Here is a 144,179-nt window from a genome sequence, read left to right on the forward strand (position 1 = left end):
CACAAAGATGGAACTCCTTGAAATGAAGAAATTAATTCCCTGTCATGACAAAGATCCAGCAGGGTTCCATCGAGAATTAAAAGACATGCTCCGTATGGGAGAATACACTTACCCAGATATCATTAAAATGTTAAAGGTTCTGCTACCCGCAGGGGTGTATGAAAAGCTAAAGGAAAAAGAATGGGAGGTGGGAGAGAAAAAGATAGATTGGGCAGTCCTAGAAGCAGAAGATAAGATACGTGTACCAGGTACCGGTCTAGGAGAGAAATGTAAAGAATTACCAGAATTATTAATTCAAGTTTTACCCAGATTATTAACAACGAGAAAAGAAGACTGGGATGCAATCTCAGCCTGTAAACAGAAACAAGATGAAGATATTAGTGATTTTTATTCTAGATTTGAAAAATGTTTCAGTATCAACAGTGGTCTCAAGACAAGTAGTGAGTCATACCCTCACCTTTTCGTTACCAAATTAGTCGAGAATTCAAGTCCACCAATTAAAAACCGAGTTCTGAAAGTCGAAAGCACCTGGCAAGCTAATACTCCGTCCCAGATGCTCCAGATGCTCCAGTATCACCAGAATAGAATCAGGGAAGAGCAAGAACACGAAAGAAAACGTATGAAAGACACGAAAATGAAAGTGCTAGTTGCACAATCTGTTCCTCAAGACAGTCAGAAGAGGGGTCCGAATCAAGCCAGTCATCCTGCAACTCCCGTTAAAGGGAACTGCAATTATTGTAAACAGCCAGGTCATTTTATAAATGAGTGTGCAGTTCTGAAACACAACATAGCTACTGGTAAGGCTAAAGAAAGACCACGTCCGCCTAGACAAGAACAAGTTTCACAGACTCCTCAGCCACAGAATGCACAACAGACAGTTACAGTACCGCAGCCTATCGCTGCAACACAGCACGTTACATCGCAGATGTACCAGTATGCACAGTCTGAGTATCCAGAGTACCAGCCATATTCATGAAACAGCCTAGAGAGGGAGGTAGGCTTGCCTCTCATCGAGATACCTGTAGATCAAGAAGGTCCCTATGTTCATAGTCAAGTATTAGGGAAAGACAGAAAGTTTTTGATTGATACAGGGGCAAGTAGGACCACAATTAGTCATGCCGAAGTTCCAGGGGCTCCGCTCTCAGGCTCAAGAAATGTTTCCCTTGGATTTTCAGGAAAACCTATCGTTAATGAGATTTCAAAGCCAGTCACTCTAGAAGTAGGTCCATTGTCCCGCACTACTGATCTGTTACTTACTAAGTCATGTCCAGAAAACCTATTAGGCATTAAAACACTGAAAGAGTTAGGTGCAGTTATATGTTGTTCCCCGGAGGGAATACGTCTGTTCCTACGTGACTTTAAGGGTCACTATGTATTACGAGATTTTGATTCCAGACTGTCTAATGTCCCGCAGCATTTATGGGCGCAAGGTCCAACTGATGTAGGTTACATGCAAATCACACCCTATCGTGTGACTCTCAAACCAGGTGTAGTGTTACCACGAATCAGACAGTATAGATTGCCACCTGAGGCTGTAGCAGCCTTATCCAAAATTATAGACGAGCTCATCGCTCAAGGAGTAGTTGTAGAAACTGACTCCAATGTATGTAACTCTCCGATCATTCCAGTCATGAAACGTACTGATCCAAATGCACCCCCAGTATATCGATTAGTGATTGACCTACGAGAACTTAACAAATGTATTATTCCGCAGTACCCAGTTGTCCCAGACATCTCTTCCCTATTGACAGCCATTGATTCCGAAGCCACGTTCTTCACAGTAATAGACCTCAAGAATGCATTTTTTAGTGTTCCTATTCATCCAGACAGCCAGTTTCTTTTCGGATTTTGTTTAAATGGAAGGAGCTATATGTTTACACGCGCTCCTCAAGGTTTCACAGAAAGCCCTAGTATTTACAGTCAAGCACTTAAGAGACAACTAGATAATATTCACATGCCAACTGACACTGCCCTGCTCCAGTATGTCGATGATCTACTGATCACAGCCCGTTCTGAACGTGACTGCGAGCGAGCGTCACTCACGGTTTTGTATTTCCTAGCCGAGATGGGGCACAAGGTGTCCCCTTCGAAGCTTCAATTCTGTGTCCAGCAAGTGGTATACTTAGGACACTTACTGTCCAAGAGGGGTAGGCAGTTGACACCAGACCGTATCCAGTTGATAGCGAGTCTTCCCCAGCCCAGGACCCAGAAGGAGGTACGTGCCTTTATCGGCCTTACTTCTTATTGCAGACAATGGATTCCTCAGTATGCATTTCTAGCCAAGCCACTGATACAGTTAACGACACAGGAGGCAGCCGTATCGACTGTTCTCCCTTGGACATCTGAACATACACTTAGTTTCAACGAGTTAAAGAAAGCCCTATGCCAAGCTCCAGTTCTAGCTACACCGAACTACAGTAAGCCTTTTACACTTTTTGTCACTGAACGTGAAGGTACAGCATTATCTGTTCTCACACAAGATCAAGCAGGACAATACAAGCCCTGTGCTTATTTTTCGAGCACACTAGATCCAGTCGCCCAGGCGTTGCCTGCGTGCCTCAAGTCAGTTGCAGCCACAGCACTAGCTATTAGACAAAGTGATTCCATAGTTTTAGGACACTCCCTAACAGTACAAGTTCCACACTCCGTGGAAGTTCTTTTAAATAGAACACAAACACAGCACTTGACAATTGCACGTTTAACAGGTTATGAATTGACACTGTTCCAGCCACACATAGTAATTAGACGCTGCAACATCCTGAATCCTGCTACACTGTTACCATCTGTTAGTTCAAATTCTGCCACACACGACTGTGTGGAAGTAGTCAACATTACGACAAAGCCAAGACAGGACCTGACAGACATTCCGTTACCAGACTCCGACCTGACACTTTATGTGGATGGTTCATGTATGAGAACTAGTACAGGAGAACTAGTCGCCGCGTATGCAGTAACTACTGACACTGAAGTTATTGAAACACACCGTATTGACACTCTGTCCGCTCAAGCAGCAGAGCTAGTTGCTCTGACACAAGCCTGTATACACGCCAAGAACCTGAAAGTTAATGTTTACACAGATTCACGTTACGCATTTGGAGTTGTACACGACTTCGGAGTGCTCTGGCAGGAGAGAGGTTTCATGACTTCTCATGGAACCAAGATTCAGCATGGTCTCCTTATTCAAGCTCTGTTAGATGCCATACATTTACCGACATCCATTGCTATCATGAAATGCAAAGCACATACGAAAGTCACTGACATTATTTCTCAAGGTAATGATCTAGCAGATCGCACAGCCAAGCTTACAGCACAGACTCTAGACATTCCAGTTAACCTGACACACACTCCAGATCCGATTACATGTATGACAGTTAAGGACCCTACTGAAGATGTCATAGATATCCAGTTACATGCTACTCCTGAAGAAATCAAGAAATGGTCCGAACAAGGAGGGGTCCAGACAGATCAAGGATGGTTAACGAAGGGTAGAGCCACATGGTTTCTCCCCGACTCTATGGTTCAAGTCATCATTAATACCGCACATAGTCCAGCACATTTAGGAGAAAAAGCAATGTTAGACAGTATCCAGAACATTTGGTTCAACAAACATTTACGAGCTGCAGCCAAGCAGAAAGTTCGTACCTGTATGATATGCTGTCAGTTTAATCCAGGTAAAAGTGTCCCGGTGGAACAAGGTGGTTTCCAGCCTCCTGACCACCCTTTTGAAGTCCTCCAGATGGATTATATTCAGATGGAGCGATGTCGAGGTTTCAAGTATGTCCTTGTAGTTGTATGCGCTTTGTCCAGATGGACAGAAGCATATCCAGTCCCAGATTACACAGCCGCGACCACTGCCAAGCAGTTGGTTCGTGAGTTCTTCCCTCGATATGGACTCCCTAGAGTCGTATATTCTGATAACGGTCAGCCATTCTCATCTGAGTTGATGAAGCACGTTTCCCTGTTGTTAGGGTACCAGTGGAAGTTCCATTGTGTACGCCATCCCGAAGCAGCCGGTCTAGTCGAGAGACATAATCAGACTCTGAAAATTCGAATTGCAAAAATATGTAAAGATAAGGGTGTGGACTGGCTAGTAGCTCTGCCAGTCGCTTTGTTTTATATGCGCATGGTCGCACATTCCAGATCAGGTCTGTCCCCGTATGAGGTCGTTTTCGGTCGCCCCCCTAACATGTGGGGTACTCCTAGACCCCGAAGTATTACTGATGTTTCATGTAATATGCTGACAGATTACCTAGCTTCCTTGATGTCTGCCCTCAACTCATGTCGTTCACAGGTTGCTGCCGCATTTCCAGACAATACCGAGGTGGCACCGCATGAAATCGTTCCAGGTTCCATGGTGATGGTCCGTAACTTTGACAGATCAAGTCCGCTGGAGCCTCGATGGAAAGAGCCCCGTCAGGTCCTCCTCACCACCCGTACAGCCGTGAAATTGGAAGGACGCCGCGGCTGGGTGCATCTTTCGCACGTCAAGAAATTCTACGGATTGAAACCGGTCTCTAAGAACATTTTCCAGGATATCAAGACTTGTCAAAACATTGTTCCTAAGGACTGTCCCGCAAATGACATTGATACAACCCCTCCCTTGGTAGAGAAAACTCCGCAGCAGGAGTATAAGCAAAAACTCCGGTCTAGTAAAATAAGTCAGTCAGTTTGATTGTATAAGTCCTCCCCTAGGTGAAACGGTTAGACTGTTTCTGACATGTATAAAGTAGACCCCCATAGTGAGAGAGTTAGTAAAAACTCAATTCAATGTATCGTTTTTCTAAGTTTCATATTATTCATCAGCATTATGATTTCCTGCACCAGTTATGCCTTTTTCCTATATTTCCCAGTTCTTCATGTAAATAAGTCTTCTGATGTTACAGTAGAGCACACGTTTAGTGATCTGCCTCCTCACGAATATTCATACCGCCTCGCTATGCGTAATAACTCATTTATCCGCATGTTACATTACTCACACCAGACCAGCAATGCCACTAATTGTTGGGTGTGTGGTCGACTCCCCCCTTTCCAGACACCGAAGGGAGTTCTGCCACTTTTTCCTTATCCATTTTCACATAATGGTTCGTGTGGAGCATGGTCCACGTTAACGTCATCCTCAACAGATATGTCTTTTCTTAACAGTACATGTTTCCCAGACAAGCAAGGTCTCCCCCACCGAACAGGTTTAGATCTAGAAAATGAAGTATATAATTTAGGTAATTATTCGTCGAATTTTATGGTCCTGAATGTTCAGTCTGATACTACTCCAGACTCACCTGCTATTTCAGTACTACCAGTCAAAGGCGAATTATGTGTCCGTAATTATGGTTCTGTACATGTAGGACATAGTGATTGTACTACTATTATCAAGTATAGTGACAGTGGGAAATCTATTTTTAAAGCTTCACGTCATTCTTATTTTGTTTGTGGTCAAACCGCATATGTTCGTCTGCCCCTCGATTGGGAGGGAACCTGTTACATTGCCTTCCTACTGCCGCCAGTTTTTCTAGCCCCACCTGACTACCATAGGAATTCCTTCCTAGTACATACTAGACACAAGAGAAACCTCCCGATTGTCGATTATACTGAAACTGCTGCAGAACAATTCATTGATATTGATAAAGGTGTGTTCCCTTATTTAGGTACAGTTGTAAACAGTAAGCTAATCCGTAGGTTAACAAGAACCCTTGAAGCTGTAGTAGATGAGACTGCCTCTGCTCTAGGTAACTTAACCGAAGAACAATCTTTTATGAGAATTGTTGTGCTCCAGAATCATCTCGTCCTTGACGTCATACTGGCCGATAGGGGCGGGGCCTGTAGACTCATCGGATCCAGTTGTTGCATTTTCATTCCAAATAACGCGCCGTCTGTTTATTCAGCTATAACCAGACTCCATAAAATTGCCCATCTGTTACACCAGAATCCAGGCACCTGGACATGGTCCGGTTGGTTCTGGACTATAATTTCCGCATGGGGATGGAAAATATTGTCCTTCCTAGGTATTGCAGTAGCGATCATATTCAGCTGCTGCCTCTGTATACAATGTGGCCCTGCGATTTGCGGCATGTGTGCTACCTCTTGTATTCCTAGTCCCAAGCCCCGTTCTAAATCTCGTTCCAAGACAATTCGAGACGAGCAAATGATACTATATGAAATGATAGATGGTATCATGAATATTGATGTTTCCTGATGGAAACGTAGTGACAAGGAGGGAATGTGGAAAAGTAAATTTTGTCATGTTCTGTGTCCCTACGTGTCATCCATCATATGTTATGTGTGCATGACCAATATGCATATGTTATTCCCCATGTCTGATTAATGACGCAATTACAGTTGTGTCCACCTCTAGTATGCCAGTTTCCAGGCCTCGTGAATACTACGGATATCAGGCCTATGTAAAATAATGTTGCCACGTTTCTCAGTGTGCACGTTATTTCATTATAAAGTCCCCGTTTCCAGGCCTCAAAAGGGCCTGGACATCAGATTCAGCTCCTGTCTCCTGAAGCCTCGCTGAGGAGCGATCCAGCCCCCACCTGTATCCTCGACCTTTCACTTACTTCCTGCCTCGCAGTGCCCGGTGCAGCTTGGCTCTGCCTCTGAGTCTGCCAAAAGTATGTTATAGTTCCAGCTATCAGTTCAGTCCTCCTTCTCTGCATTCCTAAGCTACTGAACTGCATCAATAGTTTCCGTCATTGTCTAGCCTTCACGTCTCCATGTTAAGAGAAATACTGTATTTAATGGTCATTTAATATTCTTCATCACGCACTACATGTAGAATAATGCATGGTCCAGTCTTAGAGTCAGTTAGCCTTTCCCCTCTTGACTTCTAGTTTATATCAACATGTTCTCTAAACATCAGATACTAGATAGAGTTTAGGTACATGTCGCTCCGACCCTCCAGACTTTAGTCTCTGCTCCTAGCACAGAGTTCATAGCCCCCAGCTTCTCCTCGTAACACGTCATTGCCAGTTTGCGCGCACCATCAGGTTAGAGGTCCCGGCTCCTTAGGTAGCCCCCTCCTATGTTTCCGCCCATTCATGACATATTCTGTTACGTCTGCACCACATGTCTATGTATACGCCCAGTTACACCTACTTTTACTCTTATCTTTCGCGACTGCTACGCGTCACGCCTTCTGCTCCACCCACTGCTACGCCTACTGCAATGTAATGCTATGTGTTTGCGCTATGTATATATGCTCGTGTATTGTTATTAGAAGTTAGCGCGCTCATCCCAGATCCTGGCCCCCGGCAGCTGCCATCCTATTCCCGTGCAGGTTGTCCTGTTCCTGTCCTTATGCTGTATTAAACCTGCAAAAACTCCTACTACCTCGAATCTTGACTCTTATTTATTGAGCTATCTGTTATGATATATGTCTAGTCAAAAATAGGGTATTATTTATTTATTTACCACAGATTGACGGAGTAAAATCGCTGTCTATTGTTTTCACACGACTCTAGAGATACACTCTTATTCTGAGGGAGCAAAGTTGTCATGTTATATGGTTGTCAGAAGCTAATCCCTTCTTGTCTATCCAGGGAAGTTAAACTCCTCCTTGTTTATTCGAGAAGGTGTCTAGTGACCTCTGAGCTAGCTGGCAAACCTTAAGTCTAATATAATCAGTAGAGACCTAGTCGACCTCAGTCCTACGTCTACACTGCTGTTTATATTATTCCAATGCGCAGAGCCTATTTGGAATATAGGAACTACACTACAAAATAAGGCCAATGGCCAGTTCACACAAATGTCCTTGGAGGGACAAGTTGGGTAGCCCGTCTACCCCTAACTTGCCTGCACATGGAGTACCTCATGGGATGTTGACTCTTGGGGGGCACTATCGGGGGTAGGACCAGGCACTGCAGGGACAGGAGTGGGAAGGGTAGGTGTGGTGGGTGCAGGGATGGACGTATCCACCTCAATGCGTGGTGCAGCCCCGAAGGTGGACATATACTCTGTGCTGCACACTGCAGCCAGTTCTTCCAACCCCTGCACCTGAGGACACTATTGGAGTGGAGGGAGAGGGCTGTGAAGAGTGCGGACTGTGACTCTGGCTGCGTGTATGTGGTCTAACCCCAGCCCCTGTGGGTGTGCCTGCAGCCCCCTGAGTGTGCGTGCCAGGAGGTGTGCGCTTTGCCATATATGGGGATGTGATGCCTGTGTCTGTTGTGGTGCGTGATTGTGTCTTCCTGCATGTGGGTGGGACAGGTATGGGAAAGGGGAGTGTGGATGGGTCCGAAGGAGGGGGGATGGACTACTGCAGGAGGGAAACTGCTGCCGTCAGAGATGAGTCCATGGACTGCATAATCCGAGGTTGGTCAGACATCGTTGATGACATGCCCTCCATGAAAGACAATAACTGTGTCAGGATTTGAGTGTGGACATGGAGGACATTCAGCATCGATGTATGACCAACCTGTAACTGGTGGAGTAAGTCCACAGACTCCGCACTGAGGGCAGCAGGGGTGACAGGGGCAGGGGCTGCGGTGCCGGGGCTGAAGGAGACATGGGGGCTCATGGGAGTTAGAATCAGATCCATCGGCGTGGGAAGATGAGTCGCCTCCCAACAGGTCCGCAGACTGACTCCCCTCACCCTCTGTGCCACTGGCTCCCTCAGACTCCTACACACTGGTGGCACTGTGTCTGGGTCCCTCCTCCTGGTCCCTGCAGCTGTCTCCTCCAGTTTCGGGTGATTCAAGTCAAGTCAAGGCTAGGTGGTTTTGGGTAAGGCGGAGGTGGATGGGAAGGGAATTCCAGGTTTTGGCTGCTAAGTAGGAGAAGGATCTTCCCCCCATGGTGGCTTTGTGGATGCGCGGAACAGCGGCGAGGGCTTGGTTGGATGAACGCAGTTGGCGGGTGGGAGTGTAGAAGGAAATGCGCGTGTTGAGGCAGTCAGGTCCAAGTTCGTAGAGGGCTTTGTGTGCGTGGGTGAGGAGACGGAACGTTATCCTTTTGTTGACGGGGAGCCAGTGAAGGTCTTTCAGGTGACCGGAGATGTGGTCTGTGCGGGGGATGTCTAGTATGAGTCTGGCTGAGGCGTTTTGGATGCGTTGGAGTTTTTTCAGCAGTATTGCGGTGGTGCCGGCGTAAAGGGTGTTTCCGTAGTCCAGACGGCTTGTAACCAGTGCGTGGGTGACCGTTTTTCTTGTTTCGGTGGGCATCCAGCGAAATGTTTTTTTGAGCATGCGTAGGATGTTGAAGCATGATGATGAGACGGCGTTGACTTGTCTGGTCATCGAGAGAGAGGAATCCAGGATGTTGCCCAGGTTCCGTGCGTGGTCCGTCGGAATGGGAGCTTTTCCTAGGGCCGTTGGCCACCAGGAGTCGTCCCAGGCGGAAGGGGATGCACCTAAGATGAGGACTTCCGTTTTGTCCGAGTTCAGTTTCAGACGGCTGTGCTTCATCCACTCGGCTACTTCTTTCATCCCTTCATGAAGGTTGGTTTTGGCGGTGGTTGGGTCTTTGGTGAGTGAGAGGATCAGCTGAGTGTCATCAGCGTAGGAGATGATGTTGAGGTTGTGCTGACGTGCGATGGTTGCTAGGGGGCTCATGTAGACATTGAAGAGGGTAGGGCTGAGAGAAGATCCTTGTGGAACGCCGCAAATGACTTCGGTGGCCTCTGACTTAAAAGGGGGGAGGCGGACTTTCTGAGTTCTTCCAGCGAGGAACGAGATGATCCAGTCGAATGCTTTTCCTTGAATTCCGATGTTTCTGAGGCGTTGTATTAGGGTACTATGACAGACTGTGTCGAAGGCTGCGGAGAGGTCGAGGAGGATGAGGGCGACTGTGTCTCCGTTGTCCAGTAGTGTTCGAATGTCGTCTGTTGCTGCGATGAGGGCGGTCTTGGTACTGTGTTTGGCTCGGAAGCCAGATTGTGAGGAGTCGAGTGATTTGTTGGTTTCGAGGAAGGCGGCGAGCTGATTGTTGACGGCTTTCTCAATGACTTTGGCAGGGAATGCGAGGAGCGAGATGGGGCGGTAATTTTTGAGTTCGGTGGGGTCAGCTGTGGGTTTCTTCAGAAGGGCGCTAAGTTCGGCATGTTTCCATTTTTCTGGGAATGTGCCGGATTTGAGGGAGCAGTTGATGACGTCTCGGAGATAGGGTGCAATAATGGAGTCTGCTTTGGTGAAGATGTGATGGGGGCAAGGGTCTGTGGGGGATCCGGAGTGGATGGAGTTCATTAGGCGAATGGTGTCTTCAGTGGTGATTGGGTTCCAGTTGAGAAGGTTATTCGGGGGGGGTGCAGGTTCGGAGGTGAGAGGGGTTGACTGGTTTACGGGTTGGTTGGCAAAGCTGTTATGAATGTCGGCGATTTTGTCATGGAAGAAAGAGGCGAGGGAGTCGCAGAGGACTTGAGAGGGGGTGATGTCGTTGGAGCTGGCGGTGGGGTTGGTGAATTCTTTGATGATGTTGAAAAGTTCCTTGCTGTTGTGGGCGTTGTTGTCTAGTCGGTCTTTGAGTGCTGATTTCTTGGCTGTCCGGATTAGTTGGTGGTGTTTGCGGGTGGCGTTTTTGAAGGCGGCTTGGGTGATAGTGTTTGGGTCTTTTTTCCAAGTTTTTTCAAGGGAGCGGCAGAGTTTCTTTGACTTCTTAAGGTCATCATTAAACCATGGGGCATTCTTGCTTCCTTGCTTGATTTGATGTTTTTTCAGGGGTGCTAGTTTGTCGGCGGTTTGGGTTAACCATTGTGTGAGGTTGGTGGCGGCTTGGTTAGGGTTCGTCGAATAGGCAGGGGGTTTTTGAAGAAGTGATGTGGAGATTTGGTCGATTGTGATTTTGTTCCAATTTCTTCGCAGAGTTGGTTGAGGGTGGTTGTGGATCGTGGTCTTATTGTAAGTGAAGTGGATGCAACTGTGATCCGTCCAGTGGAGGGTTGTGGAGTGAGTGAAGGAGATATGCTTGCTGGAGGTGAAGATAGGGTCGAGTGTGTGTCCTGCATAGTGGGTGGGGGTGTTAACAAGTTGTTTGAGTCCGAGATTGGCGAGATTGTCCAGGAGGGTGGTAGTGTTCCTGTCGTTGCTCTTTTCCAGATGGAAATTGAGGTCTCCCAGAAGAATGTATTCTTCTGAGGGGAGGGCGTGTGGGGTGATGAAGTCAGTGATGTCTTCGCTGAATTGAGTACGGGGTCCTGGGGGTCTGTAGAGGAGGGTACTCCTGAGTGTGGTCTTGGGGTCGGTTTGGATCTGGAAGTGGAGGTGTTCGGTGATAGCGAGGTTGTCTTCTGAGCTGGTTGAGACGCGGATGGTGTTCTTATGGACGATGGCGATGCCTCCTCCTGTTTGCTTGGTGCGGTCCTTACGTGATGATGCTGTGGGCAAGGAGAAGAAACAGAAATACATCAGTCACCTGTACACATCTGACACATGAGGACAAAATCAATAGGTCACACTGCAAATCATGCCATGCCTCATGAGTAACAGCCAGATTACTCTGCACATATTTGAGCCTTGTACTGCCCAGTTGGTATAGACACAATGCTACTTGGACACAAGGATCAAAAGAACACACCAGGCCACAACTTGAAAGAGAAATACACAGAGAAGCTAGTGTTTGTTTACAGGAGAGCAGATCAATACAATGAAGTGATGCCACCTCTTGTTCACCAAGAAAGAAACAGTAGTGGTGCCCCTCATGGCAAACTAACACACCTCACTCCCCAAGGTGTCACCACACTCACAGCCCTGTAAGTACATTTGGCAAAAAATAAATTAAAGAAAATGTTGGTACCTTGGGACTCACGATACTTTACACAATCGACATGTATTGAATGTGGTAAATCGCCATTTTGTGAAAAGAACACTTATGTGCCTGCATGAAAGATGTCTCACAAGGAAATGCACACTAAAAACATTTCCACCTTCATTGAAAAAGCTGACACCCTTCAAAATAAAACACTGTTAGAAACAAATTGCGTTGCAGATTGTCCATATACATGGGCCAACGGAGGTCTTGATGTCTTGACACTCCTTAGTTTGTATCATCGACAACAAAGTACATTCAAGACCTCAAGACCACTAGGGGAACAAGTGTATGGAGATCAAGCCACACCATTTATCGCTAACACTGGCCTCTTTGAAAAGGTGCCAGCGTCTTCCATTAAAGTGGAAATGTCGTTTTCTGTGCACTACCTTGTGAGACATCTATCATGCAGGCACATAAGTGTTATTTACACAATTCATCATATTAACACATTCTAAACATGAAGAACTTTAAACAAGTGTTGTGAGTGTCAATGTACAATCATTTATGTGACACAACTTGAAATATGTCAGTCCTCACATGGGCATCCATTCCCTGATGACACAATTGCCTGCACATAAAACCTACTGGCTGTCATGTGGAGTGGCACACATGTCCCAACTTAGGACAATGCTTAAGCTAATGGGCCTGCAATATGAACAAAATAATTGCTGCATTGTGAACACACCCTTATCCCCAGGCAAAATGTCGACACAGATGTCTGCACACAAAGACAAAACAGCGTTGTATCTGAACTACATACATGTGGAAAAAATGTATGAGTCTGAATCATGTCTGGAATAAAACAACATAGGCTTCAAAGCTCCAAATGAAATCACTGGCCACCATCACAGGGCAGTGCATGGTGAATCATTGTTCAGCCAATTCTCTCCCACTGGTCAGACCTGGCAAGGCTGATTCAGACAGGCCCAAGTAGACCTCTCCCGCACAACACCCCCATACCTCAGTCAATGTGATTGATACAGCTCAAGAAGTGAGACCACTGAATCGGGGTTACAAAAACTGTGCAGCAACAATTCCAAAAGTAACCCAACATCACCTCGTGGGGCTGGCAATACATATTTGTGACAAACAACCATCAACAGATTGTTGTGAATAGGTACACAGGCACTGCCCAGTGTGAGCACACACAAGCCAAATGTTGTATCCCGGTCCAGTGGACACATGTAGCAGACACAGGAAAAATACAAACTATGCCAGGGACCTATGCCACAGAGGCAGACCTATGCTGAACCCACATAGAATGGGCACAGTGGTGGATGACACACATGATTAGGAGGCCAGGATGTCTCAGGGGACTGTAGTGGGCACACTGCTCCGTGGGTCTTGAATGATCTGACTGTCCCATGAGCAACCATCACGGCACTATGCATATCTCCCACTCATGTACATCATGTCTGGGGCCACAACATTGGTCATGCATGCTGCAAGGGTGTGCAGTTGAAACCTCACACTCCTATGGTGAGACTCATCATCAGTGCCAACAAATATGGAGCCCCAACACGTGCACAGGTCATGGCACAGGCAAGGTCCCAACACATGTCACAGACCACACTCCCACATGATGCGGAAATCAATGTGCAGTCTGATTTTCTAGCACCCTAGATGAACATGTGCAAATGTTATTACACACAGAGCAGGGGACACATGTTAAGGAGGGGAAGGGATGAAAATGAGCACCAGGTGACTATGGGGAACCGAAAAGGCATTGCACATAGAACCTGTCTGAGCAGACACCCCAACTGTGGGAGTGTAGCCAGGCTTCAGAGCACTTCAAAACAGCAGGTGATACACAACACAACAAACGGCCATGTATTTTATTTATTTATTTATTTGTGCTTTTGTATAGCGCAAGAATTCGACCCCCGAAGGGGTATCTCCGCGCTTTTCGCTTTACCAGAAGGGCCCAGACCTAGTTCTAAGCTGAGAGAGGGATGTAAAAGAAGATTCTAGCAGTCAACAAATAGAAAGGTTTTCAGAGACTTCTTGAAGGATTGAAAATTAGAGGTGTTTTTAAGGGCAGGAGGCAGTGAATTCCAAAGGAGGGGGCCTTTGTAGGACAGGGCTCGCCCTCCCTGCCTAGTTTTTTTTATTGGTGTCAACCAGTATGTTAGTTAAAGGTCACTCTAACATGTAGCGACACATGTCATATTTTGCAAGTAATCACCATGGTTCAAAACCCAAGCAATATATTTAGTAGTTTGGATTTAACATCAGTAATAGATCGACTTGTTCATTCTAAGGCAACCAAATTAGGGTAAGCCTAAAGAATTTATAATCTTTAGAATTCACGCTCATAGTACCCCTAATTTATCAAATAAAATTACACATTTAATAAGTACCTCGAATATTATTATAACTTTAGCACGTAAGACAAAATGAACGAAAACGGTTGTGTGTATAAAAAATATTAACATCATACCACACCACGATATCCGACCTAACATATAAATTCAGACAATTCTAAACACAAAACGACACGTTATTAGCGTCGTATATCTACAAAAAAAAAAAAAAACAGAACAATTATACATATGAAATTTACGTCAAAAAACGCAATAAACAAAACTAAAAATAAAAACGTCCGACATTGTATAAAGGTTCAGGCATATCTGCTCAATATGAATGATAGCCTGGACTCCATACATATCGCCGCGCGGCTCCAAGCCGACACCGCGAGCCACATATGCAAACACAATAACCGTAGTCAGCCCTAGGCAATCCTGCGTTAGATATATTATCTAATGGCTAGAGAGGGAGAGACGGTAGTGTTGTATCCAAAAGGAAGAGACCGCACATTCACTATTGACAATTAGATGTATGATAAGTGCTGGAAATGTAACAAATCTTCAGTTGCGAAGACGGAGTGCTGTACAGACCGCTATCCCCCACTACCAAGAGAGATTCAATGACAATCAAAGATTGACAAAAGACATATGAAGCAAGAGGGACAAATCTAGCACATTCCTAACATGTAAGTATACAGGGGCAGACTAATAAACCTCCTGGTTGTTTCTCGATAAACAAAAGGTTTTCCAATAACATTGATGGTTGGACATCACAAATAAACAACGAAGTTCAGTTTCTCATGTTCTTTATTCAAAATTCCATAGGAGTAAGCTTGACAAAAAGACAGCCGACACGTGTTTCGTCAATACTAGGGATAAGTACTAAAGACTTTTTCAAGGCTGTGAAATAAAACAAAAGATATCATATAATACAGATTTGACAAAAAATATGTAACATAGAAGTAGCAAAGAAAAAGATGGGCCTAAAACACAACATATGCTGTACATTAGTAATTCTAACAGTGGAGAGAAGAGAAAGAAAAGAAAAGAAGATACCCCATGTGAAGGAGATGTTAAGAAAAAAAAAAAAATGGTAACTCCAAATTAAATTACCTGGTTCAGAATAGGTACCCAACTCGATGGGTACCTGTTGAAAATCGAGTTCGGTACCTATTCTGAACCAGGTAATTTAATTTGGAGTTACCATTTTAGAATTTAGAATCACCTATATACTAATGGTTGATTTTTATATTATATTGAACTATATTTAGAGTAGTAAATAATCCGTAGTAATTGCGTTCCAATACGGTTTTACTAGCTTAAGATGGCGGCCGTTTATGAGAAAACATTGTCCTATGTCGATTTTAACTACAACGCTGTGGCGCGAACGGGCACTTAAACGCCGTGCGATATCGAGACGGCTACTAACGAATATGGATCGCATTTGATGTGGCAGGGAGTACTCTCCGAGGTGAGTCGACCATGCTACTGTATGAGTTGGCGCATGATATTAACACCTGGCGTGAGGTTTTGTTTGTGAGACTGCGTGTATCATGTAACCGATAGATGGTGTCTCGGTGCTGCTCTGTACCTACACGTTTGTGTGCTTAGTAGTATTCATTATACTTGGTACACTTAGATAATATATCTAACGCAGGATTGCCTAGGGCTGACTACGGTTATTGTGTTTGCATATGTGGCTCGCGGTGTCAGCTTGGTGCCGCGCGGCGATATGTATGGAGTCCAGGCTATCATTCATATTGAGCAGATATGCCTGAACCTTTATACAATGTCGGACGTTTTTATTTTTATTTTTGTTTATTGCGTTTTTTGACGTAAATTTCATATGTATAATTGTTCTGGTTTTTTTTTGTTTGTAGATATACGACGCTAATAATGTGTCGTTTTGTGTTTAGAATTGTCTGAATTTATATGTTAGGTCGGATATCGTGGTGTGGTATGATGTTAATATTTTTTATACACACAACCGTTTTGGTTCATTTTGTCTTACGTGCTAAAGTTATAATAATATTCGAGGTACTTATTAAATGTGTAATTTTATTTGATAAATTAGGGGTACTATGAGCGTGAATTCTAAAGATTATAAATTCTTTAGGCTTACCCTAATTTGGTTGCCTTAGAATGAACAAGTCGATCTATTACTGATGTTAAATCCAAACTACTAAATATATTGCTTGGGTTTTGAACCATGGTGATTACTTGCAAAATATGACATGTGTCGCTACATGTTAGAGTGACCTTTAACTAACATACTGGTTCACACCTTTATTGCAGAATATCATCTATACATTTATCCATATGAAGAACTCCACAATAGGAATGGATAGAGGTAACCGTTCGGTAATTCACTTTATATTGGTATTTCTTGTCGATTGAATCTATAGATATTACAATATTAATAATTGTATTTTATTATCCCCATGATAAATTGGGATACCATGCCTATGTGTACGTAGGATTAGGCTTAAGTCGCTTTTATCTATTTGTTTTGAATACTTGGGCCCTAATTTACTCTTTATCTCTTATTTAGTTCTAATTCTCTACTTGGAAAATTATTGATTTCTGGAATTGGCGTATATATACCGTTGATACATTTGATCTATATGGTGAGCTTATTGTTTGATTTTAACACGATTATAAACCTTGGAACTCTTCCACATCATTAAATTACTGGTTTATTAGGTTTTTCCATCTACTTGGGTGATATAACAAACTTTGACCTTTGCATTACTGTTGTTCGTTACTTGAACGCACTCTAACACAAATATTGGTTTGTTCTCCTTTCCCCCTTTGTTGTTTCGTTTGTACCTTATTTCTTATGAAACCTAATAATGGGATTACACCTGGCAATCTTTTCTTCTAGTGTAAATCACACTGGTAGTATTTTTGTGACTTTCTCACTATTCGCAACTTTTGGGTTTTTCGATTTCTACACCTTGGCTCTTATGTGGCATGTCCACTGATTGGTGATGGTTGGCTGAGAACTAAGATCAGTGCTTATACTTTGTATTGTTTCACTTTCATTTGTAGCCCTGAAGAAGTCATTTGGGTGACTGTGCCCCATGACGAAACACGTGTTGGCTTTGGTTTTTCCATTGGCTACGTTGATGTGAATTTGATGAATATTGAAAAACTGACGAAGAATTCTCAGATGTGTGACGAGAAAAGATAAAGGAAATAAAAGGAATTAACTTATTGGACTCTTGAAAGTATATATCTTTTCTCTAAAGACTATAAGAAGTCTTTTTGTGCTCGGGAACTATTTATTCTTTGCCTTTGAATCCTCTGGTTCTACAGAAGCTTTTCCTTGGGGACGCAGGTGGCCGCTTTCCCCTGTTCCCTTGAGCCACTTTACTTGGAAAACACTACATTGGTTGCAATTGCGCAAACACTACCCAGCCACCCTTTGTCTTGGATAGTTTTTTTTATTCTTGGGACCTGGAGCTGTTGCTGGTTACTCGAATGCAGAGTGCGCATGGGTTTATAGGGCGTGAATTTTTTTTTTTTATTGAAAGTTCATGACAATATAATGTTCTCTATACTTAACAATACATATTAACACAGAAGTATAAATATACACAGGGAATGATGAATGCGCATAATAAAAGCTCAGATGTTAAAACATGTAAAAAATAAAACAAAAAAACACACATAAGGCCATAAATACAGTAAATATGTTAAGAGTATCAGCAATATCAACATGGGTGTTATTAAGCTATGGGCCCCCACTTTTTGCCCGCCTCCATAATGCCACGGGCGACCAGATCTTTAGTCCCTTTTCCCTGGATTTCGCTCCCTTTAGAGCATATAGCTCCGACTCAATGTTATGGATCCCGAGCATCCTACACATCCACATTTGAAAGTTTGGGGCCTCAACATCCTTCCATGCAGCAGCAATTAATATTCTAAAAACAGCTGTTGATATAAAAACAAGTGCCTCAGACTCTATACTTAAACCTAATTTGGCATCACACCCGATTATTAAAAGTGTAGGGGATAGGTCTATTTTGACAGCTAGCAGCCCCTCTAAAAACTTTTCAATTTCCTTTTTGATTGACCCTAGTTTCCCACAACTGCAAAACATATGTAGTAGATCAGCAGGCCCATTTCCACATCTAGGGCAATAGTTATTCGCGCTCTTTCCCCATTCAAACAGTTTTGCCGGTGTATAATATAAGTTAAAGAGAGTCTTAAAATGCTGTGCCCTTAAATTTGAGGATCGTAAAAACCTTTTATCCATGATAATGGCTCGATCCAGATCGATGTCGGGATCTCTCAATTTAACAACCCAGGCAGCCTCTGTCTTGAGCAAGTCATCAGGTAGCTTTTCCAAGAATAGTCCGTACATTACCCTGATGCTGCGACCACCTCCCTTCAAATAATCTAATAATATGCAATCTTTTGATATGTTTATGGTAGGTCTTTTTGATTTGATTGTATTAGTCAGCTGCATATATTTAAACTCTTGGGGGCCTTGAAGTGAGTATCGTGACTTCAAAAGATCAAGGGGCCTCAGGACATCCTTTATCATCACTTGACCTAGTGTGCTGATTCCCTGTCTTTCCCAGTGTCTCCAGGGGCCATCTCTGCTCAAGTGCGGAAATAGTCCTGACTTCCAAATTAAAGTATGTTTATTAAACTTTGGGATACTCTGATTCTTCTGTACAGACGACCATACCCCCCCAGATATCTTCCAATATTTTATAGCCTGATGTCTTATAAAATCGTTTATCATATTTCCTAAGCAGTACACCGTGTGCTTCAGTCCCTAACGCCAACTGATATATAGATGGAATGCCCCGCTGGCTATGTGTCATATCATCGGGAAAGAAGAGTGTAGCCATTTCTATGAGGAGACAAGACCAATTATAGAATTTAAGATTAGGTATTCCTAGCCCGCCCTTTTCCTGGGGTAAGGACATGAATTTAATTGATCTCCTCACCTTACCGTATTGCCATACAAAATTCATAAAGATTGCCTCCATTTCCTTGATCAATATGTCATCTACTTTGAAGGGGATAGACCTAAATTTATATAGGATCTTCGGGAACATTGTCATTTTAATAACATTAACCCTACCTATAATTGATAGATGGAGGGTGTCGATTCTTTTTAGGTCCTGTTTCATCTTTTCCAATAGTGGCAGAAAATTGTCTTTGATGATTTCCCTTGGCTTGGCATTGATTGTTATTCCTAAATATATTACAGAGTCCACATATCTGTCATCCAGTTCGACCGTGTTTCTTGAACATAATACCTGTGTTTTTGCCACATTAAGTCGGTATTCCGATAACCTCCCAAAATCAGATGTAATGCTAATTATTCCCCTCATGGCACTGTCGGGATCAGTGGTGGTTATGGCTATGTCGTCCGCATATGCGAGAATTTTGGTGTCGAATCCATTGGTGACTACTGGCTTTATATTGATATTGTTCTCAATAAGGCGGATCAGGGGGTCTATGTACAGTGCAAATAGGATTGGTGAGCACGGGCACCCTTGTCTTGTGCCTCTCGTAATATTGATCTGCCTGGAGCATTCGCCCATAAGCTGGATGTTGGCAGTTGGATTAAAGTACATAGCCTTAATTGCCTGCAGGAATCTACGACCAAATCCTTTATCAGCCATCACTTTCCAGAGAAAACTCCACCTAACACGATCGAACGCTTTTTCAGCGTCGAGGAGGATCATCGCGATCCCCCCCCCCCCCGCAGCATGAATGTCGAACAGGGTTATGGCTCTTTTAATGTGGTCAGTGGTGCCCCTGCCAGGGACAAAACCATGCTGCCAGGGGGAAACGAGACTCGCGATAATCCTCCCCAACCGTGTGGCCATTATTTTGGCATATAGTTTGTTATCGCTATTTATTAGCGATATGGGCCGATAAGAGCCAGGATTTTCCTTGGGTTTCCCTTTTTTATGGAATACCACTATGTTGGTTTTGGTCCAAGATTCTGGTATGACCCCTGTATTTATAACCCCATTGAATAGATCTAACAGAAGGGGTGCCGTTTCTTCCTTTAAATGTTTATAGACCTCCAGGGGTATGGCATCAGGCCCTGCTGCCTTGCCTGCAGATAGATCCTTTAGTGCCTGAGAGAACTCGTCCATAGTAATATTCTGCTCTAAAGATTCCCTCTCACTAGACGTGAGTTTAATGCCTGTATCCTGCCAGTTTATACCCGGATCGTCTATATCCGTCTCTTCCTTATAAAGATCCTGATAAAACCTCCTGAAAACTTCCAGGATTTCAGCTGGCTTATTATAAATCTGATCGGCTTCTTTGATTTCCGTAATAGTGTTTTTTGATGTGGCTTGTCTAATCCGTAGCGCTAGGGCCCTACCTGCGTTCTCCCCTGTTTCATACATTCCGACCCTGCGAGTCTGATACTCTGCTGCAGCTTTTTTCGCCAGTTGTCGTTGAATGTCTGCCTTTATGCTATTTAATCTTTCTAGGCTCTGAGTGCCCTGAATCCCGTGGCAGACGTCTCTCCTGTGTTGTTCCTCTGCCTCCGCCAGTTTAGCCAAAAGACGCTCTCTGTCTTCCTTAACTTTTTTCCACAAACGCCCAGAGAAGCTAATTGTCTCGCCCCTCAGGCCAGCCTTGAAGCTATCCCAGACCATAACACGGGATGCACTATACCTGTTCGCGTCGAAGAAAGACTGGGACCAGTTTTTTATATAAGCTATATAATTGCTATCCGCTAAAAGCTTTCTGTCAAAAGTCCAGGGTCTGGTTTTCTCCCTTTGGTTATTAACTGTCATGGTTAAAACGAGGGGATTGTGATCCGATATTAGCCTAGGAAGCTTTGAGATTTCTACGTCACAGAGGCAGGTTGCTGATATTAAAAAATAATCCAGTTTTGTATGTTTATTAAATGGGTGTGAAAAGTATGTAAACCCGGGTTCGTCTTTCTTTAGTCAGCCCCACACATCCCTCAAACCAAAAGATTGAACTAAGGAGGATACTGCCCTGAATACCCAGGGTTTGCGACCCATATATGAGGTGTCACCTGTGAAATCAGCTGAGATATTAAGATCGCCACACATTACTATAGGTGATGGCCAGTTAGTGAGTTCCCTCTCGATGTGATCCATCACCCCCGGGTCATCCAGATTCGATCCGTAGACTGAACATAGAGTTATACCTAGTTTCAATTCACATATTGCCCATCTACCCAGTGCATCGGCCTTTGATTTTTTAGCTCCTCCAAGACCTATCCGGCCTATAATTGCTACCCCCTTAACTGTTGAAGTCTGTGAGGAGCAGGACAGAATTTCATACCCCCTTAGATTTAGCCAGTGTTTCTTTTTCCAGGGTAAGTGAGTCTCTTGTAAACATACAATATCGGCCCTAATTAATTTTACATATTCCTCTAATTTCTCCCTCTTTTTCCAATTATTCAATCCTCCTATATTGAGGCTAACTACCCTAATCCTTGACATACCCCTGTAGGGAACAAAGCCAACATACTAACCAATCGCAATCGCATGTTGGCCTAAATTTAACATCAATATTCATAGCTGCTTTGTGCATCTCACTCCTGTTAGTAAAGACATTTATTTCATGAACTTTCTTTTCTCTTTTTTCCCCTTCCCCTTTGCGCCACCCCCCCCCTCACTCCGAGCCCTCCCCCCCTCTACCCCCCTGACCCCCCTGACCCCAACCCACTCCCCGGTGAAGCGCGCAGACTAGTCTGTGCGTGTGATGGGTGCAGCACATCAGTGAACAATACAGAATCTACTTGTTAAACCTCATCCTCGACCTCATATATGACCATAAACCACCAATGGTGACACCCTTAAATTTAATGAAACTTAAACTTAAACTAAACTTAAACTTAGACTTTAGGCTTGAGGCTTGAGTCGGAATAGGTAATCAGACCTTACTCTCTGTTAGGCTATATAGGTTAAGTAAAATACTATACTGAGTCCAAAAATTCCCGAGCTTTAATTTCCGATGAAAAGTACAGGGTCTTGCCTAAGTGAAGCAGTGGGAAGGTGGGAAGCAAGATGGCGGCCGTGAGGAGCGGCTGAGCGGCAGCATCAGCAGTGAGCACATAGTATGATGTGACCTCGACACTCCGGTTTCTTTCGCACCCCGGTATCCTGAAGAAGACGCCATGAATTTACCGTTTATTCAGTGTGTCCAGTGAGGGGGACGAGGTGGACGGGAGTGACTGCATGCAAAGAGACGCCTAGATACAAGCAGCTTAGCGGTATAGCGCCTCTGCGGCTTAATCACCTGGATGTTGTTTCTGTTCGATCCTCGGCATAAGGTGCTCCCCACCGGTCTGCGAAGGGTTGCTGCTTCGCTCCTGCTAAGAATTGGGCCGTCTGGAAGGCCCGGCAGAGTTCGCGGAGTTAGGGGGCGGAGCTCCACAGGATTGGAGAGAGCTGGCGAGCGGAGTGGAGGCGGAGGTGGAGGCTGCAGATCTGACAGACCGGAGCTAGGAGGCTGGAAGACCCGCGCCTACTGGGGACTGATCAGGGTGAGGCAGCAGATTTTTCAACGCTCAGTATCGGCGCTACCGATGGCTCCCAAACCGAACACCGGAGGTAAGCCACTCTCAAGAAAGAAAGGCGTGACTGATGCTGCTGGTGTGGCAGGCAATGTTGTGGACGGCGTGACGAGCACTGTGTCTGTAATGAACGCCGGGACTGAGGGGGTGACACTGGAAGCGGAGTCTGGGCGGGCGAAGCAGCAGCAGCAATCATCCTCAGGGCAGAATACCCCTAAGGAGATGCGTCCCCCCTCTACTAGAACCCGACAAGCCACAGCCACCGCGACTATTAGTGTGGTTGATATGCTGAATCGCAATGAAAGAAAAAAAAAACTGAAAGAGATGGAACCAGTCACTGCAGCGGCCCCGGCGGCATTACCGGAGGCAACATTACAGGTTACCACTGAAGCTGAAGAGTCTGAACCTGCACCAAACTCAGACCCTGAGCCTGAACCTGTAACTCAACCAGCCTCACAGCTTCAACAGTCTCAACCGCAAATACCGCAAATACAACTGCTTCAGCCATGTCAGGAGGTCGGAGACATGGGCGATGTCTTGTGCGGGGGTCAGGATTCGATGGCGCAACCGGGGCCTCGAGCTGGTATTTCTGTGGGGGATGATGTGTTGGCTGGTAATAAGGTCGGTGTGACTACAACCCCTATAATATCTAAGGTTGCTATAGACTCATCAACTGAAGGGATGTTAGAGCTCAATTCTATCCCCCTATCAACCGACAGCAGTGATATTCAAGGAGGTCCAACAAGTTACGAAGTATTGAAGGAGGCTTTCATGTCTACTACGGCCCCGGATTAACCTAGTGGTTCAACGACAAATGCAAATACTAATGCAAATACTAACTGTTCCGGGTCCATACATGGCGAAAGGGAAAAGGAGAAGACCCCCAGTGAATGTTTCTTCTCAGTGACAGAGGAGGCCAACTGGTCACAGGATGAGGAGCCCCACAGCTCTGATATTGACTGCAGTAATCCAGAAACTGAGAGCGACAGTGAGGCAGGGGTTCCTCCTACTACTATCAAAAATATGCCTCCTCAAAGGGGTCAACCAGAACTAACTTGGGATCACTCTCCAACAACATCCCTACAAGGGAATTCAAACACGGGCACGGATCAAGCACAGTTTCATGAGACTACACAGCTGTCAATGATGTCAATGATGACAATGATGGAGTCAATCCACCAGGGGATAACAGCACATAGGGAAGAGACTCGATCAGACAGCCTTAAGTCCCAAGCAGCGATGAGGAAGATGAAAACAGTGGTTAGGAAGCTTTCGAAAGCCTGTGAGAATGTCGGAGACAGGGTCTCAAATTTAGAAGAAAGGGTAGTCGCCACCGAAGCAGAGGTTGCTGCGGCCACGAATAAAATGGAGTCTCTTGGAGCGCAAGCAATTGATGTCCAATGGAAGCTGGAGGACCTGGAAAACAGGCAAAGAAGGAATAATCTAAGGGTCCTTGGTATTCCTGAAGGGGCTGAGGGTCAGGATGTTAAAACATTTATAGCCAAAACTTTCGAGAAAGCTTTTCCAGATATTGCGGGCTGGAATTGGACCGTTGAAATTCAGAGGGCACATAGGACACCTTTCAAAATGAGACAAAATGCCAGAGAAGGCGATAAGCCCAGAGCTATCCTAATCTATATAGGCAATTTTCTTCTCCGCCAGTCCATCGCAGAGAAAGCAAGGCCAGATGCCAAAAGAACCTTCGAAGGAGGCTCCTTCTTCGTAAGACCGGACTTTTGTCACTCCACCGTTGAGCGCCGCTGGAGACTAAGACAGTTAATTAAGCCCTTTCAAGATAAAAGAGTGCAGGTCTATCTTATCAATTCTGCCCAGCTAAAAGTAATTCAGGGCGTGAATTTTTCTTTTAAATATTTGGGGCCATTGCCAAACAGACACTTATGAATCGTGCAGCAAATTTTAAATTTCACACGCTGCTTTATTGGTAGCCAGTGTAATTTTCCCAAGAGGGGGAGTGAAGCAGACCTTGGGTGGGCGTTGAGAACTAATCTCGCAGCGGTGTTCTGGACCACCTGTAATCTCTGTAGTTGTTCTTCATTTGTCGAGATCAACAGGCCGTTACAGTAGTCCAGTCTACTGATTACCAAGGCCTGGACGAGAGTTTTCCTGTAGGAATCTGATAAAAAAGGGAAAACACGTCGTAGGAGTCCTATGACCCTGAAACAAGATCCTGCTGTTATATTAGTGTGCTCTTTGAACAGAAGTGTTTTGTCCAGCCGCACCCCGAGATCTTTTACGGTCTGTTTGGGACTTGGTGTTGGTCCCAAATCCGGGGGCCACCATTCCGGGGACCATAGAGGTATGGCCTCCCCGAACAGCATGACCTCTGTCTTGCCTACATTGGACTGGAGGCGATTTATGGCCATCCAGTCTGATATTGCTCTCATTCCGTCCGCAAAAGATTTTTGTATTGTGGGCGTTAGAGTTTTGAAGGGAAACAAGAGCTGAGTGTCATCGGCATATGACACAGGGGTGAACCCATAAGATCTTACAATGTCCACCAAGGGGGCCACATACACGTTGAACAGTGTGGGGCTTAGGCATGAGCCCTGTGGCACTCCCTTGATGAGCTCCCTTGAGATGGAGTGATGGGAGCCCAGTCTGACCTCTTGTTGTCGGTCCGAAAGAAAACTTTCCAGCCAGGAGAGAGACGCACCCTCTATGCCCATCTCCCTCAAACGACCGAGAAGTATTTCGTGAGACACAGTGTCGAAGGCAGCGGATAAGTCTAACAGCACTAGAATCATAGAATTCCCTCAGTCTAGTGACATTTTGATGTTATCAGTCACTGAGAGGAGGGCAGACTCTGTGCTGTGGTTGGGCCTAAATCCAGATTGAGAAGAATCTAGGCCCTCCGCTGCCTCGATGAATTTGGACAAGTGAGTGTTCACGTGTTTCTCGGTCATTTTGCTGAGGTAAGGCAGGAGGGAAAAGGGAGCATGCGCAGACTGTACCAGCTTTCCTAAAGGAGTCAAGGACACTTTGAACTTTGTACATTCTTGTGATTCTGCTAATGTACCAGTGTTAGTTAAAAGTGTCCATCATACTACGCTGTGGAAGGAAGGAAGGAGAATTAGAATGAAACATTTTTCTTAGTAAATGTTGCAAATGTTTATAAATGTAGTTATTCATGTATGCTTCTTTTGTTAAAACTGGTAAAGTCAGGATTTTAGAATGAGTCAGGGGAGTGACAACTCATGCCATCATGACTGACCAATCACGTACAAGTTTTCCTTAAGATGCTACATCTTTGTGTAGACTGCCAAGGTTTAGAGTATAAATACTGTCCTCCCTGGATGGGGGCTGGCATTCTCAGCTCAGCTGGCTTCTAGGCTCATTAGAGGGGGGTGTGAGCCCTTGAGAGAAGGAACAGATTAGGCCAGACATCCTATGGGTTAGGTACGAGAAACGTCCTGGGAGATTGCTGAAGGGGCGGAGTTGCGTCCGAGGAGAATCAGGGGGCGGTTTCTTGCTTCCACGTCATATCTTGGCACTTCAGGCCACATTCCTTTGAGGCCTGTGAAGGAGGGGCTGCTTTCCTCTTTAGACACAGACAGACAGAGAGTGCAGTGGATCAGGATAGAATTAGATGCTAAACTTTAAGTTTATGCTTTGACTAATTAATTAGGTCTGAAAATATTTATTTGTCTTATGCATTTATTTCTCTTTATGGGAGATTTTTGCCAACTATTTAATTATTGATTAGCCTTGCAAGACTATTTTTCTTAGAAACTCTTTAAGAATTTTGCGCCACATTTTCATAACTACATGTAATGCTTATATGCAGACTGTAATGTATTCTGTATTATTGATATTTTTCCTGTTTTCCAAATTCTGTAACCTGATTGATATTTTACTAATGAATAAAGGGTCAGAGAAAAATTTACTTTTGACTAGAAAATAAAACCCTTTAAAACACTCAACAACTCTCTTTATTGGCTTGAATAATAATTGCATTTTTTACTGTTCATGATTATTTAAATCTCCTGTAGGTAATACATGGTGTGAAGGGCCCAACACCTTTTGAGCGGTAAATTAGAGGTAGCATGAGGGTTTTGCATTGAGAAACTACCAGAAGAAATTACCGCTCCATCAGGAGATGGGTCGGAGATTGGAGAGGTCAGTCCATGGTAGGGCAGCATTCTTTCGGATTGGGTTCAAGACTGCTTGTTTCCATTCTGTAGGCACAGATCCTTCCCTGAGGGAACGATTGATTAATGCTAGGATATGTGACCCAAGCAGAGTTTGCAGGGAGGCAGTTGTTTTAGCTGATAGAAGATCATCTGGAGACCCTGATTTAATGTGGCTCATAAGGAAGGCGAGATCTGAGCCATTTACTGCTGGGAATGCTGTAAGTGTAGTATTACTCCGAGCAGGCAGAATGGGGGGGAGAGCGAGTTGTTATTGTTTTTTCGATTGGAGGCCTGTAAGATTTTTCCGTAGATCAGGTTGATTTTGTTTTAAAAGAACAGGGAGATATTATCACATAGTTCTTGGGAGAAATCATTAGGGCTTTCGCATGCAGCAGGTTTTACAAACTCCTGAAGAATTTTGAATAATTCCTTGGAACGATTGCCCGCTTCTGCGAGTTGTTGAGAGAGGCTGGTCCTCCGCGCAAGTTTAATATTTTTGTAATATTTAGTCTGGGCCTCATGATGTGCTTTCTTGTTTTCTTCGGTTCTTGTTTTCCTCCATTTCTTTTCTATCCTCCTACATTTTTGTTTCTCTGTTCGAAGTTCCTCCGTATACCATTTTTCCTGTTTGGTGGCAGGGTATTGTTTATGCAGCTTTAGAGGGGCGATTTTATCGATTGCTTCTATTAGGGAGTTGTTAAATTCGGTCAGTGCAGTCTCTACACTATCCGTCTCAGTGGGAGTGGGCGGCTTCCATACCTTTTGCAATTCCTCTACGGTGACCTTATGCCACTGACGACGCCAAACAGGTGGGATGATGTTTTTATGAGAGGGCTTATCTGTCTCGGGTAAAAGAAATTCCACAATAAAGTGGTATGACCAGTTAATTTGAGCAGGAGAGAGACATTGTACTTTGGGACAATTGGTGAATAACAAATCTAGTTGGTGGCCTCCTCTATGGGTGGGTTCATGGTTCTGCAGATCTAGACCTAGGGAAGATAGGTCGGAAACCAAGGAGATAGTTTCCGGGTGTACGGAAATATCAGCGTGAATGTTAAAATCACCGAGAAGAAGAAAGTCTTCCTTGGCTTTAAGATGTGGTGCTAGAAGTTCCAGTAATGCAAGGGAGAAGCCTGTACTAAGTCCCGGAGGACGGTAGACTAAAGCTCCTTTCCAAAATGTATTGGGGGCGTAGTTCATTTTGAAGATCATTATTTCAAAAAGCGGATCATGTTTTTGTTCTAGTATTGTGATCATCAGATGTTCTTTATACATGATGGCTAAGCCACCTCCTGTTTTCACAGGACGGTCTAAGTGGATGAACTTGCAGCCCAAAGGAACCCCTACGGCTATGGCAGGGACTGTATGAGGTTTCAGCCAGGTTTCCGTTAGGAAACAAAGGTCAGGTTGCATTGTGTGTACTAGATCCCATACTTCTAATTGATATTTGGGTAGGGAGCGGTCATTTAAAAGGAAACACTTAGTCCCTTTCAATAAGGTGTGTGTCCTTTTTTTGGGTATCTTTGTATCAGTCGTAGGAGGGGTAATATGCGAGGCTTGAAACTGGCAGTGAATGCAGGAGAAAGGGCCCTCAGGACAAGGCCAAGAGTCTCTGGAGCATCCTGCGAGAGAGGATGGTCTAAGGTGTAGCAGGGTATTCGCCGTATACCTGATATGGGGGGTCCCTGCTTGGATATGAGCCATAGATGTCGGGCCCATAGTCCCTAGTACCGTCCTGTCGCGGACGGGCGCAGACGGGCAGCTCTTTGGCTGCTCTTCGGCGTGTCTTCGGCTCCGCACGATCGCTGCGTGCTCAGGGGAGGGCGAGGGCTAAATAGCCCCAGAATTACGAGCACTAGAGCGCTAACCGCTCCAATGCTACCGGAAGTGTCTTGCTCACACCTGACCGCCCTCCGCACAACGGTAATAATTACCCTGTCCGACCGGGGCGGGCAGTAAGAAAGTAGAGCCTCGACGTGTAGCTGACTCAAAGAAAATGATAAAGGAGCTGCTACCCTCCTATCACATCAGGTAGGGAAAGCAAAAATCGTAGGAATTCAAAATGCCGATTCGGCGAGATTGTAATCATCAGGCACAGACGTTATTTTTTAAAACTAGGCATAGTATCAGAGTTACGATTTCTACAACATACATAGCATGGAGCACAGTTATTAGGCACCTTCGTCAAGCGAGCGGGTCGGGGACACTGCCACTATCACCTTACCGCAGCTTCTGTTAAGTTGATGCTCAGCCTAAATAGCCCCAGAAGTGCGAGCACTAGAGGGCCAACCACTCCAATGCTACCGGAAGTGTCTTGCTCACACCTGACCGCCCTCCGCACAACGGTAATAATTACCCTGTCAGACCGGGGCGGGCAGGAAGAAAGTAGAGCCTCGACGTGTAGCTGACTCAAAGAAAATGATAAAGGAGCTGCTACCCTCCTATCACATCAGGTAGGGAAAGCAAAAATCGTAGGAATTAAAAATGCTGATTCGGCGAGATTGTAATCATCAGGCACAGACGTTATTTTTAAAAACTAGGCATAGTATCAGAGTTACGATTTCTACAACATACATAGCATGGAGCACAGTTATTAGGCACCTTCGTCAAGCGATCGGGTCGGGGACACTGCCACTATCACCTTACCGCAGCTTCTGTTAAGTTGATGCTCAGCCTAAATAGCCCCAGAAGTGCGAGCACTAGAGCGCTAACCGCTCCAATGCTACCGGAAGTGTCTTGCTCACACCTGACCGCCCTCCGCACAAAGGTAATAATTACCCTGTCGGACCGGGGCGGGCAGGAAGAAAGTACCTACCCCCTCCTTGCTGCTGTCCCTCCTGCAATTGGCCATCGAGGTCTGGGAACACCACCGCCAGGACACGGAGCATGTGGGGGGTCAGGCGACGGCGTCCACCATGCCGGCGTGGAGGTGACAACTTCAGCTGGACCCGGGCGATACACCGGGTCCAGCACCGGATATCCTGCCACCTCTTTTGCACGTTCCGTAGGCGCTGGGCGAGGGACCCCCGCAGACCTGACGGCCCTGACGATGTCCGCCAGATTTCCCCCTTCTCGTAGGATGTTACCTGTCAGGAAGACACAGTGAGACAACATCACTACACCTGCTCCATGTCCCAGAGACACACACTTGCACATCTTTGATAACGTGAATAGGGCAAGGATGCTGAAAGGAATTGCATCATTGTCCATGTGTTTTTGGCCTGTGTGCGATCCCTAATGCACTATATGGCATTGAAAGCCAACAGATGGTGTAACGGGTGCAACACACTCACTGATCATGGCACACACTGGGCAGCACATGCAACTGCACGGTGTCGGACAGCACGTGCCAAGCAGTCACATATCCCACTCCACTGACGAACCCTCAGCAGACCAGACAGACACACCCTGGCACAGATCACTCGCCTGTCACTGACAACAGCGGATACAACCCTCACTCTGCACATGTGCCACTTGCCTGTGGGGAGTCACAGGTGTCGTGCTAGCTTAGCAAGTCAGGCAACAGCACTGCTTACTTCTCATATCAGATGGGGAGAGCTGCTGCATACGCCATGCAGCTGTGGTGCAACACATCACATAGACACTCACCCACTTGACAAGGCACATTCACACACATCAATGTCCATGAGGTTGCACATATCATTTGGACAATCTCACCACAGGTCCCCTCAAGTCATAAACATCTGTGAGTACAGTCACCTGTCACTCCGTGGGGTCAACTGGTCCACCTCAGGACATTTGGAAATAAAGCCACCAAGGTTTGCCACGGCTGAATGTCTCATTCACTATGCAGTAAATGTCACAGTAAGCACAATGCAAGTGAGGAGTGAACACACATGAACTACATCATGGTCTGCATGAGAGACATCAGCATGTACAGCCCCTGCGACTCACTCTAAACCACATTACATGTCTGTGCCACCTGGACACAATGCCTGTTGTGACACTCACACAACAGGTGCACAGTCAAAGGTAGTGGAGTCAGCACTCACCTGCTCCTCTGGTCTCCCATACAGCTTTTGGTACTGTGGGTGTAGGCTGTCCAGCAGGGCCTGGTTCTCATCCTCTGAGAATGCCTGGGCCCTCTCCACAGTACATGCCATGGTAGTCAGAGGATGCGGAGACAGCAGCAGTGTGGTCCACTGCATTGTTGTGCAGGCAAGTGCCCTCTCAGGGGTTCATGCTGCCTTAAATTAGTGCTGCTGAGGGGCATTCAGTTCGAGGAGTACAGAGTGATAGGTCAGATTCGCTCGCATCGTACGTTTCCTCCAATCCCTTTAAACATACGGCTCTGACACGCATTCGCATCGTTTAAAATTTGAGCTTCAGCTCAACAATCATTTTGCAACATTGTGTTTTTGGGGCCAACTGACTTTTGCAGGACACCTGTTGGACACATTGCTACTCAAAACTTAGTATCCATGACACCCAGGATGCATTCAGAGCCTACTATTCGTCCCCTATGTGTCCCCTAAGTAATTTTGAGATCCACACACGTGTACGGTGCGTTTCACGTGCTCGCGTATGGCACCATTACAGTAGTGATATGATGTGCACACACGCCAGGAATGTAGGGGTACGGTGCGCTCGCGTATGGCACCATTACAATAGTGATACGATGCACACTCGCCCGGAAAGTAGGGGTAGGGTGTGTTTCACACGCTGATGCGAATGCATGGGTACGGTGCGTTTCCACGCTGATGCGAATGCAGGGTATGGTGCGTTTCACACGCTGATGCGAATGCAGGGGTATGGTGCTTTTCACACGCTGATGCGAATGCAGGGGTACGGTGCATTTCATACGCTGATGCGAATGCAGGGGTATGGTGTGTTTCACACGCTGATGCGAATGCAGGGGTACGTTGCATTTACACGCTGATGCGAATGCAGGGGTACGGTGCGTTTCACACGCTGATGCGAATGCAGGTTTAGGGTGCATTTCACACACTTGCGTATGGCACCATTACAATAGTGATACGAGGCGCACACATTCCAGGGATGTAGGGGTACGGTTTGCACAAGGATGTCTATCAAGTACTTGTCATTGCATACTTTCATATGCAGGCCCTAGGTGTGGCAGCCAGTGATATAGCACAGGGCATCTAAACGTGCTGCACCATCGATGTGTGATGACCTGTGGACACATGTCATGTGTGATGGGGCACTATGTGGCACACATCACCTTGACACTTGTCACATGTGTATCATTAGTCCGATTTTGTCATGCACAGCAACACTGGGATGGCACAGTCATCACTACCGGCACCTGTCTCCTCATGCCAGGGACTGGGGCACTTTGTCAACTGACATGTCACGCTCAGCATGACCCTATGGGACTATGTCAGGTGTGTGTAATATGTTATATTGAGCTTGCTGTTTGTGTTCCGTAAACTGAATCTGCTGTTGGTGCATCTAACATGTGTCAGTCTTGAGATGGGAATGGTTTCACATCTACGCACACCATGCCACATGTGGATTCCCACGGCTGTTGGGTCTGTGTGCACCAGACATCATATTTCCCCAGGCATACATGTCTGCATCGTGTCAATGATTGTGTTGTTTTGTTGTCACGTGTACACTTTCATCGTAATGTGTTTCATATGTACATTTGACGTTCCATGTGACCTGTGTGTGTGCCTTGCAGTCAGCTGTCTGGATGGATTGACATCCTTCCACTGCAGGTATGGTGACGTGTGTCACTCTGGTGATATCTCGGGCTGTTCACTCAGACCGGCCCAGCAGCTCATTTGAGGGCATGTCATGTTGATTTGTCAATCAACAGGTGTATCTGGCTTTTCGTAGGAGTGCCAGCAAGCTGGCATATGTGTCCTGGATGTATTACACACGCCAGACTCCATAGTGACCTGATGTCTAGTAGCAGTTTTGCATGTGCTATGTACATTGCCATTGATGTTGGCTGACTGTCAATCTTCATTATTCCCAAATATGTCCTGCAGGGCACCGCCTGTACCAAGGCCATTCCCGTACTTGGCTACCACGAGGGAACATGACTGCATCCGACATTACAGATTCACTCAACAGTTGATTGAGGAGTTGACGAACTAGCTGGCACCACATCTCCAACCGCAACACAGGTATCCTACTGCGCTGACCGCCAAGATAAAGGTGATGGCAGCCCTAAATTTTTTTGCTACAGGTACGTTTCAATTAACCATTGCTGATGTTGGTGGGATATCACAGACGATGTTCAGCCGTGTCCTGCGTGATGTTTTGGCAGCCATGTTGGAGCACATTGATGAATTCATCAAATTTCCTATTCCTGAAAAGTTGACAGATGTCAAGGGTGATTTCTATGCCCTGGGAGGGATGCCACATGTCATTGGGTCCATTGATGGGACACATGTGGCTTTGGTGCCACCACAGGCACAGGAGCAGGCTTACCGCCACCATAAACATTATCATTCAATAAATGCCCTTGTTGTGTGTCTTGCTAACATGCTAATTTACCACGTTTGTGCACTTTTTCCAGGATCGGCACACGATGCATTGATCATGGGGCGTAGCAGGGTGCAACAAATGATGCTGCGGCTGCGCAACGAGCGGGCATGTCTTGTTGGTGTTTAAACTCTGTTTGTCCTGTGTGTTTTAGTATCTATTGCCCTTACGGCATCTCCTGACCCACTTATTTGCATGATGTATCTATGTAGGGGACTCGGGATATCCCAACGTGCCATGGCTAATAACACCTCTCTGCAACTCAAGAACAGCTGCAGATCAGCGGTACAATAATGCACACGGGCAGACCAGGCGAGTGATTGAGAGGACGTTTGGCCTCCTGAAGAGCCGATTCCAGTGCATCGATAAGACCGGCGGATCCCTCCCAAATGCACCGGACAAGGTCTGTAAGATCTTCATCGTGTGCTGCATGCTGCACAACATGGTTGTTGAGAAGGCAGTGCCACTCAACCTGGATCCTGAGGAGCATGAACATCCACCCGTTGAGGATCAAGGACTTGGTCACGATGCAAGTGATGAGGAGGAGGAGGATGATATCTGGAGTCAGCTCATACGCAACTTCTTCTCATAATTGTGAATCACTGGGTATGAGTGAGCAAGCGTGTAGCATTGATTGGCATGTGTTGCAATGTGTGTGTCCAGCTGACTGTATGCAAAGTGACTTTGATGTGTGTTCTGATGTGTCACTCGAGTGCTGATGTCATGCCAAACAGTAATACGCAATGACTTTCTTTGAAATTTGCACATGTCCTTCATTGTTCATGTTTTGTAACTGCCCAAGTCTGCTGCAAACATTTTTAACGGTGACCTCTTGTGTGTCTGTTATTCCCAGGTTGCTGTGCCTGTTGTCTGCTCGTGTCATCTTTGTCCTCCTGCTATTCCTCATGATGATTCCAACGTGGGTTGAATCAGCGTTCCATGCACGGACATGTGTAAATGTCAGTTCGGGTAAGAGATCCAAACAGGCTTTTTGGTGTTGGTACAATTTGGGAATGTGCGGGAACTGTTTCTGTGCATGTTGAAGTACAATGCAAAAATGTCTCATCACCATGGATCAAATAACATGTAGCACCACTTCCATGACATGATAGTCACCCTTCTTGACAGTCATCTGTAGTGGAGTGTGGACTCTGGTGAAGGCATTAATGTGTGTAAACCTTGCCCCTGACACATTGCAGATGCCACGGGTTGAGATTGTGTGGGACATCACAACAGGCTCTATGTGGAATTGCAGCCTCTCAGTGTGCAGCAGGATGTGTTTGGCTCATCCACTTAATCTTGTGTGCCAGTACATTTGGATTTCCAACATCCATGTTGTGAACGTGGGGACCAGAGTATGTCCCACATGTTCTGTCAACTGTCCTGTGAGTCTGTTTGTATGGATGCATTGCCCTTTGTGCCAGGATGTCATGTCACTGTCACGTCGCTTCCTCAGGGCCAGTGGAGAACACTGCGGTGCAAGCCTTCTCGGTAAGTGGATGAGAAATTACATTTCCCATGAAGCCAAGAACGTGGCGCTGATGACGTCACGACGCTGCGCGGAAGTGAATGTAAATGCTTCCGTGGCACCAGTCGGGTCCCGTTAATTCCAGGATTCTCTTGTGGCATGCTGCATATCCTGGTCACGGTAGGGGTGCTTTTGCACCATCGCTCCTCGGTACTCTCTGTTGAGTTCCGGCCCCGCAGCTAGTTCTGTTTGGCATTTCAAAGCCCAGTTGGACGAGCCGATGACTGGCTATTGCGGGGCTTCCTTGTGTTTACTTAGTTCCCTCCCTCGTTGGATGAGCTTCTTAAGGCTCTTGCGGGGGCAGTGTAATTTCCCTTCTTGACCCTCACTGATTCCCTGGGGGTACTACGGATTGTTGGCTTTGTGTGAGACGTGCAGCGGCGCATTTGAATTTCTGTTTATTGGACTTTATTCAGACACTGTGATTTCTGGATTACCGCAAGGCTTTAATTGCGTTGAAGCAGCCTGCAGAGCTTTATACCCCCTTCATATCACTGCAATACTCTTCTACCTTTTATGTTTCTTCTGTGATCCCTGTGCTAGTTGCACAATCCTTTGAACAGGATCATAATATTGGCCATTTCTTTTGCAACTCGTACAACATTATCTTTGGTGTGTTATGGAGTTTCATCACCTTTCCATGTGCTATGAATTCATGTGGAGTGTTCATCACTGTTTTCACAGCAGGGACTTGTAGAGCTTGTCCTGAAGAAAGCTCCAATTCCCCAGTTACGTGGCTCCTAAAACGTTTTGGGTATGTTGCTAACTGCTGGATAAATACATGGAAACGGATAGAACAGCCTTCTTTGTAAGTGTGTAGTAATGTCCTTGTTCAATCCTCAGATCCAGTAGCACTTTCATTACTGTGATCCCAACTAGGATACAGTGGCTGTTGTTTTCCTTTACAGGCATTACTGTTACAGTATAGGTCCTGAGGTATTCTGTGATTCAGTGACAACAGTCTTGAGTCCTTATACTTGTTTACCTTTGTTTGAGATCTTTTTCCCTGCTGTTCCCTTCCTTTCCTTCCCTTATCACCCTTTTGAGTCTGTTATTTCTACTCAGACCAAGGGGCTATCGGGAGATGGACCCCTTTGAGCATCGCACGTTTCTAAGGATTCAAGGCCCTGACAGTCACAGGCAGTCCTGTGCACACTGGTTCACCAGCAGTACAGGTAGACTCATTACATGACCGTTATTTTCTGTAGAGCAATGGCACTGGCCATGGACATTGGCTCCTGCAGCATGGCCTCAACACATACTTGATCCGTTTGTGTAGTAAATGTGTTCACCACTGTACAATGTGCCTCATCTCTGTAACCGCAGATCTCTTGCCACTTTGCATGCGTCATCTCTGGCATAATTGTCAAAGATTGTGCATATGGGTGTATGTGTACTTTGGCAGCATGCATGCAGTTCTTCATGGCTAATGATCCCTATTGTGCATGAAGTGCTTGGTTGTGTATGTATTTGTGCAGGTTGCTACCCACAACAGGCAGGCAACACCTGCTGACGCTGTGTGTCCTGGGTGCAAAAAACACAGTTATGGACAGAATGTAGAACAATGTCATACATTCACCCCAGTACAAGGATCTGGGCCTAAATCCACAGTCAACTGTTGTTTTGCACTTGTCACCCCGAGTGGGATGGGTATGCTCAGACGTGAGTCCCATGCTCTCCACACCACTGGAGTCAAGCTATCCTGGCTGAAGACGGCTGATAGCCAGAAACCGGTCCTAGGATGCTTGATTCCGGTCCAGGAAAGACATGGCTTGGCAGTTCGGGCTGGACTGTTCCCATGAGGCACAGGGTCAAGGCTGATTTGCATATGGCCATGTCTGAACTGGGGTGGTGTGGAGTGCAAAATAACGATGGATTTATGCCCAGATCTCTGTACTGGGGTGAATGTATGACATTGTTCTGCATTCTGTCTATCAACTGTTGTTGTGCATTTGTCACCCCGAGTGGGATGGGTGTGCTCAGACGTGAGTCCCATACTCTCCACACCACTGGAGTCAAGCTATCCTGGCTGAAGACGGCTGATAGCCAGAAACCGGTCCTAGGATGCTTGATTCCGGTCCAGGAAAGACATGGCTTGGCAGTTCGGGCTGGACTGTTCCCATGAGGCACAGGGTCAAGGCTGATTTGCATATGGCCATGTCTGAACTGGGGTGGTGTGGAGTGCAAAAAAACGATGGATTTAGGCCCAGATCTCTGTACTGGGGTGAATGTATGACATTGTTCTGCATTCTGTCCATCAACTGTTGTTTTGCATTTGTCACCCCGAGTGGGATGGGTATGCTCAGACGTGAGTCCCATACTCTCCACACCACTGGAGTCAAGCTATCCTGGCTGAAGACGGCTGATAGCCAGAGACCGGTCCTAGGATGCTTGATCGGCCCAGGAAATACATGGCTTGGCAGTTCAGGCTGGACTGTTCCCATGAGGCACAGGGTCAAGGCATATTTGCATATGGCCATGTCTGAACTGGGGTGGTGTGGAGTGCAAAAAACAATGGATTTAGGCCCAGATCTCTGTACTGGGGTGAATGTATGACATTGTTCTGCATTCTGTCCATCAACTGTTGTTTTGCATTTGTCACCCCGAGTGGGATGGGTATGCTCAGACGTGAGTCCCATGCTCTCCACACCACTGGAGTCAAGCTATCCTGGCTGAAGACGGCTGATAGCCAGAAACCGGTCCTAGGATGCTTGATTCCGGTCCAGGAAAGACATGGCTTAGCAGTTCAGGCTGGACTGTTCCCATGAGGCACAGGGTCAAGGCTGATTTGCATATGGCCATGTCTGAACTGGGGTGGTGTGGAGTGCAAAAAAACAATGGATTTAGGCCCAGATCTCTGTACTGGGGTGAATATATGACATTGTTCTGCATTCTGTCCATCAACTGTTGTTTTGCATTTGTCACCCCGAGTGGGATGGGTATGCTCAGACGTGAGCCCCATGCTCTCCACACCACTGGAGTCAAGCTATCCTGGCTGAAGACGGCTGATAGCCAGAAACCGTTCCTAGGATGCTTGATTCCGGTCCAGGAAAGACATGGCTTGGCAGTTCGGGCTGGACTGTTCCCATGAGGCACAGGGTCAAGGCTGATTTGCATATGACCATGTCTGAACTGGGGTGGTGTGGAGTGCAAAAAAACGATGGATTTAGGCCCAGATCTCTGTACTGGGGTGAATGTATGACATTGTTCTGCAGTCTGTCCATCAACTGTTGTTTTGAATTTGTCACCCCGAGTGGGATGGGTATGCTCAGACGTGAGTCCCATGCTCTCCACACCACTGGAGTCAAGCTATCCTGGCTGAAGACGGCTGATAGCCAGAAACCGGTCATAGGATGCTTGATTCCGGTCCAGGAAAGACATGGCTTGGCAGTTCGGGCTGGACTGTTCCCATGAGGCACCGGGTCAAGGCTGATTTGCATATGGCCATGTCTGAACTGGGGTGGTGTGGAGTACAAAAAAACAATGGATTTAGGCCCAGATCTCTGTACTGGGGTGAATGTATGACATTGTTCTGCATCTGTCCATCAACTGTTGTTTTGCGTGTGTCCTGGGTGCAGCATGGCCTTTTGGAGCCTGATCCTATGCCCGCCATTTTTGGTGATTGTTCATCCATTTTCTTTGAGTGACCCATGAGTAACCAGACACTCCTTCCTTTCCATACACCTGTTACACTGTGCCTTTCTAACCTCCTTGTCTTTGTGTGCTATTTTTTGCCTACTTTCTCACCCCTGTCTCCGTCAGGTGTTCACGCATTCCTGCTGCTGCCTCCCCTGCGGCACCGCCCCACAAAGTGCCCTGATTCTGCAACCCACACGTCTCACAGATGCTCCTTGCTCCCTCCACTCATTCTTAATGCAGGCAACAGCTTGTCTGTGCCACTGTTGCGCCAACGCCGTGCCAAAGGCAAGACCGTCAGTGCCCATCAGCACCTGCAACGTGCACAGTGCAAGACCCTCTGGTCCTTGCATGACCCACGTAACACAACAGACTCATGCTCCAGCCACCCTCCAAGCAATGAACACCGGAAAATCAACCACCTGCTATCAGGCAACCTCTAAGGGCACACACAACAGCTTCGCATGCTGGGTGTGCAACTCCTACTGCCTACACCACGCTGCCCCGCCTACCAGACCATGTCCGTACAACCAGGTCATGTGCCTCCTACTCCACACCTGCTCCGTCCACCAGCAAGCCATTGGACTCTGTTACCTCCTCAACACAACAGCCCCACACATTGCCTTCATTACAGTAACCTGGTTGAACGCATCCTCAGGACACAACTTCAACATTGCCTTCACAGATGGATACAAGATCAGCCGCAGGGACCGCACCAACAATCCAGGAGGATGAATTGCAATTCATTCAGAAGTACACCCTCAGAGTCACATACAACACCAAGGACACACTCAGCTTTGTCAGTCACCTGCACTTCAGGTTTCACACCAACCCCCTGACAACCCTCAGACTAACACTCATCTACAGATCTCCAGGCCTACACCCGCAATTCCGCTAAGCCATCAACAACTACATCAGCACGCAGGCCCTCACTTCCACAGACTACATGTGGCTTGGGGACAGCAACTTCTGGCTGGAGGACAACCACACCACCATCCTTCATTGGTACATCAACATTTGCATCCAGTTGTCCGACAAGCAACACACTGCCCCACACTCCACTACAGATCCCCCAAAGATGCTTGATCTAAGTCACCACAGACGAGCTGTGTGGCACCCTCGCCCAGGACACTCCAACCAACACTACCACCACACCCTGCAACCTCACACACTGGATCTGCGACTGATCCAACAATCTTGCCACATTGGCGGACTTTCCTGTGAAGCACAACAACAGTTAAGCCACCTGGGACAAGGCAGACCTATTGGACTCATATAGATCTAGCCGGATTCTTGTGCAAACCTTGCGACACAAACAACCATCAGTTACCTTTCAGCCCTGAAACCCGCCACACACAGACATCACCATATCATCAGCACGGAAAAGAGGACATCCTTCAGATAGGGCCTAGGCACCAACACACATGACATCAAGGAGCTCATCGCCATCGTGAGTGAACTATCTAAGCCCAGCTCTCAAACCAAAAGACATCCCACCCTTGCAAGGCCTAGCGAATCCCTTGCAACATTCTACCACTGCAAGCTCATGTGCATACACGACAGCCTCTGCACAGAGAGGCAGATAGCGCTATTATCTGCGGGACATACCCCCCCTTAGATTCTGGACTCCCGTCAGCAGCAAAGACACCACCCGGCTTATGTACACCATCCCCACCGGCTCTCCATCAGGACCCTTCCCACACAACATCTCAATCACAGCATACCCCATCCTTGAAGCCCACCTCCGGTACGTCATGAATATCTCCTTGAGTACGCCACATTCCATGGGAGCTGGAGGCATGCAAAGACCCAAGCCCTTCTTAAAGTACGGTGTGCAGTCATAATATCGAGTCTTTTATTTCGACTGGACAGAATATCGAGTAAAAAATATAGAATGGACATAATATCGACTAGACATAATATAGACAACAAAAATATCGACTAGAGAAAATTAATATCGAATAGAATGGACATAATATCGAACCAAAAATATAGAATGGACATAATATCGACTAGACATAATATAGCCAACAAAAATATCGAATTTAAGGTAAGTTAATAATAATTTTTATTTTTTGTGTAATGTGGAAAAGTAAATTTTGCCATGTTCTGTGTCCCTACTCATCCATCATATGTTATGTGTGCATGACCAATATGCATATGTTATTCCCCATGTCCGATTAATGACGCAATTCCAGTTGTGTCCACCTCTAGTATGCTAGTTTCCAGTCCTCGTGAATACTACGAATATCAGGCCTATGTAAAGCTATGTTGCCACGTTTCTCAGTATGCACGTTATTCCATTATAAAGCCCCCGTTTCCAGGCCTCAAAAGGGCCCGGACATCAGATTCAGCTCCTGTCTCCTGAAAGTCTCGCTGAGGAGCGATACAGCCCCCACCTGTATCCTCGACCCTTCACTTACTCCCTGCCTCGCAGTGCCCGGTGCAGCTTGGTTCTGCCTCTGAGTCTGCCAAAAGTATGTTATAGTTCCAGCTATCAGTTCAGTCCTCCTTCTCTGCATTCCTAAGCTACTGAACTGCATCAATAGTTTCCGTCATTGTCTAGCCTATTCGGCTCCACGTTAGAGAAATACTGTATTAATGGTCATTTAATATTCTTCATCACGCACTACATATAGAATAATGCATGGTCCAGTCTTAGAGTCAAGTTAGCTTTTCCCCTCATGACTTCTAGTTTATATCCACATGTTCCCTAAACACCAGATACCAGATAGGGTTTAGGTACATGTCGCTCCGACCCTCCAGACTTTAGTCTCTGCTCCTAGCACAGAGTTCGTAGCCCCCAGCTTCTCCTAGTAATACGTCATTGCCAGTTTTCGCGCACCATTAGGTTAGAGGTCCCGGCTCCTTAGGTAGCCCCCTCCTATGTTTCCGCCCATTCATGACATATTCTGTTACGTTTGCACCACATGTCTATGTACACGCCCAGTTACACCTACCTTTACTGTTATCTCTCGCGACTGCTACGCGTCACGCCTTCTGCTCCACCCACTGTTACGCCTACTGCAATGTAATGCTATGTGTTTGCGCTATGTATATAAGTCAATGTATTGTTATTAAAAGTTAGCGCGCTCATCCCAGATCAAGCCCCGGCAGCTGCTGGGCCCCAGTTGTCCTGCTGGGCCCTGTCACCTCTGTTCCTATGCAGGTTGTCCTGATCCTGTCCTTATGCTGTAATAAACCTGCAGAAACTCCTACTACCTCGAATCTTGACTCTTATTTTATTGAGCTATCTGTTATTCATTCATTCATTCAAAAATAGATCCGGTATTATTTATTTATATACCACATAATGGCGCCCGAATAGGGACTTGCCCTTTCCCCACGCGTCGGTGAAGCCACGCCGACCCCCTGACCCTCTGCAGTCGTGACGGAACTCTTCTGCGCAGTGGCAGATATTTCTGCTCAAGTATCCCTCAGGCCCACGGAGGAGACGGAGGAGGCGGTCCAGCATCCAAACGAGACGGTGGAGGAACGCGGCGAGTCCCGACCAGAGCCCAAGCCGAGAGTCCAAGGTCCGAGGTATCCGGAGGCCCACCCGTAACTGAAGTCCGAAGTCCGAAGTTCGTCGTCGTAGCAGTCCAGTCCCGTCCGAGGCCTTCCGTTCCGTGCTGCCCGGTGAGTACCATTGCTGGGGTAGTATCTAGACAGGACCAATCTAAATTGACTCCTGGTCCGTGGGTTGGTGGTGCCCAGACTCACAAACGAAGTGTTCACCTAGGTGGATACGGGTCTTGATGCGTCCCTTTATGGGACCGGTATGTTCCGTACTGTTACAGCAGTGCATCCAGTAACTCTAGTCTGTTCCGTTCTCGAGAAAATCTGTTCTGTTTCTGTTCTCAGTATTTTCAGGTAGTATTCTGTCCGAACTGTTATGTTATGATGTTGTTCAATGTATTTCCAATATCGTGGTATGCCTGAATTGTTTTCCCAATTGTTATTGTTCTTTGTGTATTGTATTGTGTTCCGATTCAAGTTTACAATGCCGCTCTTTTCCAAGTTACGTCAGTTAAAAACTAGAAAGGGTTTATTAGAAGAAGCAGTTCCTGTCCCGCCGAGGGACAGTCCAGGTCACTTTATGTATCAGAAACATGGCATAAGCGCCATATTGTATCTAGATTTATGGGTAGAGTATACCAAACAGTTAGAAGAAAAGTATAGATGGCCCGTATCGGGTACATGGGATGCCGAATGTATCATGCGAGTAGAAGAAGCATTATGGAAAAAGAAAGCCAGACAGTCACAGAAAGATGCCATCGAGTTATGGCGTAAAGAAGCGCATAGAAGAACCGAAAAGGAAGTCAGAAAGTCGGAGTTAAGTAGAGAATCCCAGGAACGAGCTCAAGAAAGAGAATTAATCGAGATAGGTGAACAAGTCAAAGCCGAACAGTCAGACAGACAGAGGCATGCCCTTATTAAGGGTATGTATCCTCTTCTTGCCGAGGGCTTGCCAAAAGCGACCCCAGAGGCATCCAGTAATTTCCCGCCGCCATTAGTTCCGACCAAGCTACGTCACAAACAGACCGCAGCTGATATTTTTATTTCGTCCTATTTGGACGACACAGTCCCAGAATATGCAAATCCTGTTCGCGCTCCGCCAGTCCCTGTAAATCAGGCACTTCCCGCTCTTCCAGACACCGGAGTACCTGCTACGGTACCCCCGGTCCAGCCAGCGTTTCAACTTCCCGCTCCGCCACGAAGAATGTCAGTCGACGATTCTAGTCTAGGGGCCGCAGGGGGAGGTCCTCCTCAAACCCCGCCGCCACATAAGCGTTTAACGTTAGCCGAATTACATGCACAAGCATCACAGCGTACGCCTAGATATCAGTCTGTTGCAGAAATAAGAAAATCCCTTGCCGAATGTTGCTATGATCCAGTCCCAGGCGAGGATAATATGGTTTTATATTCATTCCGCGTAAGAAAAGTGACCGAGTATCTAGTCACCTTACCCAATATGAAAGAAGATCTAGACAGAATATATCGTTTCATCCGTACAGGGGATGATCCAGAAAGTATTGGCGAGATTATGTCTCAAAGGAAAGCCGAGATTCAGCTCATGATATTAAAGTTCCTGATCAATTGTCTAATAAGAGAACAAGATTACCCGTCTAAAGATTCCGCCGAGATGAAAATTCTGACAAGGTGGAGTGATAATATAGCCGAGGGTAAGCACAAGACCGTCGGTGCTATGGAGAGTATGTACAAGAAAATTCGTAAAGAAATAATAAGGTTACACGACCAGCGTAAAGCAGCACAAGTAAGCGAGAAAGAAAGTATCTCTGATCCCGAAGAAGAGGAAGACGAGAATCCCGCCAGAATAGCGTATGTAGGAAAATCTAGATTTCCAGATCGCCATTTACGCCTAGAACACAAGTCTATTTGTCATCATTCAGCACCAGAACAAGGTTCTCTAGAACAAGTATTTCAAGCTACCGATCACATTCTGAAATCACGAATCGGTTATAGTGAATTAAGTACCATGCATGAACAAGAACTAGCCCGATCAGCAGTCCGATGGATTACTGATTCTACCACTTTTCCAGACGAAATAGTGGCACAAATGTTTCTGAAATTGCCCCCAGCCGAGCAACGACTGGTGGGTATGTATATGGTCCAGTACCTCATTACTCTGTATGAGGGTCAACACTCTGATCCAGGCCCGTTACACGATATCCTGAACGAGTTACTCCAGTATAGATGGAGAGGTCTGGGTACCGATTTAATTAGTGTCATTCTAGAACAGCGCCACAAATATAGAACGTTCCTGAACCCGCATTTTGTTCATGTCTCACCCCCAGAAAGTAAATCATTCTACATAGACAGACAGAATCCGTTACGAGAAGTCCACCCAGTCCAAGGGGCGGGTGGCGTAATGCAACGAGTGTTTGTATACACTCCAATATCAAAGATGGAACTTCTTGAAATGAAGAAATTAATTCCCTGTCATGACAAAGATCCAGCAGGGTTCCATAGAGAATTAAAAGACATGCTCCGTATGGGAGAATACACTTACCCAGATATCATTAAAATGTTAAAAGTCCTGCTGCCCGCAGGGGTATATGAAAAGTTAAAAGAAAAAGAATGGGAGGTGGGAGAGAAAAAGATCGATTGGGCAGCTCTAGAAGCTGAAGACAAGGCACGAGTACCAGGTACCGGTCTTGGAGATAAATGTAAAGAATTATCAGAATTACTGATTCAAGTTTTACCCAGATTATTGACAACTAGGAAGGAAGACTGGGATGCAATCTCAGCCTGTAAACAGAAACAAGATGAAGATATTAGTGATTTTTATTCTAGATTTGAGAAATGTTTCAGTATCAATAGTGGTCTCAAGACAAGTAGTGAGTCATACCCTCATCTTTTTGTTACCAAATTAGTCGAGAATTCAAGTCCACAAATTAAAAATCGAGTTTTGAAAGTCGAAAGCACCTGGCAAGCAAATACTCCGTCCCAGATGCTCCAGATGCTTCAGTATCACCAGAATAGAATTAGGGAAGAGCAAGAACACGAGAGAAAACGTATGAAAGATATGAAAATGAAAGTGCTAGTTGCACAATCTGTTCCTCAAGACAGTCAGAAGAGGGGTCCGAATCAAGCCAGTCATCCTGCAGCTCCCGTTAAAGGGAACTGCAATTATTGTAAACAGCCAGGTCATTTTATAAACGAGTGTGCAGTTCTGAAACATAACATAGCTACTGGTAAGACTAAAGAAAGACCACGTCCGCCTAGACAAGAACAAGTTTCACAGATTCCTCAGTCACAGAATGCACAACAGACAGTTCCCGCACCGCAGCCTATTGCTGCAACACAGCACGTTACATCGCAGATGTATCAGTATGCACAGTCTGAGTATCCAGAGTACCAGCCATATTCATGAAACAGCCTAGAGAGGGAGGTAGGCTTGCCTCTCATCGAGATACCTGTAGATCAAGAAGGTCCCTATGTTCACAGTCAAGTATTAGGGAAAGACAGAAAGTTTTTGATCGATACAGGGGCAAGTAGGACCACAATTAGTCACGCCGAAGTTCCAGGGGCTCCGCTCTCAGGCTCAAGAAATGTTTCCCTTGGATTTTCAGGAAAGCCAATAGTTAATGAGATATCAAAGCCAGTCACTCTAGAAGTAGGTCCATTGTCCCGCACTACTGATCTGTTACTTACTAAGTCATGTCCAGAAAATCTGTTAGGCATTAAGACACTGAAAGAGTTAGGTGCAGTTATTTGCTGTTCCCCAGAGGGAATACGTCTGTTCCTACGTGACTTTAAGGGTCACTATGTATTACGAGATTTTGATTCCAGATTGTCTAATGTTCCGCAGCATTTATGGGCGCAAGGTCCAACTGATGTAGGTTACATGCAAATCACACCCCATCGTGTGACTCTCAAACCAGGTGTAGTGTTACCACGAATCAGACAGTACAGATTGCCACCTGAGGCTGTAGCAGCCTTATCCAAAATTATTGACGAGCTCATGGCTCAAGGAGTAGTTGTAGAAACTGACTCCAATGTATGTAATTCTCCGATCATTCCAGTCATGAAACGTACTGATCCAAAAGCACCCCCAGTATATCGATTAGTGATTGATTTACGAGAGCTTAACAAATGTATTATTCCTCAGTACCCAGTTGTCCCAGATATTTCTTCCCTGTTAACTGCTATTGATTACGAAGCCATGTTTTTCACTGTCATAGACCTTAAGAATGCATTTTTTAGTGTTCCAATTCATCCAGACAGCCAGTTTCTTTTCGGATTTTGTTTAAATGGAAGGAGCTATATGTTTACACGCGCTCCTCAAGGTTTCACAGAAAGCCCTAGTATTTACAGTCAAGCACTCAAGCGACAACTAGACAACATTCACATGCCAACTGACACTGCCCTGCTCCAGTATGTCGATGATCTACTGATCACAGCCCGTTCTGAACGTGACTGCGAGCGAGCGTCACTGACAGTTTTGTATTTCCTTGCCGAGATGGGGCACAAGGTGTCACCTTCGAAGCTTCAATTCTGTGTCCAGCAAGTGGTATACTTAGGACACTTGCTGTCCAAGAGGGGTAGGCAGTTGACACCCGACCGTATCCAGTTAATAGCGAGTCTTCCCCAGCCCAGAACCCAGAAGGAGGTACGTGCCTTTATCGGCCTTACTTCTTATTGTAGACAATGGATTCCTCAGTATGCATTTCTAGCCAAGCCACTGATACAGTTAACGACACAGGAGGCAGCCGTATCGACTGTCCTCCCTTGGACATCTGACCATACACTTAGTTTCAACGAGTTAAAGAAAGCCCTATGTCAAGCTCCAGTTCTAGCTACACCGAACTACAGTAAGCCTTTTACACTTTTCGTTACTGAACGCGAAGGTACAGCATTATCTGTTCTCACACAAGATCAAGCAGGACAATACAAGCCCTGTGCTTATTTTTCGAGCACATTAGATCCAGTCGCCCAGGCGTTGCCTGCGTGCCTCAAGTCAGTTGCAGCCACAGCACTAGCTATCAGACAAAGTGATTCCATAGTTTTAGGACACTCCCTGACAGTACAAGTTCCACACTCCGTAGAAGTTCTTTTAAACAGAACACAAACACAGCACTTGACAATTGCACGTTTAACAGGTTATGAATTGACACTGTTCCAGCCACACATAGAAATTAGACGCTGCAACGTCCTGAATCCTGCTACACTGTTACCATCAGTTAATTCAAATCCAGACACACATGACTGTGTGGAAGTAGTTAACATTACGACAAAGCCAAGACAAGACCTGACAGACATTCCGTTACCAGATCCTGACCTGACACTTTATGTGGATGGTTCATGTATGAGAACTAGTACAGGAGAACTAGTCGCCGCGTATGCAGTGACTACTGACACCGAAGTTATTGAAACACACCGTATTGATACCCTGTCCGCTCAAGCAGCAGAGCTAGTCGCTCTGACACAAGCCTGTATACACGCCAAGAACCTGAAAGTGGATGTTTACACAGATTCACGTTACGCATTCGGAGTTGTACACGACTTCGGAGTGCTCTGGCAGGAGAGAGGTTTCATGACTTCTCATGGAACCAAGATTCAGCATGGTCTCCTTATTCAAGCCCTGTTAGATGCCATACATTTACCGACATCTATTGCTATCATGAAGTGCAAAGCACATACGAAAGTTACTGACATTATTTCTCAAGGTAATGATCTAGCAGATCGCACAGCCAAGCTTACAGCACAGACTCCAGACATTCCAGTTAACATGACACATACTCCAGATCCGACTACATGCATGACAGTTAAGGACCCTACACAAGACGTCATAGATATACAGTTACACGCTACTCCCGATGAAATCAAGAAATGGTCTGAACAAGGAGGGGTCCAGACAGATCAAGGATGGTTAACGAAGGGTAGAGCCACATGGTTTCTCCCCGATTCTATGGTTCAAGTCATTATCAATACCGCACATAGTCCAGCACATTTAGGAGAAAAAGCTATGTTAGACAGTATCCAGAACATTTGGTTCAACAAGCATTTACGAGCTGCAGCCAAGCAGAAAGTCCGTACCTGTATGATATGTTGTCAGTTTAATCCAGGTAAAAGTGTCCCGGTGGAACAAGGTGGTTTCCAGCCCCCTGACCACCCTTTTGAGGTCCTCCAGATGGATTATATTCAGATGGAGCGATGTCGAGGTTTCAAGTATGTCCTTGTAGTTGTATGCGCTTTGTCCAGATGGACAGAAGCATATCCAGTCCCAGATTACACAGCCGCGACCACTGCCAAGCAGTTGGTTCGTGAATTCTTCCCTAGATACGGACTCCCTAGAGTCGTATATTCTGATAACGGTCAGCCATTCTCCTCAGAGTTAATGAATCACGTTTCCCTTTTGTTAGGGTACCAGTGGAAGTTCCATTGTGTACGCCATCCTGAAGCAGCCGGTCTAGTCGAGAGACATAATCAGACCCTGAAAATCCGTATTGCCAAAGTTTGTAAAGAAAAAGGTGTGGACTGGCTAGTAGCTCTGCCAGTCGCTTTGTTTTATATGCGCATGGTCGCACATTCCAGATCAGGTCTGTCCCCGTATGAGGTCGTATTCGGCCGCCCCCCTAACATGTGGGGTACTCCTAGACCCCGAAGTATTACCGATGTTTCATGTAATATGCTGACAGATTACCTAGCTTCCTTGATGTCTGCCCTCAACTCATGTCGTTCACAGGTTGCCGCCGCATTTCCAGACAATACCGAGGTGGCACCGCACGAGATCGTTCCAGGCTCCTTGGTGATGATCAGAAATTTTGACAGATCAAGTCCGCTGGAACCACGTTGGAAGGAGCCACGTCAGGTCCTCTTGACCACCCGTACTGCCGTCAAGTTGGAAGGCAGGAAGGGGTGGGTCCATCTTTCTCATGTAAAACTTTTCAATGGATTGAAACCCGTCTCCAAGAACATTTCCCAGGATTCCCAGGATTTTAAAAACTGTCAAGACATTGTTTTAAAGGACTGTCCCGCAAAAGACATTACTACAACCCCTCCCTGGTTAGAGAAAACTCCGCAGCAGGAGTATAAGTTAAAGCTCAGGTCTAGTAAAATAAGTCAGTCAGTTTGATTGTATAAGTCCTCCCCTAGGTGAAACGGTTAGATTGTTTCTGACATGAATAAAATAGACCCCCATAGTGAGAGAGTCAGTAACAACTCAATTCAATGTATCGTTTTTCTGAGTTTCATATTATTCATCAGCATTTTGATTTCCTGCACCAGCTATGCGTTCTATCTGTATTTTCCAGTTCCTCATGTAAATATGTCTGCTAATGCTACAGTAGAGCACACGTTTAGTGATCTGCCTCCTCACGAATATTCTTACCGCCTCGCTATGCGTAACAACACATTTATCCGTATGTTACATTACTCACACCAGACCAGCAATGCCACTAATTGTTGGGTGTGTGGTCGACTCCCCCCTTTCCAGACACCGAAGGGAGTTCTGCCACTCTTTCCTTATCCATTCTCACATAATGGTTCGTGTGGAGCATGGTCCACGTTAACGTCATCCTCAACAGATATGTCTTTTCTTAACAGTACATGTTTCCCAGACAAGCAAGGTCTCCCCCACAGAACAGGTTTAGATCTAGAAAATGAAGTATATAATTTAGGTAATTATTCGTCGAATTTCATGGTCCTGAATGTTCAGTCTGATACTACTCCAGACTTACCTGCTATTTCAGTACTACCTGTCAAAGGCGAATTATGTGTCCGTAGTTATGGTTCCCTACATGTAGGTCATAGTGAATGTACTACTGTTATCCAGTATAGTGACAGTGGGAAATCTGTTTTCAAAGCTTCACGTCATTCTTATTTTATTTGTGGTCAAACTGCATATGTTCGTCTGCCCCTCGATTGGGAGGGAACCTGTTACATTGCCTTCCTACTGCCACCTGTTTTCCTAGCCCCATCTGATTATCACCGAAACACACATCTAGTACACATTAGACATAGAAGGGAGTCCCCAATTGTCGATTATACTGAAACTACTCTAGAACAGTATACAGATTTCAATAAAGGTTTCTTCTTCTTTGTAGGACCTGTCCAGAATAGTAAACTGATCCGTAGGTTAACAAGAACCCTTGAAGCTGTAGTAAAAGAGACTGCCTCTGCTCTAGGTAACTTAACCGAAGAACAATCTGCTATGAGATTTGTCGTTTTGCAAAATCGTCTCGTCCTTGACGTCATACTGGCCGATAGGGGCGGGGCCTGTAGAGTCATCGGATCTAGTTGCTGTATTTTCATTCCAAATAACGCGCCGTCTGTTTATTCAGCTATAACCAGACTCCATAAAATTGCCCATCTGTTACACCAAGATCCAGGCACCTGGACATGGTCCGGTTGGTTCTGGAATATAATTTCCGCATGGGGATGGAAAGTCCTGTCCTTTCTAGGTATTGCAGTAGCGATCATATTTAGCTGCTGCCTCTGTATACAATGTGGCCCTGCGATTTGCAGCATGTGTGCTACCTCTCGTATTCCTAGTCCCAAGCCCCGTTCTAAATCCCGTTCCAAGACAATTCGAGACGAGCAAATGGTACTGTATGAAATGATAGATGGTATCATGAAAATTGATGTTTCCTGATGGAAACGTAGTGACAAGGAGGGAATGTGGAAAAGTAAATTTTGCCATGTTCTGTGTCCCTACTCATCCATCATATGTTATGTGTGCATGACCAATATGCATATGTTATTCCCCATGTCCGATTAATGACGCAATTCCAGTTGTGTCCACCTCTAGTATGCTAGTTTCCAGTCCTCGTGAATACTACGAATATCAGGCCTATGTAAAGCTATGTTGCCACGTTTCTCAGTATGCACGTTATTCCATTATAAAGCCCCCGTTTCCAGGCCTCAAAAGGGCCCGGACATCAGATTCAGCTCCTGTCTCCTGAAAGTCTCGCTGAGGAGCGATACAGCCCCCACCTGTATCCTCGACCCTTCACTTACTCCCTGCCTCGCAGTGCCCGGTGCAGCTTGGTTCTGCCTCTGAGTCTGCCAAAAGTATGTTATAGTTCCAGCTATCAGTTCAGTCCTCCTTCTCTGCATTCCTAAGCTACTGAACTGCATCAATAGTTTCCGTCATTGTCTAGCCTATTCGGCTCCACGTTAGAGAAATACTGTATTAATGGTCATTTAATATTCTTCATCACGCACTACATATAGAATAATGCATGGTCCAGTCTTAGAGTCAAGTTAGCTTTTCCCCTCATGACTTCTAGTTTATATCCACATGTTCCCTAAACACCAGATACCAGATAGGGTTTAGGTACATGTCGCTCCGACCCTCCAGACTTTAGTCTCTGCTCCTAGCACAGAGTTCGTAGCCCCCAGCTTCTCCTAGTAATACGTCATTGCCAGTTTTCGCGCACCATTAGGTTAGAGGTCCCGGCTCCTTAGGTAGCCCCCTCCTATGTTTCCGCCCATTCATGACATATTCTGTTACGTTTGCACCACATGTCTATGTACACGCCCAGTTACACCTACCTTTACTGTTATCTCTCGCGACTGCTACGCGTCACGCCTTCTGCTCCACCCACTGTTACGCCTACTGCAATGTAATGCTATGTGTTTGCGCTATGTATATAAGTCAATGTATTGTTATTAAAAGTTAGCGCGCTCATCCCAGATCAAGCCCCGGCAGCTGCTGGGCCCCAGTTGTCCTGCTGGGCCCTGTCACCTCTGTTCCTATGCAGGTTGTCCTGATCCTGTCCTTATGCTGTAATAAACCTGCAGAAACTCCTACTACCTCGAATCTTGACTCTTATTTTATTGAGCTATCTGTTATTCATTCATTCATTCAAAAATAGATCCGGTATTATTTATTTATATACCACAGTAATATAAGTCTGTAGCGGGTTGTGGGTTTATAGGGGAATAGGGTGGGAAGTAATTTAATTCTAATTAATTAAATATGTTAATTTATTTATTGATATTTATTTAGAATTAATTGTTAATTACTTATTAATTGGTAATTAATTAAAATATAATTGGTAATTAATTATAATTGATTAATTGATAAATATTTTAATTTTAGTAATTTATTTTCTGTAGCGGGTTGTGGGTTTATAGGGGAATAGGGTGGGAAGTAATTTAATTCTAATTAATTAAATATGGTAATTTATTTATTGATATTTATTTAGAATTAATTGTTAATTACTTATTAATTGGTAATTAATTAAAATATAATTGGTAATTAATTATAATTGATTAATTGATAAATATTTTAATTTTAGTAATTTATTTTCTGTAGCGGGTTGTGGGTTTATAGGGGAATAGGGTGGGAAGTAATTTAATTATAATTAATTAAATATGTTCATTTATTTATTGATATTTATTTAGAATTAATTGTTAATTAATTATTAATTGGTAATTAATTAAAATATAATTGGTAATTAATTATAATTGATTAATTGATAAATATTTTAATTTTAGTAATTTATTTTCTGTAGCGGGTTGTGGGTTTATAGGGGAATAGGGTGGGAAGTAATTTAATTATAATTAATTAAATATGTCATTTAAATTATTGGTATTTATTTTGAATTAATTGTTAATTAATTTTTAATAGGTAATTAATTAAAATATAATTGGTAATTAAAATAAATTTTTTAATTTTGAAATTGTAAATTAATGTATTGTTAATAGGTAATTAATTAGTATGAGTAGGCAATTTTTATAATTAAATAATTTTATTTTGTATTTATAAATAAATATTTAATATTTTTTATACACAAGTAAAATATTTTATTTATTTGTAATTGGTATTACTATTTATGTTATTTATATCTATTTGTGAAGTATTTACTTTCCCTATTATTGCACTCTCTGAAGTTGGAATAGTAATTTTCACCCCTACGCTATACAACACTTTCCCTACTGTTGCACCCACTGGAGTGGGTATGCAACGTTTACAACGCAACTTTTACTATGCACTACCATTACAACGAAACTTTTACAACGCAAAAACTTTTACAACGCATACATTTACAAAGCATGTTTTTACAACGCAGATACCTTTACAACGCATACCATTACAACATAAGTATTGCTAAGTATATAATTATTTTTAAAATGTTATATGTTTGGGTTTTTGGGTAAAGGGGTATTTTTAGGGTTCAGGGTCAGTTTTCAGTTTTTGGGTAAAGGGGTATTTTTAGGGTTCAGGGTCAGTTTTCAGTTTTTGGGTAAAGGGGTATTTTTAGAGTTCATGGTCAGTTTTCAGTTTTTGGGTAAAGGGGTATTTTTAGTGTTCAGGGTCAGTTTTCAGTTTCTGGGGTAAAGGGGTATTTTTAGGGTTCAGGGTCAGTTTTCAGTTTTTGGGTAAAGGGGTAGTTTTAGGGTTCAGGGTCAGTTTTCAGTTTTTGGGTTAAGGGGTATTTTTAGGGTTCAGGGTCAGTTTTCAGTTTCTGGGGTAAAGGGGTATTTTTAGGGTTCAGGGTCAGTTTTCAGTTTTTGGGTAAAGGGGTATTTTTAGGGTTCAGGGTCAGTTTTCAGTTTTTGAGTAAAGGGGTATTTTTAGGGTTCAGGGTCAGTTTTCAGTTTTTGGGTAAAGGGGTATATTTAGGGTTCAGGGTCAGTTTTCAGTTTTTGGGTAAAGGGGTATTTTTAGGGTTCAGGGTCAGTTTTCAGTTTCTGGGGTAAAGGGGTATTTTTAGGGTTCAGGGTCAGTTTTCAGTTTTTGGGTAAAGGGGTATTTGTAGGGTTCAGGGTCAGTTTTCAGTTTTTGGGTAAAGGGGTATTTTTAGGGTTCAGGGTCAGTTTTCAGTTTTTGGGGTAAAGGGGTATATTTAGGGTTCAGGGTCAGTTTTCAGTTTTTGGGTAAAGGGGTATTTTTAGGGTTCAGGGTCAGTTTTCAGTTTCTGGGGTAAAGGGGTATTTATAGGGTTCAGGGTCAGTTTTCAGTTTTTTGGTAAAGGGGTATTTTTAGGGTTCAGGGTCAGTTTTCAGTTTTTGGGTAAAGGGGTATTTTTAGGGTTCAGGGTCAGTTTAGGGTTTTTGGGGTACAGGGGTACTTTGTAAAAATAAAGTAAAATTACATTTAAATTACATTAATTAAAAACAATTAAATAAAATTAAATTATAGTATAATATTTTAAATTAATTTATATTAAAAAAAATATTATATACTTACCAATACTTAAGTTGTAATGGTATGCGTTGTAAAGGTATATGCGTTGTAAAATCTTGCGTTGTAAATGTATGAGTTGTAAAAGTTTTTGTGTTGTAAAAGTTTTGATGTAATGGTAGGTGTTGTAAAAGTATGCCTTGTAACGTCATACATCCCTGGAGTGGGAATAGTAATTTTAACCCCTAAGCTATCCAGCGCTTTCCCTACTGTTGCACCCACTGGAGTGGGAATAGTAAATTTTACCTCTACGCTATCCAACACTTTTGCTAATGTTGAACTCACTATAGTTGTTACAATAAATTTTAACCATTTTCTATGCTACGCTAAAAATGTTATATATGTTTATTTAATAATATGTTTATATATATATATATATATATACATATATATATATATATATATATGTATTATTTTGGTGATATAATTTTTTTAATTATAGAAATTATTTATTAAAATTAAAATTTTAAAATAATTATTTCTAAGTTTATATTAAATATATTTATTACTATATTAGTTTTAACCTAATTTTAAGACATTTAAAAAAATCGATATTTTGACAGTCTATATTTTTGTAAGGCGATATTTTGGAGTCGATATTTTGGTATTTACCTGTTTGTAGATAGGGAGTCGATATTTTGTCACTCGATATTTTTCACTCGATATTTGTGTATCTCGATATTTGTGACGTCCATATTATGTCAGTGATCCTTAAAGTACAGACGGCAGTACCGCAGGATCTCCTGGAACTTCACCCTGCTTCCCTACCCGGCAAATGACATCAAGAAGACAGTCAACGAGCAACTGAACAACTCCCTCCAAGCAAACATCTCCAGGCAACCCACCCCATTCCATCTTCCTCAGTAATCACACCACTGCAACCGCCCTCATTGCCACCACCAACGACATCTTGGACCCTGCTCAACAATGGTAAGACCACCACCCTCACCCCCTTGACCTCTCAACGGCATTCTACACCATGTGCACCACACTGTCATATCACACATCTCCAACACTGGGATCCAGAGGAGGCCTAGGATTAAATCGCCAAGTACCTCACCAGCAAGGCCCAGGGAGTCCGCCTCCCACCTTCAGCACGTAGTACACTGGGGTCATCTGGCCCATGCCCCAGGGATCATCTCTCAGCGTGATGATCTTCAATGTCTCCATGACCCCCCTCTCCACCATCACATGCGCACACAACCTCATCATCATGTTCTATGCCATTGACACCCAGCTGCTCCTCACCCTCACCAAAGACCCAGCAACTGCCAGATCCAACCTTCAAGAAGGCATGAGGTCCGTAGACGAATGGATGAACATCAGCCACCTGAGTCTGGACTTGGACAAGACTGAGGTCATCATCTGAGGATTGTCACCTTACGGCTGGGACAACTGCTTGTGTCCGACCGGCCTGGGCCGCGCACCAGCACCCAGTGGCCACACACGCAAGCTGGTGTTCATCGTAGACTCCTCGCTCACAATAACCATGCAACTCAACACCATCTCTACCTCATGCTGCAACACCCTCCGCATGCTACAAATGATCCTCAGATAGATCCACTCCAAGGCACAGAAGACAGTCACCCAGGTCCACGACACCAGCCAGGTCAACTACAGCAACGCCCTCTACGCAGGAACAATAGCCAAACTCCAGGAGGACTTGTACACATCCAGGGTGCAGCCGCACACCTCATCCTCAACATCCCCTGCCACAGCCACATCACCGTCCACCTGAGATACCGACAATGGCTCACTGTCAACTGCAGGATCACCATCAGACTCCTCAGCCACACTCAGGAAGCACTCCACAACCCCAGACCCAAAAACGACCTTGGACCTCTCATCCAAAACCCCATTGCCCCAACTCCGTCCAGCCAACCTTGCCCTGGCCACCATTCATCACATCCACAGAACAACTGCATGCGGGAGATAGTTCTCCCACCTCGCCAAACAGACCTGGGATTCCCTCCCCGGGCACCTCCACATGACCCATGACCTCTACGCCTTCATGATACTCTTCCAAACCTGTCTGTCCAAGCAGTATCGCAAGCCCCCCCCCAGCAGCTTGAAACCATCACGAGTGAGTATTGTGCTCCACGTATGTATTTGATGATACATTTTGACCTAAGTGTGTTCTCGACCGGACTCAGATCCCAGTGTATGGATGGCTTGAGTTTGTTTCACACTCAGGCATACTTTGACATATCCCCACACGTATGTTGTTGACTTATGCTAAATGACTGCAACATCAATTTTCCTTGTGATTATTTTGTTTATTTATCTGTCAGGTGTGTGATTCGTGAGTAAGTGATAGATGCTGTACAATAATCCAGAGAATCCAAAGTTCACAGAGGGAGATGTGATGCCTTGCAGTTGGAGTTACCAGAGTCCACACCACAGTGCTTGGCATCATTGTTCAGACTGCAACCAGCAAGTCCATGTGGCAGAGTAGGACAGTCAATGAGGTGCTGCTGTTGCACACAAAGTCCAGGTGCCAGACCAGGTGACCTGGGAGATGCGCATGGCCCGCTGCCTCTCACTGTCTTTTCCATGGACGACCCACCTTCGTTGGGGGGCCCTCATATGCAGGCCTTGAGGATGCATGGGATGCTCCGTCGGATGATTCCTCCTCCATCTCCCTCCCTGTCCCTGGTGGCGGTCTTTGCCTAGAAGTGTCTTGCCTGGTGACACAGGGAGGGTGCTCCATGTTGTCTGCGATCCGACGGAGTGAATGGCTTCTGTCCCTTTGCACCGCCAGGAGCACAGCCAGTCTTGCCTCCATCTGTCCTTGGTGTTCTTGTTGACTGGCGTGTTGCTCGGCCTGTAGGTTTTTGATCTCTGTGAGGGTCCCCACTACCTGGCTGATCTCCCTGGTGTCCCGCCGGTATGCCTCCATGATGTTGAGTAGTTCTGACATACCGGGCCCTACAGCTGGCTGGTCAGGTTCTCGCCTCCGCCTGCCGCCACTCCCACCACCCCTGCCCATACGAGCCTGGCCTGCCATTGTAGGCACATCGGGTCGACAGGACCCCTGAGGGATGGCAGTGGTGGTGTTGTCTGCCACCTCCTGGGTGCCCAGCGAACCTTGTCCCTTATTATCAGACTGGCTCAGTTGTTCACTGTGGGCAGGGCTCCTAGATGTCTGCAGGGATGTGGCAGGAATGCTGGTGGTGGTTGGCGCAGATGTTCCTGATCCAGGTGCTGCACGGGTTTGGCCACCAGAGGTGCCAGGTTGGTCGGGTCATCCGTGGAGTGGTGAGAGGCGTCGCTGTCGGTGGTATCAGGGCCCTGCGGAGCCTGGGACTGTGAATCATTTCCCCCATTGTTGGGGGTAGATTCCGCAAATTGCCCTGTGGGTGTGAGAGACAGACAATGTTAATGCCATTAATGCAACATCCATTTTTCATACACATTGTAGTTGGCACTGTTCCACCTGGTAGTTGTCTATGCTTTGGATTGTCCTCAATGTTCACTTGTGGATGGGTACGTTGTGGGGTCAGATTGATATGTGCTCCAGAGTCATTGACATGTGTGGGCATATTTACAGTAACTGGCACATCCCTGCATATCATCAGGGATTTGCCAGTCATTGTGCACCACAGCTCCGCAGCATGGATGGGAGACATTTACAATGCGGAGCACCATGAGGGAAAAACGGCACAGCTGCGTCACGCATCTGTGCCGTAGAAGTGGCACATTGCTGGAGTTGCATCACCAGCGCAACACAGCTCCAGCAATGCTCTGTGGGGCCCTATCTGCACAATGCTGCATCAATCCTTACACCTGCTTCAAGCATGCGCAGGGTTTTGACACAGCGTGGGCTTAAAAGTGACTGAACCGGAACACCCGCCCACCCTCCCTGCGCCAGAACACCTACTTCTGGCGCAGTGCTTTAGAACGTGAGACATCTCCCAAAAGCGTCACCTTGTAAATACCCAGCACCATAGCGCCACTTTTGTGCAGCCACTGCATCACAAAGGTGACGCAACGGCGGCATGGAAGAGGCACAAGGGGCTTGTGAATCTGCGCCGTGCATTTTTTGCTTGGATGCTTCAGCAGATCTGTATTGGGTTTGTTGTGTTACATGTCCATTGTGACAGTGGGGCACTCCATTGCCTGTCCCAGGAGGGTATGTTTGTGTAAGGGGTGTGTGTGACAGGCCGTGCTGGTAGTTTTAGTCTGAGTTGGCACTGGGCCTCCCTCATAGTGTAGCTGTCCCCCCATGGAGCATGCTGCCATGACGGTGGTTGTGAGTTCCTGTGCAAGATATCTGACCTTGTTGTCATGGTATTTGTGTTTGCACTGGTCACAGGAGGGCCTTGTGCTTCCTACACCAGGGCCCAGTGTCAGCTAGCTTGTCAGTACTTTCCCACTCCCTGTGCTCATGGAACATGGTGCATGGGTGTGTACCGGGCCATATGGGATGAGGGCAATTGGGCATGGGCGTCCACAGAAATGTTTCATGGGGTGGGCACATTTTTAACTTCATCACCATCCCCCTTGCACCCTTCTCCCCACTGCCTTGCAACCTTATCCCCCTCCCCCTTGTACACTTCTTCCCCTCCCTCTTGCACCCTTCTCCCCCTTCCCCTTGTACCCTACTCCACCTCTGCCTTGTACCCTTTTCTACCTTGCACCATTCTCTCCTCTGCCTTGCACCCTTCTCCCCTCTACCTTGCATCCTTCTCCCCTCTGCCTTGCACCCTTCTTGCCCTCTGCCTTGTACCCTTCTCACACTCTGCCTTGCACCCTTCTCGCCCTCTGCCTTGCACCTTTCTCGGCCACCCCCTTGCACCCTTCCCACCCAATGGAGGGGGCTGCCACCTGGAACAATGGCACCATTTCAAAAGCATGATCGACTAGAGCCGGCCCTGACTGGGCCCACACCAGACTCACTGGCGATCCAGGGGGGACAAGAGCCCCCCTTGCCCCCCCTGCGGACGCCCATGCAATTGGGTCTGATTTGGAGTCCCACAATGCATTTTTTGACACCCACCCTCCCAGCATACCGGACGTCCATTTTTGGGTTTGTGCTTCTTGTAGCATGGGACATAGCATGGCCTTGCTTTCTCAATGGGGCATACACATGTTAGTGGCATTAGCGTTGTTTTGGGATGTAGTTCTGGGTGGTGGGCGCTTGGGGGTTGGTGTGGCCATTTTTTGTACTTGGGGTGTGGATGCCATTACCCCATGTTACATGAGTTGTTTGTGTACTCACCAGGCTCTACTACTCCTTCAATTCCATGTACTGCCACTGGTGGGAGCAGGGCTATCACCTTCTCCTACCAGGGCTGGTACTGTACTGGTCTGCGGGGACCACCACCTCCAGTGTGCTGGCTCTGTGCGTACTCTTCATCCATTTTCCGCTAGATCATCCTCCGCAGATCGTACCACCTGGCCTGGCACTCCTTCCTTGTGTGTCTGATGGGTGCAACAGCATTCACCCTATTGACTATCCTCTCTCACAGGCGGGTTTTCTCTGCTATGCTGGTCCGTTTGACCAATGTGCCAAACAGCTGTGGCTCGACTCTGATGACTTTGTTTACAAGGATCTCCATCTTTTCCTTTGTGAACTTTGGATTCTTCTGTGTGGACATGGTGTGGGGTGACGGTGTGTATGGATGTAGGTGTGTGGGTCTGAATGTGAATGGGGTATGTGTGAAGGTGGATGTGTGCAGTTGGTGGTGTGTTGTCAGTGTCTCCTACAAATTGGGACTGTTGCAAAGGATCATGGTTTGTGTGTGTGTGGGCCCTTTTTATTGGTCCATTTGTGGGTGGGGCTTAGTTTGAATTTTTGGTGGGTGTGTTATAAGGGGTGGTTCAGAGTTAGCCCCTCTGTTTGCCTGTTTGGAGCTGCTCAGGACATTCATTTCCATGGTTTGTACACTGGAGACGTGTTTTGTGGTGTTGTGTGAGTCGTTTTCACCCTCCTTGTGGTGTTTTACAGTGCCCGCGTGGTTCAGTACGGCTCGTTTAGTTGTATTTGCTTCTGTGTATTTGTTTGTCCAACGCCACATTCTCACGGTACGAGTCGTTTTCAGCCTCCTTGTGCTGTTTTACGGGGTTCGCGTGTGCTTCGTTCAGTGTGGGTTTGTCTCGTATTTGATTGTGTGGCTCGCTCATACAAGACGTTTTTACGGGGTTCACTTGTGCTTCGTTCAGTGTGGGTTCGTCTCGTATTTGATTGTGTGGCTCGCTCATACGCAATGTTTTTACGGGGTTGGCGTGTGCTTCGTTCAGTGTGGGTTCATTTCGTATTTGATTGTGTGGCTCGCTCATACGCAACGTTTTCCGTACAAATCGCAGCTCATAGGCGACGTTTTCCGTACAAATCGCATTCTGATTCCCTGGTCTGGATCGTACTTGTCGGGTTGTGCAGCATGTTTACGATTCGTACGGTTCACTTTCAGGGTCCGTATCGTATGGATTTTCCCTTGCTTTTTGTATGGTTCGCAACGATTCGGTCGTATATTTTTCGTACAAATCGTACTACACGATTCGACGTAATTGTACGATTCGTACGGAAAGAGCTAAGGATTCGAATCGTCGTACGGACATCGATATTTTTTTTCTCGATATTTTTGTACTTAGCTTGTTGTAGATAGGATGTCGATATTGTTGACATCGATATTATTGCTCCGATATTTTTGTACCTCGATTTTTGTCTTTCGATATTTTGTCAGACATTCCAAAAGGTAAGGGGTCCCCAAGGGATTTCTTCCCCTTTGTGAATGTGGGTTAAAACATTTTTTAGGAGGAGGTAGTGGTCCCATGGACCACCGCTGCTCTTAAAAAATGAAAATAAAAAATTTATTTTTATTTTTGCTATTTAGCCCGATTTTCTTTAACCTCTTCAGCGCGGTGCGAATTTTCGCGCTGTGCTGAAGGTTCTATTGAGGGGGCGGGGCCATGACGGAGTGGTTCCGTCATTAGCACAGCTCAACCGGCACTCATGACGGAACCACTCCGTCATGAGCACCGAAGGGGTTAAGGAAAACGGGCTGCATTACAAAAAAAATTGCTTTATTTAAAAAGCAATCACAAACATGGTAGTCTGCTGACCCCAGAAGGCCACCACCCCTGTGATTGTAGCCATTCCCACAGGGTTGCAAATTGTGACCTGCCTCATGAGTATTGATGAGGCAAGTCCATTTGTGACCAATTGGGAATCATAAACAGTGTCTGAAATACTGTTGTACAGAGCTGTTTGCGATGTCTTAATTGCTAATTGCAAAAATTAGCAATTAGGAAATCACAAACAGACTTTTTTGTACATTTAGCCCTTGATTCTCTCATTCTAGTAGATTAGGCGGTATTTTTTGTTATTTTATTCAAATTAGTGGCGAACTGATTACCGAAATAATTTAAAAAAAAGTTGCCTAGAACAGGCATAGAGAAGTAAAAACAGCGGACCCGATTCACAAAAGTAATCTGAGACAAAATCCTAACTTTACAACTTTCGGTATTCACAAAAGGCAATTAGGAGTAGTAAAGTGTCAAGGACCACTATTATTAAGTACTCTTACCAAATACTTGCACAGGAGCAGAAGACGAAAGTTCGCAACTCCCTCTCCAGGATTCCTCAGAGACCGATTTAAATCACGTCTCCAATTGACCCCAAAGGGGGAAGGGGGGGTGGATAAAATAATAAACAACAGAAAAGACTGGTTCTGGACCTTCGGATTTCCAGTAGTTTCTTCTTGTCACTCCAAGTAGTGGATACTTTCTGAAGAAACCTGGAAGCTAACACAATACAATTACTTAATTTACTCTACGCCAGTGTTTCCCAAACTGGGGTTCGCGGACCCCAAGGGGTCCGTGACACATTCCTAGGGGGTCCGTAGGCAGCAGTTTTAAAAGCACAGCAAAGTTTCTTGTATAATTAGCAGCTTTAGAGCAACAATAAAAGTGTCAATATAATGCCAGTGATTAATGTACCTGCTGGAGAGAGATGAGAGTTTTGTTCAGTGGCAGCTTTGACTTAACTAATGTAGCACAGAGGGTTAATATCCCTACTGCAAAGAACGTGTAACATGCATTTTAAAAAGCTGTATTTTATGTGTATAGGTCCGTGGTTACTGCTTTTGTCACAGAGATTCTTTTGTTACTATGCACTTCATAAGTGACATTGTAATCTAGCAGAGGGACCTATAAACTGTCATTAAAGAGCTGCTGGCAAACTGATTGGTACCAGTTAGTTACTTAGGTTTTTTCCAAGTCATTCATTATCCTGATGCTGCTCAAAAGCCTCGTACTGCGAAATAAAACCAACAATTTAAATGTTAATCACGGAGATGCAGTACCAACCTTCCTATTGAATGTTTTCCCTTTTTGCAAATTCCTTCAAATTAAAATACTAAGGGCCAGATGTACGACCTGTTTTTATATGCGGAAACGGGTTTGCAAACCCGTTTGCGCATGCAAAAACCTATTGGGCCATGTACATAGCCTATTTTGCCAGTCTCAATTTTTTTGCGACTCGGTAAATAGGTTTTGGGACTTGCTATTTGGAAGGGGCATTCCCTTCCAAATAGCAAGTCTCAAAACCATGTACAAATGTTTTGCGACCGCAATTGAGGTCGCAAAATACTCGCAATTACCACCTACTTCAAGTTGATGGTAATGGGAAGGGGTTCCGAGGGCTGCCCCTAAAAAATGAAACAAAACGTTTCATTTTCTTGTTTTTTTAATGCATGGAAAACGGGCTGCATTTTTTTTTTAACTGCTTTATTTAGAAGCAGTCTCAGACATGGTGGTCTGCTGAGCCCAGCAGGCCACCATCCCTGGGAGGGCTGGCATTCCCAATGGGCTCGCAAATTGCGAAAGGCTCATTAATATTAATGAGCCTCACAATTTGCTACCCCATTGGGAATCCCAAACAGTGTTAAACACACTGTTTCACATTTCATTTAGTGACTCACAATTTACCACTCGCAATGTGTCGCCAATTGCGAGGCGCTAAATGAAATGGTCGTACATCTGGCCCAAAAATCCTTAGTAATGTATTTGTTTTGTGTGCACATGTGTGTTTTTTTTCGAATTACTGTTTTAATATTTGAAATTTAAATCATACAAATTGCTCGGGGGTCCCCGGCTTCCAGTGGTGACTCAATGGGGGTCCTCAGGAGTCAAAAGTTTGGGAACCACTGCTCTACGCTATCTAGTTTTGGAGTTTCTATATATATATTCTTTACTTAACATACCCCTAAACCTCTTGAACAAGCCTCTCTTCTTTATTGTTGTGTTCTGACTATTTTAGAGTCTCTTGTTATGAATTCTTCTTCTTGACTTTTGTCTGCAAAATATATACTGATAACATTTAATTCACCTTCCTAAGGTACATTGACTTTTATTTTTTATTTTGGGAGATTTTCACCTACCAATTATTTTATAAGATGTCTTCTTTAATTTCCCTTAGTAATTTTCTTTTTATTTTCTATTCCAGAAAAGTTATATTTGTAGAGCGGATATTCTCAGTCACTTATTCTTCTCAAGGGGTTGTTGTCAAATGTTCTAACTATATTTCTCTTTTCTTTTTATCTAGATACTTCTGATACTTTACTGATGATTCCTGTAAATAATGCTGCTATTATCAAGGTAAGTAGAGATATTCATAATAGTACTATATACAACTGTTTGTCTTTTCCTTCTAAGAACAAGAGTTTTTTCACTTAGCTGAATAGTATTTCCTTTTCTCTTGTTTTCTTCTTTTCTTGTACTTCTAGGGTTAATCTCGTCGGGAACTCTGAGGCGGGAGGTGTCACAAACCAGAGCCGCCCACACGACGTCTCCGACTCTCCAGGAGGAATTGAAGTCACAACTAGCGGCAGAACAAGACTACGCGCCGTGCACATGCGACGCCGTGAGTTTTAAATAAGTTACAGCAATACACTGTTTATTATTCAAGATATTTGAAGAGCCATGAGGAACTGGACCGTACACAGGAATCACCTCAGTGAAGTGCGCACTTGTTAGGGAGAGCACGCTTCACCAAGATTCCAATCAGCTGAGTGAGGAACGACTAGATCGCTATTGTGCCTATTCAGCGGCGGCCATCTTGGAAATCCTTTTCTGCCACCAATAACTCCAAGGGCCTGATTCTGATGCGGTTAGGAAAGCATTCCCACCTAGGGCCTGTTTCTGATGCGGCTGGAAGGCCTCCTAACGGCATTTGCTCCTTCCATATCGTATCGGGAACGTGTCCTCCCGACCCAGGGCCCAATTATGATGCGGTTAGGAACATATGCTCCCATTGAAGTCAATGGGAGTCCAACCAAATCGTGTCTAGAAGCATCCGGATGCATCGTACTCAGTTGGTCGGACTCTCCCGATCCGAGTGGGTCGGTAACTATTTCCAAACCGATTCAGTCGGGAAGCTTTCCAACCCGCATCAAAATCAGGTCCTTAGTGTGGCCTTTCATGAGGTTTTTCCTTGATTTTAACCAACAGGAGTTAGACAAAGCGCAGATTGAGCCTGCCAAGCAGGTAGAAGGTCCAACGGTCCTGACAGTACCCCCCAACAAAGGAGGTCCTCCACCTCTTGGTTTTGTAGGAAATCTTTGATGAAAAAGTCTCACCAATCTTGGAGCGTGAACATCTGATTCAAGCTCCCAAGACCGCTCCTCTGGACCGTAACCTTTCCAGTCTATTAGATAGTATAGTTTTCCTCTAACCTTTTCAGAGTCCAAAACTTCTTTTTCTTCAAATTCTATTCCAGATTCTAATTGAATTGGTTTCGGAGGTAACTCTTTCCTCAAATCTGGAGATGCCTTTTTTAACAAAGAGACATGCAAGACTGGGTGAATCTTAAGCTTAGATGGTAACTTCAACATGTAAGTTACTGGATTCACCTGTTCTTCAATCGGATATGGACCAATAAACCTAGGCTGAAATTTCCGATTTCATTTTAACCTAAGATTCTTGGTGCTTAACCAAACTTCATTCCCTTTTTTCTAGAAGAGGGCCCTCTCTTCTCTTCTTGTCCTCTTAGATTTTATATTTTTCTTTGGCTTATTTTAAATTTCTGGATGCTTCTTTATGAACTAAACTCAGATGAGACACTAAATCCTTAACTGCAGGGACTGAGATCTCGGTTTGTTGAACACTGGAGTTGGGATGCCTACCATAGTTTAGATGAAATGCAGAGTACCCTGTGGACACATTTTTTGCATTATTATGTGCAAATTCAGCTGCCCATAAGTAATCTGGCCAATCCCTATCTTGTTTTAGCAAGAATAATCCTAGGTATTGCTCTAGCTCTTGGTTCACTCTCTCAGTTTGACCATCTGTCTCTGGGTGATAACTAGTGGTATATCTACCCTCAATTCCCAAACCTTCTACAAACGCTCTCCAGAAATGGGACAAGAACTGTGAACCCCGATCTGAGACAAAGATCTTGGGAATTCCATGTGCTTGAAGCTCAACGATGATAAAACGGAGCTTATGCTCCTTGGCCCAGCAACTCCTTCCACTCTGGAGCTAATATGGCCCTCAAGTATGGGCACTCCCCCTCTCCCCAAAGACAATATCAAAAGCCTGGGAGTTTGGCTCGACAAATCGCTGAGCCTAAATACTCAGGCCACTAAGGTGTCGGCCACTTGTATTGGCCTTCTCAGGGTAATCAAGAAAATCCTTCCCCTCCTTCCTTTCGAGGCCAGACAAATTGTCATACAGGGCCTGATCCAATCACGGCTGGATTTCAACAATGCCCTTTATCTTGGAGCCCCGGACTATACTCTACAAAAACTTCAGCGCACTCAAAACTGTGCTGCCCGGGCGCTCCTGGGAATCCCTCGGAGGACCTCAATAAAATCCGGCCTAAAAACTCTACACTGGCTGCCTGTCAGGGACAGAGTAAAGTTCAAGGCTCTCTGCATCGCCCACCAGACTTTCTGGAGAACGGGCCCAGAAATCAACTCTTCCCTGATCTCCCCATACCAACCCAATAAAACTCTACGCTCCTCAACTGCTACACTTGCCAAAATCCCTCGAATATTTAGAACTAGAGCAGGAGGACGCTCGTTCTCATACAACGTTGCCAAACTGTGGAACACCCTCCCTCTGCAGATGCGAAACAACACAAATCTCACCAGTTTCAGGAAACAGCTTAAAACCCTCCTGTTCAACAACTAGTAACCTCAGTGGTCAGGTTTGTTTGGTTTAGCTCCAGCGCCTGGATGCCTCAGGGCAACTGCAGCGCTCTATAAGCCTAATTTTCATTTCATTTCATTTCATTTCATTTCATTTCACTACTTGTGTGCTGAAATGACTGGCTAGTTGTTTGGCTGCAGGGACCCCTTGTAGCGCTAGGAAGTGTGTCATCTTCAAAAAGGCATCCACCACTACTAAAATGGTATCAAACCCCTTTCACCATCCCGGTGTCGGCGGCAGGGTAGGTCTCTACACGCGAGCGTCTCACACGCCTGGACCCAATTTTTCGTCCATATACCGCCGAATACTGCAGCAAGCACAATGTGCGGGCAGTTTAGGTCTAACATGAACATACAGGGTATGTAGGTTTCACTTACCTTGGTGTAGATAGTTTTTTATTTTGATCCTGAAGAAGTGTCCTGATCACTTTGACATCCACGACACGAAACATGTTGATCACCTGAGAGTAGAGCACATACTACTAGACACTTAACTACTAGTTCTTAGCCCCTCTCCACCTTTTAATTAGGCAGTTTACCTTTGGAATAAAAGTTTGGTTAGGACTAACTGACCTATTTTAATCTACTTCCCCCCCTTACATCAACACACACTAGGCCCCTCACCCCCACTGCAACCACCGGCAGGAACAAAAGATCCCCGATAAAGAACCCCGGTTCTGGGTGCCCGCCAGGTATTGCAGCGCCGACCAGGCGAGGGGCAGGCTTAAATGATGAAGCATGACACCTAGCTTGCTAGGTGTGTGAGAGCCCTAGTTCCAACAAGGAGAACTCCTCTCCTTACTTCACATTCCATCAGTCTACCTTTGACCCCAATTCCCTGCCTACACATCAACACTGAGGAACTCCGTACTCTCTTTGTTCATTTGAGGCCACCAATATTTTCGCTTCATCAGGTCTGTAGTCTTGTACTCTCCCTTATGTCCTGCTAAAAGATCATCATGGCATTCGCATAGTGCTTGGTTCTGCATGTCTCGCGTTGGCAAGTATAAGGCCCCTTCATGGTAAGGTAATTGGTAGAGAATTTCCCTTCCATCTTCTTGTTGGACCCATTCCTGCATGGCTTCCGGACTTAGGGCTTGAGTAATTTGTTCTTTCAAACTCTTCTGAGTGGTAACACAAATTATTTTAGAGTCTGGGATAATTGTTTGATTCTTCATCAGACCTTTTTCTCCTTCAGTTCCAATTCATTATAGAGCATCTGCCTTTCCATTTTGAGCTCCTGGTCTGTAAGTAATCACAAAATCATTGTCAGCGAAGTACTGTGACCATCTTAGTTGTCGAGGAGTAAGGGTTCTGGCTGACTTCAAGAATTTTAAATTGCGGTGATCAGTGAAAACTGTTACCACATGATTAGCTCCCATAAGGTAGTGTCTCCACTCCTTGAAGGAATCTTTGATGGCCAGCAACTCTTTATCAGATATGGTTTAATTTATTTCTGTTGGAGTCAACTTTCTAGACCTGTAAGCAACTGGGTGCAATTGGCCGTTCTCCTTATGTCTCTGGGATAACACTCCTCCAACAGCCAAGTCTGATGCATCTGTTTCTACATAAAAAGGTTTGTTAGGATCCGCATGCAGAAGGATGGGCGCCGTAGTGAAGATTTCCTTTAAAGATTTAAAACCCTTTTCCGCCTCATCTGTCCACTCGAAGCGCACCCCTTTCTTGAGCAGTCGCGTGAGGGGGATGATTTTTCGTGAAAACTCGCTAATGAACCTCTGATAAAAATTGGCAAATCCTATAGCTCCTTGAACCTCTTCGACACTTGTTGGGAATTTCCAATCGATGACAGCTTGAATCTTTTGTTTATTCATGTTTATTCCAGTTGGTGAAATTACAAAACCCAAGAACTCCACCTGTGAAACATTGAACGCTCATTTCTCCAGTTTCACGAACAGTTTGTTCTCTCTGAGTTTTTGTAACACCTTTCTCACTTGTTCTTGATGTTGACTCTCGTTAGCGGAATAGATCAAGTTGTCATCTATGTACACGATTGCACACTGATCAATGAATTCACTGAGAACGCCATTTATTAAATGCTGAAAGGCAGCAGGGGCATTGCATAGTCCGTACGGCATGACTTGGTATTCGAATAGTCCAAACCTTGTCCTGAAAGCCGTTTTCCACTCATCGCCCTCTCGCATTCTGATGAGATGATAGGCTCCCCTCAAATCTAGTTTTATATACATTTTTGCTGCTTTGACCTGATCCAGCAAGACTGAGATCAGAGGAAGAGGGTATCGATTCTTCTTTGTGATTTTGTTTATTGCACGATAATTGATGCATGTTTGCATTTCTCCCTTTTCCATTTTAGGTACGAAAAAAAGAGACGAAGATACTGGTGATTGAGAGGGCCGAACAAAACCGTTTGCCAGATATTTGTCAATATACTCTCTTAAGTACTGATGTTCTTTTTCTGTCAGAGCATAGACTCGACTACATGGCATATTTGAACCGGGTTTAAAATCTGTTTTACAATCATAAACAAGGTGCGGGGCAATTGCTCAGCTTCTTGTTCATTGAACACCGAAGCTTCTGCCATGCACAAAGAATGTGCAGGGTTATCTTCATTTGTGCTTCTCTCTATTCCAAAACAATTTATTTCACAGTATTTCAAATTCATTCTGATGGTTCTGGTACTCCAGTTGATGGCCGGATTGTGCTCTGTGAGCCAAGGAAGTCCTAATATAAGCTGAAACTGAGGGGCATCAATTAGATTAAACTGGATCTCTTCACTATGCCCGTATTCTGTAATTATCTCCATTAATTCTGTGTGACTCACAATGGGCCCAGATAAGAGATTAGTTCCGGCAACTACTCTGACTGGTTCACTCTTTTTTTTAAAAAAAACACATTTTATTGAATAAAGAAAATGACACAATACAATATAATGCGTTGCACCATACATTGCATAGCCTGGCGACGCACGCTCCCACTCATGTATATATCCGAGCCAGAATTGACTGGTTCACTCTTGATCTTGGGAATGGCCTTCAATCCAACCTTAGCTGCAAATTTTAAATCCCAAACTTTTCCGGTCGCTCCAGAATCTACCATAACTGCTACTCCAGTCAGGGTAACTTGTCTAAATTTTACGGTCATGGATAATGTTAGGTGGGGTGAGGACGACTGCAAGGTATTTGCCACTTGATGTTTTCTCTGAGTTGATTCTTGATTAGCATCCACCGGTCCAACGCCTTCTACAGGTGGTGCTGCGAGTTTTCCTTTGGCTTAAAAGAATTATTGGGTTTCTTCGGACAGTTTCTGACAAAGTGTCCACTTGAACCACAATACATACATAGATTGCAGACTCTTCTCTTGTCTTTTTCTTCCTTAAGGAGTGTGCCTCTTATTGTTCCTATTTGCATTGGTTCTGGATTTAATGGTCCTTCACCGTGTTTTCCAGCTTACGATCTTGCTCTGCCAAATCGTGGAACTATTGGTTTGAATTCTCGTCTTCTTTCGCCCTTTCTTTCTCCTTGACGAAAATATAGTTCTAAAACCAGGTCTATAAGGGCTGAGATTTCTGTGGGTCAATTTGATATTTGCGCCAACACGTCTTTTAATTAATCTTTTAGGCCGCAATAGAAAATGTCTGCTCTTTTGCTTTCTGGCGAGTCCGTCTCCATCACTAGCTTGTTAAACTGGGCCAAGTAAGCCACAAGATCTCTATTTCCCTGTCGCTGTTCTAGCAATTTGTTATCTACGGCCTGGGAGACTCTCCATCTATCAAATATTCAAAGGAACGCTTGTTTGAATTCTTCGTAATTCTGTAGAAGTGCGTCATCACGTGAAACCAAGGTCATTGACCGTGACGCAGCATCTCCGCTCAAATAAGACAAGGCAAAGGCCACCTTGGATTGTGCATCAGGGAATATGGAAGGGCGACACATAAAATGTAGGGAACATCGAGTGATGAAAACCTGTGCTTTCTGCGTGTCCCCACTAAACCTTTCAGGGGGGCTCTTGGAATGAAGGGGGACAAGGGATGTATTACTGGCGTAGTTAATTTATTTGACTCTCCTGTGGGTGAACTTGAACCTTCTCTTCCTACGCTAAATGGTTGTCTTACTCTTTAGGCCAGTTCTGCTGTTTCTTTTCTTGAATTTATTACTTCTACTCTTAAACTTTGATTATCCTCTCCAACCGCCACCAACTCTCTTTGTATGGCTTCTAAAACCTCTCCTAAGGTTTGCAGATGTATTCCTTCAGTCATTCTGCTCGGGTGCAAGTTTTAAAAACGTGGGCACTGCACTCTGTCAAGGACCACTATTATTAAGAACTCTTACCAAGTACTTGCACAGGAGCAGAAGACGAAAGTTCCCAACTCTGTCTCCAGGATTCCTCAGAGACCGATATAAATCATGTCTCCAATTAACTCCAAAGGGGGAAGGGGGGGTGGATAAAATAATAAACAACAGAAGAGACTGGTTCTGGACCTTTGGATTTCCAGTAGTTTCTTCTTGTCACTCCAAGTAGTGGATACTTTCCGAAGAAACCTGGAAGCTAACACAATACAATTACTTAGCAACCTAATTTACTCTACGCTTTCTATTTTTGGAGTTTCTATATATATATATTCTTTACTTAACATACCCCTAACCCTCTTGAACTAGTCTCTCTTCTTTATTGTTGTGTTCTGACTGTTTTAGAGTCTCTTGTTATGAATTCTTCTTCTTGTCTTTTGTCTGCAAAATATACACTGACAACATTTAATTCACCTTCCTAAGGTACATTGACTTTTATATTTTATCTTTGGGAGATTTTCACCTACCAATTATTTTATAAGATGTCTTCTTTAATTTCCCGTAGTAATTTTATTTTAATTTGCTATTCCAGAAAAGTTATATTTGGGGAGGAGATATTGTCAGTCTCTTATTCTTCTCAAGGAGTTGTTATCAAATGTTTTAACTATATTTCTCTTTTCTTTTTATCTAGATACTTCTGAAACTTTACTGACAATTCCTGTAATTAATGCTGCTATTAGCAAGGTAAGTAGAGATATTCATAATAGTACTATATACAACTGTTTGTCTTATCCTTCTAAGAACGAGATTTTTTTCACTTAGCTTAATAGTATTTCCTTTTCTCTCGTTTTTTTCTTTTCTTGTACTTCTAGGGTTAATCTCGTCGGGAACTCTGAGGCGGGAGGAGTCACAAACTGGAGCCGCCACATGACGTCTCTGACTTGCCCGGAGGAATTGAAGTCACAACGAGCGGCAGGACAAGACTACCCGCCATGCACAAGCGACGCAGTGAGTTTTAAAGAAGTTACGGCAATAAACTGTTTATTATTCAAGATATTTGAGGAGCCATTAGGAACTGGACCGTATACGGGAATCACCTCAGTGAAGTGCGCACTCGTTAGGGAGAGCGCGCTTCACCAAGATTCCAATCAGGTGAGTGGGGAACGACTAGACCGCTATTGTGCCTGGTCAGCGGTGGCCATCTTGGAAATCCTTTTCTGCCATCAATAACTCCAAGTGTGGCCTTTCATGAGGTTTTTCCTTGATTTTAACCAACAGGAGTTAGACAAAGCTCAGATTGAGCCTGGCAAGCTGGTAGAAGGTCCAACGGTCCTGACATAAAGTTAGGATTTTGTCTAAAGTTTGTCTTAAGTTTTGGCCTTAAGACAAAATACAAACCTAAGTTTAACTATAAGAAGGAAACTCTGACACATGTGTTCTGCGTTTGTCCTGCTGTAAAGAGCTTAAGGAGCTACTGGCTGAAACCGTTGTTCTGCAACCTGGGCATAACACAATGCAATATGGCCATTTCTGCATGTCTGAGTGGATCTGACATGCAGCTATCAGTCAGATCTGTGAAATCCTTTAGAGAAGCTCTCGAGCTTGTGTTCAGATGGCTGCTAAAAGTGGAAATTCCAGGCCTTCCATTACCTTGAAGCAGCGCCACTCATGTCAATCCAATGAGGCAGCGTTAGGTGTGGCTCTCAGTGGCAGGGTGAATGCAGACTTACTCTAACCGGGTCAATTCACATCCGTCTTCCCTCCATTCCAGAAGAATCATACTATTAGAGCAGCCAAAACCCACACACCTCATACCAACACATTTGCACTTTACCTTACGAAAACTATAGTCTGCACTTAAGTTACTGGTTCGGCCTTAATAGAGCTTGTTGAAATCATTATTCCAGATGTCATTGCACCATGCACCTCATCAAATCCAATCGGAATGCTGCCTCTACTTGCCTCACTGGTCAAGTGGGCCAAAGAACGGTGATGGATTAAACCCAGATCTTTTGACTGGGTGTGAGTGTTTGATTAATTCAGATGCTCCGTCCATCACCACCCCCTTTTGTATCACTGCTCATTCCAGCATAAAATAAAAGTGCTGACCAAATAAGAATAATCTGAGTTTGCTGAGCCAAACAAATATGTCGTGCGCATGCTGATCTTTGCCTGAACTTTATTCAGTGGTTATTCCAGTATAAAAGATGTTTTGTGGCCAAAATTGGATTCGTATGGGCTGACGAAGAATAACAAAACCGCTTTGCACATCGCACAAACTATCTTCCCATGATTTGCCTGTCCTGTCTTAGGTCGTTGCATCTGCACTTTACTATAATGAAATTGAGAGCAGGCTGCACTTCAGCTCCTGGCAGTCCCATATTAGAAGCTTGCTTAAAGCATCATGTTAGACGATGTACTTTTTCTGACCATGGTTTCTACCCGACTCACTGGTCTTTTCAGTATAAAAGAACCTGGTGGACCAATTAAGAATAATCTGGGCTTGGAAAGCTAAACAGACCCGTTTTGCACTTGTTATCTGCTGTCTGCACTTTACTTACTGGCTTCAGTATAAAAAAAATCCTTGTGGTCCAAATAGAAATTGGCAAGGTTTGTGATGCTAAACAAAATCGCCTTGCATATGGTTTTCCGGACCCAGGACAGCTGGGATTTTAGCTACCAGATTTGAAAGGGCAAACAAGATGGCAAGAGGCACCCTTGTACATTGAACCCGATTTCACCCTGCACTCTTTCTCATTGACCAACACTTTGGGGGCAGTGAACCCACAGGAAATGTCTTGTGCAAGGTGGCAATCCTGCTAAAGAATAGGCAGCTCCAGGACAGCATGGGTCTAAGTGAGTCAAAATCCACAGTGAGTCAAATTCCACAGGATACAAGACACTGCAACATGCACTTTATTGGCTTCATTTTTTTTTATTGTAACCACTGTCTTACATCATGACCTAAGTCCCTATACGTCTGGAGGGGTCTACCATCAGCTTTTGCCCCTGAATGATCTCGAGGTTACTGGCAACCCTCTTGAATACGTGGGATTTTTTCTGTCTTTTGTTTTATTTGGATTTTAAAGACTCAAGGCACAAGTGCCTTTACGACGTACTAAATGTTTAGAAGTAAACATGATGGAGATGAATAAAACATCTTTTGTCCTCACCCTGTTTTAACTGTTTTATTATAGGTGTCTTTCATATTGTGAGGGTTTTAAAGAACTTGAAATAATAAAATCTATCTGGTATACAGATATAATATCGATTTTTTTATTATCAACCTACAATAATATCGAGTTTTAAACATCACAGGGACAGGATATCGAAGTGAAGAATATCAGTGACCAGAATAGCGACCTTAAGGTAAGGAATATCGTTTTTTTAAAATATCGAAATAAGTAATGTAGAAGTAAGTAATATTGTTATCAAAAATATCATTGTTAATAAAATCAATATTTATATTAGTGTTATGTATTTTAATATGTATTTTATATATATGTGTTTACATTTTTTTGTAATGTTTTTTAAATTATTTTTAAATATATGTATTAAATGTATAGAAATTAGTAATTTTCTTAAAAGTAAGTTTTGCGTTTTTGTATCAGAGCGGGTTGTAGGTTTATAGGGGAATAGGGTGGGAAGTAATTTAATTTTAATTAAATAATTAATATTTTTTATTTCTTTTTATTGATTATTAATTTATTGTTAATTAATTATTAATTGGTAATAAATATAGTAATTATAAATAATGTATTTTTATTTGCTACTCATTGTTATTGTTAATTAATTTATTGTTATGGTAATTAATTTTTATTAATTGATTAATTGATAATTATTATGTGTAGAGGGTTGTGGGTTTATAGGGGAATAGGGTGGGAAGTAATTTATTATAATTAAGTACATGTTATTTTTATTAAGTGGTATTGATTATCATCATCATCAAACCACTTTATTCGGTTAAGTTAAAACCATAAAAGTACAAACACAAAAATACAGACATATATGTGCAAAAATGCAAAATACAGTGTCAACAATATAATGCAATCCTGCAGTAGCAGTCTATGTGCAAAATTCGCAATACAATACTAATCAGGTAAAGTGCATTCCAGGGCAAAAGTGACAGTGCATCCAAGAAATTTGATATTAACCTCGTTGAAAATATCTCATTAAAAATATCAGTCATTAAAATTTATAAGAAGATAAAAACAAATGGTCAAAAACCTTGTTAATTATGGGCTATCCTTGCGGCTATTTCTCAACCTAACAGCTGCCACAAGAAAACTGGATATATAGAAAATCTCATTGGGGTCATTTAATAGCTGTAAATATAATAAGGCTGGCTTTACTTGGATAAAACCCTTTCTTTTTAATATTGGGAAAAGAAACCTCTTTCTGAGGTCACTATACAAATCGCAAAACATTATTAGGTGCATTGTATCCTGGACTGAAAAGTTGTCACAGCTACATGGCCCTAACTCATTCAGTCTGCACCACCCCTTGGAATTCCCTAGCGAAAGGTGAATTAGATTAAAACGAAAACGTTTGAGAAGTACATGATGGAAAGGCCTGGTAACATTTTTCAGGTAGGGTTCCATTGAAGGTGAAGTATTTAAAAGGTAATACGCTTTTACAGTTACTTTTGTCAACTCCAATTCTTCCTGTTGTACTGCCCATAAATTTAAAAGCTGTCTTTTCGCCCAGCTGAGATCCGTTCTTGTGATTGTTTCGGGGTCATCAAAGAGGTCCTGTCTACCAACTGTTGCCAGTGTTTCCCTTACCTAAACAAGCCACCTAATCTTGTACACATAATCCAAGATGAGGCAATCCTTAATCAGTCTATGATTAAGATCTAATTCGGGGTTAAGCCATAGTTTAAGCCAGAAACTAACTGGAGCCAGCCTAAGTGTATCCGTTATGTAACCCATCCCCAATTCCTGATGGACAACATAGGTTCGGGTTGATTGTGGGACCGATAATATACCCCGTAAAAATGTGTTCTCCTCTAGCTGTATCCCTTCCATGGGTCTATGCCCCCAGATAGAAGAGCCATATGTGGCAATTGCAATACATTTGGATTTATAAATATTCAATATTGCCTCAACAGGTTTGGTCCCCAACCGTTTTGCAAACCCATTTACGGCCGCAATTGCCCTAGCCATGCCATTAACCTTAGTCTTGTGTTGAGCAGCCCATGTCCCATTATCATCAGAAAGCACCCCCAGGTACATAAAAGAAGTTACCCTGGTAACTTCGGAGCCTTCACAATAGAAAACCCGGCAATTTTGTTTACTCTGGCGGCCTATGCTCATCACATGTGATTTGGCTAAATTTACCCTTAAGTCCAGGGATTTCATAAAGTTTCCAAATCCCACCAGCAGCTTCTGTAGGCCGACTGCTGTACGCGATAACAAGACAGCATCGTCGGCATACAGAAGCACCGGGCAACACTCCTGACCAATTTTGGGGACATCTAAGCTGACCACATTTAAAAACTTACACAAATTATTAATATAAAGAGTAAAAAGTAAAGGAGCTAAAATACAAACCTGTCGGACTCCATGCCCAGAACTAAAGTGCCTAGTGCAATTTCCATCCTGATCTATCCGTACCCGTGCAGAAAGGTTCTGATGCGGGTCGGCTAAGAAGTGAACAAGACTCTTTTCCATCCCCGTCTCTAGAAGGACCATCCAGAGCTTTGACCTGTTTACCAGGTCAAAAGCTGACGATAAATCCATAAATGCCAGCTGGAGTACTCCCCCTTTGGCTGAGGTGTATTTGCCAATTAACAACGAAAAATTGAGGCACTGGTCTTGAGTCCCTCCACCACTTCTAAAACCGTATTGAGAATTTGATATTATATTATTCTCATCTAACCATCCCGTCAATTTGCCTAAGACCACCCTCCCCAAGACTTTTACAGCCACATCAATTAAGGACATTGGTCTGTAACATCGGGCATCTCCTCTGTTGCCCTTCTTAAAAATGGGGACTATAATAGACGTGTCCCAGGAGGGTGGGTGGTTCCCCTTTACTGCAGTATTAAAAATGTTGGTTAGAACTTGTGCCCAGAAAACAGGATGTGCTTTATATAAATCGGCTGGAACACCGTCTGGACCTGGAGCCTTATTACTGGACATGGCCTTAATGGCCAGAACTACTTCCTCCTCTTCGGAAAAAGATGTATAACCGTCCAGCCACCAGTCTCCCTCTGTGTTCCAGGTTTCCTGAAGCCCCACAATATCATATGAATTAATCAGTTCTAGCCACTTGGGGTCATCTTTTTTAGCTCTTAGGCCAGCGATATTCCAGCTCAGGATGCCAAACTTGGGCATACTTAGATCACTTGACCCTCGGGGATTAATGTTCTCTGGGTGACTAATCTGGCTAGAAATCCCTGATTCCAGTCAATCGTTCTCGTCGAGGGTAGTTGGTGGTAATAATCTAGTTATGGGCTGGTTTTCTTGACCCGCTGCACTTGGCATTCCCTGGGTGGATACTCCCCCCTGCACATTTACTATACTCCTTACAAGTTGAGGGCCAGATACTACTCCCCCATTATTTGTGTTGTTTACAAATTGACTGAATCTTGGTAAGGCGCCCCCTGGACCAGACTTTTCCCTGGGGGCCCCAGTATTTTGATTTTGATTTTTCCCTTTAGTTGGTGGATAGAAAAAAGCCAAGGGGAAAACCTTTATACCCCCCTGAACCCCAAGGTGGGCAGTCCTGCATATCTTTCCTGCTAGATCAGTTCTATTAAAATTTACAACGCAATCACCCTCAATTTCCTTTGGGTTTGGTCCTACCCATGCTATGCGTCTTGCCATGATAATATGAGGCGATACTTTGAGGCTATTTTCCCACTGATTACAATCTAGCCAATATTTTGTTTTTCTCACTAGTTCCTCAGTTGGTTCGTGGGTATTGGCTTTCAGCAGTGGTACACCTGTGAGAACTACCACTAGATTATTTGCCTCTGGTGGCAAGAAAAGTCGACCTACAATAGAGGGGAGGGATGTGTTGGTGTTGGTGTTTTGTCCAGGTTTGGGGGCACTTGTCGTTTCTCTAAATTTTATATTTGGGTGCCCAGCAACTTCCTTGGGCGGAGCCAGCTGATGCCCCTTACTACTTTTAACCACCCCACTGTTCGATACACCAGCCTTTCTCAGATCGTTACTATTTCACCCCTTAGTCATGATGCTAGTAACCGGCTCCTTACATTGGGCTAACGGTTTATCAGGCCCTAAATTCATTAGCAGGCGACAATTTGTGCATGTACCAATCCCAGATATTACTTTGTTTACTGTGCTAATAAGAACTTCAATCTTAAGATGCATTTCCTCTATTATCTTACACAGTTGGTTTACTACGTTAATTAGGGAAGCATTATTGCCCCCTGAAGCAACAGAAAGAATAGAGGGATAAGTGCGCCCCCCTTGTGCCATATCGTCAATTCCTAAAACAGAATATGGGGAGCATGGTTGATTAGGGTGGGCCACAATCTCAGTATCAGGGGTATCAATATTTGCTAACGCAGAAAACTTATTTTTTCAGACTATAGTGGGCTCAATTACTGGTGGACGTATTGCTCCAGGTTCTGAATCTGTATTACCAGTCTCATTTCTACTAGGGGTATCATTCACTTTACCAGCAACACTGTTACAGAGCTTTCTCCCTAAAAACATATCAGGGACCACTATAGAGCCCTGTTTACCAGCCCCCCTTTGCTCTTCAGCCACCCCCCCCGCATTTTCAGTAATATTCCAATTTAACGGGTCATTTGCCATAAGTAGAGTCCCACATTCCTCCACCAACCCTTCAATGCGGGTCATTACACAATTTCCCCCTGCATGCTTTAAGGCTTTCTTGGACTTCCTTGGCTTTTTAACTTTGATCGGTGCATTTAGGCCCCCTTCAGTACTTTTTCTTTTCCCCATTGTTTGTAGTACACAGTCTGAGTCAACAGTACCTGGACAAGTCTTGTGGGATGTTGGGGGGGTGGCCCAGCCTAGCCTTGGCCAGCCCCGGACGGCCACAGACAGCCCGCCCTTTGCCCAGGCTTAGCCCGGCGCCACCCTCGCGCGTCCCACGACGCGGAGGGAGCCTCTGTTCTTTAAGCGCCTCCGGGAGCGAGATTGCTCAGCTGTGGGCTGTGGACGGGACCACTAGGCAACCTGGGAGCTGTAGTCTCCCACCTCTGCGGCCGCGCGGTGGTGCTGGCAGCGGCGGCAGGGGAGACCAACAGCGTCGGGGCCCCAGGTGCGGCAGGCAAGCTCCGGTAAGGGTGTAGGTAAGGTGAGGATCAAGGTCTTCCCCACGCAGCGTCTGTGTGATTATTAATTTATTGTTAATTAATTATTAATTGGTAATTTTTTTGTTAATTGATAATTACATTAATTGGGTTCTTTTTTATGTGTGGCAGGTTGTGGGTTTATAGGGGAATAGGGTGGGAAGTAATTTATTATAATTAAATACATTTACATTTTTATTAACTGTTATTGATTATTAATTTATTGTTATTTAATCATCAATTGGTAATTATTTTGTATTAATTGACTAATTGATAATTTAATTAATTGTGTTATTTTTTATGGGTAGCAGGTTGTGCGTTTATAGGGGAATAGGGTGGGAAGTAATTTAATGGTATTTAAATAAATATTTATTTTATTTTATTGGTATTTATTATTAATATTTGTGTTACTTATTAATATGTTATTTGATTTTTTTAACAAAAATTAATTAATAAGTATGCTAATTTAACCCCTATGCTATCCTACATTTTCCACACTGTTACACTCAATGGATGTGGAATAGTAATTTTAATCCTAATGCTATCCAACACTTTCCCTACTATTGCACTCACTGGAGTGGGAATAGTAATTTTTACCCCTACGTTATCCAACACTTTCCCTACTGTTGCACTCACTGGAGTAGGAATAGTAATTTTTACCCCTATGCTATCCAACATTTTTCCTACTGTTGCACTGTTTGGAGTTGGAATAGTAATTGTATTCCCTCTGCTATCTAATATTTTTGTATTAGTTTAGTTAATGTAATATATAATTAATTTGACAAATACAAAGAATTATTATTGTTTTATGTGTAGAGATGTATTTGTAATTTATAAGATATGTTTTAACCATTTACAAGTTAATAAAATAATTATTAAAAAATATAATTGAGTAGGTATATATATAATATATTATATGTAGATGTTTCATTTATTTTTACATTATGGGGCCTATTCCGATTCAGTAAAATCCCTTACAAATAGCCGTACGGAGCATATTTCCCGTACGAATCGTACCCTTAAACGTCCCCGTACGTACAATGAAGTACGATTCGAACCCAAAGCAGATCTCCGTACGAATCGTACGAAAGGACCATACGACTTAAAAATCCGTATGAATCGCATTCGGAACACGCAGTATGCGACGTCCATACGGATCGAAGCATCATTTTCCGACCCAGCAAGTACAATTCGTCTCGTCAACACTCCGTACAACTTTTTTTCTACGGGAGCTCAAAACGTCCGGAAAAGCAGATTTCGACTCGAACCGCGTATGAAACGGACCCCCGCGGGTACGGTGCGTACACCCCATGATTTCAGGGGTACGGTGCTTAGGGGTATGGTGCGTACACCCTATGATTGCAGGGGTACGTTGCGTATGTGTTTGTGTGGCTCTCCGTACGAATCGCTCATACGCGACGTTTTCCGTACAAATCGCGAACTCATTCCCCGGTCCGGATCATACTTGTCGGGTCGTACAGCATATTTACGATTCATACGGTTCACTGTGAGGGTCCATGTCGTACGGATTTTCCCTTGCTTTTCGTACGGTTCACAACCATTCGGTCGTATATTTTTCAAACGAATCGTACTACGCGATTCGGACGGAATTTTACGAGTCATACGGAAAGGGCTATGGACTCGATTTGGTCGTACGATTGGTTTACCGAATCGGAATCAGCCCCTATATATATTAGTTATCATTTTTAAACATTTAAAAATATTTTTTACTATGTTTCTTTTAATTATATGTATTATTTACTTTATTTTAGATCATTTTTGTAACTTTAAAAAAACAATATTTTTAACAACGATACTTTTGACATCGATATTATTTTTTCGATATTTTTATACTTACCTTAATGTAGATAGGTTGTCGATATTCTTGACCGATATTTTTGCGTCGATATATCTGTAGGTCGATTTTTTGACTCCTGATATTCTGTCAGTGATTCAATCTATCTATCTATCTATCTATCTATCTATCTATCTATCTATCTATCTATCTATCTATCTATCTATCTATCTATCTATCTATCTATCTATCTATCTATCTATCTATCTCTACCTAAGTATGTGAATTTGCAATAATGATCTAAAAGCTTAACACTAGCCATCAGTAGAAGGTGGTGATATACAGGTTACATGTGTTGCTTTTCACCTATCATGTATGTATTACTTTCAACTATCAGGCAATTGACACTTACTTACCAGTGGTCCCTTTTGGTACAGGCTGCGTTCAAAGTGTTGATTGATGGTGCAGTGCCTGAACATGCATAAGTCACTTTTAGTTCTTCCCTAAGACAACAAATACTCTATCTGTTCCAAGATAAATTGTTGTCTTACTATGGGCTTTGAGCCCACCCATTGCTTACCATTGGTTGGCTTCATAGTTCATCTCATTTCTTTGCTTCTAATTTGTCAGATTCCAGATGCTTTACTTCCCCTTCTTGTGTTTGTCCCTCCCCTGAAGCATAGACTTATTACTTATGTCCTTCCACTGCTCAATTTTCAGGTGCTACTTTTTCTTTTTGTTTAAGCACTCTAAGACAGTGTGTCTGTTTTTTAGCTGTCTCTCTCTGGTACTGTTCTCAGCTTGTGTTCTTCTTTCTCGCCCTCCCTCAGTTCCCGTTCTTGCTTCCTCCAGCTCACCTCCTCTTGGTACTCTTGCTTCCCCACACCCACCTTTTTGTCCATTTGCTCTCCCAGCCTGCCTGTCCACCTTCCATAGTGACCTCCATTGTACATGTGCTTCCATAGCCCCAGCACCCCACTCTCCATTGTCGGCGAGCTGCCCCATTCCCCCAGCCACCTCTCCATTTTCAGTTTGTTTCCCAAGTCCCTACTACCCATCCTTTGTTGTCCTTACGCTTCCTGAGACATTATGCCCACTCTCCAGTGTCAGCTGGCATCCCCATTTCCTCCCGCCCGCACTCCATGGTCCGTGTGCTTCCCCAATTCTGCTTGCCCACCCTCTGCTGTTAGCTTGCTTCTCCAGCCCCTCTTGCATGTCCTGTGTTGTCAGTTTGCTGCCCCATGCCCCACCACACCCTCAGCTGTCAGCTAGCTTCCTCAGCGCTGCTTGCTCACCTTCTATTGCCAGCTTGTTTCCTTGCCCTCCCCACCCAGCCTCCGTTCTCAGTTTGCTGCTCCAGACCGTTGTCAACTTTCTGCCCCAGCCCTCTCGCGCTTGCTCCATAGTCAGCTTTGCTCCATCAGCATCTCTTGCCCACCCTCCATTGTCCGTGTGCTTCCCCACTGTCTCTTCCGTGTCCTCTCCTCTACCTGTGTCCTTCTCCCCTACTCTTCCTACCTCCGTATTCCATCGTACCCCAAGTCACTCCTCAGTTTGTTTGCTTTTTGTAATAGAGAAAACCACATTAGCACTGTCCGCATCATAGCCCTAAACTATTTTTAGGCATACCGGCCATCATCTGTACATCACGGCTAAAAATAATTTCCGATGCCTATTGCCCATGTGCAAACCACATTGGCTTTGCGAATGCTTGTTATTGCGTGGGATGGGACTACAACAGTTGGCATTGCACACATACGAGAGCTGTATTAACTGTGTGTGTCTTTGCATTTTCTGGGTACTTGTACCATGTCAGCAGGTGGAATCAATGCTTCATGCTTGCAGTCAATTGTACCTAGTATGTGTGGACAGAGTTCTGTCTTCAGTTGTCTTACTGATGGGACCTGCTTTAGGGAACCCGAGGTGCTGGGGTGTGAAGACTGGCATTGCCTCCAAAACACTTGGCAGGAATGCCAATAAAGTGCTTGGTGACACCCCTGCTACTTCTGCGCATGTGCACTGAAGACTCATGATGCCAGCATGCTGCAAGCAACTCTCAGTGAGCTGGCACTACATGCAACATACTTGTGGGAGACTCAAGGAAGGGTGCAATTTGTTCAAGAGGTCCCAAGATTTTGTTCCCCGCTTGGACACTCAATGAGCCAGTTCACATGACTTTAATAGGTTAGTGTGAGTTGGTGCCGACGTGGAGCGTCCTGCGAGTGTCCACGCTATTTAATGATACTTCTTGTCTTTTGCTTTCTCGCACTAAGTGCGCCAGGAATGCCCAGAAGTGGCTCTGGACTCACTGTGCCACTGGAATCAAGCTATCCTGGCTGAAGAGGGGTGAAACCCCGAAACCGGTCCTAGGATGCTTGTTTCCGGTCCATGGAGGGCCTAGCTTGGCAGTTCGGGCTGGACTGTTCCCATGATTTGATTTAATTTGATTTGATTTCAAAATGTATAAAGCGCAACGAATGCCCGGAGCCGTCTTGGCGCTGAAGGCACAGTATCAAGACTGATTTACATATGGCCAGGTCTAAACTGGGGTGGCATGGTGAGCAAAAGAATGATGGATTTAACCCAGATCTCTTGACTGGGGGGGAATGTTTTGATTTGTTCTGCATTCCGTCCATCAACTGTGTGTCTTTTGCTTTCTCGCCCTAAGTGCACCAGGAATGCCCAGACGTGGGTCCTGGGCTCACTGTGCCACTGGAATCAAGCTATCCTGGCTGAAGAGGGGTGAAACCCCGAAACCGGTCCTGGGATGCTTGTTTCCGGTCCAAGGAGGACCTGGCTTGGCAGTTGGGGCTGGACTGTTCCCATGAGGCACAGGGTCAAGACTGATTTGCATATGGCCAGGTCTAAACTGGGGTGGCATGGTGAGCAAAAGAATGATGGATTTAACCCATATCTCTTGACTGGGGGTGAATGTTTTGATTTGTTCTGCATTCCGTCCATCAATTGTGTCTTTTACTTCTTGACCATAGGCTTCCATTATGATAAAGATGTGATTTGGGGATTGCCTGTAGCATTGGAAGTAGGTCCAGAGAGAATGTGAAAACATTCCAAACATCAGACTCTATTCTGGGTATCACTCATTATCAGAAAATGTTACTTGAAATAATAGAACAGACTTTTAGAAAATGAATCGTATATCCAATTAAGATGCCCTGTGATTTTAGGTGCTGCCCTTACGGATGTATGACGTTACAACGCATACTTTTACAACGCCTACCTTTACATCGCAGGTTTTACAACGCATACCATTACAACGCATAGTGCTTTTAGGCGCTGGATAGTGAATAGTTTAATTTACTATTCCAACTCCAGTCCCCGTGGATAGTAGGGAAGGTCTTGGATAGTACATTAAACCTATTCCCTATCCTAGAGCGCCCCCCAGCGCAATGCGTTGTAATGGTTTGCATTGTAAAAGTTGCGTCGTAAAGGCACTGCGTGGTAAAAGTTGGGTTGTAAAGGATGTTTACCTGCCCTTACTCCCTCAGAATTGTACAGCTGCGGATCACAGGTTAAAAGATCCTTTTTATTTCCGATGGGGCAAGGTATCTTGGCACAGCACTTTTTGGCATAATGTTGCACAACATAGAGCATTTGGGGTGAAATTTCACATCCTACATGACTGACTGCCGCTGCTGTACAGGTCGGAGTAAGTAAAACAGAAACGAAACACACTGTAATACTCACCTTATGCTTCTCTCCTTTAACTGTAGCTATAAATTAAGGCAGAAGGAAACAAAGGAAAACTAATATTTTAATTGGAAAGGTCCACGTTTTAGCATTAGCGATTCAGAGAAGAACCTTGGAATAACATCTTATTTCAAGTTCGTTGTTTTATAGGAGTATTCCTTATATATCCATCTTTATATAACCATAGTTACTTTTTTCGCTAACACACCAGCATCTATTTAAGCATATTTTATTGAAATACCATCCGTGTTTATGTCTCACTCTGGACAGACTTAGCTGTCTCATGTCACCCATGCTATAAAAAGCACTTACAAGAAGTAGTGCTGAGAATGCGTTCTTTGGGTCAGCCCATAGCAGCCATCGCCTGTAGCAGCTTTTTTCGAGATGTGTCATTGCTTTGATGGAATGTCCACAAAGGCCATTATAGTTTGTGAGTTGTTACATTGTCTCATTTGTGTTTCCTTTGGTGAGGGTGTTCAAGTAGTCCGTTTTTTCTACTCCGTATACAGCATAAAGTGTAGCTCGTAATTCAGAGGCAGTGTGGTCTTTAATATATTTACTTTACTACCGTGTTGACGTTTTCATTGCTGGTTTATGCCTGTTTGTTTTTATTTCAGTCTAGAGCTGCTCAGTAATCACCCTTCATACTTTGTTTATTTTACTTTGCTGTCTTGTCTATATAGAATTGTTGTATTTACATTTTTTTTGTCCACAAAGTAAAAACATACATGCATATAAAGTTTGTGGTGGTTGGAGACAATTGCCTCTGGTAGCCAGGGGTCTGTTGTACTATGGCTTTCGAAACTGGGCCAAGTACACTCTTTCTGAACTTGACTTTCACTGGATAGCAAGTGCAAGTAGTCAAGGCTTCTCAGAACTTAAAAATCAACCTATAGATACAATAGTGTACTATTCAGCCCAAGGCTTGTCTTAGAAAAAGAGACTTACTTAAATAACACAGTAAAACAAAATAATTCATCTAGTAATGGGGCTCTGCTGCAAGGGTCTACAAAACTATGGGCGAAAGCCAGTGGTTCTCATGCTCACGGCTTCAACCGCATCCTTATTCAAAGGTGGCAGTTCCTGCTACAATGGCTGCATCCCTCTCAACCTAGTACAGTGTTCTACTAATGCAGGGAAATCTAAGGTGATATTGGCTAAATGCGTATTCACTATTTGACTTTAAATGTACAATCTCTCAATAAAGTGACCATAGGCCACTACAGTCTGTATCTTGCCACAAAGCCTATTTCAGCACTTGTTAGGCTTTGCAAAGGGTAGTTCTAGAACAAGACTTAGGGCTAGATGTAGGTAATTCTATTTTACCACTTCTTAAATACCGAATTTTACCGATTCGGTATTTAAGAAGTGGTAAAATAGAGGGGGGGATGTACGTATTTCTGAATCGGTAAATACCGAATCGTTAAGATTCGATATTTACCGATTCTGTAAATACCGATTCGGTAATGCCCATTGATTCCTATGTCAAAGAATCAAAAAAGGGTCTTGACTCCTAACTCAGCAAGGCTGAGTCCAACCAATATCATCAAACAAAACAAAAGCCAATGCTGGGACTCCCTGTTCACCAACTGATATTATTCAACAATAGCTGCTTTGAATTAAACAAAAACAACCTGTTTTTAATTTAGCACCATGCGGGATTTATTCTCTTTAGTAGAATTTTTTCTTTTTAAAGCACACTATTTTTCGTGCATGGAAATACACAATACAAAATACAACGAAATTTTTATATACAATATATACATACAGATTTATAACTCATAAACAACATTTTACAGATTTCATACACACTTGGCCATACAATCATACACAAACCACTCATACAACTGTAAGTGAGAAAAAACAATGAGTCCACGTATCGGTGACTTATTTGGTGGAAAATAATTCTTTTCGTGATTTTCTAATTCTTAAAGTCTGTTTTAGTCACAGTTTTACCAAAGTCACTTATGTGACAACAATAAAGAAAGGGCTGTTCTAAAACACCAATGGTAAACAGATACGGGACAAGACTGGTCGACGCGTTTCAAACCCCTGCGTCTTGGTGGGGTTCTCCTCAGGACCGGATGGGTTCTGTAAAAATAGAAATGGCTAGCTTAGGATTGCTTATTCAAAAATGAAAAGAGACGTACTCCAGTGAACCAAAGCGGCTCCCTACCTTTGGCCGATAGTCAATAATCGCAAACAGTGGTGGGCAGGTGAATTCCCAAAGTCGAGTCTGATTTGTATTTCCCCAAAGGAGTAATCACAGGGACTGTGTGAGGAAAAAACACAAACGACATACAGTATTTAGTCAAACATCCCAACCCATTCATTCTGGTGATCTAAGCAGAGAGGGGGGGCGTCCTACTTACCCGCTAGTTCACAGCTTTTGACTCGCTGTTCACTCCTCGTTTGCTCGGGAGCGGCCGCTCCTTTGCTGCAATGAGAAGGAAAATTGTGTAAAAATTCAGCGTCTCAGGCGCAGTGGCGGTGTGGATCAATCCAGCGAGTTTACACACCGATTTAGGAAAAAGGCGTCCGTCCTTCTCCTCGGCTCAAACGAATGGTTCCCTCGAGTTAGGAACTGACAAAAGTACTTCCTGGTTAAGGGCACAAACCCGGTGGTCCTGGGACTTGTAGTTCTGTATCCATGGCAGTCAAGTCACACAGTGAATGTAAACAGTGGACCGGATTGTGAACTGGACTAGGCGGACCCATTTAGCTAGGGCGGCTCAGACGTTAGGCTTATAGATTTCTGAAATTTCGTTTAATCCTCGTATCGCGGTGTTGAACTTCATTATAAGCATTGCTTCGCGTTGTGATAATTTGGCATCGAGGTCGCCGCCCCTAGGATCTTTTTCAATTTTGGATAACACTGTCCATCGCAAATCAGTTTTCTCATGTTTACATTTTGTCCAATGGTTAACTAGTGGGGCATTCTCCACTCCTCTGCGGATACGCGATTTATGTTGCGTTATCCTGTTCCTGATTTCTTGTGTAGTCTTCCCAATGTAGACTAGAGGGCACGGGCAGATAATAGCATACACGACATTTTTGGATTTACAATTCGTAAAAGTGTCGTGCTTCCAATGGATATTCTCAAATGTGAATACTGAGTCCTCAATGGTTTCATTACAACAAGTGCACGTTCCACATTTATGATGTCCTTTGGGTGGAGGTAATCCAAAGAGACTTTGTAATGTTGGTGCCTTCACAATTGGTAATGCCGCCCTTACAATATGGTTAGCCACACTCTTGTCCTTTTTATATGCAAAAAGTGGCGGTGCTGAGAAATCCTCGTGCAGGTTTTTTAGTAAGTGCCAATTGGACATTATGAGTTTCCTATGTAGGTTTGCAGCTGGACAGAAGGTGGTGACACACACCATCCTTCTGACATCTTGTTTGATTTTTTTCTCCAGTAAAGTTTCTCGTGGAGTCCACCAGGCTCGTTTGAGGGAGTTTTTTAATAATTTTTTAGGGTAACCTCTCTGGATGAGTCGGTTTTTCAGATGGTCAGCATGTTTGAAATATTCCTCTTTGTTCGAACAGTTTCGGCGAATTCTTAAAAATTGCCCATATGGTAAATTCTATTTCAAGCTACGAGGATGATTACTGTTAAAATGCAAAGCTTTATTCCTATCTGAGGGTTTCCGGAATAAGGTTGTGCTTAAGCCTCCCTCAAAAGGTTCCACTTTCACGTCCAAAAAGGTGATCGATTCATTGGATGCTGTGACAGAGAACTGGATGTCAATTGTTCTCGAATTCAGCCAACACACGAATTGGCCCAAATCTTCATTTCCTCCTGTCCAGACAAGGAATATGTCGTCTATGTACCGCATGTAATGGGAGATGCAGCTACCATTGGTGTTTTAGAACAGCCCTTTCTTTATTGTTGTCACATAAGTGACTTTGGTAAAACTGTGACTAAAACAGACTTTAAGAATTAGAAAATCACGAAAAGAATTATTTTCCACCAAATAAGTCACCGATACGTGGACTCATTGTTTTTTCTCACTTCCAGTTGTATGAGTGGTTTGTGTATGATTGTATGGCCAAGTGTGTATGAAATCTGTAAAATGTTGTTTATGAGTTATAAATCTGTATGTATATATTGTATATAAAAATTTCGTTGTATTTTGTATTGTGTATTTCCATGCACGAAAAATAGTGTGCTTTAAAAAGAAAAAATTCTACTAAAGAGAATAAATCCCGCATGGTGCTAAATTAAAAACAGGTTGTTTTTGTTTAATTCAAAGCAGCTATTGTTGAATAATATCAGTTGGTGAACAGGGAGTCCCAGCATTGGCTTTTGTTTTGTTTGATGACATTGATTCCTATGGGCATTGAAGCCCATAGGAATCAATGGGCAATACCGAATCGGTATTTACCGATTCGGTAAATACCGATTCCAGCAAGGGTGCAGGGGGTGTCACTTTGACACCCTCTAGCACCCCAAATACAGGCATGTGCGCCATGTGGCACACAGACATGCCCTAAGGGCATGTCTGTCTGTCACATGGCATAGGTGTGCATGCACATCTGCATGCACACCTGAATTCGGTATTTTACCACACAATAGGATTGTGTGGTAAAATACCGAATTCTGAAGGCCTGTAGCACTGTAAACAGTGCTACCTACATCTTGGATTTACCGAATCGGTAAAATTACCGATTCGGTATTTTACAGATTCGGTAAATTTACCGATTCGGTAAATTTACCGAATCTGTAAAATGATGCCCCTACATCACAAATACCCATTTACCGGTAAATGGCCTCCTACATCTGGCCCTTAGCCTTTCAGTCAATGACATTGCCTCAGGTGTAACCTGTTTGTGGAAATGCGGTGCAGCTTTTCACTGGTCGTGGTGTGCCACTCGCAATCACACAGGAGGCATCTCCATCAGTGGTAGCACTGTTGTGACAGTGGACCCACCAATCAAATCATATTGCTGAAGAAACAGTATGGCAGGCCAGACTCAGCAGTTGTCTTAGGTCGTAGCAGTTCTTTGTGTTCTCTGCGGAGCACTCCCTTCTTTGGTCAAGAAGAACTAGGAACTGAAATAAAGTGTGATTGTTGGGATCCCACCTTTATGCTTCTGTTACAGATAGGATGCGATCCCCAGGTTAAAGTCCTGGAACCAGTCTGAAGTGGTTCCCTTTTAAATATAACTTCCTGACTAAAATTGAGACACTGTCTTTGTGCAAGGTGAGTGAATGCTCTCAGAGCAGATAGTTATGATGCTAGCTCCAAATGGGTGTATCCAACATGGGCACGACAAAGTGTGAAGGCTCAGCACTTGCCTAGCATCTGCCTTGCTGAAGTAGCAATCAAGAGAGGACCAAAGGGCAAGACTTGCCTAGATATATCCTCATCCTTAACAATAGAATCTGCTGAGTTTCCCCTGGCCGTCCATCAAATGGCAGTGTTTAGGAAGGATTAATCAATAATCCCCTGTCACAAGGTCAATACAGATTTTCTATGGGTATCACTCAGTCCATCCTCTCTCACTTCAATTTCTTGGTCTCAGTGGGGGCTGGTGACATTTGAAAGTGGTAGGGTGTAAAGGTTTGGGATGAGTACTCTGTGGCGAGTGAGCATAGCAAACGAGCCTTACCACCATAAGGGGGTTCTCACCCTAGGAGAAGTTAGAAAAAAGAGTGGGCAAAGAGTGCATTTTCAAGCAAAACTGAGTAAGCAAGAAGTTTAATAAAGCAATTGTGAAATTGTAGTTATAACATCAATGAAGAGATTTCATACGATAATGATGTAGGTAGAGAAGGCCGCGTGACCTGGTGCTGCAATTGGTACCTGGTATTTAGGGACCATTTATGTCACTTGACCTTGTAACTATCAATGTTGCACTCTTTGTTGTGAAGTATGCTAATACAAAACAAAAGCCTAAACCATGTCAGAACCTTTACACACTTACACACTCTATTTATTTCCTTCCTTGACCAGCACTATGGTGACAGTGGGCTGAAGACACAGTGGGACGTGCTTCTAACAGGTGCCTGAATGGAGACTGGGCCTGTCCTGCAACTCTAATTGTTTGATTGAACTCATATTTCAACTACATGCGCATTAGTATGAATAATTGATAAGGAACTGACTGCTCAGAATAGGCAGCGCTAGCGCTGGAGGGGTGAGCAATTAAGAGAGGCTAGAACCCCCACCGGACCCCCATTGTCGCACAGAGCAAAAGAGATCCCAGAGCGCAATGTCGGCTCGAATCATCAAAATAAAAGAACTTGTCTTCTCTGCTTTCGACAACAGCAATGCTGAACTAAACATACAGTGACTGCCAGTACCGTAAAAGTAAATGTTACTGGGTCAAAGAGAGGAGGTCCGGGGTTGGAGAGGAAAACTTAGCCTTACCTATATGTTCTAAAACAAAAAGAACACTATGCAGGGGACATTAAGAAATCAAAGAGAAGGGAAACAAACTATGTCCCACTGCGTGCACATAAAATGTTGTAGTTTGCAAATACGTTTCACTGACAGAATATCGACACCTAAAATATCCCCATACAATAATATCAATGTCAAAAATATCGACATCCATATTTATAATGGTAGGTACAAAAATATTGAGAGAAAAAATAATGATGTAAAAATATAGTTCTACAAAATATCGATTTTTAAATATATATTATTCATGTGATCAAGCCTCTGTGGGAGGTGAAACGCGTCATGGCATTTTGCTGGCTGAACTATATGCACGGAATAAAGCACTGAAAATACTGCACGCATTTGTGGTTTCGTTCCGACGTTGTTTGCCCGAGTGGTAATGGAGCGTGATGGATGGCGTCTGTTGAGCATATATATATATATATATATATATGAAATAATGAATATTAAATATGTTAAATGATAAAATTAATATAAAGAGAAAGTATATTTTATATACTTATTTTTGTCCTCACTCTGCCAATTCTCTTGTTGGTGATACCCTATTCCCATTTGCCCGATACTATAGCCAGGGATAGGGTCATTCCATCCAAGAAAAATCTGGTTCCACTTCCAACCCTTCATTGGTGTGCCCGTAGCAAAGAAGGGACCATGACCGGCAGCGATATTTGGCTTAATCATTGGACCACCTAGCACTTTGACTCCAATCGACCAGCATTGCCCATACTTTCTCCTGACTGCTTGGATCACAGGTTATGTCGAACTGACTTGTGGATATTATATTTTTCATACAGTCAGATGAAAGAGGGGGGACTCCTGATTTCCAGGACCTGCAAATCTCCTATCTCCCCAATACAATTGCATAGAAAATAAATCTTGAAATAACAGTGTTAAGTCGAGTAAAACAGTCCTGGCATAGCCCAAAAAATATAAGCATAGGGTTTATCTTAACTTGTATGCCCGTTACTTCCGTCAAAAACTTACACACCTCGATCCAGTAGTCGGTGATCCTGGGGCATGTCAAAAACATATACATGTCATCCGCCAGAAGGGTACATACATCTTGGGCATGCATACTGAATTCCTGTGAATCCTGATAATTTTGCTGGAGACCAATATACTCTGTACATAGTAAAGAGATGATTACGTTTGAGAAAGGCGGATTTTACTATCGCGCGGAGCATTGCAAAAGAGTCAAGCCAAGATTCCCCAAGGTTTAAATTTATTAGACCTTCAGCCTGGAGCTTTTGAATATCTGTATCCAATTCGTCATACGCCTCTGACAAGGTACAATACCACAAAGAGACTTCCTTTTTAATAGGGCCGGTTTTTATTGCCTGATCCGGAATCCTCTTCTTCCTCTTCCCAAACTTGTCGTACCAACCAGGAGGAAACTTGATAGTACTTACATCTGGTTAATTGGCCCCTTGTGCATTTACTCAGAGTTTCCCAGCTAGCTAAAGATGACTCCGACTTAAGATCCCCCCACCGGGAAATCCCTGCAGCTTTCAAGAGAAGACTGAGCTGATCCTTTAAACCCTCAGGGGTTCCTGGTGAATCCCAGATCGGCGCCTTAGAAGAATAGTACGGAACTCCACGTTTTTTCGGAATGAAAACCCACATTCTCAGGGCCCCCAGCAAAATCTTCAATCTAACTTTTTTTTTAAACTTCGGGTCTCCATAATTAAAAAGAAACTGATCTTGTCCTTCCCTCAGTCCGCTCAGCATTGCTCCAAAGAGTATTCTTAGTGGTGACTTATCCACTTTATTTAACAACATGCGAACGTTCTTGAAATGAAATGCATACCAATATATCATAAGGTCAGGAAGAGCTATCCGTGATCCCTTTGAAGACCAAATAAAGCTGCATATCTTCCCCTGCAATTTGGCAATCTCTCCTTTATCAAAGGGTAAGGGTATAAAATTAAAAAGGAACGTAATCCTAGGGAGGGTAATTATTTTAATGAGGTTTACCCTGCCATATAAGTTTTGGGGTAAATTCGCCCACCTAACCAACAATCTCCCAATCTCCTGACTTAATCTTCTTCCAGTTGACACTAGGCACTTCCACTAGTTTCTGCATGATTATAATACCCAAATCGCGCATTTGTGACTTAATCCCCGGGGATTGCCTAGGCTGATTCCATTCCATAACTTCAGTCTTTCCTCTATTTACCTTGTACCCAGATATCTTGCCAAAGGCTTCCGCCTTGGCCATTGAGTTAGGGATAGCCACCTCTGGGTTGACTGTATAAAGTATAAGATCGTCCGCATATAAGACCAGTTTTGCCACTAAGCCTGCAAACCTAAATGGAGTGATGGTATCATCCATTCTTATCCAGGACGCTAACGGTTCAATATAAAGATTGAATAAAAGCGGGGACAGGGGGCACCCCTGCCTAGTTCCCCGAGTTATGTTGAACCAGTCTGATAGCTCCCCGTTGAACAAAACCCTTGCTCTAGGCAAACAGTATAGGTGTTGAACTGCCCTTACTATATTCTCAGGGAACCCAAAGATCTTTAAAACCTCCCAGAGGCAGGGCCAGTGGACTTAGCGGCATCAACAGCTACAACCGTTACGGGTAGATTATGGGCTTCCGCCAGGTCAATAACCCCAAGCATTCCAAAAGTAAGCTCATTGAGCTGTCTCCCAGGGATAAATCCTCTCTGATCTTGATGTATAACCCTTTTAATGATCCCGGTGAACCTGGCGGCCAATATCCCTGAAAAAAACCTTATAATAGGTGTTCAAAAGCGATATTGGCTTATAGGAATCTACTGCCAAGGGATCCTTATTGGATTTCAAAATCAATGTTACTGTGGCTTCAGCCCAAGATAATGGAGCATTTTCCACTTCCAGCAATATTGTGTTGAATAAGCCTTTCAGCACTGGTACAATACTGTCAAGAAGGCTAGAATATATCTCAACCGAAAGACCATCTGGGCCGGCCGCCTTCCCACTAGCCATCTTTCTCAACTGTACCCGGACTTCATCCTCTGTTATCTCGGCCATTAAGGCCCTCTTTTGGTCCTCATTTAAATTAGTGAGTTACATTTTCTCCAGCCAAGCCTCTATGTTCTGCTTCTTTGGCGAGATGTCATCTTTGTATAGCCGACTCATATACCTGCGGGCTTCCACACCTATTTTTGAGTTGGTATCTAATATGGCACCAGTTTCATCATCTCTTAAGCTCTTAAGCTGCCTATTAAGTTTCTAGAATTATCTACTTTAGCTTTCCAAGCTAGAAGTGAGACGCACTTCTCCCCATATGCAAAGTGTTGTAATTTACTGGACTGTTCCCATGAGGCACAGGGTCAAGACTGATTTGCATATGGCCATGTCTGAACTGGGGTGGCTTGGTGAGCAAAATAACGATGAATTAAACCCAGATCTGTGACTGAGGGTGAATGTTTTGCCATTGTGCAACAGTCCGTCCATCATTTTTGTGTGTTTTTCTGTTCACCCTATGTGGGAAGGGTATGCCCAGATGTGGGTCCTGTGCTCACTAAGCCACTGGAGTCAAGCTATCCTGGCTGAAGACGGCTGATAGCCAGAAACCGGTCCTAGGATGCTTGATTCCGGTCCAGGGAAGACATGGCTTGGCAGTTCGGGCTGGACTGTTCCCATGAGGCACAGGATCAAGACTGATTTGCATATGGCCATGTCTGAACTGGGGTGGCTTGGTGAGCAAAATAACGATGGATTAAACCCAGATCTGTGACTGGGGGTGAATGTTTTGCCATTGTGCAACATTCCATCCATCCTTTTGTATGTTTTGCTATAACAGAATAAGGACAATGTTTTTTGTCTTTTTTTCCCTCATGCTCCCACCACCCTGTGCCCACCCACCTTGGGATCCTTCCTATCCCTAGTTGACAAACTCGCCTTTCGAGATACCCCTGAGCTAGGGAAGGGACAATCCAAATCAAACAGACAAAATATTAAGTGTAAGGGTAACTAAAACTTATACATATGATTGATCCTCTAACTCCCTATTTATATCTCTATCCTGAACCTTCCATCTGCGTCCGCAGGGAGTCCACCTCTTCCGGATCTCTAATAGTGTACATTTTGTTCCGCCACAATATCTTCAGCATTGCGGAGAACTTCATCTGTACCTGGGCCCCCTTAGAGCGCAGGTCATTCATTTTTGCGCCGAGTCCCCCCTGCCTCTGGGCTGTTCTCTTACCCATATCTGATCGAATTTGGTAACTGAGGTCTCCAAACTTCAAAAACTATCCTTCAGGGCACGCCCCATCACGAATTCCTTGACTGAGAAGGAGAGGAAGTTTATTAGTATCTTCCTTGGGCTTTTTCTCCCGGGGTGTAACCTAATATTCAAGAGACTGGCATTATTGCGCCTGCCTTGCAGTTCAAGTCTCTCCAAGTCTTCTTGTAACATCTTATTTTGCTTTTAATGCCCCACTATTTCACTATTGCTTACAGCTGTCGCAGCTGCCAATGACTTCACCTCGCCTTCCAAGACTGTAGTCCGCAAGGCTATTCAATCTATTTTTTGTTCAAGGATACCACATTTTTCTTGGATATCCTTCTGGTTATATTCAGAAGTCTCAAATCTAACCAAGATGTCTTGTCTCAGACTATAGAGCAGATCTGCTAGCTGATTTTCTGAGGAAGACTTTCCCTGTGGGCTATGATCTGACCCTGAGCTCTTACCGTTGCTCAGGCTAGGACTATTGCCTTCTTTACTCTTATCCACCCTTCTGGGTTGCTTGTATATGAGATATACTTTCTTCTTGGTTTTCTGCCAGAAGGAAGAAACGGTTTTCCAGCCTCAATGGCACAGTCTGGTGTGATTGTTCCACAAATGTAGTCCCCGCCCCGCCCCCTCTACAGAACCTGCAACCTGCTCCATGATTTTAAAGTAGGACCTAAGAGAGAGGGAGGCTTAGAGAGAGAACGCGTCTCCCTTCGCCCATACCTTTTGGTTTTCCCAGATCCTCTAGTTGCTTTTTTCACAGGGCTATGGCTTGAAGCTCTCTAACTATATGAGCTTTTGCTCTTCCGACAGCATTTTCTTCTCAGGCACAGAGCGTAAAAGGTACAGGCTCTTAGCCGGCGGAAGTTGCACCTCCCTGTGCGCAGCCACAGCAACCCCTGCAGCCTTTTTCTCCCCTATGAACGTTTGATTTGTGGATCCACTACGACCACCACTTTCGGAATCCATGTTCATTAGGTAGACTCAGTTCACACAGGAAGGTGATTCCTGGGAGGGGAGATCGCTTTCCATCCACCCCCACTTTACCTTGACTTTAGCACTGAATCTCAGTTTCTGTAGCCCAGACTCTCCAGGGGAACGAAGGAACGCTCCCACATGACTTGCTGCCTGCTCTCCACAAACTGGGTCTGGAACTGTGCCTCTCCCGTTATCTGCTACCAGCGTTAGATGCCCACAAGCATCTGTTAAGGCTCTGTCCCACTTAAGCCCAATCCTCGCTGTAACTGCTCAGGATCTCCGGAGAAAGAACCCCTCCCAGCACAAGTTCCCCTGAGGGGCGGACCGCCTACCGCGGCCACTACCACAACCGTATCAATACCCATACAAAACACGGAACAGAACTCTCCCGTTGTTTACTTTTTGATTTTGTCACTGTGCTACTGCATACCACGCCGTCACCCGTTACCACAAACTTCGCATCGATGGATTCACCACATCACCGCTCAGAGGCACTCCCGACCGATATGTTCCCCGATCACGTGACCAGAAACACAGAGGAGTCCTGATCAGTGATTTAATATACATTTTAACAAATATAACAATAAACATAATTTTAAAAAGTTAAACACAGGTACATAATAATACAGATTTACTTTAAAACAGTTAATAAACTATTAATTTAAATGTAGTTTATCATTTTACAATTATATAAAAATGTACAAATAATTTATATATATATATATATATATATATATATATATATATATATATATATATATATATATATATATACACCAATAACATATTATTTAATTTTTTTAAATTGTATTGTAAATTAAAACATAAAACTATTTAAAATCTTTAAACTTAATTTCCCACTCCAGTCAGTGCAACAGTAGGGAAAGTGTTGGATAGCAAAGGGGTAAAAATGACTATTCCCACTCCAGTGAGTGTAACAGTAGGGAAAATGTTGGATAGTGGCAGGATAAAATTTACTATTCCTACTCCAATCAGTGCAACAGTAGTGAAAGTGTTGGATAGTGGAGGGGTAAAAATGTATATTCCCACTCCAGTTGGTGCAACAGTAGGGAAATTGTTGTATTGCAGAGGGGTAAGAATTACTATTCCCACTCCAATAGTTGTAACAGTAGGGAAAGTGCTGGATAGCAGATGGATACAAATTACTATTCCCACTCGAGTGAGTGCAACAGTAGGGAAAGTGTTAGATAGCTGTGGGTTAAAAATGACTATTTTCACCCCATTGAGTGTAACAGTAGGAAAAGTGTTGTATAGCGGAGGGGTAAAAATTACTATTCCCACTCCAGTGAGTGCGATAGTATGGAAAGCGTTGGATAGCGGAAAGGTAAAAATAATTTTTCTCACTCCTGTAAGTGTAACAGTAGGGATAGGTTGGATAGCGGAGGGGTACAAATTACTATTCCCACTCCAGTGAGTACAACAGTAGAGAAAGTGTTGGATTGCGGAGAGGTAAAAATTAATATTCGCACTGCAGTCAGTTCAAAATTCAAAACAAAACAAAATGTTAACAAAAATATTTAAAAACCAAAATAAATAAAAAAGATATAAATATATTAAAAATTAATATACAAATATATTTAATATTTATAACAAAAAATTAAAAAACACATTAAAATGTTAAATTCCTATGACAAATACATACACATATTATATTAAATCAAATCAAATATAAACTTCAAATATATACATATTTTTGATTACAAATGATTTAGAAACAAAAACATTAATTATTACATAAATTTACTTTTTTTTCCTACCCTATAACATCACACAATTCACAAACTACATCTAAATTGCACAAAAAAGTACTTCCATATTTAACATAATTAACTACCAATTAAAGAAATAGTATAATTTAAAAAACAAATTAAAACTCATAAAATTAATTAACTTCCCACACTTTACCCCTATAATTCCCACAATCCTCAGCTAAAATTAAACTGTTAAAAAAAGAATTACAAAATTAAAACTTATTTTCAATTAAAAATGAATAGTATTTAACAACTAATTATAAAGTAAGTAAAATTAATGTACTCCCCTCGCTTTACCCCTGTAAAAGTAAAACCACACACAAAAAATAAAAACAAATACCCTAAATAAATATCAATTGATTAATTAATTAATAATAATGATCAACTAATCATTAATTGATTAAACATAAATTACTTTCCACACTTTACCCCTATAAAATCACAACCCGCTACGGAACAAAAAATTCAACACATATATTAAAAAACATAAACAAAACTTATTCAAAAAATATGCATCACATACATTTAAAATATAAACTAAAATACATAACACTAATTAAAAATCGATATTTTAAACAACTATATTTTTGCAAACGATATTAATGACTACAATATTTTTGAAGACAATATTTCTTACCTTTAATTGAATATTCTTGACCACAATATTCTTGCTGTCGATATTTCTGTGTCACGATATTCCCAACTTGATATTTGTGTAGGTCGACATTTCCCACTCAATACTCCGTCTGCATACCTGCAAATACATTACTTACAATGAACTTGATGCGCAAAATATGTGGGCGCAAATTGAGACCTGCATATCATGCGCCATGCATTTGAAAAGAGCTGAGCATATATTTACTTAAATGTCGGCAGCTTTACACATTGAATAGTAGATTTCCTGGGTATGTCTGAACTGTATAGAAATACCAGTGATATGAAAGTCCAACAGAGAAGTCAGAGGGATCACAACTTTGGAAGGAAAAGGTTTATTTTTAGTTTTTTTTATTTGTGCAGTTTCATATAGCACAAACTCCATCAGAAGGTATTGGAGAACTTTACATGAGCACCAGTTACATCACACAAGGATACAATCATTCATTTGCTTTTTTAGGCACAGGGTACGAGAGATTAAGTGATTTGCCCAGAATCACAGGATGTTGAGTCGATGCCAAGACTGGAACTGGGTTGAAATCCCTAGGCCTAAAGTCAGCAGCCCTGGCCATCCTCTCGCCTTTTAGGCAGCATGCAGGCAGAGGAGGCTGATGGAGGCATAGACTGGCTGAGTAAGTCTCAGAGCAGCGCGATCAGACTACTTCTTAAATACAGTTGGAATAACAAAGTTGCTCACATTACTTAAAGGGTTAGGCAATTACATCCCTAGTGTTCCAGACATCATGTTGTCATAACATACATCAACCAACAATTTAGAACATGGCAAGTAAGCTCAAACAAACACTGGGTCAGATTTACAAGCCCCTTGTGACACTTTTGAGCCACCGTTGTGTCACTTTTGTGACAGAGAGGCCGTGTAAACAATGTGCCACGTTGCGACACATTTACAACATGACGCATCTAGAGAGATGCGTCACATTGTAAAGCCCTGTGCCACATTATACCTGCGTCAGCTATAATGTATGCAGGGTGGTCGTTCCAATGCAAGAAAGCCTTGTAAATGTGATGCAGTGAAATCTACATGATTTCACTGCAGCACTTCTACCCCACTGCATCAAAACCTTTTGCCTGCTTGAAGATGGCATAAGGAGAGACACAGCACAATAGATAAAGGACTTCCTCGGCATTGCTGGAGTTGCATCGTGCTTGCGACACAACGCCAGCAATGCGTGTCGTTTGTGCCAACAGATGCGTGACGCATCTGTCAATCCTTGTGCCATGGTGCGCCGCATTTTAAATGCGACACATCCATGGGTAGCTCATGGTTTTTTTTACGTGACGCAAGTGAACTGACGTATCTCTGCTATGATGCAGAGATGCGTCAGTTCTTGTAAATATGCCCCACTGTCCTTAAAAAAGGGTCTTGGCCTGTCCGTGTCAATGGGATGCATTGCTAGATGCTACCAGGGTGGTGGAGGGAGCTGCGAACCGGAAACTTCAGCTCAACACAAACAGCCTATTTCCACTACCTGGGCGCCTTACTTGTGGCTTCAGGGTATCTACTCGCCATTGCCTTTTGTTTACCATAATGCCACATCATGACATTTACACTGAACGAATATGGAATGAAAAAAAATGCTGTAAAGTCCCAGGCCAGTGTCCGGATACAGTGTGTCTGTTTAATTATGTTTATACATGTGTCTTAGAGATAGAGGGAGGAAGCGGGTAAACTGAAGGAACACCTCAAAATACTGAGGCATCCATTTAGAAATGTTAGTTGTGTGACATAGCTAAGCAGATGCCCTTCTGTAGAAATAGTTACGTTTCTGCCATTTTCAAGGTGTAGCTTAATTTCTGGGCGTTTAGTGATGGGGACCTATCCCACATCTCTTCTATAATGTCAAATAAGTGCACACATTCTTTCAGCTATGATGATGGCAAAGAACAGACAAAATGTACCTACATGCAGAAACAAACACAGAAGCACATGCATACACAAGTACATAACACACACACAAATGCAGAATAATACACCTAGAAATACATACACATATCCACACAAACTCAAATGCTCAGACACACGCAACCACTCAAGCACACAATTGAGGATATATCCCTAACAATGGTTAACCCTTTCTGCTTGGGACATTGTTCTTGCTACATGCCATTACCTTGCCTCATCTCACTCGCCGTGGACACGACCTGCACCGGGCCAACTCCAGCCGTGCTGTAGTCCTCCCGCCGCCGCTCCTGACATCTGCGGCCGCTGAGTGGAGGACTACAACTCCCTTGGGCCATTGCGGCAGGAGCCGCCACCGCCAGCTCCCGCCCCCGGAGGCGCTACAAAAGCACGCGTTACCGGTGGAGCGGGTGTCACCCTTTCTGCTTGGGACATTGTTCTTGCTACCTGCCATTACCTTGCCTCACCTCACTCGCCGTGGACACGACCTGCACTGGGCCAACTCCAGCCGTGCTGTTGTCCTCCCGCCGCCGCTCCTGACATCTGTGGCCGCTGAGTGGAGGACTACAACTCCCTTGGGCCATTGCGGCAGGAGTCGCCACCGCCAGCTCCCGCCCCCGGAGGCGCTACAAAAGCGTGCGTTACCGGTGGAGCGGGTGTTAACCCTTTCTGCTTGGGACATTGTTCTTGCTACCTGCCATTACCTTGCCTCACCTCACTCGCCGTGGACACAACCTGCACCGGGCCAACTCCAGCCGTGCTGTAGTCCTCCCGCCGCCGCTCCTGACATCTGCGGCCGCTGAGTGGAGGACTACAACTCCCTTGGGCCATTGCGAAGCCCGGGCAAAGGGCGGGCCCTCTGAGGCCCTCAGAGACCGTAGGAGACTGGGCTGGCCCCCCCCTTATCGACGAACAATCCATGATAAAGACTCCTCGCGTAACATGGTAGTAAGCTGGCTCACTCAAAACATTCAACTTGGCTGTTAAAAATGTATATTTATTGACCTGCTTGAGATGACTTTGTTAGAGTGGTTTAAATAGGCCCCTACAGTGATTAGTGACCATCATGATGTTGTCTCCCCCTAAGGACAGGTCTTTATTGGCAGGAGGAGCTAATCAAGGTACACTTGACAATTATGTTATCAGGGTTGCAACAGGAACTGATAGGGAAATCGCTCTTGCAGAGCGACGGGCTGAGAGACGTCGCTCTATTGAACTTATTAAGAACAAGCGTTCATCCCTGGGCCCGCTACAGCTTGCGATTTCATCACTTCCCATTACTTATTGTGGAAGCGAGGGCTGTGAGGCATCCTTTAATGATAGTATTCCACTACTCTTGCAAGATAGAACCCTCCACTAGTTGTAACCAATGACTCGATCATATATGACTCAGCTTCTCACTGTAATTTGACACCAGAGGTAGAAGTCCTGCCGGATACTCCACCTCCACGAGTAGACCCAATCCATAAATTAAAGGAAACTCTCAAAACCCCCCGAGCCCAAGGCCCACCACCGAAAAAAAGGGGGAGTGCTTTACAGAAAAATAAGACTACTCATAATAACTCTGGGTACTCCAAAAGCTCTTCACCTAACGCACCTACAACCTCTCCAATAGTTATCCCGTCACACCTCCCAACAACAGACCTATCCAGCACTGATCTAATGGGTAGTATAGAACTATTAATGAGATCACTTACATTGCCATTTGTAGAGAGGCTAAAATGAATAGCCCACCAACTGAGGAATTTAGAACAGGCTATCAGGGAAATTAAAGGGGCAATTAAGGACTTATCAAAGTCAATACCAACGCCCCCAACCCCTGTGTTACCCCCAACTACCACCGCCCAAAAAGGAACAAAAACTACTAATTTGGCTAAACCAAAACCTTCGAAACCATTGCCCCCCAAAACAGCAGGGTTAAATACCAAAAATAAAGAAAAGGAGGCACAGGAAGGTGGAAAATCGAATTTCCCAGGAAATGCCCCTAAACCTAATGGCCACGAAAACACTGCTAGGGTATTTCCACCTAAGAGGCACAGAGTAGAACTGCCTCCGGAAGCAGTTCCGTTTGTGGTGGTTCTTACAGGAGTGCCAGTTTTAGAGGAGGGTAGTAGAGAAGATCAGCATCAGCTGAAAAAGAAAGTTATATTTTGGCTGAGACAGAATTGTCCACTACCACCAAATATAAATGGTGAAATTCTTCATGTCAGGCGTCTCCCCTGGTTGGGACAAAGAACCAAGGATATAATGGGTGATATCATTATAATAAACTTCAGAGATGACAGAGCAGTCAGACACATCGTAAATTGGTTCCCTAAAAATGGCAGTAATTCAATCACTGTACGCGATTTGACTTACTTTTACCCTAGAGGTATAGTGGCTCCGGTACCTAATTTGAGGCCCCCGTTTCATTACCAGAGCAATCACATTGGGCCCCTACTTCGACATCAGAACGCTGGTTTTGGGCCCCCATTTCAAATTCAGGAAGGTCGCCCCAGGCCACTCTTTCACCAACAGGTTGATCGCTCCATGCCCGTTTATAACCGTTTCGCGGATTTAGCGGGCATGGAGGGAGTTGACTGACTTCTTTTTGGGGGCACAGCAGATGATGATGCTGTCGGTTTACAAAAGGTGTCTCCAATGATTATAGAACCAATCTATAATGGTAACGCATATGTCCCCCTCCCAAAGCATACATGTTCTCAGGACACAGTGATTGACGACGTGGCTGCGGATGACGGGCAAACTGAATCCGCACAAGGCACAGGATTGGGAGGTAAAATAGGGGAGGCAGATGATGATGTAGTTAGAATAGGTTCCTGGAATATAGCCGGTTTGGCATCTAAATTTAAAAATAAAGAATGGCGCCAGTATATAAGCAGGTTCCATATAATTTGCTTACAAGAAACATGGGTAGTTGACAATAGCTCCCTACATATCCAAGGGTATAAATGTTTTTTTGTCCCCGCAAAGAAATCCAGATCAGGTAGGGCTATGGGAGGATTGTCTTTATATGTAGATCTGAACCTCCATGGCACATGGTCGACCTTAAACTGTAACTCACATGACATTCAAGAGGTACAGTTCAATGGTAAAGGGTTAAAACTGACCATGTTTAAAGTTTATAATAATGTAGCAGGTGGAGTGCATATTGTGCCAGGATATTGTTGGGGGGATGGGGACCCATGCTCAAAAAATTCTGGTTATGGGGGACCTAAACTGTCACCTCTGTCCGGCTCTCTTCCCAATAGATGTGGCCTGGTCGCGCTGTCCAGCGGATAACTGGGCTCATTTTGAGCACTCAGTGGAAGGTCATGCTTTAACCAAACTCTTGCATACCCATGACCTGGTTCATACCATTGATATGGCGGATATACCGCAGGATGGTACCCTTCCACCAACCTTTAAGGGTAGAGGATGCTCCTCATATATTGATTACATTTTAGTTTCAAGGGCTTTTAAAAATAGAATCTCTAGAGTTGGGATCGACTGGAACCCGTTTAGTGATCATAATCCCCTAGTACTAGATGTATTTTATCGGGCCTGCCCCAGAGGGACAAAGCCCGATGCGATAATGGAGAGGGTCACTGATCAGGGCAGACGCCTTAGGTGGTCCAAAATAGATGGAGAAAGGTTTTATAGATCTTTGATGGAGAGTGGGAAATCAGCTATTGAGGCATGTTTAGATATGACAGTAGAAGGGCCGCAGCTACTTCTAGCATTTGAGCAGATTGCCGGTTTGGTAGATGGTCTGTTAAAAAGTAGTGTCCCGAAAAAAAGAACTTGCTGTCATCCACGCTGGTTTGATCGGGACTGTTCCAAGGCCCTGAGGGAGCTTAAAAATAGTATAAAAAAGAGGCCAAGGGACGCCCTACAAGTTGCCTTATGCAGGAAAAAATACAAGAGCGAGCTGAGCAGGAGGAAATTAGCTCTACAATCAGAAGGATGGGCAGATCTAAGGGAGGCGGGGGAAAAGAGGGATAGGTAGGAATTCTGGAGGATTATTAATAGACCTACATTCCAGGACGACAAAGCCCCTGAAATAGGAACAAACATCATGCCTGACATGTGCATGACTCATTATAGGGGTCTATATAATCACGAAGTGGGAACATCTGACAAACAAGGGAATGTTGACCAGGGCCAGCCCGCAGTTTTCTCAATTAAGGAAATCAAGGTCGGGATTGAGGGCCTGGCCTGACTAAAAATATAGCCCCTGGCCCAGACGGTATCCCGCCAGATCTGTTCCTAAGCTCTGTGGAATTGTGGGCCCCTATAATGACTAGGGTTATAAACACAGCAATTTGCTGTGGTTTACCGCCCTCCTGGTCAACGGCTATTATTGTCCCTATTTTCAAAAAGGGCAACAGGGACAACCCCCAGTGTTATCGACCGATCTCACTGATCGATGTATCTGCCAAAATCTTGGGCAGGTGGATACTAAACCGGTTGACTGAGTGGATAGAGGCAAACAATATTATCTCAGATACTCAGTACGGTTTTAGGATGGGCCGCTCCACGAGCGACCAATGCTTGAACCTCTATATGCTGGCAGCCAAATACACCAAGGCTAGTAATGAATCTATTTATATGGGGTTCATGGATTTGGCAGCCGCCTTTGATCATGTAAATAGGGACAAGCTTTGGGACATGATGACCAGAATGGGGATAGAGATCGGCCTCATCAACATCTTAAGAGAGCTGCATAGTAGTACTTCAGCACAAGTTAGGTACAACATGGAGGGCGGACGCACAGACTCTTTCCCTTGTAGAAGCGGGGTACGCCAAGGATGTATCTTGGCGCCTTTCTTATTCTCACTTTACATTAATAACTTGGAGAAGTACCTCCTACAGTTGGGATCTGATTGCCCACGAGTAGGGTCGCGTCATGTTCCTGTGTTACTTTACGCAGATGATGCGGTCCTCCTCGCACGTACACCAAAGAGTCTACAGATCTTAATTGATGGTTTTGTATCTTTTATGGGCTCATTAGACTTGTCTGTTAATTTGGGCAAATCCTACGTGTTGTCAGCTGGCAATAAACCCTGCAATACATGTACCTTCATGATAGGGAGCCATAAAATAGAGAAAGTTAAATAATTTTCGTATCTAGGCTTACTATTTGATGGGTCATTAAAATGTAATTGTTTGGTGGAGGAACGTTGCCGTAAGATGAATGTTACCAACGGCGCAATCGCAGGCTACGGGCGAAGGTTGGGGAGATGGTGCCCTGAACAGGTGTTGAACCTGTATAACTCTATGTGTTGTTCTAAAGTCATTTATGGGGCAGAGGTATGGGGCTTTGTGAATATTTGCCAACTGCAACGGGAGGAGAACAAACATTTACGGTCCGTCCTGAAAGCTTCACAAAGTTCAGCTGCAGTAATTGCACACAGGGAGTTAGGTATACCCTATCTTGAAGATCTGGTGAAGGTCAGGCCAATTTTAGCTCGGCTAAAAATCTGGGTTAATCCAGAGGCGACCTTAAGCAGGGAAATCCTGAATGACTGCCTGGGCAGAGACAAATGGATGCGAATCCCGTGGCTCAGTTACGTTAAGACTGCACTAGAAACCTTGGGCTTCGGGAATCTGTTTGTTGACCCGGCAGTGATTATCCCTCAGCATAAAATGATTGTAAAAAAAGTGTTCTTGGCACACAAAGTTACACGGAGAACAGAGTTAGAAAGGGCTAAAACCACGGTGTGTGCTTATAATCTTGTCAAGATCACAGAGGGAATGGAGCCATATCTATACCTGATACACAATGCCCAGGACAGGTTTTTAATGTGCCGTTTTAGGCTCAATTTACTACCTTATTTATTGGCGTCACCACTAGGGTTTTCAACTACAATTGAGCAGAAGGGAACCTGCGGCTGCGACAATAGGTCTCCGCAGGATTCCCTTCATTTTGTATTGTTATGTTCATTTTATTCAAAGCCTAGGCGTAGATTCTTGGTTGATATTTTAAAACAAGCTAATATGAAATGTGCCCAAGAGGCCTTGGTCTATCTACAACAAGCGACTGACCCTCCCACACTGTGTTGTATTATTAATTTCATCAAAGTGGCGGTTCGATTAAGGGCAACCGGGGGGGGGGTTGAACTGTAAGATTTTAGCGATAGGTTTTAATGTCCACAAATGTCATTTTTATATCTAGTGACTTTGATTGTATTAATACTGGGATTCACGTGTTCATTTAATTGTTTTTTTTTTTTAAAAGATTGCATGTTTGTGCTTTTATGGTGATTTTTAATCATCGAATAAAGAATCCTGACTGGTGCATAATGTTATCAATCGATTTGTTTGAAAGTTACCCATGCCACTTTAAGGGCCCTGCCCTTCACAACAAAGAAAACGTAAACTTCCCACTAACTTACCTGTGTGTGGATTGGAAGCACGAAGCATGTTAATGAACGATGGAGGCAGCTCTTTTCAAAGCAAAGCAAGCAAAGTGTGTGGCCTGTACCTCTATGTGCCACACTGAGGAGAGAAAGAGAATCACAGCCTCCCCCTTTGCGCTGTGTGACATCACATGCAATCACTGCCAGAGGGCCTTGTAACTACCATACTGCTTCTCTCAGCCAATCCGGACGCTGCTCCTGCTGGTATAGCAGCATCTGGATTGGCTGGGGCAGACGACCTAGACACTCATTACTGAGCCCACTTCATGTAAAAAACACAGGCCATGCATCGTATTCTCACGCAAGTAAAGAGGGCATTCTTAATGTGCCCCTTAAGGTTACAGAACAGGTTCTGGAGCTTGGAATCACTATGGAGAGTTGCAGGCACCAGCACTCACTTTAGATTAGCTCATCTGCTGGGCCAACAAAATTAGGATATCAATTTCACACACAGTTGGTCACTCAAGGCAGGGGTACGCACTTATTCACAGCGCAAGGGACCTTTTCTGTCCTAACATAGCTCCAGCAAAAATACTGACCTGTTGTCAAAAGTATCCGCTGTGCAATATTTTGCTGATTATGCCTTGTAAAGTCATCACTTAACACAAACTCCATCTTCTGATTTCGTTTTAATACACACTGCTTTCAGGGTAGAGATTAACTCTGCAGTTTGATCTCCAAAGGGAAACTAATACCAGATTATGTTATGTTGTAGCCCATGAAGTTGATTCATTATGGTATTGTCTTTGTACGACAGTTGAGAGACACACATTAAGTTGCCGAGCTGTTACCAAACAATTGCCCTATTAAAAAAAGCTACAGCTATTCACTTTGCCAGTGCATAAGAATATTGAGACCATTGGATTTGCCAGTGCTTGTTTAACTCTCCATGCTGTTACTATGCACAGCTTGGTAGTTGAACACAAAGCCTAACCGTAGGCCATCCCCTGCTGCACAATCTTGAGGAGAGGGCTGGTTCTTTCTATTCTGTTTTTAAAAAATTGTTTTCTGTTTTTTACTATTTATTGTTTACAATTTTGAGGAGGTTTGCGCACCCCAATTTGAAATTCCTTACAGTCTCAAGGATCCCAGTTGAGCTCAATTCTAGGAGCATAAACCTGGGCCAACATAGGCCCAAGAGCCCTTTCCATGGGTTAGCAGAACCCAAGATAAGGCACACAAACAATGGAGATGAGCAGAACTTCTGTGTAATGCGGAGCAAATGTGACTTTTTTTAGCTTTAATCTGCGAAACTGTCCCTTTGCCCCCGCACCGCCATCCCCCCTGATCTCTTTACTTCAGGAGATGCTTCAAATACCCCCTTGAGGCTCCTTCACTTTTATTTTTCAGCTTGTGGAACTGAGCCCCACATCCCGTATTGGCAGCCTCAACAGATTTTTCTAGGTTGTGGCCAGCCAATAAAAGGCTTCAGGTCTGCAAATCTACCCCCCCCCCCTCTAAACGGTTGACAGGACAAAAGCTTCTTCATCCAATTAAATTCAAATATTTTTAGGACTTTGGATCCACAAATGGTCTGCAAGCTTCTGTTTGAGTATCATCCCAAGACTAACAGTCCAAACAACTCCTAACTAAGGGGCACATTACGATCGCGGTTTTCCCGCATCCTCCGGGCCGGCGGAAGCCACCGCCGGCCCGGAGGATGCGGGAAAACCGCTGGGGAGGCACAAAAAAACCACCGCCAAATTAGGATGGCGGTGGGTCTCAAAATCGGTCCGCAGCTTTTCCGCCGCGGTCGCCTTCCGACCGCGGCGGAAAAGCTCTAACATGGCTGGCGGTGTCTATCAGACACCGCCAGCCATATTAGGATGGCGGAAAACAGATGCCTTTCCGTGGCGGGTTCTCCGCCGTGGAAAGGCATACGGTGATTTCTTTGGGGGCCCGCAGGGTGATTGGGGGGATGGGGGGTGCACATGGGGGGTACCTATGGTACCCCCCTGCATTTGCGTGCACGAAGCGGCAGGCACCGCGCGGTGCCTGCCGCTTTGTGCATGCAAATGCTAAGCATGCATATTTAACCTTGCGGCGGGTGCTGCTTCAAGCAGCACCCGCCGCAATGTTAAATATTGAGGATGTGACCGCCAGGCTGGCGGTCACATCCTAATTGCACTGGAGGGACCGCCGCTGCTCCTGCGGACGGTCCCTCCTCCTCTAGGGTGGCGGACGGATGCAGGTCTGTCCGCCATCCTAATGAGCCCCTAAGTTTTTCAAGCCTGCTCAACACACTTTTGTAACACTAAATTCTAAAAGCTGAACTAATTCACACCAAACCAAGCAGAACCACTTCCTTTCATAAAGTTCTTCTTTCAAGCTAAATTTGATGGAATTCGAGACTATTTGACCCATTTTCTCTCACCTTGATGGATCTGTGCAAAACGTGGTATGCCATCCCAAATCGGATGAACCTTTTGCTTTGGAAAGTTTTGCGCGGATTCGCCAAATGGCATCCAAAACAGAAAATGGCTTGTCAATGGAAACTCTGACCTAAACAGAACAGAGAGCGCGAGAGAGATATGATTGCATATTATATGTGTTGCACAGAAGAGTTTTCAAAAAATATGATGATACTGACATTTCTAAATTGGTCCATTAATTCTTCAAGTCCCCTCTTTTTAAATCATTTTTGCCAATTACATTCGGTTTTATTTAGCTCATTAGAATTACTTCAAGACATTATTGTTTCCACGTACGTTTTGCTCATTTATTTTCTGGGCGCTGTAATCGCTGGCTGAAGGCTATTCAATACCTCTTTGGTGTATGTGCGCGAAGCTTACCCTGGTTCTTACTGTTGGTGTCTACACCATACCGGTTTTCTGTATGTAAGCGAAGCTTGCAGTGTTGCTTTCCTCGCTATAACTGGTTCCTCTTTGGTCTGGAACCTTGCACTGTTCGTCCCAGTGTAATACCTGTTGCTTGACACTTTGTGTGCGTATGTGTGGGTAAGTGTGTATCAGGGTAGTATTTCTTTACTGCTGGCTGTGCCTGTTGTAGTGTGAGCTGTGAGCTTGCACTGCTGCTGCTTTTCTGTAACTGTCTTATTGATGAGTGTAATCTTGCACAGCGCTGCACAGACAGCATAAACTCGGTTTAAGGGAACCTGCCCTGCTGTGGACAGTGCTATACTGCTCTGTGGTGTGAGGGTGAAGCATTCACTGCTGCCTGCGCTATTCCAGTTTTTTGTGTGCAATGGAAACTAGCACGGCTGCTATGAATGCAGTGCCTGCTCTGTCTGTCTTACGGAAACGTGAGAAACGCTTTTCCTAATACAAAACCCATTTGTTTTCACGAGGAGCTACTTTACATCTGAAAAGTCCACTCAGTTGTCACTGTTTGTCACATTCAGCACTTTATTTGCATTGCACATTTCCTACAGAAAGCAATCATGTTTGCTACTTTTCCCCCAGTGCTGCCACAGCAAATAAGTTTGGCCTTTAATGAGCTAAACACCCGTTGTGCATGCAAACAACATTTATGCGCGCCTGTACTTGTGTGCACATTAAAGCCAGACCTATTCCCTTTGCCAGTAGTTGGTCTTATTCCTGTCCTGACTCCTAAAGGCTCTCACTGCTAATGCTGTTTTGCTGCAAATATTTTGACAAACGTGTGCACGTCTCTATGACTGACCTGGTAGATCCGGATAGAAAGCCTGTGAGTCCCAGAGGCAGGCAGACATTTTGTCGAATTACTGTAAAGTCAAAGCCTTGATGATCAGTACTAATAAGACACAGGCCCTCACTGCGTTTGGTTAGAGGGGAGTGGTAAGGAGAAAGGGCACCAAATTGTCCACAGTATAGACTCTGGAAGCAGACCAGCTGCAAAGAGTGAATTAGTACTGATATGTGGGTGTCTTTCTCGCTCAAAGGCTAAGTGAGGCTTAGTTTTGTTAAGCACAGGCCAAGGTTTTGGGTTTTTGTAAGGTGCATCTGCTTCCAATAAAGCGGCCTTTGTCACACCATAATTCTGTGTCTGTGGTCGGTGCTTCCCCTCCCCTCCTGATGGGCCCCAAGAGTGAATTAGTACCGATATGTGGGTGCCTGTTTCGCTCAAAGGCTAAAACGTGTTTATTTCACATTTGTATTAAGTGCAGTTCCACAAATAAAGTGTCCCACTGTTCACAGAACAACTTGAGAGAATGGTGGCGCTCCCATAGCTGAGCGAGAGATGACCAGTGGTGTAAAACAAGGCACAGTTCCAAAGCCAGAGAATGGCTTTTAATTCTTTAATTATTGCAGCGATTGAGGGGGGGGGGTCACATCATGTTCTGTGCGAGATTACATGGTTTTCCAAGGCTCTAGCCAAAAATTTAGCAATTTTACTATAGCTACAGGAACTTCTCAATCATGTTATGATCACTTTAGTCACCAGTCCTTTTGCTGGTCAAGTAAGATAAATTCAGTTTTTCAATGGTTTAGTCTTAAATTAGAGGGCATCCTACTTACTGTTTAGTTTCATAAGGCAGTTTTTGAAACTGTGGATATCTGTGAATATCACCAAATGCGATGCAGTTAGTTTTATTTATTTATATGTTTACTTACCTGTATTTGGCCTTATTCCATAGTTTACTACCCCTCACCCTGCCCCTCCCCCGCCCCACGTCACCGCCCGGCAGCACTCCCACCACCAACCACTACTGGGAGTGGAGGCTTAAGTCACTGCCTTGAATGTATAGGTGGATGAGTCAGTGTATATTAAAGTTCTGACAGCATTCTTGTGTAGGTGATATTCCACGTCAGTATCCTGGTATTATGAAGTAGCACATTGTTGTTTGAAGCAACCCTGCAACAGCCTAAGTAACTATGGGGCATATTACCAAGGGCATTATCGCCGCATTAGCGGGACTTTTTCCCGCTAATGCGGCGATTATTTTATCGCCCTATTACCAAGCTGTCGCTAACACCAGTTAGCGACAGCTTGTAGGCGATAGCGGGCATTTAGGGGCCCACTTTGCATGTCAGCGATAATTATCGCTAATGACATGCAAAGTGGGCGTGCCAAGATGTTAGCGACTGAAAACAGTCGCTAACATCTCTAACTCCTATTAACAACTTTTGGAAATATTCACGCTAAGCGCGAATATCTCCGAAAGCTAATGCCTGCTAAAAGCAGTTCTTAGCCATGTTATCCAATGAAAGGTGGATAACATGGCTAAGAGCATTGTCACGATAATGCATGAATATCGCTGATTTTTCAGCGATATTCATGCATTTCGCAGGATTTTTACTGCTTTTGAGATAAACCTTGATAATATCAAGGTATCTCAGCGGTAAAAATCCTCGGTGCTCGGCGATATTTTATTCCCGCTAACCAAGCAATAGCGATAATTATCGCTATTGCTTGGTAATATGCCCCTATGTTCCAGAATAGCACACAGGTGTGAACCTTTTGGAAAAGGGTTGGAGTACACACACACACACACACACACCAGTCACTGTGTCATCCAAGGCTCGGTGCTGCACCCCTTCAAAATGTTAAGGGCCGCCAGTGGTATTGTTGTTATCTCTGTAATCTCCAGCACCAGTGCTGAGACCTGATTTCCATTTTTGTGCCCCTTTCATGCTATTACTTTAATGTCACCTTGCCATGATGGGATGATAGCTTAATAGGTTGAGCACCTGTTAAGGAAGTCTGCCAGTAAAGTTTCTGTTACGATTTTGAAGCCAGCAGGGCCGACATACCCGTTCATCCTTCCTTCTTACGTTTATTGAGTACGCACACAGTTAAAAAACAAATTCACAGTTCAGTTTGTGGCATGAACAGCATACATTGTCAATATTTTAACACGATGTATGCCGTAACATTATTTTCTTACTCTTATCATCAAGTGGGACACCATTCTAGCTCTGCTTTCGATTATCCACATGTTCACGCCCGCTGTGAACATATTTGCACGACCTTCACGAAATGACCTGTTACGTGTTTGTCTGTTGTCCTGGTGCCCAAGGCCTGACAGGAAAAGGCGGGAAGTCAGCGAACCGGAAGACGCTGAGCCAAATCTGGCGATATTGGAAATTCTTGTGCCTGATCAGTCAGCTACCAGGACACAGGAATAGACACAGTTCCTGGTTGTCACAGCGGCGACCGCACCGAAAGTCAGGACACCACAGGAGGGGTCATTTCTTCCCAGAATCCAACCCCGATCTCTGTTGACCACCCTCAGTCAGATCCTGGTTACCAAAGGCAGGGTCAGTGCACACTCGTCTGGGAAGAAAGGCACAGAGCGGTCGGCACTGCGGGGGTATCTACCTCGCGTCCTAGTTACACCATCTGTGGTAAACATGTATTGAAGTCAAAACAATGCGAGCAAGCAGCCACCTCCGGCACACAGCCCTTTCACTTCCCGCAAGACCCCCCTCCCCCGATTCCACCCATAGAAGGATCGGACTCTCGTTCTGCTATGCCTGATTCTTTGACGCAATCCCTTTAAGAGATTGTTTTTACGACAATTAGGTTTTTGAGATATGGCTCTTTTCGCTCCAGGCCCGCCCGAATTTTGGATACAAAATGTTACATTGACTATTCCCCTGTTTTGTCTGATTTTCATAGGTAACCCTGGGTGGCAAGCTTCTCTGGCTCTAACGTTGCGTAGTCGCGTTTGACATATGGTTGACGCAGGGGCGTAATGCAGGCCGTATCGTAGCAAAGAAGTCATAGGCCCTGGTGCTAGCAGGGAAAGGTGGCTCTCTGCCTTCTGCGCAGGTGCTAAGACACAACCATTATTAGGGTGCAAGGGGCCCCTAAGGGATCGGTGCCCTAATGCCACTTCACCTGCTGCACCAGTCGCAGCAATACCCCCCCTTAAGCCTATATATATATATATATATATATATATATATATATATATCTATGAGACATGGTAGCTCAAGGGCCACCTCACCACAATAGCGCAGGGGATGGGGGGGCGGGCACTGGGGTGGGGTTGCCATCATTTTGTATTACCTCACTCTGCAGATTCGTCGCCGGCCCTACAGTTTGGGTAATATGAGCAGGGCACAAGTCCTAAAAAAAGAAGTGGGGGGACTAACCTAGTTAATCAGAATGCAAGTGGCATCACGATCACGGCTCGTGACATCACGGTTTGTGACGTCACGGCGTGTGTCATCACAGGAAGTGGCATCATAAGAAGTGACATCAGATCTTTAGCCCTCACATATATATTTAGCAGGTCTATTATGAGTACATTGGAACACATTTCGAGTATACAGGCAAACCCTCCTGGTTGAGGCAGAAGATTCACATTTTTGAAAGCTATGCATAAAACAATGTTGCCTTTTGTCAGCGCAAACTTCCTCTACCCATAGTGCTTTACAAGAAAAAATAGTGGTACTTAAATTATTTCAGCGCCTACTCAGGGGTAGTAAGCACATTTATTTTGAGTAAATACAGGGAAAGACCAATGCATCTGACATTCTTACAGTGCATGCATATCTGGTAAAGGACTGAACAAAGTGAAAAACTGTCTCTCCTAAGTATGTGTGAAGTGCTAACAAGGTGTTAGCCTTTGTTTCCCCTCTGCTGCATCTGCTTCTAAGTGTGAGGCTCCTGACTGCTCCCAGCCAGGAGACTCGAACAAAAGGATGCCTGATGACCCCCTCAAATTGGGGCTTTGTTCTGGGCCCAGCAGGTGTCCGAATTAAGAGAGCCCCGTCCCTGCCTTCAGGTTGTTGTGATCTAAAGCAGACAACAACATGCAGGCGCTGCTGAATGTGTCCCGGTGTATGCAAATAACACCAGGACAAATTCAGCATATTTTTTAGTGGGGCCCAACTGCTTGCCAGGGTGGACAGGGTCCACCCTGTGAAAATAGTGGGCGGACGCCGACCACCCGCGTGTACCCCCGACTTGAGCCCTGAATATGAGTGACCTTATCCCAGTCCTAATTGCTATACTAGACTTTCAGGAGAAGTGCCTACTTTGCAGAAGAATAAATGCCAGTGGCCAGAGCTCTGTTCACAAGCATGCGGCCGGTGCAATGAAATGTTTGCACAGGAATACCAAGCCTGCGTAGCCTTAAATCCACCTCATGCCTCTTTGATCCACTACCAGACACTCCCTGACCTGCCCCTTTGTCTCGTTAGTGCAGGTTTCTGCTTTTTGACATTTTTTGGTCTTTCTCTTCCTCTCTCTCTCTGCTTTGTGTGTTTTTTCCTCTCTTGCTCTCAGGAAAAGTCTGATGGAAAACAATACTGGGCCACAAAAAGTGTCCTCCGCCCCCCCCCCCGAAATGCGACCACACGCTCCAATTAGGCACTGTTTAGAGGGACCTCCTTCAGGTCAAACAACAATTAAAACATTTTTTGGGGTGTGAGTTCGCAGTGGATTTGTGAATCGAGGCACCGCACTATTTTAAAAAAAAAAGCAATAATAAAGAGGGCAGCTCCTGCACTTGCAGGGAGTCGGCAGGGCTGCTGGGGCCCTGGGGTGCCACTCTCATCCCATAAAATAATTAATGATCTAGGGTACTCAGGCTGAGCACCCGAATACCTCAGTAATTAAAAAAAAAGTGTTGCTGGATCCTCCGCAGGCCATGTGGCCTCTTCCAGGAGTAGGCGGGGGCCCTGGGGCTCCCCCTGCATCCCCCATCTAAATTAAAAGATTTGGGTGTCCCATTTGGTCATCGGGGCACTCAATGAAATTCCCTGCAAGGGCTTCTTGCTGATTTTTTGGAGCCTAGTGGTGCCCATAGAAGGGGCAGGGGAACCACCAAGCATTTTTAGGTTTCGCTGAGCTAGCACATGCGATGCTCGGAGAGACATTTAGCAGATGAGTTTTCAAAGTGCTACTGGCTGGCCTAGCGCTTGTTTAGGTCAAGACTAGTGTAGGCTGCGCGCATGCGCAGTCTCGCTTCGAGACTACATGTCTCAGAGTAGCAAGGGTACACCCCGTCCCTCTTCTCCAGTGGGTGGCATCCTAAACGGCGGCCAGCCATTGGAGAAGAGGGCTCTGTGACATCATTGTCTCGCTGTAAGCCCCATCCTTTTCGGATTGAGGGGCATGTTTTTTTCGTTTCTTTCTCTCCTAGAAAAATACGCCCCTCAATCCGAAAAGGACGGGGCTTACAGCGAGACAATGATGTCTCTGGACCCTGCAGCTCCTGCAGTCAGTGCTCTGCTGCACCCGTGGCTCAATCCTCCCGCAGGCAGCGCTCACCGGCTTCATGTGCCCTGCTTCTATCCTGGCGCAGAGTCCTGGCGCTGGTCGTGGAGGCAGGAGCAGCAGCGCCTTCCCTCTCGTGAGCCAGCCTTACCACCCCCAGGGGTGCATGCAGCGAGCCGCCATGCCCAGCAGCCCCAAATAGAAGCCCAGCTGCGGCGCCGCAGTCACAAGCACGCGACCCTCGCTCGCAGTCGTCGGCGTCAGCCTGCGTCAGCCTGGGTCATTGTAAACATTGCAAATACCTCTTCTTCCTCTTGAATGCTACCCACGTTTTCAGCAACATAAATGCACAGTAAAGATCCCCGCTCTGTCATGGTAGTGCTAGGCTGTTTTTAATCAGAAGGTTGGTTGACTCAGCCCCGGCGCACACGGATCGCAAACCAACTGCACTGTTTGTCATCAGCCAGAAACCAATAGAGGGGATTTGCGTTCCCGCGCGTAATGCTGCAAGGATGAGGAAACTCCTGGCTAATTTAGGGGTTAATTATTGAAAATCCGTTAAAAAAACAAATGATCACCTGTCAGACAAGAAAAATGAACGGGAATTACATTATTGCTGAGAGTATGACTGAACGGGAATTATATTATTGCTGTGACTATGACAAGAATCGGAATAATGACGTGAGTGAAACGTGGCGACTGTGGTAATACTGTAAAAAATGTAATTCGTGCTTAAGTGCAGAAAGGGTGGTGCAAAACGTCACCTCTGCATTTTTGTCAGATGTCCAAGCAAGCCTACACAACTAATACCACAAAAAATTTAATTATTGGGTTATTACTTAAATATATTACCTGTGACTAGCAGAAGACGAACTGTTGATAAAATCAGTCTACTTTTCAGAGAGAAAAGTGAGAGAGGGTCTCTGTCAGCAGACTGTCACTGGCGCACACCTTGGCGCTGATACCAGACTACCAGGTACTGATGAGGAGGGGGTGGGGGCTTGTACACCGGCTGCTCTAGGGTCGCGGGAGGTGCCCACCAGAGTAGCTGGTTGTCCTGTGCCCGCGTGGCTGTGAGGCGTCAGACTCTGGGTGCTTCGTGGGTCGCACACCTCGCTCTCAGCTCCGTCCCTCGCTAGGGGTGGAGAGTACAGGCGAAGCAGGTGCATCCCGGGTCCGCGAGCCGGGGGCAGCGTGGGCGGCAGGGGGCGCTGCAGAGAGGCCACCTGCTCGCGCTCGCTCCTCCGCCCTCTCGTGCCTCCTGTGCCTCTGGATCTGGGAAGCTGCACTAGACCCCTGCCAGGTACAGTGCAGAGATACCTGCTCTTCCCTTGCAGCCCTTCCATGCTGCCGTTCCCGAGAGATGGTGGGCAATGTATTCTGGTGTTCTTGGACTTACAAGGCAAGGGGTGCATTGTAATTCGGCGGCACACATCCACCACCACCACATCCACCACCACCACCACATCCACCACCACATCCACCACCACATCCACCACCACATCCACCACCACCACATCCACCACCACCACATCCACCACCACATCCTCCACCAACACATCCACCACCACCACATCCACCACCACATCCACCACCACATCCACCACCACCACATCCACCACCACCACATCCACCACCACCACATCCACCACCATCACATCCGCCACCAACACATCCACCACCACCACATCCACTACCACATCCACTACCACATCCACCACCACATCCTCCACTACCACCAACACATCCACCACCAACACATCCACCACCACCACATCCACTACCACATCCACTACCACATCCACCACCACATCCTCCACCACCACCACCACATCCTCCACCACCACCACATCCTCCACCACCACCACATCCACCACCACCAGCACATCCACCACCACCACAACCACCACCACCACATCCACCACCACCACATCCACCACCACATCCACCACCACCACATCCACCACCAACATATCCACCACCACCACATCCACTACCACATCCACCACCACATCCTCCACCACCACCACATCCTCCACCACCAACACATCCAGCACCAACACATCAACCACCACCACATCCACTACCACACCCACTACCACATCCTTCACCACCACCACATCCTCCACCACCACCACGTCCACTACCTCATCCACCACCACATCCTCCTCCACCACCACATCCTCCACCATCACCACATCCTCCACCACCACCACATCCACCACCACCACATCCACCACCACCACCACCACCATCACATCCACCACCACCACATTCACCACCACCACATCATCCCCCACCACATCATCCACCACCACATCCACCACCACATCCACCACCAACACATCCACCACCACCACCACATCCACTACCACCACATCCACCACCACCACATCCACCACCACATCTACCACCACCACATCCACCACCACATCCACCACCAACACCACATCCTCCACCACCACCACATCCACCACCACATCCACCATCACCAAATCCACCACCACCACATCCACCACTACATCCACCACCACATCCACCACCACATCCAACACCACCACATCCACCACCACATCCACCATATCCACCACCACCACATCTATGTGTGTGTGTGTGTGGCTGTGTGTGTGTGTGTCTGTGTGTGTGTGTGGCTCTGTGTGTGCATGTGGGTGCAAATGCAATAGGTCTCGCATTTGCGAGAGATTAAGCTATTGGCATTGTAAATGACAATGCCATTTATTTATCTGTTTTCAAAACCAACTCATAAATAAAAAATAAAAAAATTGTCATTTACAATGCCAATAACTCTAACTTTTGCAAAGGCGAGACCATTGCATTGTAAATGCTTGTTTTAATGTTGGGAGGGTGAAGAAAGTGCTGCAGCCCCTCAACAACATTAAAAAAAAGTGTTTAAAAAAGACTAAAAGACATGTTGATGCTGTTTTTAACAGTATTAATTGATTTAATGACAATCACTTTTATTAAATATTGCATTGTGTGAATTAATTAAACATACATTTGATAATAATTGTTGATTTTTTTTGACAAAGACAATACATGTGCCGTATATATGCTGGCATCCTGACCCTTTTATAAAGCCAATAGGCCCACTTTTTATATTTTGGTGCTTGGACCATTTGACAAAGTTAATAGGTCTACCTTTCTTAAAATGACATTCCTTATATTTTATTTTGTGATGTTGTTATGCTTTATATTGTAACATCACATAGTCAGCAGTGTGCGCCCCCTGTTTTTTTTACACCAGACTGTGCACCCACCGCTGTGCACAGCATGTTGTTCGGGCACCAGCTGGGGGTTGGGTGCAGGGCCTGGCTGCAAGCCAGGTCCTGAGGCCGATCCCATGCAATGCCCGGCTGCAAGTTATAGTTACTTTAGGTCACAAGTTATAGGTACTTGAGATAACTATAACTGGGAAATGTCAGGGGGTTTGTTAATTAGTAATGGTATGTTTTAAATTACATTTTCACCTAATTATATATAATAGAATAGAACAGCGATACTGCGAAAACTGCTGAACAGAATTATACCAAATTTGGCAGAAAGCTAGATCATGGTCCAGAAATCGTATTTTTTGTAATTTGATGTAAATCCATTTAATAGTTTTTGAGAAAATAAGGTTCAAAAACTGTACATCAGGGGATGCTGGCTAGAGTCCTGCCATCACGCAACTTGAAATAATAGTGCGATCTGATTGACCAAGGTGGCTTTTTGTCCCATTGGCTGCCTTGCTACTCTACTACTCATCTATATGCTAACTGCCTCTGAAGAAGCGGCGCAGAGCCGTGAAATGCGCCAGGCGAGAAAATTTCAAGCAGAAGGTGTCAAGGCAAGCTGATGTATTAAGCTTTTAAAGTATAGTATGGCGCATGGAACCCACTTAGGGTATTGAACTTAAAGCTTCAAGGACCGCATGTCCCACAAGGCAACAGCAATTCCTCGCACTTAGCGGAAGTCACGTGGTAGAATTATCCAATCAAACAAGGTGCATCTAATTATAAATGAACGAAGCTTCCAAAGCGTCATCTATATGCTAACTGCCTCTAAAGAAGGGGCGCAGAGCCGTGAATCGCGTCAGGTGAGAAGATTTCAAGCAGAAGGTGTCAAGGCAAGCGGATGTATTATGCCGGATGGCAGGCGAGCTGTCAAGTGATTCCCTGAGCTTTTTGGGCACTTTGGTGAAAAAAATAATAATAATATTTTTTTATATATATGTGTGTGTAAGCAGAAGGTCGCTTAAGGGGTGAGAGGTGTGCGCTTAACCGAGGGAGCAATTAGAGCAAAGGAAAGGCCTTAACGCCCACAATCCCGAAGTTAACAAAATTACCGAATTTGAGAAATTGTTGGTGTTTCCGTTAAAAATGTCATCGGACACAGTACAGGAAAGGGAAAGTGCTGCACTCTTGATGTTTGATGAAAAGAAAACAGCACCAGCCAAGGAGATTAGTGCAACCGGCAAAACAAATGAATCGAACAACACACTGAAAGACAAATTCAAACTATTGGAGAAAAAGAGCCGCGCTGAGCAGAGTAAATGGTGGGAGGCTAGGTCTCTGAAAATGTATTTAGATGTGGACAGGGTCCCTCGTGGACTCCGCATGCTCCTAGCACCCAGCTATGAAAACCCGAAACCTACACTGTTGCGCGAATGGGCTGACTGCAACTTGGAGTCTTCCAAGAGACTCATGCACATGTTGGTAAAACATGCCGTATTAGATAGAGCTGAACTCCTGGAAGAAATGAATAAAATCAATGAGGAAATAGACTCATTAAAAGAGGAGGAGGAGGCCAACAAACTCAGGAAAGAAATGTGCACGAGGTTAAAGAAAGAGGAGGAAGTCATTAAAAAGAGAAAAACATACAAATTCTTCCGTGACAAAACCGATTTTGAAACTGGGCAAATATTTACTTTCTCTAGAAAGTATGAAGCAATAAGAAAATCCAGGCAAGCCAACAAACAACCCATAGTAAAACCAACAACAGTCAGGCCGGCCAATGAGGAAATTGTCTCAACCAACTCTGAAAACAGCTCTGACCCGGACAGTGACAAAGAAAGGGCAGAGTGCGCAAGAGCGGCAGGCCCAAAGAACACGTTGGATGAAGAGCTGGAGATTTTTTGCGAGGACAGAAGGCAAACGCTGCGGCCTCGGACAAAACAACAGAGTTACACCGCTCAAAGAACTGAAAGCGAAGAGAGCGGAGGAAGGCCAGAAAACGTAGGAGGAACTCGCAAAAAGAGGGGAGGATGGGGCAAGAACAAATAAGTCCCATTGACTTGGACAAGACTGTGGTAAACTTGGCTAATATAGAGTTGAGTCACAGGGAGAAAGAAATATTGAGCCTGGGCTTGTCGTTTTGCCCAAAGAGAGATTTTAATTATGTGAACACTAGACTGGATGTCTTTAAAAGTACAAGAAAATTGAAATTGAAAAAATATTTTGTCTTAAACAAACATGAGGACAAACAAACAACATCATCAAGCGACACCACTATTGGAGATACAGCTTGCTCCCAAACAACTGCCGATCTAATGGAGGAGCTAGATGAAATGTGGCAATCAAGCTCGCCCAATGAAAGTGGTCTGGTGCCAACACAATCTATAGCAGGAACCCCGGGGCCTACCGCTCAACTGGAAGGGCTCAAGAAACCTCCTACTAAGTTCAAAGCTAAGTCAACTTTCAACCCAGTCATGCTCAAAGACTCTATAGATCTATTTCACGACCAAATAACTAAACAGCTGAAGGATCTAAATATCAAAATTCACAGAGGCAAACACAAGTACGATAAACAGATGGCAGAATACAGAGCCCTAATGGTTAAGCTGCAAAAGGACCGCAATCTAATAATTCGTGCCTCTGATAAAGGAGGAAACATCGTGCTGATGCACAGAGAGATGTATTTGAAAGAAGCCTTTTTGCAACTCAACGACAGGACCTGTTATACCAGATTTACAGGAGCAGAACTAAAGGCTGTGTACATGGACTGTTACAAAAAATTGTCCAAATGGAAAACTAAGGGACTGATTACTAAATCCGAACACAAGTTTCTTAAAAATGACCATCCAATTGTGCCTACAATGTACTTTTTGCCCAAGCTGCACAAGGACCCTTTGAACCCCCCAGGGCGTCCAATCATTTCAGCTAGGAACAGCTGCTTTGAACACATGTCACAATATGTGGATTTTTTTCTGCAGGAGGAAGTGAAGAAGCTGCCGTCGTACATAAGCGATACCAGTGACTTTCTAAATAAAATAAAAAACATTGCATGGAAGCAGGATTATTTATTAATTGCACTGGACGTGTGTTCTTTATACACGAGTATCATACACTCAGACGGCCTCAATGCCATGGACTTCTACCTGCAGAGAGCACAACCCAACATGACAGAGCATAACATAATGTTGGTGGATATGGTGAAGTTTTGTCTTAACAGCAATGTTTTTATGTTCAACAACATGATGTACAGGCAGTTACAGGTTGTTGCCATGGGGGCCAGCTTCTCCCCTAGCTACGCGTGCTTGCACATGGGCTATTGGGAGGAGCTGGTCCTCATGGTGGAACACTCAGAGACAATGCAAAACAGGGTGGTAACTTGGTTACGCTTTATTGATGACCTGTTTGTTATTTGGAGGGGGGATGTGACTTCAGCGGAATTATTTATAACAGACATCAGTAGAAATAATTTGAACCTCTAATTTACTGCCACCATAAGTCAAACATCTATTACATTCCTAGATACAGAAATCTTTGTAGAACAAGGTAAACTTGAGACAAGACTACACCGTAAATCCACTGCTGGGAACTCTACCCTGCATGCCAGAAGTTCACATATTAAACATCTAGTGAATAGCATCCCATATGGGGAGATGCTAAGGCTCAAAAGGATTCACAGCAGGGAGAGTGACCTGAGAGACGCCCAAAGGGAGAGCAAGAATAGATTCTTACAAAGGGGCTATTCTAGTAAAATCATAGATGCAGCTATCCAAAAAACTGAACAAAAGGATAGATCCGAACTGCTGTCAAGGGACTCTAAGCCGCCACTCGATGGGGAGGCTGTAGTCACCAGGCCACCTGAATTCAGAATAATTGTGCAGTACAGCGCACAATACAAGCAAATACAATACATCATCAGTAAGAATTGGCCATTAGTCCTCAGTGACCCAGTGATAGGGAATGATCTTCCCAAGAGACCATCTATTACATACAGCAGAGGGCAGTCCATGAGGGACGAACTGGTGAAAACCAGCCCTGAGGTATTGGAGTCGACGGCCTGGTATCAAACACACACAGGCTTTTTTAATTGCAAGGTATGCAAGGCTTGCCAACAAGCAGTTAATAAATCTTGCTACCGCTCTCCATTCGACAGTAGGGAACACAAAATAGATAAGGTGTTAACATGTAAAACGGAATATGCCGTATATGTCCTGATTTGCCCATGTGATCTGCTCTATGTCGGGAGTACCAAACATCCCGTACAAGAGAATTCTACAGCATTTAAGAGCTATTGGCAATCAGGACAACACCTACCCTGTCGCGAGACATTTTAAAGCAAAACACGACTCCAAGAGCAGTAAACTCAGGTATTATGTAATAGACTGCGTACCAGCAAGCAGACGAGGCGGCAATAGAGAGGACAAACTGCGCCGCCTTGAAACTCATTACATACTTGCGCTGAACACTAAGCACCCGTCAGGTCTCAACATTACAGAAGATCGCTATACATGTTTGTAATGCGTCCACTTGAGGTATACATGACACTTTAACATATGGTCTATTTTATTTGCAAAATGAATTAGAATGTTTTATGGATTTTAGATTTACATTTTCCAAATTGGTTTTCCTATTCTGCTTCGCTTTGCCATCTTTTAGCAATAACATTTATTGTGATGGTTTTTAGATATACTTAACTTATAAATCAATTTTAGCCTTTATATACCATTTTAAGGTTTTAATTATTGGCGTAACGATAAATTGATTTCTTAAATGTATATTTATTTACCTATTTATTGCTGATGATGGTTGGCAATTTACAGATAGAGATTTAACTCTATTTATGAACTTCTGAAATCTATTTAGTGACATGCGTTGTTTTGCACATTGAACTGTGGCCTGACTATTTAATTGGGGTATCTTACTGGCATCACCCTGACCCCCCATACAAGTAGCTCCTAATTGAGTCTGTTGCTCTTGCTATTTTGCACTGTATCTCCGCCCCTTGGGGATTCTAATATTTAGGGGACATTACAAACGTATGGGGCTCCATACCGTTCCACCTAGAAACACACCCAGGGATGTAAATATTATGCTGCTATAATCAATATTGGATATAAATTACCCAATACAAACATCAGGATCTATGTTGCACATATACTTAATAATAATGAATTCATGAATTTTAATTTCACGTTTAATATTATTTCTCACCTTCACAAGATTTAGGCAATGTATATTTTTTTACTGATGTACAGGAATTTATCTATTTATTGGCCGACATTTTATTCATTGTATAAATCATGCAAAAGCACAATGAATTGAAATAATACCATATTGTAGTTTGCATATGAAGATTTCTTCTATGTCTATGCACTTTGTAGGCCAAGTTTCGTAACGTCATCAGCATATATAAACCAATGCCGCAATCTTATCTGTGTCATGTGATCAAGCGCTCTGTGTAGCGCGAAACGCGTCATGATGGCTGGGAGCACCAACTTCGAATAAATCACTTTGCACTGAATTTGGGTCCGTGTCCGTGTATTCAAGAAAAGTGAAGCCTGCCTTGTTGCCGGATTATCCTTTGAATATATATATATATATATATATATATATATATATATATACATATATATATATATATATATATTTATACCAAAAAATGCCCAGCATTTGAGGCCGCACAACACTGCGAGGTAGGAAACATCCTTGTTCAAAAGAAACAGGCAACTTCCGATTCCGTAATACATCCTGTGGCCTGACGCGTTTCGATGGACTTTCACCATCTCTTCAGAGGCCTCGTGAGCAGGAAAAAGTGACGTGCATTACTCGCCACCCCTTGCATTCTTAAGTACACAGTACCTTAATTGGCTTCCGGTGTGCCGATGTTGTTGCATTTTGGGCAGCGTAGTCCATTTAAGCACCATTTATCCCCTCCAGTGGGTTACATGCCCACGATTGTTTGCAGGATAAATGGTTTTAAAGCCCTCCATTAGGCTTCCCGAATCGGACTTCGCCTGTTTAAATTTCAAATCGCAGTACCATTTACAGGGGGAAGTTTCCCCCTGTCCGCATCCATGAAGTTCTTAGGATGGTGCGATCCCTGTATGGCCTGGAGCAGCCGTATAAACATGTACCAAAAAATGCCCAGCATTTGAGGCCGCACAACACTGCGAGGTAGGAAACATCCTTGTTCAAAAGAAACAGGCAACTTCCGATTCCGTAATACATCCTGTGGCCTGATGCGTTTCGATGGACTTTCACCATCTCTTCAGAGGCCTCGTGAGCAGGAAAAAGTGACATGCATGACTCGCCGCCCCTTGCATTCTTAAGTACACAGTACCTTAATTGGCTTCCGGTGTGCCGATGTTGTTGCATTTTGGGCAGCGTAGTCCATTTAAGCACCATTTATCCACTCCAGTGGGTTACATGCCCACGATTGTTTGCAGGATAAATGCTTTTAAAGCCCTCCATTAGGCTTCCCGAATCGGACTTCGCCTGTTTAAATTTCAAATCGCAGTACCATTTACAGGGGGAGGTTTCCCCCTGTCCGCATCCATGAAGTTCTTAGGATGGTGCGATCCCTCTACGGCCTGGAGCAGCCGTATAAACATGTACCAAAAAATGCCCAGCATTTGAGGCAGCACAACACTGCGAGGTAGGAAACATCCTTGTTCAAAAGAAACAGGCAACTTCAGATTCCGTAATACATCCTGTGGCCTGACGCGTTTCGATGGACTTTCACCATCTCTTCAGAGGCCTCGTGAGCAGGAAAAAGTGATGTACATTTTTTGGTACATATATATATATATATATATATATATATATTACCTACTGGCAGTCGCCAGTAGGTAGTTATAGTTAGGACCTAGTTTCCATAGGAAATCCACAAGATTCTATTTGGAATAACTTTGGCACCGGTTGACGAATCTTCGCAAATTTCTCCAAGAAAATGGCCTGCTCGGTTCCGCTCCTTCCTTGATTTGTCAAGTGGGGGCCATGAAAAAAGGGGGGCCACAAAAACGTGTTTTCCCCATGCAATTTTCCATAGGGACCTTTAGCCAGGGCTACAGCCCGAACGGCTTAACGGAATTACACCAAATTTGGCAGACAGGTAGAGTTCGGTTCGCAGATTGTGCTTTTTGTTAAATGGTGTAAATCCGTTCAGTAGTTTCTGAGAAAATTACAAGTAAAATCATAGCGATATCTAGAGACGGAGTTCTGCCTGCGTACGGAAATCCGTACAATTACGAGCACCGGCTGCATGCTGATTGGTTGTCAACTGTCTGTAAACACTCGAAACCAGGAAGTGTTGGCAGCCATCCTGTTCGTCGCTAGAACCGAGTCACACGAAAACAGTAAAACAAAGTTGAGAAATAATGAAAGGGGGCAGGGTAGAAACATCCTGACCCTCTCGGCTTGCTCAGGGGGTCGTACATGGATTTTTAGGGTCAATTTGTAATTTTTTTAAAAATAAAAAATTGCGGTGTATGCGTATAGTACTCGTTCGCGGTGGAAAATGCAAAAAAAAACCTAGAAGTCCGTTTTATTCATTAGGTCTCGGGGAGGGGGGCAAATTCCGGGGGCAATTTTTAGAGCTATATTTCTATGATAGTATGTAAAAGTTTCAGGGTTTTTTTCTGCATCAGTTGAACTCTCTACGCATGCACAGCCTTGTTTGCAAGCGCACGTTTTTTTTCTTTTTCTTCAAGTTCGCCAAGCAAACCTCTCCTCATTTCAGGTATTACATTTGCCGCTTTCTTTTCCTGGGTCGTGTGTGTCATCCTCTGCTATACTTTTGTAATATATTAATAAACATATTGTATTTATATTTATTTGAAATGTAGTGTTGAGGCGCCAAACGTTGATTACATACTCCGTCCACCGCTATTTTAGTAGTTTTCCTTCGTTATTTTTATTATACCTGTTACTTTCATTTTACCTTCCTCATATTTTCTCTGTGATCGATGAGATTTCCTGCCACAGACACCACGGTGTTTGTCCTTGGTCTCCGATCTTATCAGACTTGGTCACTCGTATACCTAGAAACGAATTTGAAGGACGTAAGCCACAGCCATTACAACGCGTGTTCGTCAACACAAAGAGATTATTAAGATTATGCGTTCATCATGCGTGGTAAATGCATACTCGTTGTAAAAGCATGTGTGGTAATGCCATATGCGTGCAAATGGCTTCGTGGTGACAATCAGGCGTTGTAATGGCTGTTTCCCCCAGGACACTGCAGAAACCGGGTCTGGGCGTGGTGGACTCCAGGGCACCAGGCGGAGGGCCACGCAGCACCTCTCATACAATATAGAAATCTTTGTGGGGTTATTGTTTCCGTGGTTTGAATGGCGTCATTGAGGCCCACACACTTAATTTCGTAGGGGGGTAGGCATTGCGTGGGGAAATGTCGCAAGAGGTTTGTAAATGTGGTACACATTGTTTTGTATTAGTTTGATTTCTTTACCATGTTGTAGTGTATCCAGAGAAAATATAACTCAGTACTTTTCAATCCTAGTCTTGAACATCTTACTACAGTACTTCAACATTATAAATATTATTTTTATTGTGGATCGTCACCCCCCCACAAAGAAAAAGTAGTATGTAGGTATTTGAATTAAGTTTTATTAAAAGAATAACTGTAAACGAAAATTAATGATAACTATATAATAAACAACTAGAAAAATAACTTTAAAAAAACAATAGTATAAACAAATTGTGAAGTTGACTCCAAAAGACGAACGATTGGTAATCTGCAAAGCAAAAAAGAAAATTAGAGTTTAGAATTATGTAGATGTGACTAAATGAGATGAAGCATTACAAGTCAAGGTAACACTATGATTTTACTTGTGCAGTGTGCATTTCAGTTGCGTTATAGTGCCACGTTCAAGTGGTGTCTATATGGAAGTGCCTACTGTGTTAGTGACACAAAAGTGGCAGAACGGGATTGTAAATATGCTGACTTATTTCTAATGCATTGCAATGAAGGCATCGTATATCTAGGCCTCTGTGCTTACCGTTGTATAAAGACTGTGGCCGAACACTGCGGCCAGTGGAATTCACAACTTCAGTTCAGGTGTTGTTCTACAAGGCAAAGGAGACAGCAGTGTCTATAAGTTTAGAAGAGAATGAGAAATGATGTCACAGAGAGTGAGAGAGAAAGAGAGAGAAAACAACATTAAAACTGTCTCGCAAAGTGTGGAGCTGAGATTTTTTTTTAAAAGTCAGACATAGATTTAGAAGCTGCTTGTGTCACTTTTCCCATGTTAAAAGTGATAGAAAAGTGGCGTAATAAGCTTGTAGATCTGTTTGTCAGACTGTTGTAACCTATCTGTTGTCACTGCTTGGAGGTAATTATTCATTTTACACAGTGAAGCTGCTGCACACTACCGACTGTCTCCTTCCACAAATGAAGGTAACACTACAGCTTTACTTGTGCATTGTGCCTAGTACATTTCAGTTCCGTTATAGTGCCTCGTTCAAGTGGTGTCTATATGGAAGTGCCTATTGCGTTAGTGACACAAAAGTGGCAGAACGGGATTGTAAATAGGCCGACTTATTTCTAATGCATTGTTATAAAGGCATTGTATATTTAGGCCTCTGTGCTTACCGTTGTATAAACACTGCGGCCGAAAACACTGCGGCCAGTGGAATTCACAACTTAAAGTCAACTTTTCTTCTACACATCAAAGCAGACAGCATTTTCTATAAGTTTAAAAGAGAAAGAGAAATGATGTCACAGAGAGTGAGAGAGAGAGGGAGAAAACAACATTAAAACTGTCTTGCAGAGTCTGGAGTTGAGATTTTTTCTTGAAAAGTCAGACGTTGATTTAGAAGCTGCTTGTGTCACTTTTCCCATGTTAAAAGTGATAGAAAAGGGGCGTAATAAGATTGTAGATCTGTTTGTCAGACTGTTGTAACCTATCTGTTGTCACTGCTCGGAGGTAATTATACATTTTACACAGTGAAGCTGCTGCACTCTACCGACTGTCTCCTTTGACAAATGAAGGTAACCCTACAGTTTTATTTGTGCAGTGTGCCTAGTACATTTCAGTTCCGTTATAGTGCCGCGTTCAAGTGGTGTCTATATGGAAGTGCCTATAGCGTTAGTGACACAAAACTGGCAGAACGGGATTGTGATTATGCCGACTTATTTCTAGTGCATTGTAATTAAGGCATTGTATATTTAGGCCTTTGTGCTTACCGTTGTATAAACACTGCGGCCAGTGGAATTCACAACTTGAAGACAACTTTGCTTATACACGTCAAAGCAGACAGCATTTTCTATAAGTTTAAAAGAGAAAGAGAAACGATGTCACAGAGAGTGATTGAAAGATGGTGGTCTACGTGTGGGAGAAGCCTTCACTGTAATCAAGAGAGTTAATAATTTCAATTTAGATAAGGTTGTATAGAGCAGAGTGGAGATAGCAAAGTTCAAAACTTTAAAAAAAGAAAGAGAAACGATGTGAGAGAGTGAGAGAGAGAAAGGGAAAAAAGGACATTAAAACGTGGGAGAGACACACACGACAGGGGAGGGGTACGTGAAGCCAGAGGTGCAATCACAGTCAAAAATATCGGGGGTGGGGGGGCTACAAAAAATTTGGGGTGGGGGCTTAAGTTCAAGCAAGAGTGGAGCTGCAGGGGCTGTAAGCGGGGGGGAATCTCAAAGCCTCATTAACAAGCAAAATGTGTTTGAAAGACCTGTGACGTACTCAGGTGCAACTGTGTGTGGGCCCAGGAAGCTATGTCATCCTAGCTGAAACCTCATTAGCCAATGTTTTTTTGCGCTTGCTGCGTACTACAGATTCTCTCCTTTGACAGAAAAGTTGTCGTTGTTTCAGAAACAAGCTTCTTTGCTCACCTTGTGCTATTACCCTTGTCCGTGTTACATAATCCATCGTGAAGCTGGACATCTAAAAGATGTTAAAAGAAAGATGTTATGATTGGTAATTGTTACAATATTAATTTGGAGTTAGATAATATCGCGCTTTTATAGACGTTCGCAAGGCCGGACTGGCTACCGGGCATTTTGACATTCTGAGGAGCTGGGGGCTGATTTCATTGATCGGGACCTGCGTGTGCATTGTTGATTTCGAAGCACACGCAGGTCTCCATCTATGAAATTAGCCCCCATCGCAGTGAAATCAGCCCCCAGCTCTACAGAATGTCAAAATGCCCGGTAGCCAGTCCGGCTCTGAGACTTTGATTGTCACATTTCTACGAGCTGTTTGTATTGTGAATATATTCCGAACATTTCAGCGATTAGAAAAATGTTATTGCTATTGGGGAAAAAAATGTAAGCATATAAATTAATAGATTATGTAGGAGTATGTTTGTCTAAAATACTAAGTCTCATTTCTGTATGTTGTCAGATACAACCCTTTTGACTCCTTCCGATGAATACTCAAGCCTCACTGCTCAACTTTTCGTGGAAAAGAGACCTTCTTCATGATGTAGTCCCGATCTCCAACAAAGAAGTCTCATATATGGTGCTGAGTCTTGATATCTGTATGGCTAACGACATGCTTGTGCTCCCATCATCATCATCGCAGGCTCTTCACCTGCTCAGTGCTTCGGGCACCACTAACTCAGTGACCAAAGTGTGGTAGTGGGTCCCTTGTTCGGTGTTTTGGGAACAACTGTAAAATGGCGTACAACACGTGTGCTCCGTGTTTTTTATACATAGGGTCACGTGTGTAGTGACGAATATGCTGAATGGGTGTGGTGTGGGTGTATACCAGCCATGAGGGAGTGTGTGTGTCGATCTGACAACTAGACCTGCAACTAAGAAATCACTACAATGGAAATTTGGGCCTTGTACTGTTGTTGTGTTTTACTGATAGCGTAAGAGTGGCTTTCTTTTCTATGTGACGTTACGATACAGTCACTATGTATGTAGCCTATTTTGTAACTACTTTTATTGTATAATGCGTTTCAAAAACTAGTTGTGGTAGGGTGCTTTTAAAATAAACTGCAAAGTGTGCTTACGAGTTTGTTGAGTGTAGAAGTATTTTTTCTTTCTATTTTCTATTCTATTATAATTGTGCAGACTTTTCTCCTTTAGCGTGCAGTACTATATTTTGAAAGTAGATTGTAAGCATGTAAGCTGCTGTCTGTGACGAAAAGCAATGCCGGCTCCCGCAGGAAGTGGGGAGCCGGCTGGGACCGTGACGGCCTTGGGGTTCTTCCCACGGTCCTCAACGTTACATTTGAGCCCCGGGGGATGGGGTTCTTCGGGGATCATGAAAAATTAGTGATAAAGGCTATTTTTTTTATGTTAGATTTATCGTACGCGTACCAAGCACGTATGGACGACGTAGCGTGCGAAGATTGGAAGTCGTCCCATAAGCGTACTGAAGGAAGAAAAAGAAGAATATTTTTAAGATATATATGAAGTGTATGTGTTTAGATGTTGGATGGCTCTAAAAAGAGCCCTTGTGTTTATTGGTAGATTTTAGTACCTACAAGTAAGTACCAATGCAGAGTCTAAAGTTCAAAAGGAAGACTCTGTTTCCCTCATCTGTAAAATGTACACCGTCTCTCCTTTAGATGTCATGGATATTGAAACGTAGATTGTTGTGGTAGATGGACCCCATTCTATAGTCTTGGAGAAAGGCAGAAACAGATTTATTCACATATTTCCTAGCTTTTGCAATCTGTGGACAATAGTGGTTGGACCGATTCCATTTCTGCCTTTGGCATACATTAGAATATACAAAGGCAGTTTTGGGGAACAGTGCCATCAATTGTGCAAAGGTGTCCTTCAGAAGCATTTCCAGACCTACCCCTGTCAAAGTGCCTAGGTCATTGCCACCACAGTGCACAATTATGAGGTCAGGGTGTTGGAGATGCAAAAAGGATTTCACCAATGGGATCAATTGGCGCCACTTTAATCCTCTCTGTCCAATCTATTTAATGTCTACATTTGGTAAACTTAGGTCTTTTTGAATTCCTTTCCGTTCTGCGCACCTTTGACTCCAGAAAATATAGCTGAGTCCCACAATCCACACTGTAAGCATCTTGAAGAGAGGTCTGGATGCACTCTGAAGGTCTCTGTAAATGAAATGGCAGTTTGAAAAGTAAGATTTTTTCTAAAATGGTGGACACCATGCAGTTTTGAAAAAAGAAAAGGAATGATTAGTTGTTCGAGAACATTCTACACTAAGCTAGGATGAATGTTTCTGTGTTTTAAAAGCCTGATTTTTATTGGTTAAGAAAAACTGATAGAAAAGAACGTTACATAAGATAAACTGGTATATTCTCAAGTCAAGCACACTTGCTGTTTTAATTTGCAACAATGTATGATGAACTTTTCACATGTGTGCTGAGTTAGGTGTTCCCTGAAGTGTTTCTATGGTAACTGGGAGATTGTGGAATGGGGGAAGGGTTTAAAGTTTTGTCAGTTGGAAAGGGTGCAAAAGTTCAAGCAATATAAAAGTGTGTTTCGTTTTGATGTAACGTGGGAATAAATGTGATTTTTTATTTATTTGTATATGTGTATAGATTGAGTGTGTAGATTGACAGGAAAAGTTTGCTATTTGCTATTGGACTTCCTGTCCCCCTAGGACTGCCTAGGGGGTTTACAATGATCCGAAGGTCAAAATTTTTTATGGCCTTTGTTGAGCCTTTGATGGCTCTGGGGACCACCACCTCCCAGGGCGGCTCCTGTAGTGTTACGGGGTGCCTACCCCTGGGACACTGCTGTTTGCTAAGGTAGGGCGAGATTTCTCTTTCAAGTAGGAAAGCAGATTGCTTTTCGTCTGAGAGAGCAGCATGTAAGCTGGTCTCTCTGACAAAAAGGAAAGCCGGCTCCCGAAGGACGCAGGGAGCCGGCTGGGACCGTGGGGGTTTTGGGGCTTCCCTCACGGTGCTGAACATTATATTTGAGCCCCGGGGGATGGGGTCCCCTGGGATAAAAAAAAATTAGTGATAGATGCTATTTTGTTTTTTACGGTATATTTAGTATACGCGTACTGTGCAAATTCTGAAAGCAAGAAAAAATCAATAAAAAAGATGTCGTTTACAGATATATCAAGTTTATGTGTTTATATGTTGGTTGCTTGTAATGAGACCTTTTCTTTTTATTGGTACTTATAAGTAAGTGATCATGCATAGTATAAAATTGTTGAGGAGCAGTGTTTTATACAGTGCTGAACTTTTGACCTCTGTTGACAGTTGACTTTTGCATGATCTGTTGGGGGTAGGGTGGAAAGTTATGTCAGTTGGAAAGGTTTGAAATGTTAAAGCAATGGAAATGTGTGTTTCGTTTCGAATTATTGTGTGAAGGATTTTAATTGGTTATTTATATGTATGTATGTGTAAAATGAGGGAAAATTTTCCATTTCGTGGTTCTGGTGCAAACACTGAACTAGAGAGATTCTGTATAAGAATATCTACTGTGTGAGTGGCATTCTTCTTAATCTACAAATCAATTTGAAAGGTGAGTTGATAAATTGTATGGGAATGTATGTGGTGCATGTTTGTACATTAAGGAATTATGGGGCATATTATCAAGACAGGCGATAAAATTATTGCCGCTTAATCAGCAGAAAACTGCCAATAAAGCAGCGATAATGGGCTTGATAATATGCTCTATGCAATTCCAATCGAAGTCCATGTTAGATGTGAGGGACATCTAACATGGGCTTCGATTGGAATTGCATAGAGCATTATCGGCAGTTTTCTGCCAATTAAGCGGTAATCATTTTATCACCTGTCTTGATAATATGCCCCTATATTAGTCCCTTGTTAAACGTTTTATAGTAGTAAATGTGTTTTGCTATATGCATTGCTGTTATGTTTTATTGCTTAATATCACATTGTGCGTCTGTGTACTTTAAGGAATTATGAGGCATATTATCAAGAAAAGGCGATACATTATCGCGGCGATACATTATCGCGGCGATAATGGGCTCGATAATATGCCCTTGTGAATTCCCATAGAAGCCCAGGTTATGGTGTTAACCTGGGCTTGTATGGGAATTCACAAGGCCATATTATCAAGCCCATTATCGCCGCTTTAGCGGCAGTTTCCTGACGATAAAAGCGGCGATAATGTGTCGCCCTTTCTTCATAATATGGGCTTATATTTGTCCCTTTTTCCATAATTTCTAGCCTCTCTTTTTATACTTCCCTGTGTCTCCTCTTACTCCTTTCTCTCTCTTGCTACTACTTAGAGTTACCACAGAGGGACGATGTACGAGTCACTTTAAATCGGAAAGGGGGGTGAGGCAGGGGTGCATATTGGCTCCCCTCCTATTCACCATCTATATAAATGGACTAGAACCAGCCCTACTGGAGGCAACACTCGACGTCCCTCTTGTAGGACTGGGAATTCCAGTCCTTCTGTACGCGGATGACGCCGTGTTGCTCTCACGGACTGGTGTTGGACTTCAACGCCTCCTGGACTCCTTTGAAGAATTCATGGGACTGCTGGACTTAAAAATAAATGTAAGGAAGTCCCAAGTTATGATATTCGGAAAGGCAAATAAACACAAGATTTCAAAAACATTTACTTGTGGTGAGCAAGAGCCAGTGGCGGCTGGTGGCATTTGAGAGCGGTGGGCTGAAAATGATTGTTGTAGCACACCGTGCGAGCGAGCGCAGCGAGCGAGCCCGAACCACCCAAGGAGGGTTCGGGGGGGTTCTCCCCCCGAGAAAATTTTGAAAAATTAGCAGGCAAATGGTGGATTTTGAAGACTTTCGGAAGCCATTGTGCTTAACAGAAACAGGCCACTGCCTCCCCTAAAACTATCATCAGTTCCAAGGCCTCATGAATAAAAACCATTCTAAATTGCAATAAACCACAATTAATTTTAACAATGTTGCATAAATAGGTTGGATCTGTCTACTGACCCAGTGCCTACGTGAGATAAAGTGGCATTCAAGCTAGCCCATCAGAGTAAAATGCCTACTTTTTCCACATAGAATTGAATATAATATTGGTTAGTGTTCATTCTACCTACAATCTATCTTTACAAAGGGAATATCTTTGGAGCAAAACGGTATGAGTAATCAACACCAAGGACCAAATATTTAAAATTGCGCCAGTGCCCACCTTTTAGGGGTCAACAGTGCAGAGGCCCAACTTTTAGGCGAGCAGACAGAACCAGTGTCATGGTACCTGGCAATAAACGTGCACTTATTTACTTTTGCCTTCCTCCATACCTCTCAGTCACTGGTCAAACAGTCTTCTATTTTGTTCCTGTGTATTTTCCATTTTTTGCCCGTAAACTCAGCATGCTTCCAGAAATCCAACTTATGTACATTTAGACAGAGACCGTCCAACTCTTTCAACAGGAACTGCAATGAGGCACAAGCACAACACCTTAAATAACCTCAAACTCATCTATCTAATCTTTTAATACACCCAGCACATGCCCTGACACTTGTATTTTGGAGATTAGTGGGCCTTTCTGAGCGCAATTTAGTTGGAAGAAGGGATGCTACTGTAATTGACAATCACGTTATAGAGAAGGGGTCAACCCAAAAAGTCAAAGGGACCTGGGTAATTATGCAATTTAGAAAAAGTGGTCCCTGAACTATAGTGGAATTATTCAAAATAATTATTAAAAAGAGAAACAATCAATGTCAAAAACGATTTGCAGCAAACACTAGTATTTATTCACATAGTGTCTCTTAGCATTTCATTGTTTTTTTCTTTTTTGTAAATTGCTATACATATAAATAACATTCAGTGCCCACTGTACAAAAGGAGGGGAAGGGGTGTGCAGTGATCGGGATAAGTGCAATAGGAAAAAAGTGACAAGTCAATTGTATATTTCCATTAAACAATAGACAATGGCTTCTTGAAAGAGCACAAGCAGATTGCATCCAGAGTTCAGTTATCTTCTTCACAACAACATCACATTGAAACTGGTGTTCAAAATCACACTCTAGTCATGTGTTCCGGTATTCTGGTCTACGTTTTGACCCAAGTTGTAGGGAAAATGTCCCTTACACAGCGGGTCTTCTTCAGGACACGAGGGGAGGGGTGGGCATATCCGGAGTATAGAATTCTCATGGAGTCATAGTGAACGTAGTGATGGTCACAGGTCGTCTTGCAAGGACCTAAAATTGCAAAGATTGGCAATTCAAAGAGTGGTTTCATCAATAATGAGGGCTACATTGTCCGCGCGTAGGAAGGTGTTTTGTTATACCTTGTGTTGTAGAAGTGAGTAATTGCAGGTTATCAATCCTTACTGATAATCCAGTAGGTGCTCATCCTTGGTGAAAACCTTAATAAACACTTTTAGCGTGATGGCCAGGGTACGTTTAAATCGGTAACTCGGCCACTGTATACTTGAGACATGGTCCACATCCGTTATAACTGCCTTAAATGCACCAAACGTGCCATAGCCGAGGTCCGTGTACATCAATGACATCAGCCGCTCATCGTCGGCGTATAAGGACCGCGTCCCTGGCAAACTTTCACCTTCACAACAGTTGTTGTGAAGGTGGAAGTTTGCCAGGGACGCGGTCCTTATAACGTCAAACTCATCTATCTAATCTTTTAATACACCCAGCACATGCCCTGCCACTTGTATTTTGGAGATTAGTGGGCCTTTCTGAGCGCAGTTTAGTTGGAAGAAGGGATATTACTGTAATTGACAATCACAGCATCTAGGATAAAGTTAAACCTACAGCAATATACTCGGCCACATTAATTACAACCCAGACTGCGCCCACAAGGCCCAAGAGAGGCCTGGGCTATCAGATGCATTAACGCTTATACTTGCCCAGTACCTCACGAACCAGATCCAAAACAAGTTATTAGAAAGCTTTTAAAACGTGTCAGAGAATTATTCAGCAGCAGCCGAGGTGGTGGTTTTTCAGGCGCCTCATTAAAAATGCTTTCCTTTTAACAGTGTATAAAATCAAGTATGTATTGTATTCCTCACGTTTCCCTACATTTCTACTAAATAATAATTAAGAACAAGCAATAGCATAGCCAAGAGGTCTCGCCTTTGGGACCATAGAAGTGTTTAGCCATGCAACAGTTGATGTTGTTGCACCAGGGATATTGTGCTGGATAACTAAACACTTATAAAGTCCCAAAGGTGAGACTTATCGGCTATGCCAATGCTTGTGTGTAATGTCTTTATTGTTTAGATACATAAACAGCAAACACATTCATGTTGCACTATAAGCATACCCAGAAGCATATAAAGACAAAATGTAGAGAGATATGCAGTGAGACAATACTCAAAAGGCAACATGCAAACACAGGTGGTTGTCAATGGATGCGCTGATGGCTGTTAAGAGGAATACATAGTTAAAGAGACTGTTGGGTGACTGTATGTGCATATTACGGTGGATCGGTGTTAATCACATAAGTAGCTTGATGCACATGCGAACATATGGGTGAACAGCCGGGTGTTAGAGGATGGATCAATGCGCAGCTAAGAGTGGATGGATATGTGCTTGGTTGAAGGTGGTTCAGGGATGAATAGGTATGGGTGGATATACAACTTTACGCAGATCCATGTGGATAACTGAGCACGATAAGTTTGCGTTCAAGGGTGGTTGGGCCAAAGATTAAGTGAGTGCATAGTTGGGGGCATGGGTAAGGGTAGGATGTGTGGATGTAATTGCATAGGTGAATGGAGGAATGCATAAGAGTGGGAGTAGATGCCTCCATCAACATTTAAATAAAATGATTCATAGTTTGCTCATGACATTCTAAACATAAAACATTGGGACCCATAGAAGATTAGTGTTGAATTAGTATAGTGAAACATGCAGGTACATTTTAAGTAGTGGATAGGTTAGTCAGTTATTTGGATTTGGAATGATAGCAGAAGGATAGAGGAGGAAAAAAGGTTTGTATTTACAGCACAAGCACAGGATCACAAAATGGGAACTCTCTTAAAATCATGTAAGTGTGCAATAAGTGGTCTTAAAACAGGGACATAAACGAAATAGCAATTGATTCATAAAATATAGTAGCATGCCATAGGGAACATGTGTGGATTTGCATTTTAATAGTACATAAGCTTGTATGCAAGTGAACTTTCTTTTTCAGTATAATAAAAGAGCTTTCCTTGCCTACTCAAACTGTGACCCCATAAGCATAACCACTGTACTAGGCCCAGTTTAGTCAGAACCCCTATGTCAGCCTATTACAGTTCCGCATTAAAAATATCTGAAGTGTAGGGTGCAATTATTGAATTAATCTCAGCTAAATGTAACTACCCAGGGACGAATTCTAGTCTATTGCTTACTGTTCCAATACACACAGCAAGCCCCCTCTGCAAATCAGTATAGGCCCTTCTGCCCTCTGTTTCACTCGTTTTTTGTGCCCTTCTGCCCTCTGTTCCACTCGTGTTTTGTGCCTTTGTGCCCTCTGTTCCACTTCATTTTCCCCTCGTTGTTTGTGCCCTTCTGCCCTCTGTTCCACTCTTGTTTTGTTGTGCCTTTCTGCCCTCTGTTGCAAACTAAACTACTGCGTGTGTTATGTTAGTGTTATTCCATGGTGGAGCGGAGGGATAAAGGGAGCTAGACTAGCTCACTACAATCAGCACAGTAGCAATGTTGTACACCAACATTTATCCCACCGAAGATGGGTAGTCGCCATACCAAGAAAGATCAGTGATCAGCATGAAATTGGACTTCAACACATGCTCAACAATGTACTTGTAGAACCACATTTGTGAGTTCGGCTTCACTACACACATCATAAAGATATTGTACTACATACTCTGGCACACCAGTGTGTTCCATGCTCCTGCACGTACACAACAGTGTAAGAGACATTACATCACATAGTCTTACACACCAGGTAGTTCCATGCTGTAGTACCAGCACGCAATCGCACCAAAACTCTTGTATGTGGGTGAGTTCTGTGCTCACAGGCACACACAACAGCCTAGAGCCACTGCACAATATTCTCTTGCTCACAAGCCACTGACTGTTACAGCCAAAATTATGCCACAATCACGATTCACAATGTTCCGTTCGCACATCATCATTCTACCATAAATAGAATACAGTTGTACCTGTTGGTGACCAGTTTCTTGCATGGAATGTACATATGTACAATTTCGGAGTGCATGCTGCCAAGTTGCACCGTATATTTCACTGCAATATTGTATGTATTTGCACTGTGTTTTTGTGTGCATGTCGTCAAGCATGCACTTGATATATTTTGCGCCTGTGCCTCGCTGCATAACATGTCCTGTCGTTGTTTTCATGATTAACTAACCTCTTTTTGTTAAATCTGTCCTTCTTTATGCAGAGCATGCTGTCTAGGTCCTTTAATTCCAAATACTCTGCAGCCAGCAGCTTTCATTCTGGCAGCTCTAGTGATCTGTTTGGCAGCCAGGGCAGTGTTGCCTTGAGTATGGCAGACCGAGGAGGCTCTGGTGTGCACATTGTCCGTGTGACGTGTGAGTACCTTCTGCAGGCCTATAATAAGTTAAAAACTGCACGCCTGTGGGGCCCTACCTGCCCGAGTTCACAAGTCTCTTCTACTCCGGTCCGGACAGCAACCTGCAACCAAAATGGATGGACTAGGCTGCTGCTGCTGCAGGGCACGACCGGTCCGCTTTCAGTAGTAAGGACAGAGGCTCCGACCACCTTGACCTCGGCTAGTCTCCGCTCGACCGCTCCTCTACTGCAGTGAAAGTCCATCTGCAAAATGGCTGCTACTTCTCCAACTGCAAAATCATGCGCGGGAAGAAGTCAGAGTCTGCGCAGACGGTCCCTATCCTTGTGACAGTATGCTTTAAACCTTAAGTGCGCAACAGATGCTAAGTATTACCATAAATATTTCTTAATGTGTTTTTCATGCCCCTGCTGTCCTCTAGTTTATTTGGCATTGCATATGTTTTGGTTGTTTGGGCTTGCATTGTTAGTTGTAATACAAGGGTGTGCACTGGTGGTTGTAACACCAGGGTGTCCAATGGAGAGTGTAATACAATGGTATGCACTGGTGGGTGTGATACAAGGGCGTGCACTTGTGGGTGTAATATAAGGGCGTGCACTGGTGGGTGTAATACAAGGCATACACCAGTGGGTGTAATACAAGGGGTGCACAGGTGGGTGCAATGCAAGGACGTGCACTGGGTGGGTGAATGCAAATGTATGCACTGGTGAGTGTAATGAAAGGGTGTGCACTGGCAGGTGTAATACAAAGGCGTGCACTGGTAGGTGTAATACAAGGGTCTCTTGTGCCTCTGGATGTAGTGGTTTTGAGTTAATACTGGGCGATGCTGGCATATGGTATTGATCTGGAACATCAGACAGCTGTCTGACGCAGTCTAGACATACTGGTCTTTTTTTCATGCAAGCTCTGGGGAGCTCACATATGGCGTTGGTTGATTCAATTTACACTTGATGAATGTCCCACAATTAAGATATATGAATTTGTCTTTAAACTATTGCCTGTAATTGACAGCACATCAATGATGAACTCACACCGTACTTTATGCACAAGAATAAGATATACAACTATTTTCGAACTTGAATCCAAAATATTGGAGTGCTCTATGTGAGCACCAGTTACATGACCTACTTTGAAGCAGAAGGAATGTACCTTCATAATTGCAATATGAAAGTGTTTAATAACGCTTCACTTAGGCCCTTTTCACAGTTAAACAACACATCAGCAGCCATACACACTGAGATAGGTGGACTTACACACCAAAACACACTCTCAAACCGTTACACTCATCAGCACTATTTACACAGCCAGCCCTCATTTAGTCTACTGCATGGCTGGCTTGCTTCTCTCTCAACTGACTGCAGCATGAAGCGCGACACAGGTAGGACAATGATCTTCTAACCACTACAAATCACCGAGCAGTGTGACCCCCGGTGTCATACTCCCTGCTGTAGCCACTTAAAGACCCTGCCGTGCCTTACAAAAATCCCAAGAGCCCATATGCACAGTGACTTCACCCAAGCCCCTTACAAATCCAACTAGTAATGCAAAGATAATAATAGAGGTTTCGAGCATGCACACCCAGCCTACAGAATTCACCCACCCCAACAAAGTCTCCGGTCCGCCTCCTGCCTTTCCCAGCTCTCTATGGTCATGAGATCTGTTGACTCTGCCCTGAACCACAGCCGTCAGCACCCAATGTTGGCCTCGGATGACAACTTATTAATTACTAACAAGTTACAACATGCCCTTTCAAAAAGGATTTCACACGTGCTTTCAATTTGGCAACTAAATGCTAGCTACAGTTTACGGCCTCTTAAATACCTGACACGAGGGCACGAACACAGTTCAGCACTACTAATAACTTTTAAAGCTTGCTCATTTCGAACACTTTATAAATATGTACATTTTAGTTTTCACTCACCGGAGGTGCAAGGAATCATGACGCAGCTTCTTTCTTTCCATATTAACCCATTCTTGTTTCATTGGTCACAGGGGAGGGAAGGGAGGGGTTAACATTACAGGGAGGCTTCATGAACTATGATTGGCGTGTAGCCCTGGCCTCTGCAGAGCTGAAGCAGACAGCGCCCAGGGCTAACTCTATCGGCGGGGGAGGTCCTTCAGCAAGGACTTCAATGTCTTTGCCGAGGTGCTGACGTCACAAGTCTCAGAGCTGAGAGCTCCTCAGCCGGCAAATCTTGGATTGGTGGCGCATGCTCAGAGTGCATGATTTGTGCCTGCCAGGTTTATGGCAGGCACAAATCATGCACTGAGCATGCGCCACCAATCCAAGATTTGCCGGCTGAGGAGCTCACAGCGCTGAAGCAGGTTACTTGCAGGCATTTTACTCTTAATTGACTGTAAAGTAAAAAGCACAACTAGGGGGCAGAAAAAGGACGAGGGCGTAGCCCCTCCGCCCATATAAAAGAACCGCCACTGGCAAGAGCTATGTCGAGTAGCCACCTTTCCATATCTAGGGATAACCTTTGACGAGAGAGGAACTTGGGGCCCTCAATTGAAAAATAGAAATATATCTCTCGCTAGATCAGCTTCTGCTTTACAGGGTTTTGCAAGAAAACTGGGAGCTAGGCCAATAGCAACTTTGATAAAAATCTACAAAGCTAAATGTCTTGCTGTGGCCACTTATGGGAGTGCAATCTGGGGATATTGTTCCCCCGATAACATCCAGATCACCGAGAACACATTTCTAAGAGCTGTTCTCTCAGTTCCACAGTCCACTCTGACATATACGGTCCACAATGAACTAGGAGTAGGATACATTACGGACCAGATTAAAGTGGCTCCCGTTTTAATATGGTTAAAAATCTGGCTGAATCAAGAAATCCCTCTCAATCACAGTATTTTAAAAGACTGCTTGCAGCTAGACAGAGTTAACAAAATTCCCTGGTTAACCTACATAAAAGACAGTCTTGCAAAGTTAGGGCGACCAGAGCTCTTCTCTTCCCCGGCCTCTATAACAACTAGGGATATTGCGGTGATTAAAGGTATGATGGGTGATCTGCTAAGACTGGAGAGGGAACAAATGGAACTAGAGAAACCTATGGTGAGGGCAAGCATCATCTTGAGTACACAGGCTGGCCCAGAGTTGTATTTAACAACTGTAACCAAACCTTATCACTGTTTCCTTTTAACGTGCTTTCGCCTCAATTTAATCCATTTGATCCTCGGTCACTTCCCAACCTGGAGTACCCCAGAAAATGCGGCGCCGTGTAGTTGTGATAATTTCTCGACCCAAAACACATTACATTTTTTAATGTTTTGTGAATACTACACGGCAGTAAGAACAAAATATATGATCCCTATTTTAAAGGAGGCAGGGTTTATTCAGGTCAAACCAGCTCTTATGTTCCTACAGTTATTGCAGACCCCAAGGACTATGTTCCATGTTGCTAACTTTTTAGTGGGGGCTGTAAGGACAAAGAAGAGGAACCTGACAAATAATTCTACTGTCATGGCACTGCAATGAATGTCCAATGGTACTAACTATTTTAGAGGAAAATTCCGCTCTATGACCTGTTCTGATGTTTTTGTAATTATTATGAGATTGTGATGACTGATTTAAATGACCTCTTTTTATGGTATTTTATCCCAATTTTTAACCATTTTTAAAATAGAAAATATTTTTGTATCTAATGTGTAAATATATTGGATGTGTCAATGAAAAACGATTTTATCTTGTATATAATAATCTATGTCATTAAGTGTATTTTCTTTTTTTTTGTGATGTTTTTTGTGGTGATTATTGTATTGTGCTATTGTCTTTATATGATATTAATTTATCGAAATAAAGTATTTTGACTGACTACTACTGTCTTTTTCTTATATTGTCCACTGTGGTGATATTGCCCTTCTTTGTCTTTATATTTTCCTATTTCTTCTCTTATTCCTTCTGTCTCCTCATTTTCTTCCTAGTCTCTTCATATTTAATTTTTTTCTTGATACTCCTTGTTATGTCCTCTTTCTTGTTTGTCTCCCTCTGTATATAGTCTGGATCGATTTACAAGCCCCTTGTGCGTCTTTGTTGTTTTATTCTGTAAGTTTTGTTTGATGTAATAGTGGCGGAAATAATGTAGTAAATTGGATATGTATTTGGAAAATGAGTCAGTGTTGTTCACTGAAATGTTGTAATTCTATACATGGAATATGTATAGTCACTTAAATGTTTTTCAGTAGTAAATGGTAAAATGCATGGTCTCATATTTTTTTTTGTCTAATATCACACTGTGCATGTGTGTACATTAAGGAATTAGGGGGCATATTATCAAGGACAAGTGTTAAAATTATCGCCGTTTTATCAGCCGGAAACTGCCAATAAAACGGCGATAATGGGCTTCATAATAGGCCTTTGTTATTTCCTATAGAAGCCCATGTTAACACCAGAACATGGGTTTCTATGGGAATTAACAAGGGCGTATTATCAAGCCCATTATCATCCATTTTATCGGCAGTTTCCGGCCGATAAAAAGGTGATAATTTTAACACCGGTCCTTGATAATATGCCCCTATATTCGCTCCTTTTTAAACGTTTTACAGTAGTAAATGTGTTTTGGTAAAATGCATGGTGTTATATTTTTGGGGGGTAATATCACACTGTGTATGTGTGTACATTAAGGAATTATATTCGCACCTTTTTGCATATTTTCTACACTCTCTTGTCATACTCCCTCCTGTCTCGTCTTACTCCTTCCTCTCTGATTATACTATCTTCATTTCCTATACTCTGCTCTCTTTTTGTACTGTTTTTTTCATACTTGCTCCTCTTTTTGCATATTTGTCCTACTCTTTATATTCTCTCTTGTCTTTATATTCACCACTGTTGTCATAG

The sequence above is a fragment of the Lissotriton helveticus genome, chromosome 10 (genome assembly GCF_964261635.1).
Source record: "Lissotriton helveticus chromosome 10, aLisHel1.1, whole genome shotgun sequence".
NCBI lineage: Eukaryota > Metazoa > Chordata > Amphibia > Caudata > Salamandridae > Lissotriton > Lissotriton helveticus.